Genomic DNA, 143,515 nt, shown 5'->3' on the forward strand with positions numbered 1-143,515 from the left:
AACTTAAATGGAACATTGTTTGTACACACTGATAGAATTCTTGTAAGCGAATCCGCAAAATAGTTCAAAAACATTTGTTGTTTTCGAAACATATTAAAAATTCCCCACAATCAACATTCTCAATCTTGTTTTGATAAATTATCTTTTTCTTGAAAAAAGGGATTCCACTTGAAAAAAATCTTATCACATCGTAATAAAATTATTAAAATTCGTGATATACAATAAACTTTAACATCTAATCGCCAGTCTTACCTATCGATTCCAAAAACAACCGTGCCCCCCCAACATATTGGACTAGTCGGCGCCCCTGGTGAAATTTTTAAAATTTGGGTACGTACTAAAAAAATTGAAGTAAAGAAATTACGAATTACAAATTACGAATTACGAATTACACACATCCCCACAGACATTTGTTCAGAATTTGATTCTGAGTCGATAGGTATACGTGAAGGTATATCTAGGAGTCGTATTTAAGAAGTTCATTTTTCGAGTGATTTTATAGCCTTGCCTCAGTGAGGTGAGAAAGGCAAAAAATAAAAAAGGATGATAAAAATAAAAATTAAAAAATCAGATATTTAAAAATTTCAAAAATGGAAATTTGAAATTCTGAAAATTAGCAAAGTTGTAATGTTGAAATTTAATTTTTTTGTTTTTGAGATTAAATACGAATATTTGAAAATTCGTAAATTTGGGAATTTAAAATCTGGAACTTTGAAAATTGTAAATTTGATAAAATCTTGAGAAAATTAAATTGGAAACTGAGATTTTTTTTAAGTAAATGATGGGAAAATGATTGTGACCATGACTTAACGAAAATAATGGACTAAATGAAAAGAATGCCTGGTATAAAAAAAACGAAAAAAGTAATAAACTCCAAAAAATTTTAAATTAAAAAAAAATAAAATTGAATTATTCAAACATTTTACCATTAAAAATTCGAAATTGAAACTCAAAATTTGTATAGTTCGAAATTGAAACTTAAAAAAATTGAAAGGCTGAAATCTCAAAATTTGAGAAATTGTAATTCAAAAAAATATAAATTCAAAAATCGTTTGCAATTCAAACAATATTGCGCATTTAAAAATTCTTAACTTGCTATGTTCAAAAAAATTAAATACTTACATTATTAAATTCTTGACTTTTTTACTTCTTAAATTGTTAAAATCTTAAATTGATATATTTTTTAATATTCTACACTGCTTAAGTTCTGTAATTTTAAAATACTTAATTTTTTTAATTCTTGGCTTATTAAATTCTATATTTTTTAATACTTAAATTCCAATTTTTCAGATACTTTGCGTTGCAGGTAGTCTTAGTTATACATACACTCAACCCCCGGTGGTTGGTCACTTTTTCGTTTGACACTTTTTTAGAAAAAAGCAAAACTGCACGAATAGAAGTGCAGGATTTGTAAATTTTCAAATTCTTAATTTCTATAACTTAGAAATTCTTTACTTCCTAACTTCTTGAATTCTTATTTTCTGAAATTCCGGAATTCTTTAGTTGGTCAATTTTTTAACTTAATATTTCTTTAATTTTAAGATTCACCCTATTACACTATCAGCCAAATTCTTATAATTTAAAATGATGTTCCATGGATTTTTTAACTAAGAGATTTTTTGAATTGAGGAATTTGAGTAAATTACACTTTTCTAATTACTTTTTTATTTCTTTTTTGTTTTTCTGCGATGTGATGAGCTCTACGTTATGGAGTACTTTTGGACAGGTAAGAATTTAATAATATGAAATTTAACTGTAATCTAAATCTATCCTTCTTATTTAAGACCCGTGAATGAACCAGCTAAGCAGAACGAGCCAGCGAGGAACTGAACCATCCGTTTACGACACTTGCTCATCTGGTGGACTACGCGGATTGAAACATCGTGAAGGCGTTGTTGGAGGATGGCCGCCGAACGCACTCGAGGGTTGACACGTACAACCTACTATCCTGACGGAAACTATTCGAATGGACGTTGCCTGGCCCCAGAGCGGGGGTCGGCAGGTTGAGATCTTGGAATCGTGGTAACGCCAGTCGGGGCCGCACACATTTGGTCGTTTTTTTCGCCACTACGCGATGGTGGCCACCATCACTTCCAATCGCTAGAACTGGAGGAGTTGGCTCGGGAAATGTTCAAATTTGTTATCTGAAGCGAGGTCGAGGCGCCAGACGTGAAGAAGTCATTCAAGCAGCAAGTGGCAACGAGCATGTGCGGTGCTGGCAACAGCCGTGGAATGTCCTCGACGAACCAGTGTGGGAGGTTCCGCCAAATCACTGACTTCCGGCAGCAGTTCGTATCATCTTTTGCGGTATCAGCGCAGTTGGCAGCAGCAACAGCAACATCCGCAACAGGACCACACCAGCGTGATTAACAGTGGAAGTCATATTTGTGGCGCGGGAAGTGACAGCAGTAGTCCCGGAAGGCAGATGAAGAGCACGGTGGTGGCGTCAACGTCGACAACCTGTATATCAAATTCGAACATCACGCGTGTCAATCCTGGAAGAAGCGCCATCCTCCACGACGAACCAAACGCTGCACGTGTCCAAGCAGGAACCGAAGGAGTTTGTGACGTACGAATATCCCCAAGTGGACAAACGCTACTCGCGGACCCCGCCCGCATCGTTCTCGTACTACCTCAATGGCCACAAGCGGGAATCGTCCACCGTGTACATGCCTTCGTCGTCCTCTTCCGCAGCCGATCTGAGCATGACGGGAAGCGGAAGCAGCATGACAGAAGCAAACCGTAGTAGCCGCCCGCCTCAAGAACACGCCAACCTTCGTCGCGGGAGACAGTTTGTCGGCTTCGTCGTTCGTCGCGCTCCGGTCTAGCGGCAGCATCAACCCAGCTCGAACAAGCCGCCGGGAAGTTCACCGGGAGCAATTCTGCCTCAACAGGACATTAACGTCGCCCAGGGTGATATCTACCGGCGGTCGCGTTTGTGTCTCAGGCGCCGTTCCAGCCGGTGGTGTCACCGCCGGTCCAAAATGTTTCCAGCAGGCAGGTTCTTCCAGCGCACCCGCTGCCGGCCTACCTCCCTAATTCCGACGCAGTACAGCCAGTTTGATCCGCTGAGCCCGGCCCGACGTTTGATTCGGCGTACCAGAAAGTGTACCCGCTAGAGGTCCGCTTCGAACTGGTCAACCTATAATGGTGCTGCACGGCGACGTCGATGGCCAGGGATCCGATGTGTTGACCGGGGCCGCCAAGAATGACGTCGCAATGGAATGTCCGAAGAATACTAACTTTAAGTTCTTTATGTTCATTGAAAATGGATAATTAAAAATAAGAGGACCGGGGCTGGGTTTCATTTAACGACAAATTTAAAGAAAATTCGCAATACGCAATTTTCAGTGTAAGAACGGGCAAATTTCAAGCAAAACAATGCCAAAGGGCCGTTGTGGGTTTGTAAACAAAGAGTGTGTCCTGCTCACGCTAGAGGATGTTTACATCTGGCATGAAAGGGATACACTCTTTGTTTACAAACCCACAACGGCCCTTTGGCATTGTTTTGCTAGATTTAAAGAAAAGTAAATAAAACTATTTAAGAATAAGAAAATAAATAAATAAATCTCTCTGATTGAATTCCAATTCGCTTTGGATTCAACCAAAACAAGAAAGAAAACCAGCAACCAAAAATAAGAAGAAGAAGCACCTGTCAAAAGCAACCCGTCCATTCCGTTTCGATTCCGTTTGAATTCCGCTTGAACCGATTTGCGGCGAAAACTCAAACGGAACCGGTTGTTGCGTTTGAAACGGAATGCGGTTTAGAATCTAAAACGAACACTGTTTAGAATTCGAATCGAACTTTTTTCGCTCAAGCGGAATTCTAAACGGAATTCAAACGGAACGCTCTGAGTGGGTACCGGCCTTAAACTAGAAATTTGCTAATGCTAACGCTTCTCTTAAAATCTCTCAACCGCGGTCACCCCACCCCTGCGCATGTGTTTGTTTACCCGGCATTTTCGCGAACCGGTTCACCGCGTTTGTGTTGGTGACGACCGTTCATCGCAGCAGCCGTCTCTTTCGCTCCGCGAATCGAACTGTCAAAAGAAAATTAAAATCTTGCTTTTCATCCCGTCGTCGGAGTGTGTTTTGCGGCGGTGTTTTCGTGACTCATTCCGGCCAGTTTTTCTAATCTGATTTTCCCCGCTTTTCCGAGTGGAATCCGGTGCACCATTTCCACCCTAAAGTTTGCGCTGTCTTTTCTTCTGTTGCTTTCCTGCTCGCTGTTTGCACTTTCTTTGGAGCAAAGCTGTTCCGTCGTCGTTGATACCGAACCGTTTCTGGCAGGCTGCTGCAGCTGTTCCGGCAACAGGATGGGTTTCCAGCTGGTGAGTTCCGCCAAGGCGAACGGGGTCATTCCGGTGCGCAAGTACCGGTCGGAGAAGACCGGGCTGACGGTGATTGTTGGCGAGGTTGAAGGTGGGTCGGCTTTTTGAGTTGTTTCTTGAAGGAGGGTTAATTTAGTGTTTTTTTGCCGTAGGTCCCCTGGTCAACGGGTATTTTGCTTTGGCAACGGAGGCGCACGATGACGACGGGTTGCCACACACACTTGAGCACTTGATTTTTCTTGGTTCGGAGAAGTACCCGTACAAGGGCATCCTGGATCTGGTAGCGAATCGGTGTTTGGCTTCCGGAACGAACGCCTGGACGGACACGGACCATACGTGCTATACGATGACGACCGCTGGAAGCGGTGGCTTTCTGTCGCTGCTGCCGGTCTATTTGGACCACATTCTGTACCCGACGTTGACCGATTCCGGTTTCATCACCGAAGTACACCACATTTCCGAAGAGGGCGAAGACGGTGGAGTTGTGTACTGTGAGATGCAGGGACGCGAAAACACCGGCGAATCGCGGATTCATCTGGAGATGCTTCGCGCGATCTACCCGAACTGTGGCTACAGCTCGGAGACCGGCGGAATCATGAAGAACCTTCGGACGAGCACGGACAATGAAAAGGTCCGCGCTTACCACGCGGGTTTCTACCGTCCGGACAATCTTCACGTGATCATCACCGGTCAAATCGAACCCGAGGACATCTTCAAGGCGCTCGAGCCAATCGAGGAGAAGATCCTCGCCAAGGGCGCACTCCCGCCCTTCACCCGTCCCTGGCAAACCCCTGTAGTCCCGGTTGCCGAATCCCAAACCCTCAAAATCGTCTACCCCGCCGACGAAGAGGACTGCGGTCTCGTTAACGTAGCCTGGCGTGGCCCCAAAGCCACCACCCAGTACGAAGAACTGACCGCGTGTTCCGTGCTGTTGCGCTACCTCTCGGACACTTCGGTGAGCCCCCTCCAGCGAGAGTTTGTCGAAATCGAGGACCCGTACGCGAGTCGCGTCGGGTACAACATTGCCGAAAACGCGGAATCTCTTCTGTACATCTCGTTTGAGAACGTCCTGCTGGGCAAGATTGACGCAATCCACCCGAAGCTGCAGCAGGTTCTGGGGAAAATTGGTACCGGCGAGGAAAAGATCGACATGAAACGGATGGCCAGCGTGTTGGAGCGTTACATCCTGGAGGCGTTGAGCAACCTGGAAAGCAATCCGCACGACGACGTGGCTTTTCACGTGATTGGTGATGTGCTGTACGGGGAGGTGGAGAAGGATGTGAGTTGAAGTGGCCGAACGTTGGGTTCAGTGGATTAAAATTGCTCTTTGCTTCCAGTTTGATGGTCGTTTGAACACGAACAGGTGCCTGCAAGCGTTGAAGGACAAGGACGAAGAGTTCTGGAGATCGCTGCTGAACAAGTACCTAGTGGAGGTAAGGAACGGTCTCAAATTCTAAATTTATTTATTTTCAAAATTATAAATTTTAATATTCTAAATTTATAAATTTCTAAATTTCAAATTTTGGAAAAATCTCATTTTCTTAATTTCTTTTTTTTAAATTTCTAAATTTCAAAATCATTTTTTTTTAATTTCTATTTTTTTAAATTGACAAAAATTTACCCAACTGACCAAATTCACGAAATTTACTAAATTCATCAATCAAGTTTACCAAAATTCAACAAAATATACCAAAATTCATCAAAATTTACCAAAATTTACCAAATTTACCTAATAAACAAAATTCACCGAATTTATATAATTTACCAAATTAACAAAATTTAACAAATTAACAAAATTCACCGAATTGATGAAGTTTACCCAAATTGCCCAATTGACCAAATTTACCAAATTGATCAAATCTGGAGCAACATTTGAAAGGGGCGGTACGACATTGCTCTTACGGCCTTTCGTCCCATTTAAACGCGTGTAATGAAAGGCCGTAAGAGCAATGTCGTACCGCCCCTTTCAAATGTTGCTCCAGAAATTTACTAAATTGACCAAATCGACGAAATTGACGAAATTTACCAAATTTACCAAATTGATCTTATTAGCGAAATTGACCGAATTGGCAAAATCGACCAAATTGACGAAATTTACCAAATTGATCAAAATGATGAATTCGAAAAAAAAATCCAAATTGATCAAAATGACCAATTTGACCAAAATGACTGATTTGACCAAATTCACAAAATCGACCAAATTTACCAAATTTACCAAATTGACCAAAATTACTACATTACATAAAATTTACCAAATTTACCAATTTTACTAAATTGATCAAAATGCCCAATTTGACCAAAATGACTTTACTAGCCCACAAAAGACCCGGGGGTCGTTAAAGTGGATTGCTTTGCTTTTTTTTTGACTTTACTAGATTGACCAAATTGACAAAATTGACGAAAATTACAAATTTACCAAATTGACAAAATTGACAAAAATACCACATTGATCAAATTGGCAAAATTTAACAAATTGACAAAATCGTCCAAATTGACAAAATTTACCAAATTTTCAAAATTTTCCAAATTGACCAAATTTACCAACTTGATCAAAATGATGAAATAGAAAAAAATACCAAATTGATTAAAATGACCAAATTGACTAAATTGACGGAATCGACAAAATTTACAAAATCGACCAAATTTACCAAATTTACCAAATTGACCAAAATTACCAAATTGATCAAATTTACCAAATTCACCAAATTGATCAAAATGACCACAGTTATCAAATTTATTAAATTGACCAAATCGACGAAATTGACCAAATTGTCGAAATTTATCAAATTTACCAAATTGATAAATGAAATTGAAATTGTCCAAAATACCAAATTGATCAAATAGGCGAAATTGACCAAATTGACAAAATCGACCAAATTAACGAAATTTACCAAATTGACCAAATTTACCAAATTGCCCAAATTTACTAAATTGACCAAATCGGCGAAATTGACGAAATTTACCAAATTGACGAAATTGACTAAATTACCAAATTGATCATATTGGCGAAATTGACCAAATAGGCCAAATTGACCGAATTGACAAAATCAACCAAATTGACAAAATTTACCAAGTTTTCCAATTTTTTTTTTATTCCAAATGTACAAAATTTTCCAAATTTACCAAATTTTCCAAATTTACCAAATTGACAAAAATTATCGAATTTACCAAATTGATAAAAATGATGAAATTGAAAAAAAAAAAATCCACATTGACCAAATTTACCAATTTGACCAAATTGACTAAATTGACGAAATCGACCAAATTTACCAAATTGACCAAACTGACCAAATTGACAAAATTTACCAAATTTACCAAATTGATCAAAATGATGAAATTGAAAAAAAAATCCAATTTGACCAAAACGACCAAAGCTACCAAATTTACTAAATTAATTCGACGAAATTGACAAAATTGACGAAATTTATCAAATTTACCAAATTGACGAAATTGTCAAAAATACCAAATTGATCAAATTTCCAAATTCACCAATATGACCAATTTGACCAAAATGACCAAAGTTTACGAAATTGACCAAATCGACGAAATTGACTAAATTGACCAATTAGCAAATTTGTCGAAATTTATCAAATTGACGAAATTGTCAAAAATACCAAGTTGATCAAATAGGCGAAATTGACCGAATTGACACAATCGACCAAATTGACAAAATTTACCAAATTTTCCAAAAAATTTTTACAAATGTACCAAATTTTCCAAATTTACCAAAATTTCCAAATTGACCAAACTGACCAAAATTATCAAATTTACCAAATTGATCAAAATTATGAAATTGGGGAAAAAAATACTAAATTGATCAAAATGACCTAATTTATCAAATTGACCAAATTGACCAAACTGACCAAAATGACAAAATTTACCAAATTTACCAAATTGATCAAAATGATGAAATTGAAAAAATACCAAATTGATCATAAAGACCAAATTGACCAAATTGACGAAATCGACCAATCGAGCGTTCTTTTTTTACGTAACGCAAAATAACAAGTAACAAAATGTTCATACAAATTTTAATTTTTTTTTGTATGGAGCGTAACACGGCCTCTGAGCCTCCCCCCCTCCCCCCCCCCCCCCGACTGCTTTACGTAATAAAAGAACGCTCCCCAATTGACGAAATTGATAAAATTTACCTAATTGATCAAAATCGAGTAATTTAGAACAAATTGACCAAATTGTCCAAATTAACGAAATTTACCAAAAAAAATATGTATTGTATATTGTTAATATAAGAAAAATCAAAAGCTCATAAAAAAAAAATTCAAAAAATCAGCATCAACCATTAGGAACGAATATCTTTTTCAATGAAACTTAACGAACGAAAAAAAAAAACTTATTCTAGCCCAAAAGCGTCGTCGTCCAGGCCGTCCCCAGCATCGAAGAGCAGAAGCGCTCGGCCAAGGAGGAGCAGGACCGCATCGAGGCACAGCGAGCCGCACTCGGCGAAGAAGGCCTAGCCCAGAAAGGTCGCGAACTGGCCGAGGCCATGACCAAGAACGAAATCCCCCCGCCGGACGAGATGCTGACGTCGATTCCGGTTCCCTCGACCGACGGGATCAAGTTCCATCCGGTGGAGATTTTCAAGTCTAGCGCGGGAAGGAGTCCGGCCGGGTTGACGCTGGAGAAGCTGCCGCTGTACGCCGAGGCGTACCATCTGCACACCAACTTTTGCTACGTAAGTTGCGTTGGAGTGTCGATTGGGTAGTCGCTTGAACATCTTGTTTTTTTTTGTTCATCCACAGCTCATGGTCACGATGAACACCGAACCGGTTGAGCCGGAGCTGCGTCCGTACCTGCTGTTGCTGATGGAACTCCTCACGGAGTCGCCCATTCGCCGCGACGGTGAGCTGATTCCGTACGAGGCCGTCGTAGCGGCGCTCGAGTCGGACACGATCGAAACGGACGCCCGGCTGGGCATCGAAACGACCAGCCGGTTCAGCCTGGGGCCGTTTGGAAACACTGCCACGCTGTGTATGCAGGTCGTACGCGGCAAGTATGAGATCGGCATTAACTGGATCGCGGAACTGCTGCACAAGACGGAGTTTACCGCCGAGCGGGTTAAGGTTTGCGCCTCGAAGATGGTCAATGACGTGGCGCAGGCAAAGCGCGAGGGAAACTCGATCGTGCGCGACCTGATGAAGGCGATGTATTACGACAAGGACAGCAATGTGCGCGTGAGTTCGCTGCTGAAGCAGCAAAAGTTTTTGGGCGAGTTGATTAAGCTGCTGGAGGGTGGGGCTGAGGGAGCGGAGAAGGTTATCAACCGGTTGAACAAGGTTCGGGAGATTATTACCAGGCCGGAGAATCTCGGGCTGCACCTGGCCGCCGACTGGGAGGAGATGGCCAAGCTGGATGTTGACTTGGAGGGGCCATGGTCGAAGCTGGTTCCGTCCGAGGGCGTTCCCAAGAAGCAGTAAGTTTTGATGAAAAAAATACTTTGTTTTGTAGCTCTTGAATCTATTATTTCCCTTGAACAGATTAACCGTCATTCCGGATTGGAAGCTGCACACGCCCGGTGGCAACCTGGCCAACTCCACCGGCGTGGTCCTGGGCCTGGGTAGCGTCGAGAGTGCCTTCCTGTACTCGAGCTCGAAGGCCATCACCGACTTCAACGACGAAGATTTGGCACCGCTGCTGCTGTTCTTGCAGTACTTGACCCAGCTGGAGGGTCCGCTGTGGCGCCAGATCCGTGGCCAAGGATTCTCCTACGGGTACAACATCGTCCCACGCCCGAACGAAGGGCTCCTCTACTTTACGCTGTACCGCGCGACGAACGTGGTCGCCGCGTACAAGGAGGCCAAGTCAATTACGGAAAAGCAACTCCAACCGAACGCCGAATGGGACTCGACCCTGCTGGAATCCGCCCGCAGTTCGCTCATCTTTGAAATTATCGCCCGCGAAAAGAGCATCGGCAACGTGGTGGTTCAATCTTTCCTGTCCAGCTTCAAGCAGGTCCCGGCCGGTTACAACCAGGCTCTGGTGCAGCGCGTTGGAAAGGTGACCGAAACGGATTTGGCCCGCGTTGGTGCCAAGTACGTGAAGGCGCTGTTCTCGTCCGAGGCGCGAACCGCTATCGTGTGCCACCCGGACAAGGCGGCGGACATTGCGACGGCGTTTGGCCAGCTGGGTCACAAACTCGAGGTGGAGACCAGCTTGGAGAGCAGCATTTTGGCGTAAAGTGATTCTCGAACAATGGCATTTTTTATTTGGCTGCATGAATTCCTTATTATGATTAGAATGCACGCAATTGTCCTTCGATGTTGGTTTGATGTAGGAGGTGTGCGAAATGTGTTTGAATTGTCGAGAGAGATTTAGAACTGTGTCGATTTGCATTTGTGTTTGACATCTTGAACATGAGTAACTGAAATAAATAAACTTGTAGACGAAAAAATATTGAGTTTTACTTGTTTCGGATATCACAATTCAGGTTCTTAAATTCAATTATTAGCAATCTACCAAAAAATAAGCAAAGCTGTTTTGTTAAGCTCGTCTTAAACAATGATAAGCTCTGTTCTCTTCTGCTCTGCTAAATGATAAAAAATGACAATTCCAAACCGAAGAAACTGTCTGAATAAAAGCATGCATTATTTTGTAAAAAGTATGACGGAGTTGGTAACTTTTTTTCTGTCTGGACTAATTTTTCTGTCTGGCGGGGTAAGTATAAAATTATATCAATCGAAAGGTGTTTTCTCAGTTGATCTGCAGCATTGCAAGAGTTTTGATGAAGTTATTCGCTCAGTTTGTAATTTTGGTGGTCGGTTTGCATGCAGTTCGCGGACGTAAGTATTAAAACTCCAACTTACATTAAGGTCGTAGAAGGTGTCTTTCACTTTTGGGGCAATGGCTGTCAATGATGGTTCTGATTTCTGGGTCCAGAAATAGTAAATTGAAATGAAAATATAATCACGATTTGTAAATGCTTCCATAAACAACAGTAGTGAATAAGTATTTCCATCTTCATAATCATTCAACTTGCTTGATAGTCACGATTCCCATCCACGAAGGAGAAGCTATAAAACTAAGTCATTTAAGCGGGTTTAGTACAGTACAGCTGGATAGCTTGATAAGTGTGATGGATTTCTTGGCTGAACTCGCGGTTTTGGTGACTATTTGGCATACGGCCTGTGGACGTAAATATTGAAAGCATGACATTGAAAAATATCGTTGAAAATTGTAAACACAACATTCATATTTATTCTGGAATTAATAATTTCCCGGATATAATCAAAATGCACATGTTTACGTTGTTCTTCATTACATGCGGCGAATTGAGTCAACTGATTTAGCCTTTTTACTGAACAATATTTGTACCGATATTTTTTGTTGGTTTCAGATAGAATAGACGGAGCTTAACAAAAAAAGTGCATCAATTTCCAAATTTCAAGCTTTTCAGTGTTCTAAAACTTGCTGTGTATTCAGACTGTGGTCCCGATTCGCCCCAGATGACTGTACTAAGGCTAGTACATAGATTTGTTTTGTCTTTGTCCTTCTGCAATAAAAAAATAAAGGCTCAGTTTTTAACACTTTAAAACAAAGAGTACCTGTACTGTTTTTCGTTATACATTTTAATAGATAGGGGCAGGAGGGGCAGAATGGGCCACCCTTGGTTTTGTGCTTTGGAAAGGATTTAGACCAACTGTAATGCAAGGGTCTTATAAAGGACGTCAAATAACATCACCATACCGAAACAACATTTGAATTCATTGTATTTTTCGAATTATGAGCAAAAATGTAAATTTATTGACAAAACCACGCAAATGTTGTTTATTTCGAGGTTTTTAAATAAGCTATGTGAAAAGTTGGATTGTTTGAAAAAGTTTGTTCAATGCTTATAATGTTACTAGATGCTACTACCAAGGTAAACAAACAACAACGGAACCTTCAAATCATTTAGAGGCTTGGTGGTGGAAGTGTTAAATAAAAATCCACTTGGGGGCAGAATGGGCCACCCTTATCCTGCCTTATAAAAACAATTAAAAACTATGATATTTGGAGTAGGGGAAAGTGGGGCAAGTGTAACAAGCTAAGGAAATTCTCGTTATAACCCATTAAAAACGTCAAAAAATCTGACAGATTTTTTAGAATCATCTTATTCCAGGTCTTGACTGAGACTTTGACAGAACAAGTTTTTAAAAAATCCTGTATTCAAATGAATAAAATTGATTTTAAACTTTTTGATTTTTCGTACGTTCTACTCAACTAGCGGGGCAAGACGAACAACCCGTTGGGGCAAGAGGAACAATGCATGAAGCAACATGCTAATTTACTAAAAATTGAACTGTTATCACTTGGATACATCAGATTAGAATGTATTTGAAACGTTTCTTACATTTTTAGATTAAATAATAATATTTTACTAAAAATTTGATCGTTTTTACGAAACACAATTATTACTTGGATGAAAAAAAAAAAGAAATTTTCATAATATCACAATATTTTGTATGGACAATTTTTTTAACAATTGTTTATCAGTTTTTAAGTACGTTTATGTTTTTATTTCGCAATAAAATATGTTATTGCAGCAAGTAGTAATTTTTTCCATACTATAAATCCATATGGTATACTTGCCCCACCTGAACAAGGTTTTTTAAAAGCTCTCAACAAAACTAACCAAAAGTTAAATCATGCTTAATACTAGGTGCAAGTCATTGGTAGAAACACTACTGATCTAGAAAAAATAGCATTTTGATAAAATGAGCCTTAAAACGAACACAAAGCCTTATTTTGTACTTTCCAAATATTATAATAAAACAAAGGTTTTGAAAAAGACCTCATTCAATCTTATGCCCCGTGGCGTTTACGTCGTTTTGGCGGTTATGTGATAGTAGAATCAGCTAATTGCATTGCGAGCAACAATTCCTCATACTGGAAATAATCAAAATTGTAAAAATTACGGCCGTACGAGCGATTGTTCCTCTTGCCCCATATGGTCGTCTTGCCCCACCTTCCCCTAAATGGATTATTTCACTCCTGGTAGCCTCACAAATCACGTTTAATGCAACATTAGTAGATTTTTTACGCGTTGTTTTTTTTGCATCTACTGACGACAAATTCTCTGTGATTTCGGTCATTCGATTTTAAAAAGGGTCAAATATTCAATATTACGCCCTTTGAAAGATTAGTCTTGATTGAAAAAAAAAATATTGTTTTCGAAAAGATCGGAAAATTTCACGAATGTTCTATATTTTAGGGCCGGTATGCTCTTCAAAAGAAAGGGGGTCAAGAAACAGCTTTACGAACAGCAGAACAAAAAAGAGGAAACGTTTTCTTGGGGCTTTTCTTCACCCTCTCTGGCTTGCTTTCGCTAACGCTGCTGCCCATTTGAATTTTTTCTTGACCAATTTCTTCCGAAGTGCATACCTTACTCGGACCATTCGCATTCGCATCCATTGCATACCGAAAATCGGACCATTCGTTGCTGAGATATCGACATTGGAAAAAGGTGGGTTGTTTGGGTGAGACTTAGAAAACATCAATTTTCTTGTTTTTAAATCTTTGTATGGCAATATCTCTATAGAAAACTAAACATCGTATCAACAAAGCAAAATATATAGAATTTTCTCAGCTCTAAAAAAAATTTCGAAAGTGGGCAAACGTGTACACTAATTAAACGAAATGAATAACTGCGACAATTTTCAAAAAAGTTACCTAAAAATGGCTATAACTTGAAAACGGTGCACTTAATCAAAATTTCATGAAAGAACTTTTTGATTGCAAATTCGATTTTACATCGACAATTGAAGTTGACAAATTTTTGCGACCAATATTTCGATTTATGAAAAAATCAGTATTGATTCAATAATTCATAACTCGGTCAAAGATTTTTTGCACATTCTGGTAATTTCTGAAATTTTGGCATTTGATGTCCTCAAAAACATATTAAAAAAAATAAAAATAAAAATTGTGTTTTATTGCAAATTAAGTTCTATTGACAAAAAGTGTACACGCAACCCCCGGTGGTTGGTCACTTTTTCGTTTGACACTTTTTTAGCATGTACCTTATGGTCAAAGTCAAACTAAAAAGTGACGAACTGTCACTTCTTACACGGCGCTCACGCACACTATCAAAACAAGCGTTTGGTAGTGTGTGTGAACTCTGTGTTTTTTAAGGGGCCTCAAACTAAAACGTGACCCCGTTCGTTTGACAACAGTTGGTGTCAAACCATCGGGGTTTGAGTGTATATTTTTTTCAGTGTAGTCCTTATCCATACCTACAACTTTGTCATAGACGCCAAATCGATCAAAAAAGTCCTTCAAAAGATAAAGATTGTTGAATTTTCATATTTAATATTTGTATGGATAGCTGCCTAATTTGTATGGAAAATTTTATGGACAAACTAATAATGCAAAATGGCTTCTTTGAGCATACACAAGGAACCAAAAAAGTTTCAGCCGGATTAATTTTTTTTTTTTAAATCCGATTTCGTTCAGAATTGCTCCAACATTAAATAAAATTTGTACCAGCCTTATGTACCAATTTGTTCGATTTTTTGATCCTTGAATAAAATTCGAAAAAAATACAAATTTCTCTAAAACAACATCTAATTATGAGGTTGAAATGAATACAAATGTTAATTAAACAAATTATTTTATTTAATCAACATCTTACCCGAAAAAGCTGCTCGGTGAAATTGAGAAAGAAAATATTTGTTAGGAGAAGTGAAAGTCATGGGAAATGGGGGAATTCGGGAAAATTCAAATTCAAATAAACGACAATTAACATAAGTGTCAATTCGGGGAAGTGGCCAATTAGGGGAAATTGCATTCGGGGATGTAGCCAATTAGGGGAAATGACATTCGGGGATCTGGCTTACTAGGGGAAGTGGTATTCGGGGATGTGGCCAATTAGGGAAAATGATTTTCGGGGAAATGGAATTCGGGGAAATGAGCTAGACCCCTCGAAATCCTGTAAATGAACCTCGCTCATTTTTTAAATATGTTTTGTGAAATTGTCCGTTGAATCATTTAAAAATATGTTCAGATATAGGCTCTTTGGTCCAGGCACCGTCAAAACGGCATTTGAAGTTTTCATAAGACTTTTTCAAATGTTTGGCTAGATTTTTAAAACTCCTAATCAGTTAAAATGGAGCGAAATAATGATTTTTTAAATAAAAAGTGGTTTTTGTGAAAACCGACGAAATTGGTAATTTTTCGGAACACCCTAACACGGCCAAAGAATTAAAAAACACGGATTTCATTATTTTTGCCCCAGTCCAATTTTGAGCCAAAACGAAGCACTTTTATTTTTTTCTTTAACTTTCATATGGACTGCCGCTCTAATCTAGTCCGTCCCATATGTAAAAACAGCAAGCCGAGAAAAACGCAAGACAAATTTGTCCCGCCCATAAGGCTACGTGTTAGGATTGTACGAAAAAGTGAAATTTTCTACTGTTTTCTGGAATAAACTACTATATTTTATTAGTTTTTCTGAAAGTTCACATGATTTTGAACCAAACTGCATCATTAACTCAAAATTGACGAAATTACATATGGGACGGACTTGATTTGAGCGGCAGTGGAACTGCTGTATAGATCTAATTAGAATAATTTCACTCTTGATTTCTACAAAATACAAATAGGATCAGGTAATTTAAACGCAAGATAAAGACTAACTTAACCAACTATCTCAGTAAAAAAATAACAACTCCATCCAAATCATCAAGCACACCCCTATCTTCCCTATGGATTCCTATTTGGTATAATGATAGAAAACTCGTATTTTTCTTCGAATGTTCATAAAAGAAGGAGTAGTACAACCCCTTCGTCGCAAAATATCGAAAAATGGAGCTCGGATTCAAGATCAGGGAAGAAAATACCCCTTAGGACAAATTTTCACGCAAATCGAAGAGGGGTATGGGCAACTTTTTTTCGATTTCGTGTGAGTTGGCGGAGAATTACCCACCTACAAATTAATGCAATCCAACGATTTCTGATAAAGCTTTTATAATAGCCGAAACGATCTTAAACTAAATGTTATTAATATGTTGAGCACAAAAAAAAAAACATAAATGAAATGAATAATTCCCCATTAAACTTCATTATCCATACATTTTTTATATTTGCATACACATTTCATATTTCTGCAAATTTTTCTGGTTAAAATCTTAATGTTTTAGGTACTACATTTCTTCAATAAAACATTTATTCAATTATTTACAAAACCTTACAGATTGTGTGTGAAATGGTAAAAGTCGATTGAGATTAAACTATTAGAATCAATTCACTCATGTTTTCTACAAAATACACAAGGATGATCAAGTCACTTCCAACGCAAGGAAAGACTACCTTAAACAACTATTTCAACAACTGTTATATTTTAGTATTACTCATTTTCTTTAAATAAATATTCCATGGAGACGCATGGTAGTTAGTTTTTTCGTTGACACAGAAACGTCTAGTTTATTACGATTTTAACAAAAATGGTAATGCGTTTTTTCGTTTTTCGGTAATGCTCTAAACTAATTCTAAAAATTTGAGAAATAACACCAATCAAACCAATTTGAAAATCCCTTCCAGAATGCACCGTCAATATCAACACCGCCCTGCAGTCCCCGGAACCGGTGTTCTTCCGCAATAATCTACTATGGGCTCCCGCCGGTCCCTCCCTGGTTTGGAGCGCGGGCGAAACAACTGCAATCTCGTGCCAATCCGGCACTCTAAGCGGATGTAAGCTTTCGAAACAAATTTGCTCCGTCCAGTTCTTCAGTTCGGTTCTAAAAGCAAATTTACTTTCCAGTTACTGTTTCGTCGACTTCAATCACGTGCCGCTCGGGGACAAGCTTCACCGTTGGTGGCACCGTGTTGGATTCCTCCGCGTTGACCTGTTCGACGCGTGTGACCGGTGAGGTGGAAGTAACGAGTACGGCCTGCGGTGGCGGATCGGGTCAACTGCGTAACATTGGATTTCGGAATTCGAGTGGCCAGATGGTGACGTACATCCAGTCGTGCTACAACTTTAATACGGCGTCGGTCTTCTACACCAGACATGTAATTCCGGGGCGGGCCATCAAGTGTGAGTTCGGGACGAGAGGATGTTCATCTAGTTTTAAATAGCCTTAACTTTTGTCTCAACAGATGCAATTAGCGAAGCTTACCGTCCGGCGTTCAAGGTAACAGGAACGGCGTCCACCGTAAGTCCAGCGACTTCGTACACTACGGCTCAGCAGAGTTCTCGTCTCGCCACTCTGTTGGGTTCCCAGGCCCAGGCAGATAAGTACATTACGTCCAGCTCCTTCATGTCACGTGGCCATCTGTCCCCGGATGCCGACGGCATCTTTCGTCCCTGGCAATGGGCAACTTATTATTACGTTAACGTTGCTCCACAATGGCAGGTAAAGCCTTAACTTTGATGCTATCTCTGCCAGTTTCTATTATCAATCATTCTAGGCGGTCAACGCTGGAAACTGGCTCCGGGTTGAGGATGCTGTCCGGGCAGTTTCCAACCGACTTCAGGAGGATGTTCTAATCTTTACTGGAAACCAAGGAATTATGACTCTACCCAATGTCAGCGGCCAACAAATTCCAATCACCCTGGAGGCAGGAGGTATCCAAGCCCCAAAGTGGTACTGGAAGATCGTAAAGTCACCTAGCACCAACGCGGGAATCGCTCTGGTGACCAACAATGATCCGTTTAGAACCAGCATGCCCGCTACGGAGATGCTTTGCAGCAATGTGTGTGCCACCTATGGCTGGGCCAATGCAAACTACGCGAACTTTGCTCAGGGGTACACCTACTGCTGTACGGTTGCCGCTCTGATGAAGGCGATTCCGGCCATCCCGGTGGAAGCGAGTGTGGCGAACGTGCTGGCGTTTTGAAGGTTTTGTTTTGAGTGAGTTAATAAATCAGATGCATTTGGAAAAACAACGCGCTTTGTGTTACATATTTGGTGTTTGCAAACAGTATTTATAAGGTAACAAATACCATGCGTCTCCTTCAAATTTTATTTTACAAAAATAAATTAGGTGGAGGTACCTGGTTGTTATCAACTAAAATTCCTTTTACGTTTCGTTTAACTTTTCAAAAATGTCTCTTTTTGCCTTCCTCACCTTACTGAGGAGGAAAGGCTATAAAATCACTCGAAAGATGAACTTCTTAATTTGACCTCGTAGACCCACCTTCACGTATACCTATCGACTCAGAATCAAATTCTGAGCAAATGTCTGTGTGTGTGTGTGTGTGTGTAGGGATGTGGGTCTGTGCACCAAAAAATATGCACTCGATTATCTCAGCACTGGCTTAACCGATTTGGACCGTTTTGGTCTCATTCGATTCGTCTTGGGGTCCCATAAGTCCCTATTGAAAATTATGAAGTTTAGTAAAGTACTTCAAAAGTTATGCTAAAAAAACGATTTTGGCGTATGTCCGGAAGATTGTAAAAAGGGTGGTTTTTGTAAGAAACCCTGTCATGTTATACATTTTCAGAAAGGTATTAAAAAGACCTTTCCAATAAGCCTAAAACATCAAGGATCTGACAATCCTATCAAAAGTTATTGGCACTTAAGTGTTATTTATACACTTTTTGGAGGCCGGATCTCAGATATTTCAGTAAAAATGATGTCCGGGTCTATCATGCGACCCATCGTTAGTTAAATAATCGAAAGACCTTTCAAATGAGCCTAAAACATCAAGGATCTGACAATCCTATCAAAAGTTATTAGCACTTAAGTGTTATTTATACACTTTTTGGAGGCCGGATCTCAGATATTTCAGTAAAAATGATGTCCGGGTCCATCATGCAACCCATCGTTAGTTAGATAATCGAAATACCTTTCAAATGAGCCTAAAACATCAAGGATCTGACAATCCTATCAAAAGTTATTAGCACTTAAGTGTTATTTATACACTTTTTGGAGGCCGGATCTCAGATATTTCAATGAAAATGATGTCCGGGTCCATCATGCGACCCATCGTTAGTTAGATAATCGAAAGACCTTTCCAATAAGCCTAAAACATCAAGGATCTGACAATCCTATCAAAAGTTATTGGCACTTAAGTGTTATTTATACACTTTTTGGAGGCCGGATCTCAGATATTTCAGTAAAAATGATGTCCGGGTCTATCATGCGACCCATCGTTAGTTAAATAATCGAAAGACCTTTCAAATGAGCCTAAAACATCAAGGATCTGACAATCCTATCAAAAGTTATTAGCACTTAAGTGTTATTTATACACTTTTTGGAGGCCGGATCTCAGATATTTCAGTAAAAATGATGTCCGGGTCCATCATGCAACCCATCGTTAGTTAGATAATCGAAATACCTTTCAAATGAGCCTAAAACATCAAGGATCTGACAATCCTATCAAAAGTTATTAGCACTTAAGTGTTATTTATACACTTTTTGGAGGCCGGATCTCAGATATTTCAATGAAAATGATGTCCGGGTCCATCATGCGACCCATCGTTAGTTAGATAATCGAAAGACCTTTCAAATGAGCCTAAAACATCAAGGATCTGACAAACCTATCAAAAGTTATTGACACTTAAGTGTTATTTATACACTTTTTGGAGGCCGGATCTCAGATATTTCAGTAAAAATGATGTCCGGGTCCATCATGCAACCCATCGTTAGTTAGATAATCGAAATACCTTTCAAATGAGCCTACAACATCAAGGATCTGACAATCCTATCAAAAGTTATTAGCACTTAAGTGTTATTTATACACTTTTTGGAGGCCGGATCTCAGATATTTCAATGAAAATGATGTCCGGGTCCATCATGCGACCCATCGTTAGTTAGATAATCGAAAGACCTTTCAAATGAGCCTAAAACATCAAGGATCTGACAACCCTATTAAAAGTTATTGGCACTTAAGTGTTATATATACACTTTTTAGAGGTTTGATTTCAGATATTGTTATAAAAATATTGTCTGAATCTTCCATGCGAACTATCGTTGGATAGGTTTTTTTTTATCAGACCTTGCCGATGAGCCAGAAATATTGATGGTCTGCGAACCATATCAAAAGAAATGAGTAATAAAGTTGATTTGTTAAACATGTTAAGGGGGAATGTTGCTATTTTTACTGAATGTATTGACTTTATGAATATGAGGAAGGCACCAACCACCTAAAGGTGGATTAAGTAACGTTTTTCCTCAAAAAATCATAACTTGGCCAAAATAAAAACCTTTGCCAATTTCGATGATTGTTTTGCTGATTTTTTTTCTACCCTGGCCAATGGCCTAATTGTTATGTCTTCAGGATGTACAGAAAAGCCATTTTGCATCATTAGATTCTCCATATAATTTTCCATACAAATTTGGCAGCTGTCCAATGGAAAAATCAAAATTAAATCAAGATTAACATTTTAAAGGGCCAAAAATTCAACATTACGCCCTTTTGAAATGTTTGTCTTGGTTTAAAAAATTTTAAAATATTTTTTTCGAAGAGATCGGAAAATATTTTAACATTGTAAATCGGACCATTAGAAAATAGTGTGCTGTTAGGGTGAGACTTAGAAAACATCAATTTTCCTGTTTTTAAACGCTTGCATGGTAATACCTCAGCAACTAAGGGTCTTATCAGCAATGTTCAAAAAAAGCAAAATATAGAGAATTTTCTCAGCTTTTCAAAAATATTTTTTAAAAAAGTGGGCAAACATGTGCACTAATTTAAAAAAATGAAAAACATCGACTATTTTAAAAAAAAGTCACTTAAATATGGCTATAACTTGAAAACGGTGCACTTTATCAAAATTTCACTAAAGAACTTTTTGATTGCAAATTTGATTTTACATCGAAAAATGAAGTTGAAAAATTTTTACGAGCAATATTTCGATTTTTTGAAAAAATCAGTATTGATTAAAAAATTTATAACTCGGTCAAAGATTTTTTGCACAACCTGGAAATTTCTGAAAAGTTGGCATTTGATGTCCTAAAACATATCAAAAAATAAAAAAAATAAAAATAGTGTTTTTGTGCAAATTAAGTTTAGTGACAAAAAGTTAAATAAAAAATCACCAAAATTTTTTTACCGTGTTTCATTTTTTTTCAGTGTAGTCCATAATTTTGGCTGCTGTCCATACAAAAATGGTATGTAAATATTCAAACAGCTGTAACTTTTGAGTGAACTTTCTGATCAATTTGGTGTCTTCGGCAAAGTTGTAGGTATTGTTGAGGACTATTGAGAAAAAAATAGGTACACGGAAAAAAAATTGCAGATTTTTTTATCAACATTTTTTTTTACTAAAACTCAATTTCCCAAAATACGTATTTTTTGATTTTCGAGATTTTTTGATATGTTTTAGGGGACAAAAATCCGCAACTTTTGAGCCATAGAGAAACATGGTCAAAAAATCTGCCGCCGAGTTATGAATTTATGAAAAAATAGTGATTTTTGGAAAAAATTGAAGTTTCATGCAAAAACAAGTTTGACATTACTTTTTAATGCAACATTGAATTTGCAATCGAAAAGTACTTTACAGATTTTTTGATAAAGGGCTCCGTTTTCAAGATATAGCCACCGAAAGTTTGATTTTAGCGAAATATTTGCAGTTTTTCGATTTTTAAAAATAGTGACCATTTCTAAAAATATTTTTTTGAAAAGTTCAGAAAATTTGCTATAAAATTGTCTAAGAGACATTGAAGATTGGACCTCGGGTTGCTGAGATAGAGCCGCTTTAAGAAAAAGAAACACGAAAATTCAAGTTTTCTAAATCTCACCCAAACAACCCACCATTTTCTAATGACGATATCTCAGCAACTAATGGTCCGATTTTCAATGTTAATAAATGAAACATTCGTGAAATTTTCCGATCTTTTCGAAAAAAATATTTTGAAATTTTTTAAATCAAGACTAACATTTTAAAAGGGCCAAATATTGAATATTACGACCATTAGTTGCTGAGATATCGTCATTAGAAAATGGTGGGCTGATTGGGTGAGACTTAGAAAACTTCAATTTTCGAGTTTCTTTTTCTTCAAGCCGCTGTATTTCAGAAACCAGAGGTCCAATCTTCAATGTCTCTTAGACAATATTATAGCAAATTTTCTGAACTTTTCAAAAAAAAATATGTTTAGAAATGGTCACTCATGGTCACGATTTTTAAAAATTGAAAAACTGCAAATATTTCGCTAAAATCAAACTTTCGGTGGCTATATCTTGAAAACGGAGCCCTTTATCAAAAAATCTGTAAAGCCTACTTTTCGATTGCAAATTCAATTTTGCATTAAAAAGTAATGTCAAACTTGTTTTTGCATAAAACTTCGATTTTTTTTTCCAAAAATCACTATTTTTTCAAAAATTCATAACTCGGCGGCAGATTTTTTGACCATGTTTCTCTATGGCTCAAAAGTTGCGGATTTTTGTCCCCTAAAACATATAAAAAAATCTCGAAAATCAAAAAATACGTATTTTGGGAAATTGAGTTTTAGTAAAAAAAATGTTGATAAAAAAATCTGCAATTTTTTTCTCAAAAGTCCTCAACAATACCTACAACTTTGCCGAAGACACCAAATTGATCAGAAAATTCACTCAAAAGTTACAGCTGTTTGAATATTTACATACCATTTTTGTATGGACAGCTGCCAAAATTGTATGGAGACTTGTATGGGTGAACCAATGACACTGTTTACACACAAGATTAAGATTCTAGTCAGAAACTTCTGTACTGTACTGTTTTCGTGTAGTTTTTGCCACAGTTTATGTTGTCTAGTTTTCCCACCCTACGTTACTTGTAAACACACACATATTTGTACTCACAGAACACAAACAGATGGAAAAGGGTCAGTGAACTTGTCCTGACCGCTCAGTTTTTTGAGGGAAAACATCCCAAGATCAGTCCCATTCCCTGACAGACTTCAGAACAGGTCGGAACAGTTCCGTTCCGTACAGTTTCTGTTAAATACAGTTTAGTTTAAACGCGAATAAAGAGTTTCTGTTAAATATAGATTCGTTTTGTATCGTAACAACAGTTGTTTGTAATTACCGGGAACGAAAGTGCGACAGGATCATACAGACGCTCTTATGTGCGCAATCAGACACAAAATAGCATATTTGGTCATAGGGAAGGCCCCCACAAAGTTTGAGCCAAATCAAAAAATACAAAGAAAATCCATTTCCGGATTTGGTAGAGAATTGCTCATTAGTAAATTTAAATTCATGTTATATATTTCAGTTCTAGGAGACAAAAAGATAGCAACACTTGTGTGCGATGCTGTTCAGTTAAAAATTGATGGTGTTTCGGTAGAAAGTAAGGAATTAAAATGCCTAATCAATACTGAAAAAATCCTCCATCAGGAAGTGCTTGGGTTGCACCGAATAAAAAATGTTTCACTGATGAAGGAACAATACGGTACATTGGATTCGACACCAATGGGCAAATTTTTGCACCCTACATAATAGTTTGTTACAACGATAAGAGCTTCACCAGCTTCATCAATCTACTCTCGCCATGTGCTATACGGATAATCAACTAAATTCAGATGGTGCATAGTGTGATGGTGTATCATAAAGTTGGTAAATTTAAACATTTTCAGACGATAAATCAATTTTTTCTGACATAAAAGAAGTTCTAATTTCCTAGGCAATATAACCATGGTTTTAACTGTGTACATATAAAATAGGAAAGATAAAAAAAAAAAAACAAGAGTTATTTTTCATTTCAGTTGAACTCAATAAAGAAGGAAAACCAAATCATTTTAGTGCAGCGACAACACAGTGGGAAAGAATTGAATCTTACAGTATTGTGAATTAAGAAGATCGCTTAACTTGTTGCTGGCGGAATTTAACCACAAACAAAGTGTTCATATACCATGGTACGTTTTTGAATACGTACCATGGAATTTGAACACTTTGTTCATGGTTCTTTCATCGCTTATATCACCAGTAACGATCCGTTCAATGCAAATGTAGCAAATGATAAACATTGTCCAAACATTTGCAGCCATGAACTTTGGTATGAAGAATATTTTGGAAATCACGAAAATGGATTCATGGATTCAATGGATTGTACGGTTAAAAATATAATGGAAATAATTCCAGAAATACCAATCGAAGCGTATGCAACTGAGCTTATGCAGATTGAGAACCATCCAACTGAAATATTTTTAAGCTGCACCTGATTTACACCACACCTGATATACAGCTGATTGAAGAAAATGAAATGAATCAAATTACACAGAAAAATCTGTGCAATATAAATAATAAATCATTGCAAGATTGTGGATAAAATCTCACTAAATTTCTATGAGTGATTTATTCGTTGCTTTGTGAGCTCCAGTATAGTTAGCAGACCCATAGTTTTTGTTATTGTTTCGAATCGAAACAATGTAAACTGGACCTTTGGGGAGAAACGAACAATACGGTTGGGATTGGACAGAAGTGAGTCCCCTGAACATCGCTTAATTCGATTTACCTATTGAGACAGCCTTATCTCGATCAAAATTATTACTTGACTTAGTTAACATCTTACTAGCCAATTTTGCCTCCATTTGCTCGATCAAGCTTTAACCTGTAGATCAGGACAATACTGTCTTTACCTGCTTGAATAGTATGTCTACAGTAGAAAACCTCACCGCGATGCTACTGATCAAAAATGGTATCTCGCTGTCGTTTGGCTTCTTGTAGTACAACCAACTCCTAGACGAATATGATAAGAAAACGTGTAGATCTGGTACGATAGCAGGAACCTATAAAAATGTGCCTGCTGAAAAGTTAGGGTCCAGTCAAGCTGCGCGGGCAGTTCCTGTAGCGTGTACCAGAAATGAATCAACTAACATATTTGGCCGTTTGGGCGGCGTTTCTACAGATCGTATGGGGACGTAAGTTCGGATTCTTCTGGGCTGTGATAGTGAAGTGACATGGTTGTGTGAATAACTGCTTCTAGAATGCCTGGTGAACCTCAGGAACGACTTGACGTCTCCGGAGCCGGTGTTTCTTCGTGGAAATCAGTTATGGGCACCGAATGGCGCTGCTTTGCTGTGGAACTCCGGAGAGGCTACTACCATTTCTTGCCAAAACGGACAACTTAACGGATGTAGGGCTGGTATAAATGCGGCTTGAATCGAAGAAATGATTAGGTGGGTCGTATTTCAGTTGGTGTCTCAACTGCATCGTTGACGTGTCAAGCTGGAACGACGTTCACCATCGGTGGAACGCAGGTTGATTCGAGGGCTTTGACCTGCACGCAGCGTATCACGGGTGATTTGGATGCCACGACGACTGCATGTGCTGGTGGTGCTGGTCAATTCCGCAATATCGGGTTCAGACTGACAGATGGCCAGCTCGTTACTTACATTCAGTCGTGCTACAACGTGAACACTGCTTCTGTTATCTACACGCGTCACATTATTCCGGGGAGAGCCATCAACCGTACGTAATCGGTGGAGGCCTGTTGGGTAGTAAAGTCATGATTAAACTAACATTTCGCTACAGATGCCATCAGCGAGTCGTATCGGCCATCCTTCAAGGTAGCGGGAACTGCTGGCCATGTCAGTCCCGCAACTTCGTACACCACTGCGCAACAGAGAGTTCGACTGGCTGCTCTGCTGGGTTCCCAGGAACAAGCTGACCGGTTCATTACCACCAGTTCGTACATGTCTCGCGGTCACTTGGCTCCGGATGCTGATGGTATTTTCCGGTCGTGGCAGTGGGCTACTTATTTCTATGTGAACGTTGCTCCACAATGGCAGGTTGGTTATTAACCACAACGTAGATTTAAAAAAGAAACTAAGTACACTTCATCCCTCAGCAAACCAATGGAGGTAACTGGTTGGTCGTGGAGAACGCCGCCCGTAACATCGCAGGTCGTCTTCAAGAGGACGTCCTTATCTTCAACGGCGCTCACGGAGTCATGACGCTGCCCCATGTGAACGGCCAACAAATCCCAATCACCCTGGAAGCGGGTGGAATAGAAGCTCCCAAGTGGTACTGGAAGATCATCAAGTCACCGAACACCAACTCGGGCATAGCGCTGATCACCAACAATGATCCGTTCCGAACGAGCATGCTGGCTGCGGAGATGCTCTGCACGGACGTGTGTGCCACCTATGGCTGGGCTAACGCGAACTACGGAAATTTTGCCCGGGGTTATACCTACTGCTGTACGGTAGCATCGCTGATGCAGGCCATTCCGGCAATTCCGGCTGAGGCAGCGGTGGCTAATGTATTGCGGTTCTAGGTTGTGGTTCTAGGTTGAATAGCCAATTTCAATCATTTAAGAGTTAACCAAATAAAAAAGAAATTTGTTTCATTAGTTTTTCTGGCAAAAGTTGTCTTCTACTAATTTAATGAGCATTTACAGTATGTAAAAAAAGTATTTACACCCCTTGGGCACTATGCACATTTTGTGATGAAACATGTAACAATTTAAAGTTTGACAGGAACCTAGTACTACGTTTTGTTCAGAAACTCATGCCGAACATTTTGCTTCAAGAAGCTCATGAAAAGATGTTTTCTATAAAAAGTTATATAACAATAACTATTACAAAAATAAAAAAAGTGCTAAAAAAGTTTGTAAACCTTTCGAAAAATTAACATATATAAAGTTATTTGTCTTGTCTCCCAACTCCAAATAAGCATCCTTGACTGATTAAAAAAATAATTTGGATTGAATATAAAGTTTACTAACTACTTAGTATAAAAGTTTATATAACTCTGGAAATTCTATATAAAACTTATCTAAACTTAATTTTGCAAACTTTCAATTTAACTGAATGTCAATATATTACCATCGAATTGCTAAATAAATATTTGGAGTTGGGAGACTGGATTTATGGTGATTTGTCAACAAATAACTTTATATATGTTAATTTTTCGAAAGGTGTACAAACTTTTTTTGCACCTTTTTTATTTTTGTAATAGTTATTGTTATATAACTTTTTATAGAAAACATCTTTTCATGAGCTTTTTGTAGCAAACTGTTCGGCATGAGTTTCTGAACAAAACGTAGTACTAGGTTCCTGTCAAACTTTAATTTTTTTACATGTTTCATCACAAAATGTGCATAGTGCCCAAGGGGTGTAAATACTTTTTTTACATACTGTATACAAAAAAAGGTTCCATAATATTCCTTTTTGAACTTAACTCTTTAGGTACCGTCAACTGAGGTGATTCGGGACTACAGTCTTAATAGGGACAGCAGTTTTAGAGCCCTGAAAAGCTTAAAATTTTGAAAACCATGCACTATGTTTGTTATTCTGTATCTGTTCAAGCCAAAACTAATCAAAAATATCCAAATATTGTGCAGTAACAAGGCCAAAACAGCTGCCCCAATTCGCCCCATGTGTCTCGTTCCGCCGCACAAATTCAGTGACACTTTGGTGAAAAAGTTCTTCGAATCTATCATGAACTGTTTTCTTATAAACACCTGGTGATGCCGTTTGAATCTGCAACCAAAATCCTCTCAGAAGTGAGTAAAACTTTAATGTAATCAATCCCGCTTAAAGGCCAGCTGAAGTTTAGCTGCAATTAGACGACGCAACTAATTCCTGTCTGTCTGCGCGCCCGATTCCCGCCGACGCTTATCAGCGCGGTACGCAGATTAGCTCCGACTTAGCGGGCTATCATCGGGCCAATTGATAGTTCAAAAAACGCTGCGTTCAGCACTATAAAGCGCGCAATCTTGATAATAGCACGGTAAACATTTCCGAACGCTCTGCTGCTCCATAATGCACCTGCTAGCTGCTGACAAAGTGTTCTGCCTGCTCGTAGTCACAGCAGTGCAGCAGTTGCTGGTGCATTCACGTGAGACTAATTAAGTGAGTGGTGTGTGTGTGTGTCTTAGTTTTAATGTTTGTAGTATTGCAGAATGCACCGTGAATCTGCAGGAAGAGCTGGGTCCACTGGAGCCGCTGTTCATCAAGGACAATCAACTGTGGGCGCCGGAAGGACCTGAGTTGAGCTGGGAAGCTGGGGAGTCCACTTTGGTGGCTTGTTCTAAGGTCAAGCTGAACAACAGTTAAGCATTTGTATGAGTTAGCGATGAGGTATGTTCTGTAACCTTGATGTATCCCTCAGATGACAAGCATACCTCTTCGTTGACCTGCGTTTCCGGTCAGGAGTTTCTAGTGGACGATGAACCAGTGCTTGCGTTGGATGTCCAATGCTCTGGACGTATGACCGGAGATGCACTGGCAACGGAGGAGAGCTGTGGTGTTAAAGGAACGTTGCTTAAGCTGGGCTTCGACGTTGAGGGCGTGGGATTTCTGACGTACATTGAGTCGTGTTACGATCGACCAGAAGCATCGGTGATCTACACCAAACACGTGATTCCTGGTGCTGCTATTGAACGTGAGTGTTGTGCATTTGTCAGCCGGTGTAATCAATACAGCATAAAGAGTTAATTTCGAGTGGTCTATACGGCAGATGCAATCAAGGAACAGTACCGTCCGAGCTTCAAAGTGGCTGGAGCTGCAGCACACGTGAGTCCAGCGACCTCCTACACTCAAGAGGCTCAATTGCAACGGCTCAGCGAACTGCTGGGATCGGAGGACCAAGCCAAGAAGTTTATCCAAGGCGGATCGCATTACCTAGCCCGTGGCCACCTGGCCCCGGATGCCGATGGAATCTACCGGTCCTGGCAGTGGGCGACCTTCTTTTACGTAAATGTTGCACCTCAGTGGCAGGTAATTGAGTGAATTGATTGCAAGTTTTTATTTCAAACCGAGATTCACTTCCCACCCCAACCTGAAACAGATTGTCAACGCCGGTAACTGGCTTGTGGTGGAGAATCTGGCACGTGCCAAGGCAGCCCAGCTCGGGCAAGATGTGATTGTCTATGACGGAGTGCACGACATTCTTCGGCTGCCACACGTTGATGGCACGCCGGTGCCGATAACGCTTGAGGCTGGCGGAATCCGCGCACCCAAGTGGTACTGGAAGATAATTGTTTCGTCGTCGTCGTCGCGGGCAGGAATTGCGTTCGTTACCAACAACGATCCGTTCCGGACGGAGATGCCTGCCGAGGAGTTGCTCTGCGAAGATGTTTGCGAACGGTACGGTTGGGCTGGGAGTAGTTTTGAAAATTTCGAGCGTGGTTATACCTATTGTTGCACGGTGGAAAGTTTACAGGCTGCAATTGAAGACATTCCGAGGGATTTGAAGGTGGAAAGTGTGCTGGAGAAGTGAGTCACGTGGTTTGTTTCCAATGGAGTTTTCTTGGTTTTCTGTTTAAGACTGATTTTGACATTTCAATTTAATAATGAATAAAAGTGATAATAAATACAAACAAAGAAAATTAGGTTTTATTTTACTTGATTTTGTTTTGTCAATCAAAATTGACAGACCAGTCAAGAAATATAAGCTGAGCATATTTGCCGCATCATATATTTATCAAAATTTTATTACGAATTTTCGTTCCTGAAAAATAACATAAATAAGGCAGTTTAAGGAAAACATCGTAACTAAGTAATCAGTTCCTTGTGTTGTAATTGATAATTATTAATTAATTATAGCGATAGACAGCAATTTATCTAGTTTATTAATTGAATTCAGTTGAACATAAGTTGTTCAAGAATTGGCGTCCCGTTTCACTTTAATGGAAACGCCTGGTATGTTACCAGCGTGAAACCTCTTATATCGTAACTGCTTCAAGGAAAAATAACACATATCATAATTGGGTACTAAAACCCTATGTAAATTGTTATGTACAACGGTAAAAAAACATTTTTTTTTTCGATGGATCAACTATGGTCCCCTTGGAACGAACTGTCAAGTAGGACCTTTTCTGTCCATTTTAAATCCTTTGCGGTCGCTTAAAGGGTCATTGCGCTCAGAAAAATAAGCTCTATCGCTGTAATCAATAATAGCAGCAATCTAAGCTTCATCTTAGGACCCAATTTTCCTGCATTTCAGAGCCTCAATTCCAACACTGCCAAAGATAGCAACTCGTTCGTTTTTTTTTCACGACGCGTGTCGTCACCTTAGATAAGTCGTTATCGCGTAAATTGTTATCAACCTGCGCTTCGGCTATTGGATTGGTTCTTATCGGCTTTGAGCGGGGAGAGGGCCACCATCGAGTATCGGTAATTGGAGCACGATACCCCAAAGCCATTGCAGGTTAGTCCAAGTGTAGCCATGGTCAAGTGAATATCTGGCAATATTGTGGGAAGAGTTTTTTTTGTGAGTGATATATTTGATTGAAAACATGACGATGCAGGGATTTAAAGGTAAAACCAAATTGAGTTTGTCTTCAGTAAGTAAAATTAGTGAAGCTGTGAGAAAATGAACGTGAAACACAATGCCTGAATTGCAAAATACGTGACTCATAAAATCATTGAAGACTGACAGTATTTTAGACAGTGAATCATTTTCTATCACTAGATTATGACACCGATCTGACACGAATAGCTACAATTCATCTAGAATTTTCATTCGATAACGAAAGTTTAGGAAATATTTAACAGACTGCAATTTTAAGATACGTTCTTTTAATAAAGGCAAATTGCATTTTTTGCTCTTTTTTGAGGTCATCTTTAGGAATCAACTATTTCCGCATTGAGTCCTTCTGAGCTAAGATTTAAGCTAATAAATACTAGAAGATAATTGGACAAGATAACACCCAGCAACTTGTTGTAAGATAATCGAAAGGAGAAAACAATTTCCACGAATTTCTTTCATATCAATCTACAATATCAATGATTGCCACCCCCCAACCATGTTTACTTGCAGACTTTATCTTGAACAATAAATTGGTGCTGTTCCTGAGCGTGGCGCTGTTCGCGTTCGTAATATCGACCATTTCGCTGGCCAGTTCAAACAGCAGCAAAAAGACAGCAATCGAGCAGTGCGAGGCGAGCATTTGGGAAGCCACCGAGGTAAGAAGTTGATATCTCACCACTTTGTGTGAAGTGTTGTTACAAGTTTGAACGGTAATGAGTTGACTAGAATTGCGAGACAATGGGCAAACATATTGAAGAACTTGGCCGTTATGGCTGAATCAATGATGAATGTCTTATATTTCCAGTTACCTCGCTGTTCAGTGGCAGTGTCCGCACTCCCAACGAATGATCCTGTTTATCTCAAAGTCAACGGCACAGCGTTGAGTCTGTGGAATTTCGACGGACCTGCGCTGGAGTGGGACAAGGACGCCGGAGAAACGGTTCTTCTGTGCTCTGGAACGGGAAATGTCCTGGAAAAGTCAACTAAGCAGCTGACGAAGAAAACGTGCTCCAAGGGAACTGTGTTTAAGGTCGAGGGAGCTGATGCGGAAGCTAAAGATCTCAAGTGCAAGGAAGCGGTTGTTGGAGATATCTTGGCTACGACCGAGTACTGTGGGAATCATCGCGGGTACCTGTACAGATTGGGATTCAATGCTGATACGAACGGCTTCATCACGTACATTGAATCCTGCATGAATAGTTTGACATTTTCTGTGCTCTACACGAAGCATGTTCTTCCAGGAGCTGCAATCAAGAGTAGGTTTAACGAGAAGTCGTTCTACAGAGTTTACATCTTAAACTACAATTTCAGGTGCCGTTACGGATACCACCGGAACGTGGCGGAAGAGTGCCCTGTTCACTGAAGCGGTTAATCCGGACACGCTGTACGGTCAGGCACAGCAACTTGCACGAATGACGGAACTATTGGGTACGGCAGATCATGCTAAAAAGTATATCACTGACACTCAGTACCTGGTCAAGGGACACGTGACACCAATTGGAGATGGCATATTTCACACCTGGCAACACGCAAGTTTCTACTACGAAAATGCTGTGCCACAGTGGAAGGTATTGGTTGATGGGGCAAGCTAGATTCTGTGTATTTCATACGTGTTGATTTTCAGGAAGTCAACGAGGGCAACTGGAAGCGCGTCGAGGAGCTTACCCGAGATATTGCGGCGCATTTGAACGAAGATCTGATTGTCCTGCAAGGCACACGTGGTGTTCTGGAGCTGCCACATGCCACCGGATCAGTGATGACGCCGGTCACGTTGGCTTCTGCTGGCATTGAGGTTCCACTGTGGAGCTGGAAAGTGCTCAAGTCTGAGAAGTTGAACGCTGGAATTGCGTTCGTCACGTTGAACAATCCGTATGAAACCAAGTTGGAGCAGCTCCTTTGTGAAAACATTTGCCAGCAAACAGGTTGGTCCGATAGTCAGTTTACGGATTACAAGAAAGGTTTCACGTACTGTTGTGATCCAAACATGCTGGTAAGATATGTACCGCATGCTCCCGATGAAGCTATGGTTAACACTGTACTTACCAAGAGTATGTTGCCTACAAATGGTGGATTATCACTTGGTGGATGTTTGAAAATCGTAGTTGCTGTAGTGTTAGCTTTAATTGTTAAACAGAGTGTAAGTTTGTTGTAATTACAATAAACGGCATCTGAATAACTGCTGCAAATTATCTCTACACCCTTAAACTATCCATCCTCACATCAAAGTTGTAAACTGGGCAGTCGAAAAAGTAAATGACCTTGGACAACCAGTTGGAGAATCCAATATAGTTGAAACTGATCTCCGCCGAAGGATCCGAAAACTCCAGGAACGGTTCCGTCTCTCCATCCCGAGTCAGTCGCACCAGTCCACCTTGCACAAACTCCACAGTCAGCACGAACGGCTCCAGCTCGGACAGCATCTGCGGTGTGGGTATCTTCTTGAGCACGTGATTACGGTGAAGCACCACGGTATTCCGAATCTGTCGCCGCACCTCCGTGTGACGATTCATTCCGGCGCCTATCACTAAAAGAAACCAGATGAGATTCACAACTTCACCCGGAGGTTCACACAAATCTTACCAATTTCGTGCAGGGTATCCTTGTTGTACGGCATGGCGACCTTTGAAAATCGAATGACGGCATCACTTTTACCGAAGATACCCAGCCGGAAGAAGGTCGAGTTAACGCCAGATCCCACGTTCTGAAAGTGTTCCGTCGGAATGAAATCCGCTGGATGGTTGTAGTTGTTCACGGCGTTGGCTTGCTTGCAACCGAAAATACTATCGAATTTATTCACATATTTGTCACAGCTAACGAAAGCTACCAGACAAACGCCGCTGAACAAGACACGGAAGATCATGTTGCTGCTTACTCGTGAACGACGCGGAATAGAATGAGATGTTGTCATCAGGTTTGCAGCAAGATGAGCTTATCAAGAGGTCGTGTAGTGACATTGAACCGCATAACTCGATTCCTCTTATGCGAGTAATTTTAAAACAACAAACAAATTTCATAATTCATCGTTTTTTTTATTCATCTGAAGATTACAACTCAAACATTTCTTTCCTACTCCCAGCCTGGTTCGTCACAGTTGCTTAGGTCAACTTCATGAAGTTCTGAAAAAAAAAATACAGAACAATAAACCAAAATAATTCTACTCCCAGTACAGAACTCACCCCTCTCGGAACCGCGCTCGCACTCGTTGTAGGCCTGCATCCGGCAACCGTTGGCAAAGTACCGGTAGTCTCTTCCGTCGGCGGTGCCACAGACCGGGTCCATGATGTGCGGACACGGCATTGGGCAGTTGCTTTGGGCGTAGGAAGTACCCAGAAGGGCCACTGAAAGGATTGAAATGGTTACCTCTTATTTATAAATTTAAAAAATTTCTTTGAATTTACGTAGCAGAACAGCAATGGTAAATTTGTCCATTATTCCAAGTGTTGTTGAACTTCAACTTTTGCTTTGGTTGCTAGTTGTAAAAGTACTAACGAAAGTCTACTGGAAAAACTGTTTTTATGCACTTAAACCGGTAGCAAAATGCATAAAACGGCATTTTATGAACGTTTTGATAAAAAGCCGGTTCCGATTGCTGTCTGCTTTGCTTCATTCAAAAACTGTTTCAGTGCTCCGAAGTGCGTTAAAAAGGTTCTTTTTGTTTCAACTGTAATTTTTCTGACTTATCAACAATTTGTAATTATTCAATAAAGAGGTTTATCAAAATTTGAACCGGAAGCATTTTTAACTCACCGCTAATGATTCATTTAGAACAGTCTACATTAAAACAACTACATAACGTAAGCGACATATTACAGTTAAACTCCGCATAGTGCTTGTGGTTCCCATTTCCATGAACGCTTGTTCGCGATTTTGGAAACTAATTTTTCTCCGTGTACGGAAGGGTTGGACGATTCGATCGTAAGTACCGGGGACGGCTCGGGAACTGCTCGGCAACCGCAGCGTGGACATGGAGGAGATCAACGACAGGCGGGTAGCGTAGAAGGTGTGTGATGTGGAGCTTCTCGAAGGGATATTTCTGGAGTTTTTTTGAAAAGGTCCAATAAACCAAATTTTCAGTTTTTGCTTTTTGGGTGTGTTTTTGAAACCGCCTTGAGTCAGGGGTATTGAAAAACACCCAAAATGCAAAAACTGAAATTTTGGTTTATTGGACCTTTTCAAAAAAAAAAAAAAAACTCCAGATTTGCTTGCGCTTGGTTTTGGCTATCACGGGCTTATTAATTTTCTTAGTAAATAGAAATTCACAAATTAGATATATTTTAGAACACTTCTTGTGACACTGACCGGTTGGTTGGATCCAAGGCTGTATATCATATATAGGTAGGTAGAAAGCCATGGGTTGGATCGGTTCCAACCGGAATGATAAACGAAATTCGCCGTAATACAGTGCTTCCGGGCCCGAGATCGCTTGCGGAACTAGCTTTAAGGGCGATTTTAGTCCCGGAACCACTTTGTATGAACAATTTTGTCCACAAGAGGGGAAGCGGGGATCTGAATTTTCCAAAAAAGTATCAAAATTATTTATGGATGATCCCAAATTTGTAAATTTAAATGTTTTCAAAATCGACACCATTGTTCTTCAAAATCAAAAAAATACTGAAGAATATGGAAAAAAATCAATGTTTACAAGTTCTACAACATGGAGTTGCCGGATTTAATTACAGATTTCTATCCGTGTACCTTTGTAATTTCGGTATCTTCTTCAACGTGATAATCTCCGAATCATTGAACATTTACGTACCCACCATTGACCGTCCTCCGTTCGAACCCTGTTCACGCGACTCGATAGCAATCAGTTAACGTTCTACGCCAAAAGATATTTTGGTTGTTGCTTGTTATCGTCTAGCCATTGATAAGATTGAATTCCTTGTTCGTCTGGGCCTTCATAAGGTCCAGTCTCGCGAGGGACCTCCCCATTAACCGAGATTTCTTCGCGATGGGTACACTAAGTGTTTTTGGAGTTATGCTAGCAGTATTAGCAATCGTCAGTGCCCAGCGCTGTTCCGTAGTGATCCGCACCGATATTCCAGCGCGAGATCCAGTGTACTTGAACTTTAAAGATGGGGTACCCCATCTATGGGCGCCAAATGGTCCTGCGTTGATGTGGAATTCAACTCAGGAAGAAACGGCACTGTTGTGTTCTGGGAGCAACAACGTTCTGGTTGCCTCTAATTTAGCAACTAGTCATAAATCATGTGTTGATGGAACTACATTTAACGTGGAAGGGGTCGAAGTAGCTGCTCAGGAGTTGCAGTGTCGCAACCAGATTACGGGGGATACCATCAATACCGGTCAGTCATGTGGCGGTCGTGGAACGCTGCTGTACCTCGGGTTCAACTCGCAGATCTATGGATTCATTCCGTACATCCACACGTGTTTCGATATGGTACGAGCTGCCCTACTGTGGACACGACACATTCTACCCGGAGCTGCTGTACGAGGATCTATGGTTGAATCCTCTCGACCTGCATGGAAAGTTGCTGGAATGCCTTCGCACGTGAGACCCGCTACTTCCTACACTCAGGCATCTCAGTTGGAACGTTTGACGCAGTTGCTGGGTTCGGCTGAGCAAGCTGCCAGGTTTGTGTTTCCCAACTCGTTCATGGCCCGTGGTCACATGTCACCCGATGCCGACGGTATCTACCGGAGTTGGCAGTTTACAACGTATTTTTTCACCAACGCTGTTCCCAAGTGGCAAGTGGTCAACAACGGAAATTGGGCTCGCGTTGAACGACTCACCCGAGACACTGCCGCCAGTCTTCATGAAGATCTGGTAATTATCCAGGGAACTGACGGAATTCTAACCCTTCCTCATGAAGACGGGCGTCAAATTCAAATCTCCCTCGAAGATGGAGGACTGGAAGCGCCTCGCTGGCTGTGGAAGATAATCAAATCTCCAAAACTGAACGCCGGAATTGCGTTTGTCACATCCAACAATCCGTTCGAAACGGCCATCGAACCGTGGGATTTCATCTGTACGGATGTATGCGCCGAAACGGGCTGGACTGATGAAAATTATGCAAACTACGCCCGCGGGTACACGTACTGTTGTGATCCAAACGAGTTGATTGCCAATGTTGCCACGGCCACCCAGGAAGGGCTCGTTGGACGACTGCTGCTGCCCAGCATGGTTTAGGAATAGAACTTGCCATCGTTTTCATGAATACATATTGTGTGTGGAATCAAAACAAGTGTTTGCTTTTATAGTGTCCAAACTCGACAAAAATACAATTGTTTCGTAGGTACGTTTGTTCACCAAACAAATACACTAACAAGCAACGTCGAGTCATATTATGACTTTGTTTTCAAAAGCGTCATTGTCGTATCCAAAATAAATTTGCATCATCTAAAAAATATGATGCTTTTCAAGTGAACTTTTGGTCAAAATCCTCTTTTCTTTATTTTTTCCTAAGGTGGGAAATATTCATATTTTAAAAAAATAGCTGTTTTATCTTCATAATCTCCGATTGGAAATTTCATTTAACATCATAAAACCAAGCCAATTTTGTGATTGCAAACAATAAATTTTCCGTACACCAGGAAATTATTCGTTTGAATCAAGCACTTACTATGCTTCATTAACCAAGACACATTTTTAATGTATTACTTGTAAAAAACAAGAAAAGCGCTAGGAATGCTGTTTACACGAAAGATTATTTCGGGAATTTCGCAAAATTTTCTATCGATATAAATTTTGAACAATGGACTATTCTATAGAACTCAACACTTAGGTGGTTGATTGTCAGTTGATGAATTCTTTGAAAAAAAATCTTACCACGCAATTATTGCTCAAATTTGAATGATGAATTTGGATAAGAAAAATTAGTCGACAAAGTTAATTCATTTGTTTAAATTTTATCATAAAAAACTAACTAACAGTACACTAATATGACTACCTGAAATCTTCAGTTTTCACAGTGTTTGTCGAAAACACAAATCCAACTTGCCTGATTTATTTAGCATAATTCATTTGTTTTCATTCGTGCACTTTCTCCACTTTATCAACCCTCAATTGCACCCGGGGGAACACTTTCCATGCAAATAAAGAAACCGCACCACCACCACCACCAGTCAGAGTTGGTGATGACTTTCCCCTTGGCACGTCCGCATCGTGTAGCTCACTGTTTTCCCCCTCGCAGTGAAGCTTCCCTAGCGGAAAAAGCTCCCCCCGCTGCAGTCCGTAGTGCTCGAAGCATGCATACCCGGAGGCGCTTTTCAACTTTGATAGAGTGACTGTCTGTGAGTTTTCCCTGGCCTTTCAAGTCTGATGCGTCGTCGTTCATCATGTGGCATCCGACCTTCAGACTATTCCTCACTCCTCGTCCTTCTGATGTAGCGCTAGGGTGCTTCCGGTGATGTCCCCTGCATCGGTCGGTCAAGTTCCTTGCAGCGAAACTTCTGCAGGAAGCAGGAAAAGAACGACTTAACGATAAGCCAGGAAGGCTTGGCACTTTCAAGTGAGAAAAGTCCCTCAACTTGACACAGCCACCGGCAACACCCCTCAGCGGCCAAAGATGCCAATTTGAAGTGTTTTCCCTTCCGAGTCTCTCTCTCTCTCTCCCTTTCTGGTAGGAAGAGAAGACGCCAAACAAGGCAACATGAATCAACTGCGGAAGTTGTTGATAAAAACCCGGGATTTAATTTACTTTGCTCAACCGGGGAGACTTTGACACGCCGAGAATCAAGTGACGGACGGAGATTGCGTAAACTTTGACCGGGCGACGCCGGTTTGCCGTAGTGAAGAGCGGTGAAGATTTATGCACCGTCGAGATAATCACTTTTGAAAACTGTTTAATTTTATATGCCACACTTTGTGGAAGCTATTACGGGGTGATTTATTCGATACGGTGAAGATATTATTTTTTGAATTAGTATGCAAATATTTGCTGAAGAGATGAAGTGTGCAGAGTTTATTGAATGAATAAAGACATCAACTTCAAACCTATCGATTCAAACGAGTAGCAAACAATTCTGAACAACTTCGACTCGAGGCTATGATGTTATGGATCTGCACGGCAACGAAACGACGGCGATGGCGGTGGTGGCAGGGAAAACTCGGATGCAATTCAATTTTGCCCATGCACATTTCCATAGTAGAGTACGACAGTACTCTCACAATGTAAAGTTTACAAAACAATTGTACTTGACTTGTCGTTGAGCATTTCTAAGAATGCCATGGTCTGTTTCGTGAGAAAAGGGTTTTATTTTTGGGGTTTGAATTTGCAGCATAAAATAAAATAAAATAATCATCAAAATATTAATATATTCAGCATTCATTTACAGAATATTGTTCTATGAATGATTAATTGCTTTTATCTTTTCACAGTAAAATAACTTATTAGTAAATTTAAAAACAAATCATACTGGGAAAACATCTAGATAAACATCAAAAATCATCAATAAAATTTTAATGCCATCGATTTGATGATTATTCACAACTTTTGTTTTGAGCTTTTTTACTATGAAATCGTTTTTTTCTGTTTTTTTAATTATTATTCTGAGCTTCTTATTAGTACCACCAAATTTCTCAAGAGACCGATTTTTACATATTTACATTTTGTATGACCAGCCCGCAAAATTGTACGGAGACTTGTATTTAGAAACTTGTTATGAAAAATACATGGACATAGTTTATTCAAATGTTAAACCCTTCGTACAACCCTGCCCCACTTGCAATGAGCATAGTGTATCAGTTTAATTTGCCCTGAGACTTGGGACGTCTTCTTTCCGACACTACTTGAGGAAACTTTGTCTTCAGAATGCTACAAACGGAAATGTATACTTACGAGCAACCAACAACAGCACCGCCAACGCCGTCAGTGCCAGAAATGAGACCTGTAACTCGGAAATCCGATTTGTGGCTTGTACGGAGTTTAACAGTACGTACCCATATGCAAATGTTATTCTCAAGAGGCCGCATCAAGGGTCATTGAAGGCATAAACCTGAAGACAAGAGGCTAATCTGAGATGCCACGAGCCAGGTTGAGTTAGTTCTTGTTTGCTGAACAATTGTTGATTGAAGAAATTATTTTCCCAGCGGTAAGTAAGCTAACGGGCCCTTGAGACGGATATGGTCACTTTGCACCCTCTGCTATCGGTACTAATTCACAGAAAAAAGGGTTCTTTTCAACAGTGAATTGCTTTTCTCTTTTCCTGCGTGCCATCGAGAAAAGGTGTAGCGATAGCAAGATCTTGGGGTTGAAATTTATAGCACCCATTACTTCCTGAACGAATTGAGGTACCCTTTTCATGAACCGGTTCCCATGGAGATATCGGTAGGTTGTTCGGCTGGACTAAGCGTGGATTATAGCTCAACCGGCTTAGTTTATTTCGCCGAAAGTCGATTGATCGAATGATAAAATCATTGACTGACGCCAACTCGTTTATATTGTAAGTTATGAAAACAATACATGTAAATGAACTTGTTGTTCGACAAAATTATCATTTCGTCGAAATGGCATTCGGTCAAATGACCGTCAGCGGTTTGGGATATTGGTTAGCTGCGATGGTGTGGAATTAAACGGGCATTCCGAACTGGAAGTAATAAGAAACAACAGCAGGGAACACAACCGTCGTCGTCGCCGTCGGTGGCACATAAATGGAAGCAATGATTCACCGGAGAAAAAAGGTACTTCCTACCTCGGTCCCCGGCAGCAATTCTCAGTCAGTAGTACCTGGACGAAACTCTAGTAAATGGACGAACTGCGTGTGCTAGGAAGAGCGTAAATTAAAAGGGTGATTATATCTCGTCGACGTGGGTTCCGTAACAAAACTTGCTGTTGAGGGATGGTAGAAACAGGAAAATTGTAGAATGCGAAGAATTGGTTTTATGAAACTCTCGTGTAATTGTTATAATTTTTTACTCACAGCTAGATGCGCAGCCGGTAAGAGGATGGAACAATATAGTTTCCTGTTTTTATAACTATTAACTCGTGCAACTAAAACTTTGGCAAGCGTAAAAGTTTTGCGACTTTTTTTTATTGCACATTAGGCTGGTACAAATATTTTTAAAAGTTTTTGTCACCCCCCCCCCCCCCCTTCAAAATTGGCCCGAAAAATCGGGGGCAAAAAAAAAAATTTTTACAATAAACTTCAAAATTTCAATGAAAATTTAAGTGCAACCAACTGAAATCAAATTAAAATACATTCTCCTGCGTTTAAAATCATTTTTACCATGTTTGGGTTTATCAAAAAATCTTAAGATTTTTTTCAATTTTCGATGCAAAATCTTTTTTTTTTTGATACAATTTTTGTTTTTGTCAGATCTTAGATTTTTCGAAAACTAATGATTGCAAAACTACTGAACTAGTGTAAAATGCATTTTAAAACACTTTTTTCATTTAAATGTGAAGACTATGGCTTGTTATTTAACTTTTTATATTTTTTTATTTTTTTGCCCCCCCCTTGACCTCGGCCAGGGCCGAGGGACAAAAACTTTTTTTAAATATTTGCATCGGGCTTAGCTTTTCAAATCTAATTGTGTCTCGTAACATAAACTAGAGTAGCCAGTTTCAGCCAGCCAGGGCTCTGAGATTTCAAAATGTTTGAGTGGTCTCCTTGCAGTTTTCATGCATTCAAATAAAATTAAATAAACATAAATAAACCGATTAAATCTATCGGTTTGGTCATACAGGGTACCTTTATCAAATATTTTGTTTAGATGGGTAAATTTTGAAATAATTTACTTTAAGTGACGACTTCCTTCATTGTCGAGATATTGCAATCAAAGATATAAAATTCGCTTAGTTTACAACATTTTCAGTAAATTCCTTTTACAAGTCAAAAGTTTGAAGTTCGAAAAACATATAAAAATCTTAACATTGCTCGCTTTGTCGTAAAACTTGATGTTATCCAATTCTTCTAGTTGCATTTGCGAGAACTTTTGAATTTTTAATTAGGATTTGGTTGAAACTTTGTCCATGCATTCCCTTTTTCAAAAGAATCAATTATTAAAATTTCCTACAAATGGCTCTCTGAGAATTGGATAATCGGGCGATTAGATTCTGTGATAAATTTCACAAAGAATTCGAATCGAAGAAAAACAGTTTTTTTCTAAGTGTCACCTGTTATTTTCACCTGACGACAACTCGGAAATTATAGGTCTGATTTCCAATGTTAATAGATCGACGTCGTTGTGCTATCTTGTCGCACCCGCCATTTTGACGTTCCGAGAAAAACGCGTTTTAATGTTTGATCTTGAATAAACAAAAACGAGAGCACGCAATGTAAACAATCACAAACACGTTTTGTTTGACTGACCATTCTGTGCATTGTCCCGAAGTTTGGTTGAAGTTGGTTGCTGGAGTCCCGAGTTATAATTACAAATGTTTACGGTAGTCTAACTTGTACGTGCGTCAAACGCGTTCTGACCTGAAATCCCTTTGGCCAGTTGTCGCACTTACATCAATTTTCAGGGAGTGACAAGATAGTACGACAAGATCAAAACTTCTTTCATATGTAAAGAGACAAAAATGCACGGAGTTTTTTTCGGTTTTTACTGAGTATCTCAGGATTGAAATCGAATTTTGGGGATCTATGAAAGTCAAAAGGTGAGGCATTGTTAGCTGCACAAAATGGCGTTCTTAACTCAATTTGGCCCAAAATGCACGTGCGACAAGCTATCACGACGGCGACGAAATGAAACTTTCGTGAAATTTTCTGATTATTTATAAAAATATTTTTTAAATTATAATTTGGTGTAAACTATGAAACAGGATATGTATTTTTTGGGTTGCTTTTGTTTCGATCATATCACCTAAACCAGATTTTGCACCGTTACGCCACGCACTATGGCTCAGAAGATATCTTTTTAGTCCCCGAAAATATATGTAAAAACTTCGAAAATAAAAAAAAAAACATCTATTTAAGGAGTTTAACTGGAAGTGAAAACAATAAAAAAAACGATGTTTTCGTGTACCTATTTTTCCGAAATGTCATAATCATAGCCACAACTTTGCCGAAGACACCAAATCGATTAGAAAATAGAGAATCAATGCATTTATGGAGGGCCTCGTGGCGCGGTGGTTAGCGGCTTCTGCTGCAGATCCCTAAGTTGCCATAGGGCGCGGGTTCGATTCCCGCCTCATCCTCCTGGCCTTCTATCGGATGGGGAAGTAAAACGTCGATCCATCTGCGTAAAAGAGGTTTTGGGTGACTCACCACACATAACCTTCGGACGCCTAGAAATGAGCAGAAACTTGCAACATAGCCCACAAAAGACCCAGGGGTCGTTAAAGTGCATTGCTTTGATTTGTTTTGCTTTTTGCATTTATGGACCCATCCCTGATAGTTTTTAATTGTTGGAAATAGTCTACTATTTTTAACTACCGTAAACCGGGGTGCCATTGATAGGGTTTCAATTTGTTTTTGGAATATTTTCCAACAAGTAAGGTATTCTCATGATTATAATTTTTATAGCTTGTACTGGGGTAGTCAACACAAAGTCCATGCAGTATTATGGAAAAAAAAGTTTTTTTAATAGTGTTAGAAAAAAAAATACGTTAAAAATTCTTAGTTTAGACTCCGGGTAGACTTTGACAGTCATAGTTTTTCTTGTTAAAATCGTATTTAAGATGTTCAAACTTAATTTGTGCGTTTAATGTACCATCACTAAAGTAGTTGATATAGGTTTTAAGAAAAAAAAAATCTAAGTTTATATTTAGTTAACTAAGTTTATAAGCTTTTTAATACACAATACATATAAATTTTAGGTAAAATCTTCACATCTTGCCGGAAATTTGTTAAGCTGAAATCGCCTATAAATTTGTTGTGTATCTAAAACACCTATTATTTTTTACTTCCAAATTTATTTAATCTTCTCTTAGTAAATAATTGTCCAAAGAATCCGAGAATGCATTCCGTTTTCCGATTCAAAATCATCATTGCGTAAATCATGACACTTTAAGAAGTTTAAAATAATGACTTTCACATTTTCTTAACTATAGTTAACTAACTCTTTTTCAATTTTTCAAAATTTAGTGAAAAGTTCTCCTTGAGGTACTTTGAACACTTTTCTACCACGGTCAGTATGATTCTAAACCATTCCGTACGTATTTTAATTGCACTCTTCATTTTGCGGAAAAATCGCAAACCTATCAAAGTCACCCCGGCTATCAAAGTCACTCCGTTTTACGCTATTAAAAACTATACAGTATGTAAAAAAAGTATTTACACCCCTCGGGCACTATGCACATTTTGTGATGAAACATGTAAACAATTTAATGTTGACATAAACCTAGTACTAAGTTCTGTTCAGAAACTCATGCTGAACATTTTGCTGCAAAAAGCTCATGAAAAGATGTTTTCTATAAAAAGTTATATAACAAATACTAATACAAAAATAAATAAGGTGCAAAAAAAGTTTGTACACCTTTCGAAAAATTAACATGAATAAAGTTATTTGTTGACAAATCACCATAAATCCAGTCTCCCAACTCCAAATAGGCATCCTTGACTGATTAAAAATATAATTTGGATTGAATATAAAGTTTACTAATTACTTAGTATAAAAGTTTACATAACTCTTGAAATTCTATATAAAACTTATCTAAACTTAATTTTGCAAACTTTTAATTTAACTAAATGTCAATATATTACCATAGAATTGATAAATAAACATTCTGGAGTGGGTATAACACCGTTCTGGGGGTCTTTGTATCGCTAGAATAGATTTTTCGTTGGAATTTCGTACCAACCCGGAATTACGTCGTCGGAAAATCCGCCGGCATCCGAACCGGTCCACAATTAACAAGTCAACCTATGTGGCATCTAAAAGGACATAAAATTTCCGATCTTTTGATACCCAGACATCTAGGTTTTCTATAAAACCCACGTTTTTAAACACCTAGGCAAAAACGTTGTTATGGTTTCGTTTGAGCAATCTGCCAAAAATGTATGGAATTTCGTAATTTTTGTTCTCGTGGATCAAACTTACTTTTTGCCCAGGTATTTAAATACGTGGGTTTTATAGAAAACCTAGATGTATGGGTATCAAAAGATCGGAAATTTTATGCCCTTTCCGATGCCACATAGGTTAACTTGTGAATTGTGGACCGGTTCGGATGCCGGCGGATTTTCCGACGACGTAATTCCGGGTTGGTACGAAATTCCAACGAAAAATCTATTCTAGCGATACAAAGAACCCCAGAACGGTGTTATACCCACTCCAGAATGTTTATTTATCAATTCTATGGTAATATATTGACATTTAGTTAAATTTAAAGTTTGCAAAATTAAGTTTAGATAAGTTTTATATAGAATTTCAAGAGTTATGTAAACTTTTATACTAAGTAATTAGTAAACTTTATATTCAATCCAAATTATATTTTTAATCAGTCAAGGATGCCTATTTGGAGTTGGGAGACTGGATTTATGGTGATTTGTCAACAAATAACTTTATTCATGTTAATTTTTCGAAAGGTGTACAAACTTTTTTTGCACCTTATTTATTTTTGTATTAGTATTTGTTATATAACTTTTTATAGAAAACATCTTTTCATGAGCTTTTTGCAGCAAAATGTTCGGCATGAGTTTCTGAACAAAACGTAGTACTAGGTTTATGTCAACATTAAATTGTTTACATGTTTCATCACAAAATGTGCATAGTGCCCGAGGGGTGTAAATACTTTTTTTACATACTGTATAAGAGTTGTGTCCATTAATACATTTATGCATGCAAAACCCAGTTATTGTGGAAAAAAGCAGTCCAGACTCGATTATCCGACGACCTCTGCCTTAGACCCTTTTAACTTTGAGTTTGATCAGAAAAAGTGATTTCGAGCGCTGATACGTGCTTTTGGCAATTTTCCCAAAAGAAGAAACTTTGAAAATTTCATTTAACTTATTTAGCCCAAAATTGTCATGTGACAAAATAGTAGTATGATAACGATGAATTGTCCACTTCGAATCCGAGTATTTTAAAAAAATGGCGCCTCTGCCAACTCCAACTCTGACAACGTCTCCGACTACAACTCCGGATATCTTTTGCTATAGCACTTATTATGGCCTTCTTTTTATTGAGACTTGATTAGTTGTCTTCATTAACGAGACTTTCAGCAGTAAACGCTCGGACTGAATTTTATGTTACTGAACAATTATGGCAAAATAACTTTTTTTGTCGTAAGAAATGTTCCTCCAAATAAAATAAAAATATAGTAAAAAATCAAACTACAAAACTTTAGACAATTTTTCACTTACAGCAAAACTCCTAATAAATAAATATAAATATAATTATATGGAGACGCCTGGCAGCTCACTTGATGTTTTTTCCCCATAATTCCTCTCCATTTGCTATCCCATCGCACTCGAGCACCAATATTTACGATGATAGTAAGACGCGTCGCGCCGGCCGTTCCATCCGGTCTCCCCACCCATCCGTCGTCTACAAGCCGCGTAGCGGCGTCGGAATCGTCGCCACTCATTTCACGTAAACATTCGGCCACTCACAGCACCGCGTGGCGTTGAACTCGTGTTTTTCGATCGGGGGTTCTCACTCGCATGAACGCGAGTGGCCCACCCACAAGCTCAACACACACGCTTTCCCGAGTTTCCCGAGCATTGTTGTTTACCTCCTGTAGACTGGTCCTGTTCCGTCGCAGTTTCGATGCTGCCGTTCGCGAAGCCGGTTCATAAACCCAAGTTCAGGGCGTAAAGTCTCATTACCGTGCCGTGCTCGGACCGTGACTGATGCTCCAACCTGGGGTGGCGGACTTGTGGACTTGGAGCAGATCTTGTGGAGATTGGTGGTCAATGCGTGTTTGCCGACAGGTTGTAGTCGGTTGGAAAGTCGGAAGAATCGGTCTCAGCAAGTGCTTTTTTCGCAGATATTAGAGACATTACTGGACCATACGGTGCGGATACGAGGCGTTGAAGTTGGCGGAGAGACACGTTCGTGCGGCTAGGCTAAGAAATTGGACGAGCGGTTGGGCAGCTGCTGCTTCTGGTGCTACGTGACGATGCTCTTGCCAGTAGAAGTGAAGAAGCGTCTCGTGAATATTTGCATTCCGGCTTAGGAATGATTAAGAAAATGTGATGGTGCAAAAATTGGAAGAATATTGCGCTGTCCAAGGGTGTCGTCTTCACCAACAGAGCATCATTTTTCAACTTCCCAGAGCTGCTGGGAGGAGACCAAAGTGAAAATTAGTGCCAGTCCGTGCTTTGTCTACCGTCACTTTGCCCGGCAGTTTTGCTCCCAAGAAGTGTCCGACTACGCACGGGATGATGTCCGACGTGTCGTGGAAGTGAACCGTATGGTAGCGTGACGATACAGTCAGTCAGTCAGTCAGTCAGTCAGTGGTGTGAACACCGGATTACGAAATCTCCGGCTTAGCGCTTTGTCACCACTCAGCAGTAGTCGTGTGCAGTTTATGTGACGCCAGTAACGGCACACGTAGGTTTGAAACCGAGTGGAGGGGAAAGTAGTGAACGTTATCTGTGCAAGCGAAGAAAGAAGCAAAAAGTGCAAGCAAATTCAAATCGAATTTTTGCGCCCAGATAACAAAGTGGAGCACGGAATAAAGTGTGATTGCGAAGGGTCCCGGCGTCGATTGATAGGGTTGCGTGGCAGTGAGAAGTAGGATTTTTTTCGTGATGTTTGCTGGGTTGTGATCGAAATTGGTTGCTATTTGCAAGTATAAGTTCGGTGAGTGAAACATTAAGCTGTTGTTCCTGTTCGGAATAAGGTAAGCTTCTTTATGCTATTATTTTCAAACGAATTGTTTTAAACACTTGAGTTATTCTTTAAAGAATATACAATCTCTTCTTATGGGTTATTTAGAAGAAGTTTACTTAATAAGTCTTTGTGTGTCTTTGTCTTTGTTATAAAATTAATTGTATAATACCTCGGGAAATCAGAGGGACTTAAACCTTTAATAAGTCAAAAAATAGTTTTTATCAAAACATAAAATAAAAATGTTTAAAGATAATGCTGCGTCTGATCATATTTGTTACGAAAATCTTAACAACCCACTTGAAAAAAAAAATGATCTGTTCTTAGAGAGATATATTGAATCCTACGATTTTTGTCTGATATAATTTCCTGTTATATTATTTCAAGATGTTCATCAGGATCATGTTAGGCAATTGCAAATATTTTACAAATTTTATAACGCTATATTGGCACGAGAATTTAGCAAAAAATTAAAAATTATAATCAAATGGAAATAAACTTATAATCAACTGAACACATTTGCAAACATTTTTGAAACAAAAAAATGTAGTTCAAATAGGATATCAAATGTATACCTGTTAGGTTGATATATTAAAATAAAAAAATTTAAACATAGAAACAAAAAACAACTTTTTTCGCTACATCCAGCCCCAAACAGTTAAGAGAAAGAAACCTTGGGTAAACACTCTGACGCTATTTTTTTTTCAAGCAATTTTGTTTTTCCAGTGTTCAAGAGTTCATTTTGAACAGCTTTTGTTGTACGAAACACGTTATTTCTTTTGTTGTGTGTTTTTATTGTTTCATTTTTGACATTGAGTCTGGGAGTGAGGTTGGGTCAAAGTATTTTTTACAGAATTTATCATTTCTTAGCTTCGTCTCAATGAAACTAAATTCTGTTGAATGGGTTGTGTAGTGGACATCTTAAAATGAATTGGCTGAAAAAATCTCGCTCTTAGAACAAATCCTGTGATTTTGGCAGCTGTCTGAGCAAGGTACGTTTTTGGCCAAAAATAACTTCTCAAAAAACCAACTTTTCAATATTTTTGTTGGAATTGCTCATAAAAAACGATAAATTCAGGTTTGATAAAGATTAGGAAATAGTTAGATGAATTTTGGAAAAGGTGTAGATAAACAGTGTAAAAAAATAATCTATAAATGATGTACAGAATGCCTTTTCTATACATCGTTGATCTGCTATTGAAAGAATGTTTTAAAGAATACATAAATAAATTTGACAAATCGACGATGTCGTGCTATCATGTCGTAACGTCGTGGTTTGAATTCCCAGATGCTTCGAAACCCGGACACCTCATCATGTTTTATCAATTATTTTGATATAAGTTCGCAAAATTATTATCAAAACCAGGGCTGCGGAGTCGGGTCATATTTCAAGCGACTCCGTCTCCGGCTTTCTGGGATTAGCTGACTCCGACTCCGACTCCGGCTCCGGCTTTCAGATCCAACCGACTTCGACTCCGACTCCAACTCCGGCCCACCAACTCTAGCTGACTCCGACTCCGACTCCGACTCCAGCTTTCAAAAAATGATTGGCTCCGACTCCGACTTTTACTTTACATATTTTTAAATATTTCAAAAGTTAGTTTACTATTATTTTGAAAACATTGATAAATAGGATTATTTAAAAACTCTTTAAGTGAAAAAAACGGAAAAAAGTTTCTAGTTTCACAAGTTTCAGACGTTATTGAAACAGAAATAAAAAAAAAACGCCAGTTTTGAAGGCATTTTCAGAAGAACAGTTTGGTAAGTAAATTTGGATTTATTTACTTAACCTCAAATTTTCATCAAATTGATTAAATGCTAAAATATTTAATTGTTATTTTTTAATAATCATTAAAAGAAAGCAAGCCTTGATGATTGATTTAACATATAAATTCAATTTGCTCATTTTTAAGTTGACATTTATAAGAAGCACAGTAACTATCACCTTGTATTTTTAAATAACAATTTTAAACGAAACTATTTTTGAAGCTCCATTGAAATTTCTAAGACGTACATGGACATCACGCCAAGGCTGAAGAAGTTTATTATTAAAAATCAATGTATCTAAAAAAATCTTCGTGGTAAGAACGCCTTTTCAAAAATCCGTGACCTAGAAAATATTTTACCTCGGAATTTTAGGATTTAATAAAATTTCTATTTTTTTATATATTTAAAAGCAGGCGCGATACTTCTTGCATCTTCACCTAAAACAAAGCTTTATGAATGGTCGTGCGCCTCCATGAAAATATATGAAAAAACTTAGAATTGAATAAAAAACAAAAATCCACAGGATGAATATTTTCTAGGTCACAGATATTTTTTTATCTGCATATCCTATCCTATCCTGAAATCTTGAGATTTGTTCAACGATAATTTGCAACAATATCAAAATAGTTTGCCTAAGGACCAACATTCTCAGACAATTTTAATTTTTTGTACAAAGTTATAAACAAAATGCGCATGTTGAGTTCCAAGTAATAGATTGTTATAATCGTTGAATATCGTAACTTTTTTTCTGAACATTGATTTACTTAAAACCACCAAGACATTCACTTTCAGGGTATAAGGTGACTGTGTGTGTACTTTTTTCAGAAAGAACTAGATTTAATTTGGTCAAATTTGAGTTAAAAGGGTACATAAATTTGGGAAATAGGATGCAGTAAAAAATCAATTAAACATTTCTGACTGCAAAACCAACATTGTTTTTTAAGTTATGGTGATACTACATACCTACTTGGGTATGAGCTGATTAACAGGTTATCATTTAGTGATATCTAAAAAAATAAATAAAATGGCAACGCAGTGCATGCAACTTGAAAAAAAAAAATTAAAAATATAAGAAGTTTTGTAAATTAATCTGTTTTATAGCAAATACTAAAAAATAAAAAAATAATAATTTTTGTTGAATTTAAGATAACTCCGACTCCGACTCCAACTCCGGGTAATCAGAAATATTCGGCTCCGACTCCGACTCAGACTCCAGCTAATAAAATTTAGCCGACTCCAGCTCCGACTCCGACTCCAGCTGTCCGAGTTTTTACGATTCCGACTCCGACTCCGACTCCAGGCTTCCCAAAAAGACCCGGCTCCACCGACTCCGGCTCCGACTCCGACTCCGACTCCGACTTCACAGCCCTGGTCAAAACATTGTTATTTGATGAATTCTAACATCAACTTTCATTTCAAATATGTTTGGACGTTGTAGCCAATGCAAAAACAATTAAATTAAATAAAAATATGAGTTTATCAAAACTGTGAAACATTTCACTGAAATATTTCATAGGCGTTCGAAGCACCGGGAAGGCAAAACAAGAAATGTTTGGTTCTGATTTCCTTAAATTCTAGCAATTGATTGTGTTGATGTTAACAGCTCATTTGAGACCTAAAGAATGCCATTAACTAAAATTTCTTTTCAAATTTGTGCGATTCATAAGCAAAATTGAGTGTCCGGAATCCGAATCAAAAGTGATGCGCAACACATATTTTAACTTTGAAATTCTGATGAAAAATGGCTAGAAAAGACATATTTTGTATGCATTTTATTAAAATTGAGTGTTTGTTCTACATCCTGATGATATTTCTACATTTTCAACTACATAATTACATGATTTTTTGCCAGCTATAACAACAATGATATGCTACTAAGTGTCCGGATTTCGAATCATGACGTTACGTTGCTTTTTGAAGTTCTGAGAAACAGGCGTTTTAATGTTTGACCTTGAATAGACAAAAACGAGAGCACGCAATGTAAACAATAACAAACACGTTTTGTTTGGTTAACCATTCTGTTCATCGTCCTGACGTTTGGTTGAATTTGGTTGCTGTAGTCCCGAGTTATAACTGAAAAAGTTAACGGTAGTCGAGCTCGTTCCTGTGTCAAATGCGTTCTGACCTGAAATCTCTTTGGCCAATTGTCGCACGTATATCAATTTTCATTTTTTTTGTGTCAAGATAGCACGAAAAGATTGAAACTTCTTTCATATGAAAAGTGACAAAAATCCATCCATTTTTCGTTTTTTTTATAACTCAGAATCAAAATCGAATTTTGGGGATCTGTGAAGGTCAAAAGGTGAGGCATTGTGAGCTGCACAAAATGGCGTTCTTAACTCAATTTGGTCCAAAATGCACGTACGACAATTTAGCACGACGGCGACGAAATGTTCTCTTTGGTAAAAACAATAAAACAATGACGTTTTAATTAACATTTTTTGCTTATTTGGTGGATTTCATTTTTGAAACCACCTTTTGTTAACATTATTTAAGAGCGAGTCCACGAACAGGGCATACCCCTTTGTATGGGACGTCGTTTGGACCTCACCAATCTGCCTGAAATTTTCAGGGGTTGTTTGTACATATAAAACTAGCATCTGGCCAAAATATGAGCACTCTAGGTCAACGGGAAGTGGGGCAAATCGGGACACAAAGTTTGAAGGTTCAAAAACGTAAAAAATCTTAAAAAGGCTATAACTTAGGCAAAATTCAATTTAATTTCGAAATTCAAAATGCATCTTAAAGGGCTTTAAAAATGCAACAAAATGCAGGATAGAACATCCAAATTGGTTAATTCTAAAGGGAGTTATTGGCATTTTAGTGTAAAAATAGCATAATTTTCAAACTCAAATAAAAAAGTGTTCCATCCAGATATCAACTCGGATCGACCTGCAGCTTGTAGGGGACATCTGGGACTACCATCTGAGACTGAGACCGGGTTGGGTAAGGCAGTTTAACATATTGAATAGACACTTTTACTTTTTGTGAATTTTTTGGTTGTCAATTTTTGCTCGGGGCACCCCTTAGATCCCATTTTATGGTGATAATTTTATCATATTCGTGTTCCTGAGACAATTTCACAATAGAAACATACTTAAAAATGTATATTATCATCCATTTTAACCCATTAAAAAATGAAAGATAAAAAAAATTAAGAAGCTGCTTTTTTTTGGTGTCATCTAGTATCCTTGGAAACGAACTTGATTTTCAATAAATGTGAATCAAAGTTTTTTTTTAACTTTCATTTTTTAAAGGGTTAAAATGGATGAAAACAAACATTTTTATGCATGTTTCTAATGTGAAATTGTCTCAGGAACACGATTATGATAAAATTATCACCAGAAAATGGGATCTAAGGGGTCCCCCGAGCAAAAATTTACTACCAAAAAATTCACTAAAAGTAAAAGTGTCTATTTGATATGTTAAACTGCCTTACCCAAAGCGGTCTCAGTCTCAGATGGTAGTCCCAGATGTCCCCTACAAGCTGCAGGTCGATCCGAGTTGATATCTGGATGGAACACTTTTTTATTTGAGTTTGAAAATTATGCTATTTTTTCACTAAAATGCCAATAACTCCCTTTAGAATTAACCAATTTGGATGTTCTATCCTGCATTTTGTTGCATTTTTAAAGCCCTTTAAGATGCATTTTGAGTTTCGAAATTAAATTGAATTTTGCCTAAGTTATAGCCTTTTTTAAGATTTTTTACGTTTTTGAACCTTCAAACTTTGTGTCCCGATTTGCCCCACTTCCCGTTGACCTAGAGTGCTCATATTTTGGCCAGATACTAGTTTTATATGTACAAACAACCTCTGAAAATTTCAGGCAGATTGGTGAGGTCGATGCGAGATGGGTATGCTTTGCTCGTGGACTCGCTCTTAATAGACATTGGTGAAATTTTTAAGACTTTTGATAATTAGGTGATATCTCGGATTAGTTTTCAAAAAGCCGTAAGAGCCATTGGTAAACAAAGTCCTTTTTGCATCGGTATTCGACCTACTTACGAAAAACCAATATCAAAAATGCTCAAGATTGTTTATCTACACGTCCTTCAAGTGCCCCATACTAAGAATAAATGAAATTTTGTTTCATTTTCGAGAAAAACGAAAATAAGTGTCAGAGGTCACGGTGGCTCTTACGGCTTTTTGAAAACTCAACCGAGATATATATATAAATATTATATTGAAGACTAAAAAAATTTGATTGCAATCTGAAAGGATTTTTGGCTTTCAATTACCAAAAACGGAATATTAGGTAAAAAAGCATTGAAGCTCGCTGTGGATTAGATTCCCCTTTGGGAGAAAATAATTGATTCAAGGTAACCAATCGCAGCCTACACACGTCAAACTTTTGCACAACATTGACTTCCACCGCTGAAAGTGTTGTTTGATATACTCGATACACGTTCACCTGCCCACGGGGTCTCTTTGAATTAGTGATACGCTTGAGTGAAATGTTGGTGGCAGTCTTTTGCTACGAAAACAAACTTAGCCTTGCCGTAGGTTTTGGCAATTCATGGAATTGTTTGCTCCCTAATGAATAGTCTAGAATTCACCTAAGAGGGAAATTTCAAACAAAGCAGTTTAAACGCATTAATAATGCCTGTGTGCGTTTTTTGAGGTAATGACTTCCAAGATTTTTTTTAAATTTTATCAAATATTTTCCTGAGAAACTGAGGAACAGAACATAATGAATTCTTGGTTTTGTTAATTTCATAGATACAAGATATTTGGTACAAAAAATGATGATTGAACTTCAATATGCTGATATGCCAACATGAGAGGCACTATGGAATTACAAGCTGTTCCCCTAATTATTATTCAAGAACAAAAATTTCTGTCAATTTGGTATTGACGGTTTGGGTTGGTAAAAGACATAGCTCAAAAGTTTGAAACAACTTTGCAGTTCAAAACCAACTTTCAAATACTGTTTCTTCCCAAAATTTAACCATAGCTTACTAGAATGCACTCTCGTAAGCTGCTTCAGCGCTGAACATAGTTCAGTGTATAGTTTGAAGGAATATTAAATTTATTATTTCAAGTGTGACGCCTGAACGCCACGGTTGGTGGAAAAGTTTCCAAGAGTGCAGTTTCTGTTTTTAATTCATAAAACTATAGCAACTTGGGAAGCAAAAGTGAATGGGTGATGGCATAAAAAACTAAATTTAGTGTATAGCTACCCGGTCTAGTCTTGTCTAAAGGACATGGAGAAAAAAAAGTTAAAATGCAGAAAGAACTTTTTTCTTCTTCCAGCAAACTTAAGCAATCAACCCATTCTGCACAGTCTGGCATTCGATTGTGCTGGTAGAGTTTTACTTCGAGTTTCTTCGAGGGAACGGGAACGGAAACTTTTGCTCTCTTGCCATCGATGATTGTTGTGCACGCTGTATATCGGACCATGGGAGATAGTAATCACGATTGTTTCGCTATATCTGGCCTGCATTGCCGCCCGAAGAGATGCAACCCGCATCACACGAACTGGATGCCATTTCCCACACTGGCTGGCATGTCTGGTATTGCTCTGAACTTTTTTTTCCCAAACGAAGGAGCTTTACGGTTCAACATACCTTCGGTCGCCTCCCCTCTCACCAGCGGGGGTGGTGTAATCCTGACCCCGGCACTGACATCTTCCCCCGGGGACGGGAGGGCGTCTTGCTCAGTCGGGCGTCAAAGTTCCGAAGTTCTCCTCCTACAATACAGCTGTTGTTGAATTGTTGAGACTTTGGAATGTGGTTATTGTGATAGTTCCAGTACTGCTGATGCACCTGCCAAGGAAGGGGGGATGGTGCTCAGAAGTGATACAACAGTGAACGTGAGAAAACCGAAAACAGTCAGTCTGAGAACGTGGATCAACTTGAATTTGACTGACTTTTGCAGACATGTCCTACCGAGCAACGCAGGTTTTCCCCGAAGATGGTATTCAAGTGGATGGGTTCATGGTGTTAAGGCTAAGAATTAGTTTGCCTATCCTTATCCTATGATTCGGAGAATTTATTTGAATGCTCTTTTTATCCATACCACGGTGCATAGCATATGGGATCATTTCATCTGAAGCGGAACAGCATTGGAAAATTACCCCCTCCGATTCTGCTCAAGTTTGGCAGTTCTATTGATACTATTAAAACATGCAAGAATTGGGCCACCCTCTCCATTCTTGTACCTCCCGAAAAAACAAAGACTTTTAGGCTATTTCTTTTAGCAAAACCCCTATGTTCAAACGGCGATAGCTCAGGAAACACAAATCTTAGGGTATTTTAACCATTAGTGGAACCCCTAGTAGAGCCGACGCGCATTTTTCACAATTTTTCAATATTTTAAGCACTTTTTCATAACCCTTTGTACAAAACAATGAAATCTGAAGTCTTTTGAACAGTTTTGACTATTTGTTTCACCAGAAATTTGTTTTTGAGCAGAAAAATAGCCATTTGAAAAAAAAAAGTTTTTTTGCCTGTTATGGGACCCTTTTCCTATAGTGGACCCGGGACCATAATCCGATTGTGGACCCGGGTCCATTATGCGAAAACTATTATTTTTCTACCAAATTTAACCGATATTTGGTGTTTTGATGCATGGTGGAGGTCTAATGATAGATATAATTAATAAAAGATGGATTTTCCATCATAAACAAATATGTTTTGTTAACAAATTTGGCTTAAATCAATAAAAAACCTAACAGACATTTAAACAAATTTATTTCCGAAAAAGATCAAAGAAAATGTTTCAAAAACAATAAAATGATAAAAAAAGTAATTTTGATGCACATTTTTCCATATAAATTACATGAATAGTTGGGATTTGTTATTATAAAATATCATTTAAAACTTTGATTATGATGCTTCAGTTAAGAACAATTAACTATAGTTTTTATTAATTATAAATTCTTACGGCTTCAGCATTTTTGATACTTTTAACATGAAAACAGCTATATTTATACTCATAATTGAAAAATATGCAATTAGGTTGATTACAACAAGCATTTATTGTATGTTTAAGAGAAACTTTTGCTTGAATACACAGTTTTCTTCATTTTTGAAGGTTAAATCAACAGGGGTCCACTTTTGGAAAAGTTAGGATTTTCGTTGTCCTATATTGGACCCCTTCGGGCAGCGAATGACCAAGAAGGTTAAAGCTGCCAGAAATAAATAAATTAACAACAACAACATATTGGACCCCCCTAATTTTTGCTTGAAAATGCGCAGTTCTTCACTTTATTTTAGTATAGTTAATTTAACTTACATTATTTCGACTTACTGAAGTTTAATAACCAGTCAAAAAATGATTGGATAGTTAATTCAATCATAAAATATAAATGCTGTTTTGTTGTGAAAATGCTAGTGGCCATGGCTGATTTCAGAAGTCGAACTCAAAACACTTATTTTGGCAAAAAGGACAATTCAATGTCAATCAACATTGTTTTAAATGATGCTGGACATGCCAAATAAAAGATTTGCAGACAAAAACACGCTTGAAATTGGGATTTGTTGATTTTTTCATCAAAAACCCTTCAGAGGGTCCACTATAGGAAAAGGGTCCACTAATGGATAACGTACCCTAGAAGGTCGCGGTCTTAGACTCAATTTTGAAGGCTGGCTGTTATGGGCTACCAAACAACATTTGCAATATGGAGTCGTTTGTTTATCAACATGTGATATTTTTGGGCTAATTAAAAAGTTAAAATTTTTGTAAAGAAAATCTTTCATTATTGGGACCTATTGCAAATCTCGTAAGAAACACGCTTATGTTTGCAATGTTCTGAACAGAAAAAAATGCATCAATTGAAATTTGTTTATAATTTCCGCTTTTGTCGCCTTTTGAAGAAATATTATGCATCAAATAATTTTGTAACTAATTTTATGCTTTACTGATGCAAATTAGCATAAAATCAAAATTAGTCGCATATTCGCAAACTTCAAATATGTGCAACAATTTCCTCTTTATGCGTGCGGGAAACCGATAATGAGGTAATTCATCCGTTCCTTGTTCGGTTCGTAGCTTTTGATCCTGTATGACGTTTCGGGCAAGGCCCTGTTTAAAACATTGGCTAAGGAATAACACATAATAATTTCTTGGAATTGATTGTATTCTGAAAATTTTAGTGTAAAGTTATATTTGATAACTCATCATCTTGTTCTATGTGAGTACAAGAGGTAACTTGCACCGGAATAACATTGTTTGTGAGATGTTTCCAGATGCGTAATCCATTTTTAGTTTTGAATGTTGTTTCGACTTATAATCTGATACATGTCCATAATGTCTCCAAAATATTCATTGTCGCTTGATTCGAAATCTGACCCTATTCATGGTTACCTTACAACTCCGACCACATATCTGGGTCAACCAGGCCACGATTAAAGATAACGTGTGTGTGATATGTAAGGGATGGCGTAAAACCGAATACGAAGGCAAAAAGTACACCGTTGCGTTAACATCCCGGAGTACACCCGGGCACGGGATTACTGCACGATTGCACAATAAATGCTAGCCATACCCAAGCCAATGGGACGGCAAGGGCTCCGTTCGAATCCGTACACCATTCAGCAGGGTAAAGAGTACAGCATAGCTCAGCACAGCATCAACACACCGGCGGTTTGATGCTGCAGCTGCAATGGCCCATGTGCGCTTCGAATATAGTCAGTCGACACCCATTTTTATGAGGTGGAAAGTGATGGAAAATTTATGAGTTTTAAATGAAAATATTTATTAAAGCCTCTGCTGGGTGGCCGACGTCAGGCGTCGTCACAACTTCCTCGTTCGTGTCGGTCTCTTTGGAAAGAAACTGAGGAAGATGCTCTCTGCTCCGGCTACCTCCTCCTGGTGTTTGGACAGGGGCCATCAGGTCAAGCGGTGCTGATGGTATCGTCTTTGGAAGCGATGAATATAACGTAGAACAAACTATATTATATGAAGAACTTGCGGCGAGCAAACCTGGCTAAAGGGGTAAGCCGGTAAAGTCCACTGCAGCTAGTTTATGCTTCCGTTACGTGGTGTGTGTCTCAGGGCAATCTGAAAATCCAACAAAAACTGTCTGGCCGGGAAACGAACCGTAGCAAGATTCCATTTCAACGCTTTACTCTTTTTGGTACAACTCTGAATTACGAGTGACTAAGTCCGTCTCGTTGGTAAGATCTGTCTCCGACTTTGAAGAGCGGACGATGCGGACACGAGATTTCGTGGAAATCACAATAAAAAGAGGATTTATGGTTTTCCTGAAGTGCCGGAAAGTGAAGATCCGACGGAGTGTACATCCGTCGACTGAGCAGACGACGTGCGAGAGAATTTAAAATTATTGTGAAAAGTTAATTAAGTGTGCAATTATGGAGGACGAGTGGAAGCGATGAAATTAATTACTGTTTTGTTGCCGCGGCAAGCCCTAAAGGAGTCTCTCTGGCAGCAAAGTGCTGAGGATGGGATCCGCCATCATCCTTCGAGTTGAGACGCGGCACGTAACTCTGGCGGACCGCAATTTCATAAAGTTGTAACCAGTTGGAGGCAAATAGGGTTGAAGTATTATTATAAACGAGGCGAATCTGAAATTGAGACGTTGCATTTGGATGACTTCTGGGAGTGGAAGGGATCATGGTTGGTTGCGGCTAAGATTTACGTAATAGAATATTGATTAAGCGGGAGTGAAGCTAGTATGAAGGGTGGCGTTTAAAGATTCATGCGACCGTAGCGAAGAGGAAGGAAATGAAAGATGATTTGTTCGACTTCCAGCTTTGTGCATTTAAATTGAGTGCGTAAAATGGTATGGTTTTTTGGTTTATTAATATTATGTAAGTTTCCCGACCAATAAGTCCCGAAACAAATATAACAACGGTGTTTTTCTTGTTAAAAATATAACTTTACATTTGGACAATTCTCCACCACCTCACACAAAACCGGAAGAAGTTGCCCTGACCTTTGATTTCCCTGAAACTTTGATCTAAGAGGTAATTTTGGTCCCTGATCATAAATCGAGATGCATTATTTGATATCTCATGATGAAGGGCGGTACTTCCCCTTTCAATATTTTTAAGCCCGAAACCGCGAAGAGATAGGAATTTTGTGTCAAAGGGACTTTTGTGTAAAATTGGAAGCCCGATTGGATGGCGTACTCAAATTTCTGCAAAACATGTATTGCTTATTGCGAGATAAAATCACCATTCTCCTTCGCTTCGACTGACAGGAGGTTAAAGCCGCCGAACTGCCACAGTGTAAAAATCTGCAAGTTGAACTATTTCGAGTTGATTTGGCTGTCAACTTGTTTTGTTTTCAATATTTTCCAAAAAGTCAGCTGAAAACACAAGGCAACCTTTGACAACAGTTGAAAATTTGTTCTGCGGCTGTCATGCGGCCCTTCTTCTGCGGTCATATCAGCGCGCGTGAACACAAATTATTGACACCCGCAATAATATTTTTCCTAAAAAAAAAGTTTTAAAATCGCTACCATTTCCCGTTACTCTGAGATTTTTTTACTTTACAGAATTACTTTTTAGAGTGTAACAATGTTTTACAAAGTGATGATGATGAGCTGGCAAAAAAAGGGCCTATGCCAGAAAATATTTTTTTGCTGATCGGGAAATTTTACGTGACATACCCACTAGGGTGGGTACGGAGTTCTCAGAATAAGTTTTGGTGTGGCATGCCTCGAGCGAGTTCAAGTTTACATGGGATTTACTATGGGAAATTTTGAATTTTTGTTCGTTCGCTCCTACAGGCTTGGGGTAGCTGTTAGACATGTAAGACATGTGGCGTCGTGGTGTTCATCAAGCATTCATAGCATGCTAAGGAAAATTTGATGCTTTTCTAGGGAAAACCGTTGGTTCTGAAAACCCTGGATGTATTGCCGTTGAGCCCGATGTGGGTTGGACGAATCGACCTAGCCTCTTCGGGAAAGTTGTTCTCCAGACGATTCCGCTCATTTTTGACCATCCTAGAAGTTACTACATGTTTTCCGCAGGCCTGTAGAAGTGAATGAACAAAAATGCAAAATTTCCCATAGTAAATCCCATGTAAACTTGAACTCGCTTGGGACAAGCCAGTTTTCAAACAAATGAGCTGAAATTTGGCCTGAGAGTCCCTATAGGTATGTCCTACAAGGGGAACCATACCAGAACTTAATCTGAGAATTTTTTTTTTGTAAATACGCTACTTTTTATATACAAAAAAAGTCTAGGACATCGGTGATATTATAAGTTTAGTGGTAAAGTACTTTTATTCTCGTTTTCATCATTTCCCCGTATTTAAATAGCTTCATTGGGCTTACTTTTAGTGTAAAGCTCCATCTAACTTATGAAATACAATTACTCACCGTTTACTGGAGATTCGGAAAATTGCTCTGGAAGTTAAAAGAATGAAGCTCAAATTACGTTTTATATTCACATAAATAAATATCTGGAACATTAAACAAACTTTGAGATATAATTGGGACATTGGTCATCGAATCCTGATAAAGAAAAAAACATGGATTGAAGTTAAGGAAATTATTACAGCAAACCACGCCATAGTAACTTTCAACCAAACCCCACATTTGCCACACAACAAAGTGTCAGCTTGGGAATCTCTAATATGGGATGTGGGAAACAGCGGTTTTGACTAAGTCTTGGGATCATCCTCAAATCTGGTTCACTATCTTCATAGTTGTGGTTTTGTGAAGCTTTCCTGGAATAGATTTCACACTATTCCGTGGCAGTTTTCACAGCCAGTGATTCCGCCAGACGTTTAGAACCGCCAACATTGCGCTATCATCTCCGTGGGCCACGTGGAGTTGTGTTCCGTTCGCAATCACGGTTAGTCACCTTTTTTTTTTGTTGCCCCAACTACGATTTATGTGTGATGCCGCACACACAACTTTCCCATATGGTGACTGACTAGAGAGGGCAAAAGGGTACCAAAACTGGCAACCGCGACTGGGGCTTACGGTCACATAAAAGCGGGTGCTAAAAGCTTTCCCCGCACTATAAAATAAAGTTTTACTTCTCAGACTTTCCCGGACCAAACTCACAAAGTCTTGCACAAAGTAGGTACATGACCAAGTGAATGCAGAAGAGTTCTACCTTGGCCGGGGCGTATGCTGCAGTGTGTATCTATGCCAACACACTGGCAACAATGACTGGTTGGCAGACGTCTAGGGCAGGGGAGCTCAACAAGCAAAAAAGATATGCTTAATTCTATTAGCGATCATTACTCGAAACGGACAGGTGATTAGGATATTTAACCAGTGCATGGTAGATGGGTACGCAGAATTAAGGGGAAATTCGAAAACACACAGTTATTATGAAATTTGGATTCTGATGTTGATGAAAGGGTACCTACAAGTTTTTTTTTAAGGTTTAAAAATTTAAAGTTGGTATGAAGAATAAGGCCGCTTTGCTAAGAATTCAAAAGACGCATAGAAGAATTTTCAAATATTACAAGGCATGGAAGAAAGTAAATGCTGTAGAGAGTTAAGCACCTCTGATCGGGGACACCGGTGCACTACATGCCCCATCTTTGCTAGCCTCACCATAATGGGGTTGTTATTTTCTTTACCGTTACCGACGCGACGTGGCGCGGTGATGACGACGACGACGACGATGATGCTCCCAAAGTCGTAGCAGAAAGTGGCAGGACCGAAAGGAGTAAAGTGCGCTTCTAAATTGGGTCACACACAAAAGCTGAATGGTGGTTCACGATGGAGGAGGTGGCGGGCAAAATTACGGAAACAATTTTACGATTATCGCATTTGGAGGTTCACCGCCGGCACCGGCAAATGGGGAAGAATGGCCTTTTACGAGCTAGTTCCGAGTTCCGGGAAGCGAGTATAAAGTGGGGTGTTCTTAGGAGGTTCGTGAAGAATTTCAATTAGCATTACAGGTACTTAAAAGTTCCCTATTCTACAAGAAATTAATTAGCTGTTTTACTTCAAAAGAAAATAAAACTTATGATATAAGTATATATATAAGTATACGTTTGAGATGTTGTTGAATAAAACAATGGCCAGTCTGGTAATTCAGGATTACACGAGTATAAGTCTTCGAAACTATATTTTTTTGGCACCGTTTTTATATCCAAACTATTAACTTTTTTAACCCTTTTATCATGCATACTTTGAGGCCAAGGCTTGGTGGTATATGGATTGTATGATATAGTGTAAACTGGGGCAAGAGTGCGCAGCAGCCTTTTCTGGCCTTAATTGCAATGAAAATGTTAAATATTTGGCTGGTGAATGTGTTTATGAGTATACTATTTGTGCGTCGAAAAAAAGATGAAAAATATTTAAGAGTGTTATTTTTACGGTCAAAATCAAATCAATTCAAAGCATACAAAACTGGAGCATGACTGTATAGTATATAGTGTATATATATTTTGAATGATCAGCCAATATTACGAACAACCTAACTTACTACGTCTCCGCAACACCTCTTTAACTCACGTAGTGGCGACTTCCTCTTCCTACGTTCCGGAAACCATGATGTAGTATCTCCTTTCTGGCATGACTTCCGCCGTCCGTTCCTGCCCTTTTGATTTTTCTTTTTCCGCTTTGGCCGCTCCCTCTTTACTAGTTCTACCAGCTGGTGAGTGTACTTCGTGTCCCTTCCGAAAACGACCGCCCATCCTGTTGACCTACTTGCTACGGCATCCTGGCTACGATAATGAGCGGAGAGTACTAAATTATGCATAATTGCCACATTCATCAGGTTGGTGTGGCCGCCTTTGCGAGAAGCTAGTCGCAGCCTGCAAGCCAGACCAGGCCAGGCCGTGCTTGCTGTCTTCACTTTCAAGAGCATCAGGTACACACGAACGAATGAACTTGCTCCCGCTGATGTTCTGAACACTGGGTTCCATGTGGTGTAAACTTCTAGGGGTATACACTGGCAACACTGGTGACGGTGGTTACCGGATAAAGTCGATGGATTTGATGAAGATAGATAGTGCTTTACTGGGTGTCAATTTATAAGGTTTCTGAAAGGATAACAATGTTTTCAAAATTTGGGCGTACTTCTATCTAAATTATACCTAGAAAACATATTTGTTGAATTCAACATTCCTTAAAGCTCGTAATCCAATTAGAAGTTTCTCAAAATTTCGAAATACCGTCGGCACATCAAAAAAGCTCGCGTGCTTTAGGAAATAAAGTATTCGGCGAAGCGCAACAACGGCACAGTATACCTTCCTCCGGTGCGGAGGATGTGGAAAAATTTATTGTTTTAGATGTGCCACTTGCACGCTCACTCAGTGCTCCCACGTGGCTGGGGATAGGCCGGGTTTCGAAACGCTTATGGAAAGCATTTAAAAGTTCCCTAACAAGTTTCGCGCCACGTAAGTGGCCCTCGCGAGAATAAAGGGGGGCTGCCCGTCGAGGATCCTCGACATGGTGGGTGTGACTTTGTTTTAGGTGTAAAGGTACATAGAAAAAAAAATGGAGGAAATGGTTACAGATTTTGTGTCAACAAAGATGTTTAATATTATATCAGGAATAGGGTCCTAAAGCCCTATGTCAATGCATATGTACAACGGCAAAAAACACAACTAAAAACCATTTCTTATCGCTTATTTTCATTTTAATGCAAACTAAATAAATTGATAAGACAACATTTTTTCGATGGATCAACTATGGTCCCCTTGGAACGAGCTGTCATGTAGGACCTTTTCTGTCAAGGAGGACCGCGAGGTTAATTTTTCAAAATTGATTTAAAAATCCAGTTTAATTTGTAGTCGTTCAAAGGGTCGTTGTACTCAGAAAAATTAGTTTCATCGCTGTGAACAATAATATCACCAATCTATTTATTGTAGGACCCAATTGGTTGATTTTCATCAGCTTCTGATAAATATTCATCAGGTGCACATTTTACACATTGTTTGAGTAATATTACCATCAAATTTTTCACATTTCAAAATTCAACTTTTTTTTTTGCTGTGTAGCTTAATCTTTTGGTGGGTGCAAGAAGGTGATATTTGATGAAGATTGACTCCAGGAATTGAAATTCAATTATGTGCTGCCATCTCATTATAATATTTTATATTATCCGAGATTCAGCAAGTTTAAGAAGTTCGAATTTGATTTTAATGCAATTCTCAGAAAAAGTCGGAAATAACATCTTAAAATGGCTATTTATATCTATAAAAAATACTTATGCAAACCATAAATTACTTGGACAGCTATACTTTTTACAATCATCAGAACAAATCAAATAAATATCCCGGAATGCCTATTATACAGAATCATGCAATTTCATAGATTGTTTTGATTTTAATATTTAAAATTTGATATAATTTTTCAAAAGGGCTGTGCCTCGAAATAATATCTGCGATGATTTAGGTGTTTTGCTCATGGACGCGATATCATATTGATAGTAAATTTTAAAAACCGAAATTTCGAAAATTCATGTGATACAATTTTCATTTCACGTGCCACCAAACATCCTCATTGTGTATGAGTCATAAACGTATGAACGCGTATGTCATATTGCACTGCGCAGAGTGAAATCCATTGAATACCACTTCGATCGACCGATATCATCGACAAAGTATCAATTCAGAGCATGGTTTATTATGCTATCAATATGCTAGACAACGCAGGATAGTTACCTAGCTGTACATTACTTCTGTTACAGTGCCATTTCCGCCAGTAATAAAATCATCCTCGGCATTTCAATTTTATTACGCACAAAGCACCCTTCCCCCCTTTTGCGCTGCTCGTATAACTCAAACTATTCCGGAACCATTACCATCCCGGATGCTGAAACTTCTCACTGCTGGAACCGCGTCAACAATGTGTCCTTTTATGAGTGTGAATGTGTGTCTAGTGGGTGGGTACGTTAGAGACGTACAAACAGACACGCACACACTTACACAGAAATACTAAAAAGAGCTGGAAAGGTTGATAGCAAATCTGAACCATTTATATTCAGCGTGTAACAAAAGATTATTGGAAATGCTACCTCTGAATGAGGTAGGGTAGATTCGTCGACACCGTGGTAAAGTTTCTATTTGTTATCAAATAAAGCTGAAAAAACTCGTTTTCAATGATGTTAGACAAATAAGTCAATCCAATTAAGATATACAATAAAATGATAAAAGTCCCAATATTGACAATTCTACCTTAGAAAAAAATACTAGTTTCCGGTATCTCTGTGTGTGTGTAACTAAAACGGGGACATCAATCCATCCATCTCTAGATTCACAACCCGTCGATGTACTCTAAGATAGACTAGGAAACTAGGGTAATACTTCCCCATCAGCATCACCATCAGCGTCGTCGTCATATTCATCTGCGACGATTTACGTAATAAAAGCTCTCCGTCGGGTGTGTAACTGAATTTAATATCGAAAAGGTTGCCGCGTGTTGGTGTGGGTGGATTTCCCCCTCGCAGAAGTATGATATGTTGTGACGAAATGAAACTCGCTGAAAGGGAAGTTATGCGAATCCGTCTGTCATATACAGTTTCGTAATACTTCGTTTCTGTTGTAGTTTAAAAGGCATGCAGGATCATTTTAAAGTTGATAACGAAGTAAAATATTTACTTAAAGTAAAGTACAAATATCAATGTATAGTTCAGAATTCGAATCAGTCTATTGACTCTTAATAGCATAACATATAGAAAACAACAATCTCAGTAACGGAAACATCTTGGGAAGCGAATGATGCGTGACAGAAAAATAAAACAAACTCGTCTAAACCGGAAATGGAAGGATCATAACGCCAGAAGGAAACGATTGCTGCAAAGGTTACGAGCCAAGATGGAAAAGGAAATCCTTTCCGGTCACGTACACTTGCCGGCTGCATCAGTGAGTGTGACGTTAGCAACTGCACACACACACACACACGCACACCTGGTATTGCGCCACCACAGGTGAAGATAATATTTCACTCGCTCGTCCCCGGACTTGAGCTGACACCATTATACCAGCAGCAGGCCATCATCATCATCATCGTTCGTCGTCAACCATCGTGGCATATGATCGTTAAGAAAAATATGGGCATCAAAGCTTGGTGACCGACTTGCTGGGATGGAAAGTTATGATTTTAGTATTAAAAGCATGTGCCAGTATTGGATGTGATAGACCACGTAACATTGTCATCCTTTTTTGTGATAGAACGAAAAATTGCTGTAAAAATATAAACACACAAAAAAGCGAATTTTAAACCAGAAAAAATATTAAACACAAATCAATAAAAAACAAATATTCGAAGACCCTATTTTATTAGTCAATAACTAAGAAGCCGTGTCCGTCAACGTGCCTTTTATCTGCTTCTTTTCTTTCTGTTGGCCGGACAAGTTTTTTTTCAATTCCTGCTAAGAATCGTTGCAATGGGGATACCATTACACACAAACACCCGACGACGAGCCCTTCGAGCTATGGAGCTATGGGAAGGTCTTTTTCAACACAAAAAAAAAAAACCAGTCATTGAAATCAAACCCTCATGACTAGTTTGTTGGCAAGCTTCATGAAATGTCTTGAATATGCTTTTCGGATACATTATTTGAGTGATCTTTAATTTTGACCACTTTCGAAACCACACAGGAGATCCCCCAGGGAACCTGTAATAATGACCATTTTCCTGTTTTGTTCAAAACACGTCGTGGGACGGCTCAGACTTAATATTTTTCAATGAGCAAGCTATTTAAGAAAACAAAATGGCTTGAATATGTTTTTTGGCCAAAATTGAAGATCACATAAATAATGTATGCGAAAAGCATGTTCCAGACATTTGATGCAGTTTAAGCCGTCGCAGATGAATTTCGATCACTAGCGAGCCCAGCTCTTTGAGGAAGGTGGGGCAATAATATGGACGTTTTGAAAAATACTTCATTTGTGGACACCCCCTGACCAAATTAAGAACAAATTTCTGAGGATGGTGGGGCAGTTGCCCCACCCTGTGCACGCTAGTGATTCCGATTGAAATCGAGAATTGGCCATATCAAGAACCTGTTCCGGGTCTTTTTTCACGGAAATGGCTGTATCTCAGCGGATTTCCAACGGATTTTTAAGGCTCCAGTTTGCATAGGACGCGTTATTAGTTGTACTTTCAGGGAAAAATATGGATTATGTAAAAATCTCATCTTAGCTAAAATGGCACGCACTAAAAACCGGTGGCCATGAACCGTTACCTTGTCCAAGTACATATTCAAAAACTAGAATAATCATTTTGTCCAACCCCTGCAATTCACCTCTCTTTTTATTTTTTTTTGCTAAAATATTGTGGTTTTATTCAAATTTGGTTTATTGGACCTTTAAAAAAAACTCCAGAAATAATGTATTTAGCAATACCATACACAAGTTTAAACTATTTTTTTTAATAGCTTGAAATCGATCAGTCATTAAACATTATCAGCTATCAATTACCAATTAAACATAAAAATGCCGTTATTATAGGAATAACTTCACATAACATATTTAAAATGACAGTAACATATTTAAAATGACAGTCATTCACAGGATCACAGCATCTTGAAAATGACAAAACGTGTGAAAATTAATTCATTTGTGTCAAATTGTTATAACTACAAAAAAGCGATAACAAATACATTTGTAAGCATTATTAGATCTTTACGTAATTAAACTATGCACAGTTTGGTACCGTAATCTGGGGTGAATCGGGGCTACAGTCTGAATAAGGACAGCAGTTTTTAGAGCACTTAAAGCTATTAAATTTGGAAACGGATGTACACATTTTGTTGGTCTGAGTCTGTTCTAACCGAAACCAAGGAGAAAAATCAAAATATTGTGCTCCAACATGGTTAAAACTGCTGACCCAATTCGCCCCATGTGTCCCAATTGACCCCAGTTTAAGGTACTCAAAATGTAGAGGTTGTTGCTTTGTTTTGTATTTCTCGGATCGTTTTGCACTCTTGAACAAAATTGTAGGGGGGTTGACTTTCTCACAAGAATCTCACACTTGAATAAATTTGGGTGAGATCTGCACCACCTGCTTATGAAATCCTGATTTGATCCTGATAAGATGTTTTCCTCATACATTTTCGCATTTTGTCCATACAAACTTCAACACTCAACAGCGTCCTCTTATCCTTAACCGATTTGGCTTAAAATTGTTACAGATACACACTTATTTTAGCCTGAAGAATCGAGCTATTTTTGATTTCATCAAATAAATTACTTAACACATGGAGAATAATGTGAGGATAAGTTTGTACCAAGCTAGTCAAAAATTATTAACACTTGTAGCCCCAAGGGGGTCAAAAAAGTTGGAAATGCATTTTCACCGGCTCATACAACCCTTGGAAAAAAAGTTGGAAATGCCTTTTTTATTATAACTTAAGGTAGACGCATCTGTTTTGGATCTACCTTGTTGGAGGTGATTCTTGACATTCTTCCGGATCGAATGCAACAAGAATCATCCAAATTGGTTGAGTTTTCGCCGAGATACAGCCGGTTGAAGTTGCATTTCCAACTTTTTTGACCCCCTTGGTGCTTCGCGTAAGTTTTGACCCCGTTGGTGCTACAAGTGTTAAAAATACCCATCGTTGCTCCGATAAGCCAACAACTTGTGTATCGCTCCTTGTGCAATTAATATTGATGAATTCACTATTTGATTGAATTGGACTGAAGTTGAAGCATGAAGTCTTATCTCGAACAGTTATATTTCAATTTTACTTCTTCAACCACACTGATTGACAGAAGCAATTTACAACCGGCACAATCCCAGAAGTTTTAAAACCAGAAAGTTTGAAAGCAAATAGAAAATGGAATCCGTCCTGAAACAACACCCAAGCTTGGCATAATTCGACGCACAACAGTTTAATTACAAAAGTTTCTCCTCTATTTTCCACAATCCATCCAGACGTAAGTAAATCACTCACATTTGTGTGTCGACCCTCTTCAAATACTATCATCCACCTAGCCATCCCCACCCACAACACAACCCCCTCCAGCTCGACACCCACTCAGCAGACGCACCCACATCAGACCAACAGAACAAAACAGCGCCCTTTTCCGGATGGGGCTCGGAATGATTAATTTCTCTTTCCTGGCAGGAAAACGCGCGCTCGCCGGCACAGATTTTGCTGGCGAGCGCTCGCCCATCCATATTCATACGATTTGCCAAAAGTGGTAGGAATGTACGAATGGTTGGCCTCCTCGCAAATTTCTGCACTAATAGAATTCCGACCTTCCGGCGCGGGGACGGTTGCCAGACGATAGCCGAAAGCGGCCTACTCCCGTGGCACCTCCCGGGCGGATTTTCCTTCGCGATGAAATATTGAACTTGGGGTGAATCTTACAATTTTTCGTATGTTTTTGTGATTGTAGGGGCTTCCAAATTAAAAAATATTGTTCTCTTGCTAAATTTATAATAAAACCCGATCTGGCTCTTGAAATATAAAAAGTTTAAGAGTCTGTTTAGATTTACGAGGTAGAGACAAATATTTTCATTTGATTAGGCATACTGAGAACATTAAGTTAGACTGTTTATTTTAAAATATTAAATATTGAAACACGGGTTGAACTGCAATATTTTTCATGTGAAATTACATTGTTTGCATAGAGTAAAAACATTTTTAAATTTTGAACTTTTCTAAGAATGTTTTTTGTCGATTATTTTAAAAGTTTGTTTGAAAAAGAGTAAAAGAAATGTGCAGTATCCTCCATTATTTGTTAAAAAAATATTCTTGTTAAGGAAAATAACAGAGATTAATAAACTTATTGATGGAATGAATTTTCGTCATCGTGTTTCACACCGCTATCGTGTTACACATAGCTGGTTGTTCTAACGATTACCTTATTGGAAAATTTGACAATAGTATCAAAGAAATTATGTTGATGAATATAAAACTAGACCAAACGTTGAAAAATTTTAAATTCCTTTATATCCATGAAAGTTAATAGTTATCTCTATTTTTCAAATGAAGATTTTTTAATATTTGTAATAATAATTCTTTTTTCCTATTCCAGGTCTGGTCTGTCTGGTAATCTTACTCATATGTATTAGGGTGGGTACGGATTTTTAAAAGTTCTCAGATTAAGTTTTGATGTGGTTCCCCTTGTAGGGCATACCCATAGGGACTCTCACGCCAAATTTCAGTTCATTTGGTTGAAAACTGGCTTGTCTCAAGCTGGTTCAAGTTTACATGGAAATTATTATGAGAAATTTTGAATTTTTGTTCATTCGCTCCTACAGGCCTGAGGAAAACATGTAGAAACTTCTAGGATGGCCAGAAATGAGCGGAATTGTCTGGAGATCAACTTTCCCTAAGAGACCAGGTCGTTCAACCCCCATCGAGCTCAACGGCAATACATCCGGGGTTTTCGGAACCAACGGTTTTCCCCAGAAAAGCATCAAATTTTCCTTAGCATGCTATGAATGCTTGATGAACACCGCGACGCCACATGTCAAACAGCTACCACGTGGACTAGCGTAGCCTATAAAAAAATTACTTTTTATTACTTTTTGAACTATAGAATTATCATGTATGGTGTTTCTGAAACTATTTAGCTGTATTCTAAACCTCCAAAAATGAAAAAAACTGTTATGGTGCAAATTTTATAATCATATACATATTATACATATTATGTATACATCTTATCATTAATTTTTCAGACCTTGAATCATTAGCTGATGAATACATGTATTATTTTTGGAATAATCGCGTTCATAACTGAAATAAAAACCATAATCAAATCCATTATGCATTATGAAACTGATACAACCCTAGCCATTGAGCATTCGCGGGGCAACGCCTTTTCCCGATTCAATATTCAAACAATTTGGCTGGAAAATTTATCTTCTTCTTTTCGTTCGTGCACGGAAGTTCCAGATTCAATTTGAACCAGAATATGTGTGTGGAAGCAATCGAAAGGAAAGTCAGCGTGGGTTGTCCGTTCAGTGGCCAGAGTCCTTTTTTCCCCGGCTCAGTTTCCATCGTCTATGCAGAATATGCAGGGTTTGATCCACCACCAGAGTGCGGTGGCCGTGAGAGCCCTCTGACTTTTGCGTGATATGGGTCGGGTTTTATTTTCCGGTGGTTTGTATACTCCATCTCGAGCTTCCGGTGGACCCCATGTGAGTCCACAAGTTCCAATCGAAGCTTTTTGGGCAGATATATTTTATGCGGGTTATCCACTTTTGAAATGTCAACGCACCGATGGATATAAATTTTAAAACAAGATCCTTAGTAGAACTAAGGACGTGAATTATATGATTTGAAAACAGGTTTGCATTGGGTTGAATAGGAGAAACCCGAAAGCTTTTAAAATATGCAAAACATTTTCCATTTGGGGAAAAGCTCCATCTGTATTGTTTCAGTGGTTTTGTGGTCATTGATTCAAAACTGGATGAGAGCACTCGTTCTAACGAATTAAGTGGTTTTTCGGCAACAACTACTGAAACTGAAATAATGTTTCATCTATCAAAATCTTAAAACAAGTTTAACAAAGAGGAAAGCAATTATTTCCAGAAGTGAGTATGATGAAAATGATTTAAATTGCGATAGTATTTTTGCTTATTGCTATTTAAGGGGTGAAAACTTTGAAAATCTGGTAAAAAATTGTCAAAATCGTAGTGTTCTGTTAACTCATAAAAGTACAGAAAAATAATTGGCTGTAACTGGCCTACTTTTATAGCAAGGTCCCTATTTTCTGGTGTCGTTTTGAGGTGAATCTGCCGGTCGATCGTTGGAAAACCCCTGAATTAAATATTTAACAAACGAAGTTTTTTAAAATAAATTCAAAATTATCCAAAGCAATCAACCACACCCACGCTTATTGATAGCAAAAGTGGCCTTTGTGTTACAATACCAGCCCGCAGTTTCAAACACACAAACGCACACATTTATCAATGGACGAGTCCTAGCATGATAAACGATCGTCATTCGATGCCGTTTCGTCAGGATGCGGGTCCGGTTCGGGTCACCGTCGTCATCTTCGTTACGGGACCGACAACAAGGTTCAAATCCACGTATGTCAACGTGTCGGTGCCATCCTCCACACAGTGGGAGTGTGTGCGTGTGTGTGTTTGAAGAGGACTCTCCATTTATTGGTGGGGCAAATCTTTAAAACTAGATGAAAAATGTTGGCGATTTTCGCATTGTGGCCAACGATGTTGTTGAGTTTTTTTTTATATCATTTGACGGTGATAACGATTTCTTTATTGCTAGCTACCGCCGAAAAAGGATACTTTACATTATATTGATGCGGCCATATTTTATGGATGGTATGCCGTCGTCTGGAGTGTCCTTCTTTTTTCCACCAGTAACCGAAAGTAAACCCGAAGGGAACCCAGCGCTAACAAGTGGGGCTTCTTCTCTGCCGACCAATTGGGATTATCCGTTTATGGTGGAAAGGATATCGAGTCCGTTGTGTGCGTAGAAATGGCCATATTTTACCAGACCACAGTAATGGAATCCCTTTATTTATTTGCTTTGGGTTTGTTTGTTTTTTTGTGTGTCCTCGGCATTCGACCGACGATTTTCGTTGGTCATCGTTTGGATTAAAGCGTTTACTTTCAATATCGTAAAAAGGGGTTTTCGTTTTGGATTTTACTTCAGCTTGTATAAGTGCTTTTAGAATTGCTTTTTGTGTATTATTAGTAATACTATATAGTATTACTAATAATTATAATTATAATTAAAACTTATTTTCCATTTGACATTTTTGAACAGACACGGACTTTGGCAGTTTTGACTATTTTACATCATCAATTTGATCATCTCAATTTGAGTAGCTGGTTTGAATTGATCCATATTGCTTAATAATATGATATATTTAATTTAAACATTCGAACAAAAATAATGTTTACTGATAATTGCCGACTTCAAAAGTTTATAAATATCTGATTGCTCTGAACTAGTTCGTCAGCTATGTGCTATCTTGTGACATAGAGCATTTTGATCAAAAATGAGTTAATGATGACGTTTTGCTATACTTAACAAACACTACAAGATGCTTTAACCCGATTTTGGAAACTCGCTTCCGTTTCCCGGATATCGCGATACACACTTGTGACATAGACCAATTTATCATCAAAATGATTGTGCCCACTTGTGACAAATCATACATGTTGTTGGAAAATGTGGAATTTTTTTCTTGTTTTTCACAAATTTATGTACACACATACTTTCTTGAGGCAATGCAACCCTTTGTTTATAAAAATATACTGATTAAGAGCAATTTTCTACGAAATCGGTCTTTTTTCTTAAATTTTAATTTTTGTATTTTTTAATCCGGCTGAAACTTTTTTGGTGCCTTCGGTATGCCCAAAGAAGCCATTTTGCATCATTAGTTTGTCCATATAATTTTCCATACAAATTTGGCAGCTGTCCATACAAAAATGATGAATGAAAATTCAAAAATCTGTATCTTTTGAAGGAATTTTTTGATCGATTTGGTGTCTTCGGCAAAGTTGTAGGTATGGATATAGACTACACTGAAAAAAAATGATATGATCAAAAAATTCCTTCAAAAGATACTGATTATTGAATTTTCATACATCATTTTTGTATGAACAGGTGCCAAATTTGTATGGAAAATCATATGAACAAACTCATGATGCAAAATGGCTTCTTTGGGCATACCGAAGGCACCAAAAAAGTTTCAGTCGGATTAAAAAAATAATACAAAAAAAATCGAATGACCGAAATCTGAGAGAACTGCTCTTAAGTCGATTAAACCATTGATTTGAGCTTATTTTAGTTTGTATGGGAATTCTGTGTACACTTGTGACACGTAGTACAATTTTACTTTCGAAACACACTTGTGACACGTGCTTTTCAGATTTTTGTTTACATTATTTACTGTATCTTTTAACTGGTGTAACCAAATTAGTTGAAACTTGGAGCGTTTGTTAAGCGATAGTATACGAACCGATTGCTTCAAAAAGTTTGGCTCTACCATTCATAGTAGAGTGTCTAATTTCCCGTCCCGGGAAAAAAAATCCCGTCTCCCGGGAATTCTCGAAATTCGACCGATAGTATACATTTTTCTTGCTTTTTGTTTCCAATTTTTTTAAAATTTACAAAAAAAAAAACAATAAAGAGATTGTATTTATTCCAATCTACTGTTCATATTGAACTTATCAGAAAAAATCAGGTTCATTTCAGGTTTATGTACTGGGGTGACCACACAAGTCACTATTGTTGGAAAAATGGTTTATTCAATAGTATTTAAAAAGTAGTTGCGTTGAAGATTTCTTTATAATTGTGGGGTGGCTTTGTTAGACATAGTATTTGTTGTTAAAATTAGATTTAAGGTGTTAAACTTTTATTTTTGCGTCAAATGTAACATCACTAAGGTTGCTGATTAGTTTTTATGAAGGAAAAAATCAATGTGTAAATTTAGTAAACTTAGTTTGTAAGCTTTTTAACAAAATATATAAGTTTTAGGTAAAATTATTAAAAAGTCTGAACATGAATAACATGTCAATGTTATTCAACATATTGCCTCGAAATGGTCACAGAGACAAATTTAAAAGCATTTTTATGGTTGAGAAGCATGGATTTTACTCACTGATTTAAAATAAATTATACTTCTCAACAAAAAATACAAATAATATTTTTTGATTTGGTTTGATTTGAAAGACAAATTAGAAATTTTGTATATTTTTACAAAGCTGTATGATTTTTTAAAAGCAGTCAAGCCATTAATTGATCCTAACACTCACAATTTGGTTGCCAAATATAAATCAGAATAATTTTCGATAAATTTCAAATTTCCCGGGAATTCCCGGGATTTCCCGGGAAATTTGCTAAAAAATTCCCGTTTCCCGGGAATTTTGTAACCCCGGGAAATTGGACGCTCTAATTCATAGTTTTAAAATTACAACAAACTTTAAAAATCGATTTTCTCGAAAAGTATTAAATGGTCGTTGTCTCAAGATAGCACACAACTGACGAGTTGATCAATTCCAGCCCCAATGATTACATTTTGCTGCTGGTTTTTGCTTACAATAATTCACTGCGTATGGAAAGATGCAAGTAACCATGTTTTCCTTTAGCAAATAATCGCCTCAAATGAGATTACCTCCAACCCTGTAGCTCTCGAAATTTTCACTTTACTTGCGAACATAATAAATCTTGAATCACGCACGGCAGCTGGAAAACAATCATGTTACGTTCCCGTATGTGTGGGTCTTTCTGTTCTTTTTTATTCGGGGGTCATTCACAAACCACTTTGTTCATTTGGCTCACGCCTGGTTGCAAGCCGTGATTAAATGTTGGAAAACAATTTGTTACGTGTTTTATGGATAGCTCACACAGCATGTTCCACAAGCACGGCGTTTCGGTTCGCTTTATTCAGTAATGATGATTCCAGGCCCCGACAGTTGCTCGAAAGCCGTTGCCACCATGTGAAACATCTGCAAGAAATTACTAATTCATAAATATGTATGCACAGAACACAGTAGCTGTGAGGGTACTCAAAAGTGAGTCTTAATTTTTCGAGCGGTATGCTCTTGAGAAATGCATGATGAGTTATTTATGAACTAACCAAATTAAACCTTTGCTCAAACACCGAGAGAAATTGTGTATGTTTTTTGTTCAAATCGTAAAATTGAATTCACTGGTTTGCAAATACAACTTCAAAGTGTTGTTCTTGAAGAGCAACAACATAAAAGATGCTTTCATTTCAGTCACTCAAGTACTTATATCTGGTTCACTGAGCAATATAATTCCAAAAATTGTGCACCGGAGCTCAACTTATTGTACTGACATTTACACATTTAATACTCAGGTGTGCCTTCAAGTGTAAATATTTGGAAAATAGGATCCAGGAATTCATGTAGGATGAAAAATTCATAAACTATGATCGCAAGCATGATTGCCATCACTAAATCACCGACCTGCAGGTTATTTCAAAACATTCGTTTCATTCACAAATCTCCCAAATAGGTCATTCACGTTTCAAATAGTACTCCCACGCGGTCCATATGCTGCCAGCATAAACCCATTTCAATCCCGTCCGGAGGCCATCAGCTTTGGGGCCAGATTTCATGTGCAAATCATTTCCCTCGCTCAACCCTTCAACCCTCGGGACCTTCCCGCCACATCTGAGACTCATTGCGTTCTGTACGAAGAGACCATCACCGCGCCGCGCCAAATGCAAATGAAAAATCAAATAATGTCCCCAGGATTTGCTGGAAGTAAAAGCCGGCGGCCTCGTTGCCCCAGGCTGTCGCGACTGATCCTCGACGGTTGTCGTAAAATGGAAATTCGTGCGGCCAAATGGGACCGGCAGCAGTACCAGGCAGGGAAGGCAGTTTTGGCAGCAAAAAATGTCACATAAATTTACGACGTGCTATTAGGCACAGAGATAAGATTTCATCGCCCCCTAGAAGAACCCCTTTCAACAGTCGGTCGACAAAAAAATAATGATGGGCGAAAAATATGTATATTGCTGCCGGTTGTTGCTGGGCGAATACATTGTAGAAAGATGTCCGATGAATTCAGAAATAATGGCCAAAAATTGAACTTTTGATGCATTATCAGTAAAAACCTTTATATAAATATAGTTTAAAAAATGTATTATTAACTAAAGGATGAAAACGAAAACAACGTGAAAACACTTAACACAATTTTGACCATTTTATGCGCAACCTTCAACCATTGTGCACGATTCGACCATCGTGTCGATTTACTCGGGCCGTCAATCAATCCTTCGCGCTGACGATAAATGACTTTGTGCGAGATGAGTTAAGATGAAGGGAAAAGCACTTTCAAGATGTCATCGACGGAAATGACCAAAAGGGTCGTGGAATCGCTTGGGTTTGATCGACTGAAAAATTGATGAAAGGACTTGATTTTTATTTGATTTTTCTCTAAGGGGTCTGCAGGTACTCTTGAATATTTATCTATGTACTTCGTTTGTTGTGTGCTATCTTGTGACAACGACCATTTAGTACTATTCGAGTACTAATCGATTTTTTAAGTTTGATGGTAAATATTTTCAAAACTATGAACAATGCAGTCAAACTTTATGAAGCAATCGGTTCGTATACTATCGCTAAACAAACGCTCAAAGTTTCAACTAATTTCGTTACACCAGTTAAAAGATACAGAAAATTATGTAAACAAAAATCTGAAAAGCACGTGTCACAAGTGTGTTTCGAAAGTAAAATTTTACTACGACGTCAGCTGTGTGCTATCTTGTGACATAGACCATTTTAGTCGAAAACGATTTAATGATGACGTTTTGCTATAATTAACAAACACTACAAGATGCTTTAACCCGATTTTGGAAACTCGCTTCCGTTTCCCGGATATCGCAATACACACTTGTGACATAGACCAATTTATCATCAAAATGATTGTGCACACTTGTGACACGTCATACATGTTGTTGGAAAATGTGGACAATTTTTCTTGTTTTTCACAAATTTATGTACACACTTACTTTCTAAAGGCAATGCAACCTTTTGTTTATACAAATATACTGATTAAGTCGATTAAACCATTGATTTGAGCTTATTTTAGTTTGAATGGGAATTCTGTGCACACTTGTGACACATAGTACAATTTTACTTTCGAAACACACTTGTGACACGTGCTTTTCAGATTTTTGTTTACATTATTTACTGTATCTTTTAACTGGTGTAACCAAATTAGTTGAAACTTGGAGCGTTTGTTAAGCGATAGTATACGAACCGATTGCTTCATAAAGTTTGACTGCATTGTTCATAGTTTTGAAAATATTTACCAACAAACTTTAAAAATCGATTTTCTCGAAAAGTACTAAATGGTCGTTGTCACAAGATAGCACACAACTGACGGCGTGTCACAGGTGTGCACAGAATTTCCATACAAACTAAAAAAGGTTTAAATAAATAGTTTTACCGACAAAATCAGTTTATTTTCAAAAACAAAAGATTGCATTGCCTTTAGAAAATTTGTATCACCATAAATTTGAGGAAATTTGTAAAAAAAAATTTGTGGAAAACAAGAAATTTTTTTCACATTTTGTAACAACATGTATGACGTGTCACAAGTGTGCACGACCATTTTGATGATAAATTGGTCTATGTCACAAGTGTGTATTGCGATATCCGAGAAGCGGAAGCGAGTTCCCAAAATTGGTTTAAAGCATCTTGTAGTGTTTGTTAAGTATAGCAAAACGTCATCATTAACTCATTTTCGACCAAAATGGTCTATGTCACTATAGCACACAGCAGACGACTTGAGTTTTCATTTATTTTTTTTTCGTAGTTTAAGCATTACTTGTGTAATATCCTTAGCTGAGATGTGGACTACCTTTCAACAGCTGATTAATTGGTTCCTAATACTAATCTTAAATTTGCTGATATTATTGTATACAACGATAAAGCGTATTTTTCTGAGTAAAATGACTCAATGTACGGTAACGAACGGTTTAAAATGGGGTTTAAATTAATTTAGCAAAACTTGCCTCGTAATTTTTTTTTGTAATACCGATACTCGAAAAAAAATTAAACTATAAAATAAGCGATATTTTTAAAAGTTTTAATTCCGCAACATTTTTTTCAGTGAATGAGTGAGTTAGAGAGACAGTAAGTGAGTGAGCAAGTGAAGGCATGAGTAAGAGAGCGAATCAGCGAGTGAATCAATGAGTGAATGAGTGAGTGTGAGTGAGTGAGTTAGTGTACAAATCAGTAAGTGAAATAGCGTGTGAGTTTGTTTTTGGCTTTTCGAACGATTGTTTTTATTTTGCTGAGTTTCTAAATCATGGAAAAGTCCAGAATAAGGAAATTTTGAGGTTAAAAAACAGGGACTCGTTATGTGGAAGAAATTCACTAATTGGCCAACTACCGTCTACCACCAGTCACGGTGTACCGACCTTTGCTCCATAATACATCACCGTAAATGTATGATGTCAGCCAGCCACTTTCGTGCTCCCCCGTAAGCCACACTTCGGAGAGGGCCTTTCTCCGGAACGAAGCCATAATCGTAAAACTTCATGATTTTGTCATTTGTTTCCCGCTGCGAGTGGCAACTCAGCGAGTGTCGTGTTATAAGAATCTCTCATTTTTTCTTTGACTAGGCCGTTTTTTTGTCCTGCTGGTACAAATACTTGTCACGGTTCCTGGTCTGGCCAGGTCTGTGCTTGCTTTTTTCGGTGGAGCCTCCCCGGCGGTCGGAACAGTTAGTTATGGGTCGTGCCTACTCAGCAGGCGCTCAATTTTGGAGAAATTTGTCGCTTACCGTTATGCTCGTCCCGGGGCCCAGCTCGCTTCAATCTTCACCGAGGGTTCCACGTGGTTGACCATTTGGCACCGCCGTATCACGTGGAGTGGTCAAGTGTGGGGCTTGTTTTTTGTTGTTGCGGATATTCGATTGAGGGTCGTAATTAAGGACCGAACGTTCGAGCTGTCCCGAATCATTCCTTCTGTCAACATGATAGATGAGTGGAATTAGGTTTTGTACCAGCCAATCAGGAACATAATTAGTGAATTGGTCAGGCGTTTCAATTTTACGGGGTCTTTGATTAATTTGGATTGAGTTTTATTGATTGACATTGTCCTATGGTTTGATAACTCTTGAGTGAAATTGACGGAACTTATTAATCTAAACGGAAATTAAATCCAGATTTATTAGAGACACAACGTTTGATAATTACAGTCAAGTTTTTCGTATTTTGTATTATTTTTTTTGCAGAAAATTTAAAAAATATAATGAAATTAGAACAACAGATTCATTTTGTTGATCGTACAATGCATTGTCCCATATATCAGGCCTCAGTATTGTGGATCATTCGAAAAAATCATGACGATTTGTTCGATAAGATGCAGATCAGGTCCAAATTAATGAAAGGTTTCAATTCTTAAAATTGCCGTTTTTAATGAGGTGAATTTCTATGAAGTGTTTAATTACGGTTGCATAGTTAACGTAGACATTTGTGATTATTTCCCTTTAAAAATTCCTATAACCTCAAGGATGCACGGAAACATAATTGTGCAGAAATAATATTGATTTCCATAATGACCCAACCACATATTTACACAGTTGTTGAGCACCCCACGTTCGCTTTTGAGTTAATTAAGAGTTGGTCATCGAACAGGCGCAAAAAACGTAACATCACACATCAATAGCATCACTTTACCAGAAATTTGACGCTTGCAGCACGGAATGTGAAGTATGTTGCACCAATTGAAATGTGCAATAAAAAACGGGTTCCACCCCCACACCTACAGCTGAACATTCTCTCATCGTGTGAGGCCAAACCGAGCGTTGTGGGTGTGGGGAAGTGGAGATATTTTCACTTAATGAACGTTTCATTTAGTCCCCTTGAGTGTATGTAAACAGTTTTCCTCCGAAACGGTGGTGCTTTTCCGCAATTACTTCCAGCGCATGGGGGAGGGGATGTTGTGAGGAAATCGGAATGAGCATGGAACGAAGTGAGTAAATTAGTGGAAATGAGTTGGTGACTTAAGGAGGAGGATTGGTACAAGGGGTGGAATGAGGCAATTAGATAGAATATTAGTGTACCTTGCACGACCGTGAAATGTAATGGGTGAGCATGTAATTTTATATATTCACAAATGTTTGCGCACATTCTGTGTACAAACATACAAAAGTGGCGCTGTTTTCGTTTGCATGCTGATGTTTACTATTTGCTCAGCTTAGTAACGATCTGGGGTTAGGTTATTAGGTTGAGAACATCAGGGTTGATGTGCATGACGAATAAATATCATATGCTACATAAATATCCTACACTAGGAGAAATAAGTGAAATATTTTTTAAGAAAGTTAAACTGAGCGACGCATTTTATTTTGTTTGCAGTTTTCAATTAGGTAACAATGGGGAAGATGGGGCAAGATGACCATGTGGGGCAAGAGGAACAATCGATCGTACGGGCGTAATTTTTTACGATTTTTATATTTCCAGTATGAGGAATTGTTGCTAGCAATGCAATTTGTTGATTCTACGGGACATAAGAATTGCTCTTTATAACATTTGGAAAGCAAGAAATAAGGCTTAAAGTTTGTGTTTGTGTTATTTATAACTTTTTTTTTCTTAGTAGTTCATCAGCGCAGTTATTTTTGTAAATTTTTGTAGGTCAGTGTTATTAAATCTTTTCACAGCTCACCAAAGGACGTGAGCAATTCTCTGAGATTTCGGTCATTCGATTTTTTCTGTATTTTTTAATCCGACTGAAACTTTTTTGGTGCTTTCAGTATGCCCGAAAAAGCCATTTTGCATCATTAGTTTGTCCACATAATTTTCCATACAAATTTGGCAGCTGTCCATACAAAAATGATATGTGAAAATTCAAAAATCTGTATCTTATGAAGGAATTTTTTGATCGATTTGGTGACTTTGGCAAAGTTGTAGGTATGAATATGGACTACACTGAAAAAAGTGATACACGGTAAAATTTTTTTTGTTGACTTTTAATTTCCCTTTTTGTCACTAAAACTTGATTTGCAAAAAATCGACATAAGAAAATGGTGGGTTGTTTGGGTGAGAATTAGAAAACATCAATTTTCTGGTTTTTAACTCGTTGCGTGGCAATATCATATCAAGGTCGTATCAACAAAGTCCGAATAAGCAAAATATAGAGATTTTTCTCAGCTTTTCAAAAATATTTTTTCCAAAGTCGGCAAACATGGGCACTACTTTAAAAAAATCAATAACCGCGACTATTTTGACAAAGTTACATAAAAATGGTTATAACTTGAAAACGATGAATTGTATGGATGTATTGATTCAAAAAATCATAACTCGGCAAAGATTTTTTGCCCATTCTGGAAATTTCTGAAAAGTTGGCATTTGATGTCATCTAAAACATATCAAAAAAATAAAAAAAAATTAAAAATAGTGTTTTTTGCAAATCAAGTTTTAGTGACAAAAAGTGAAATTATAAATCACCAAAAAAATTTTTACCGTGTATCATTTTTTTCAGTGTAGTCCATATCCATACCTACAACTTGGCCCAAGACACCAAATCGACCAAAAAACACCTTCAAAAGATACCGATTTTTGAATTTTCATACATCATTTTTGTATTGACAGCTGCCAAATTTGTATGCAAAATTATATGGACAAACTAGTGATACAAAATGGCTTCTTTGGGCATACCGAAGGCACCAAAAAAGTTTCAGCCGGATTAAAAACATACAATAAATAAAATTAAAGAAAAAAGACCGATTCCGTAAAGAACTGCTCAGGTGTCTTTAATTTCATTATAGTACAAACAAAAAGTTGGGAAAAAAAGCTTTTCCGAAAATTACGAATAGATTTGTCCGCTCTAATGAGCCTAATGGAATAATACAACACCTGTCAAAAATCCAACGTTGTGAAGGTAATTCAAATAGTTTCCTAAAATAGGTTACCCTAGCGCTTCCACTTTTGAATGAAGAAAAAAAACAAGAACGAATTGTACAACCGGTAGAGCAGTGAAAAATAGCCAGCGCGACAACTCGCTTGTCGTTGCCGGTTGCCGTTTGTAATAGTGGAACTTCAAGATATACACGGGAACACCACATATCTAGCCGGTTGGATGTGTCAACTTGGGCGGTTAATTAATTAATATCAACATGCAAACAACAACAAGTGGCGTTAGTCGTAATCGTTAGTCTCGTGGTTAGCATAGTCATTTTCTACCTTGGTGTAACTTTGCGGTTTCGCGTTTTGTGCCCTACCTGTCCTACTGATTAGAACCATTTAGCGGTATACCGTAATTGTGTGCTAGAACTGAGTATGGTAACGAATAGCAATGGGAAGGAAGTACTACTCACGCTATTTGATTAAAATTGTTAGGGCAATATTTATTGCCAGTGAAGGTTCGTGAGGTGTTTTATTTATTTTTTTTTGTGTGTAGCTTACACTTTATACAAAATGAATTATGTATTCGATAATTCACCATGCCTGCACGGAGAAAAAAGAGTTCCCAAAATCGTGAACAAGCGTTCATGAAAATGAGAACCACGAACAAAGTGTTCAAATTTCATGGTACGTTTTTCAAAATCGTACCATGGAATTTGAACACTTTGTTCGAGGTTCCCATTTTCATGAACGCTTGTTCACGATTTTAAGAACTCTTTTTTCTCCGTGTGAACGCAATGTTTGCAATGAATTTATGCAATCATGATTTATGGTTCGTTGAAGCATAATACAATTTATTAAAATGTTAAGTCTTGTTTACTTTATCAGCCATATCCCATTATCATGCACTAATATTCCTCGTAAACATTTACTCTATCATCAAAATAGTATTGCTCGAAATCAATTAAACATAAATTTAAATTTACACAATATTTAACTGATTCAATAACATCGTAAATAGGGTGCGAATGAATTTGAGGAGTACTTCAACCTTTAGTAGGACTTGGTTCAATTCAAGCGATGACAATTCATAGATCGTAATCAAGTAGCAAATAATCGATGTGTGAGCATTGAAACTGAATAAGATCATGATCCTAGGAATTTCAGATCGTCACTCTCTACTTGATATGTTTAAATAACTGTACATTTAATTAATATTATTTTTTGAATTCTTAGTGAAAAAACATTATAATTTTACATTATTTCAATATATCTTTAAGTTTATCTAAATTTATTTTAATTGCGATCAAATTTAAACACTTCTTGTTATATTTTTGCATGTTTTGATAATCTTTAATGTCTGGAATTTGTTTTTTATCATCACGTACTTTAATTTTTTGCACAAGGCTACCTTTAACCTATTCGGAGTTAAATCATGCAAATGTATGCCCTTTGTATGCAAATTCTTCTCTTCGTTTATCTGCATCAAACAATAAGATCAGCAAAACACATTCAACAGATTCCAGATTCGTTCATTCGTTGCCAGCAGCAATAGCAAGAATTTTCAATCACCACCCCCGCAGCAAATGCTTCATCACAGCTCATTAAACCATCTGGATAAAGAAGGTGTAGATGGTTCACATTCCCAGGATCAACCTAGATTCGATTTCCCCAAGTTCCTGTCCCACTTCAGTGGTGCTCTCAGCCTTTGAAATGGTGTGTTTTCCGAGCTGTGAACGTGCGCGGAATTGCTCGCTTTACCTTGATAGTGGCGCACAAATGTTGACTTGTCAGCGGCGCCCGGGAACATGAAAAAGTGCTCCCTTGAACCTCTGCCTGATGCACACAGCTCACCTGAGAATCAATCCTTTTCATATGTACGGTGAAAATATGGCTTTTCCTTCGTCACTCTTAGTGTTTGTCCCACCAACCAACTTTACCTCCCTCGCATTATCAGGGCCCGCCAAAGAGGAAAAATGAAATAAAACAGGGTTCTTTCAGAAAAAGCGGTTCTGTTGACATGACACAGATCTGACATGGTACCCTCCTCCGCGGGCTCTCCGCTGTCGTCAGCTTCGACATGTTGGGTGGGATCATGGTGAGCGCACTATATTTTCGTTACCTCGGTGGAAACGGTTCATCTAGCACAAACGAAATGATATACCTCTCTCGCGCGTTGGAAGGTAAGACATGGGTGACCAACTTGTTCAAATCTCGGATTGGGAAACAGTTGGTGGAAGTGTGTTTGACAGATCCCGGAAATGAACTTTTGGAAAGTCGATTGCAAAGAAGAAAAACTTTCAAGAAAATCGACTTTAAGATCTGTGAAATCGATCCAACGCGTAGTGTGAAATCAGTATCTTTTCTTTTGTATTGTATGTTTTCATTTGTGCAAAATAATGAACTGTGCAAGGGACTTTTTACATTTAAAAATTCTACAATAAATAAAGGGTAAATTACAGTGTTAAAGAAAAAATACTTCCCTTAGGCACTATAAAAACACGTGTTGAAAGATGCGAAAAATTGAAAGAATAGCATGCCACATAAAGTTCATGAAAAATTATGTTTATAAAAAGTGTAAGTCGTCAAGGTGCCAAGGTTTGAGAAAAGTATTTTATTGAAGTCAACAAAAATAAATAAATGAGAAAACAACATTTCACTTGAATGAAAAATCTGGGTAATTGTGGAAATCATTAAAACATTTGTGGAAATCATTAAAACATTAAACAAGAGAAATCGTGCTTTCCATTTCATTAGGGCACACAACTTTTGTAAACAAGAGTGTATCCCTCTCACACCTTATGCAAACTGTCATTTGAGTGAAAGGGATACACTATTGTTTACAAAAGTTTTGTGCTCTTTCGAAATGTTAGGCTCCAAGTTACGTTTATCGCCTTCAAAACCAGGAAAAACTAAAAAAAAACGAAATAAATTGGCATTAGAGCGGCTTATATTTTATGTCTGTGATATTTTCTGAATTAGAAAGTGTTTTTGTTAAATTTTAAATATTTTAACATTTTAGAGCAATTTGGAAGCATTTTTGTATGATTTTAATTAAGCTGTAGTGACTTTCTAAGCATTGATTGGCTAGTAATTTGAAAATATTTAGATCAAACTATAGCAAAAGCTTTAATACAAAGTCACTCTAACGAAAATAATATGCTGCACCTTTCGCAAAACATTCGAGCGATCAGGTGCTGCCGAGACGTTCGCTTCTCCGTGTGTGTACGCAAATAGAACGCAAAATATACTCTCTTCGTGCGCGGAGGTAAAGATCCAGCTCTCCCCCGTTACGGAAGAAACCAGGTGTGTCAACAAGCGCAGCAGTCAAGTCCGGAGCCGGGGCGGTGTGTTTGCTCACATACTGGCTGGCGGGCGCCTTTTATCTGCTTATTTGATTGACGTAAACGATTGCTCCAACAAAGATAGATTGGACCAATTCTCTGAAGGGAAGAAAAGAATACACTGTAGCAGAAGAATGTTACAATAGCCAAGGCTTCCGGTGATAGCTGGGATTATAAGGTTGACAAACGGAGGGTTTGAATATTCAGTAACTGATGTGCAGATATTTTCCTTAAAAAGACTAATAAATAATTTAAAATAGCATTTTTTTAGTACAGCAAAATACGATTTTGAATATTGTCTAGAACAGCGATTCTCAACCTTCTTCTAGGCTGGCCCCTGCCATGTAATTCAAGTAGACCCGGTACACCCGTTGAGAATCGCTGGACTTGAGGATGAACCTAATGATGGGTAAATCTCTGATTTCCATCCTTCAACAATATAGGTTTCAAGTATTTATTGGGAATCTGAGAAACTCGAAACAATCAACAAGTTAATAGTTTGCTTAACCAACCGCAGCAAACAACGAGTTGCACATGTTCATAAAATTAATTTTATGTTGCTGAGCTTGTTTTGCCTCAAAAACTTTCTCCTATCAAATAAAATCACCACACACATTTCTCTACCCTCCGAAACAATTCCATTATCTGCCAGGCAAATATAATTAAGCCAGCTGTCAAAACACCTGTTTTACGTATCGAACGTTGTGCAAACATTCACCACTGAGATCCAGATTTGGAGCGTAACTTTCTCGTTTTTTGCTGCATACGTTTGAACTAGTTGGTTGGACTATCCGGAACCCGACACACACCTCGCCATTTGTTGCACCTTGGCTTAGCATTCCGGTTTGGGCCGGTTCGGGTCCGGATTCTCCCTTGTTCTGGGAAACAACCACTTCCGACCGCAAAGCACAGCCGCCACCGTTCCGTAAAGTGGATTGTTGTCGGTTGTTGTTGAACAAACTTGGCCATGACCTGTGCAAACACGGCAAACTGTTGAAAATTATCGTTGTTTGGCAGCACTGCCCCGCAGCTTTTGGAATGATTCGGTTTTAGAGCTCTAAAATGCTGGATTGCAAATGTTTGCTTTTCCGATGAGGAATGCTCGGCCGGGGATTATATGAAATGTTGGTGGTGAAATAGTGCATCGAGTTTGTGTAAACAAAAAGTCATTTGGATTGGCATACAAGATTATTGTAGTGATTATTGCTACTAATCATTTTGAAAACAAGCAGCCTAGTTGAAAAAGTTAAATTAGACGCCATAAACTGGCAGTACCATCTGCGAGATTAAAGCGCATGGACTGATATTAGAATGGTACAGCGAAAGGAGAGTACTTTTTGATTGCAAATTCGATTTTCGAAAAATGAAGTTGAAAAATTTTTGCGATCAATATGTCGATTTTGTGAAAAATTCAGTTTGATTGAAAAATTCATAACTCGGTCAAACATTTTATGTCCGTTCTGAAAATTTCTGCAAATTAGGCATTTGATGTCCCCAATAACATATCAAAAATAAAAATAAAAATAGTATATTTTTGCAAATCAAGTTTTAGTGACAAAAATTGAAGTTAGAAATCACCTATTTTTTTACATTGTATCATTTTTTTTTCAGTGTAGTCTTTATCCATACCTACAACACCAAATCGATCAAAAAAATCCTTCAAAAGTTACAGATTTTTTAATTTTCATACATCATTTTTGTATGGGCAGTTGCCAAATTTGCATGGAAAATTATATGGACAAACTAATGATGTAAAATGGCTTCTTTTGGCATACCGAAGGCCCCAAAAAAGTTTCAGCCTGATTAAAAAATATAAAAAAATCGAATAACCGAAATCTGAGAGAAGTTAAATTTATTTGCATAAATGGACTATTAATTTTTGAATTAGACACTGTTTAAAATTAAATATGTACTTTTGGACAATCACTTTTGTTTTTCACAATGCCAACATTTTTTTACTTACTTTTTACTTTACACGTGGTGGACAGTTAAATAAATCCCCTCTTTTTTTGCCCTCAAAATTACATCAGTCCAAAAATAAACCAATCAAAAAGAATCAGCACTTTCACAGAAACCTATTCCCATTCAACTTTTTGATGAACGCATAAAGAAGAATCCCACTCCATCATCAAACGAAACTAATTAGTGTCCTCCGGTATCACCTCAATTATTTCGTTAATCCAGCAGTCCCACGTGGAAAGAATTCACCATGGCAAATTCCCATTCACTCTTGCGGTACCAGGAAGTGGAAGCGGTAGCGAAGGGCAGGAAGGAAGTCGTACAAGAGATTAATTTAAATTTGATCCCGACTGTAAATAACGACTCGCTCCCTTTCCACATGCCCTTTTTGGGCGAGGCCTTCACTCCTCTTGGGGCCAAAGTTCGACCTAATTTATTTCAACGTGGATGAAAATCAGTCAGAAATAAATGAAGAAACGGGTGGCTTGAATAAATCACTGGGTTGACGTGATTCGTTCGTTATTTTGTATTTCTACACGAATGAGATTAAATGTTTGCCACATGTGAAGAAGATGCTATCAGACTAAATTTTCTGTGAAAGCTTAGAACAAGCTTTTGATCTTGAGACAGAATTCAATCGTATAACAAGCTTTAGTTCCACATCAATTTAAGCACATTTTGGAAACATATTTTAAACATATCATTGTTTAGTATTTTGAAAAACATGTTGGATAATTAGGATAAAGTGTTATATTTAAACTGGAGCAACTCATCAATTCTTTGACTGCTGAAATAGATATAGATTTATACTTAGAGTTTTTTTTAAATAGTTAAATACCTATAGAGCTATTACTACTACTGTTCCAGATTTAAAAACCACATTACCACAATAGAATCTCTTAACTTCAGTTTACAAATATGGTGCGTGATGCGTGGTTTTTGATCACAAACAGGAAATTTAGAATTCAAAGACGAAACTTTCAAGTGATACGGTTTCCTTCCGCCGTTTTACGTTCGAAAGACACGAAAGATGTCAACTACACATATAGAGGGCGCCATTAAAATGATGCGAATAAATTTTTATCACCATTATCATCACAAAAGATTGTTAAGCACGTTTTATGTGTGTGATTTTGAAGTCTCACAATTACTCCTTCAGATCAATTCATGACCATCGTTGATCGTTTCCAATGGTGAGAATCGCCCCTCCAAAGGCGTCGCTGACTTTTGTGGCTGGATTTGTTTGTAGGCCATTTGTCCTCTCGTTAGTGGTTCAGGGGGGCGGAAACGGATGACTGTCCCCGTTACATAGCAGGACTATCATCCCCTGACCGAGGGGCCATCTCATTAGCATATTTAAAATGCCACCGGAATACAATAACCGTGTCACCACCACAAGTGCCCCGGGAAGGCGTATCGTTTTATTCTATTTTATGTATTTTTTTAAGTATCCGGTGTGATTCGGTGAATGGAGGGTGTGTTTTACATATGCCGGGAGGTGGTGGCTGAATGAGACCGAAAGGACAAAGGAGAGCTCTTACAATGTGAATCTCTTTGTTCGTGATCAGGGTTGCCACATTTGATTCTGTATTTTTGAGGGTCAAAAATCTATATATCTGTATCAGGGGGAAGAAAATCTGTATTTGGAATCTGTATTGACATTTTTAAACATTTTTCAAAAAACATAATATTCTTAATTGTTTTTTAATGCATAAAAATGCTATACAATCTAAAATTTAATGTTTGGGCTCGTCCAGCAATTGAAAAAAACAATATTTAAAGAATTAAAATTATTTGATTTAAATAAAAAATCGGGAAAATCTGTATATCTGGATGTTTTTCTTAAAATCTGTATTTCTTTATATACAGATTCTGTATGACCTCATAACCTCAAAAATCTGTAAAATACAGATAAATCTGTATTTGTGGCAACCCTGTTCGTGATTGCTCAGAGTGTGTATCAGCTTCACAAACAGACAGTGCTTTTAATGGTTTCGCTTTAAAATTCACAAGATTTACGGAGGCAGTTAAAGTTGAAGTGAGGAGAAACTTTATGAATAGTCTGGGTTGTATACGGATTTTTCCCGGAAGATATGCTTTGTTTAAAGCAAATAAATTTATTAGCAAAAGCTCGACTTCAGATTCATGAAATTGTAAAAAAGGGAATAATTCTCGTCTTTTAAATAGAATGCTGACATTGTTCATATTAAATCTTAAATATATCTTTAGTGTTGCAAGGATCTCATCCACAGAAAATTTAAAAAAAGTAAAAGTAAGTTGTTTATGGATGGCTTCGTGTAAAATACTCGTTTTTTCCGCACTTATTGTATTCATCCAACTCGGTTGACTCATGCTGAAAAACACATAATTTTGCAAAATCATTTTTTTGTTGCACCTACTTATTTGCAATCCCATTTAGGGCGTGTTTCCAAGAACAAACATCAAAATTGGCAAGTGTGGCATTTGGCACAAAGAAAGAAGAGCTCTTTTCTGTCATTTTGCGGGGTTCTACGAAATATTTCGTTAGGGGTCCAGAGCAACTTTTTTTTGAAGATTTTTTTGCAGATTTTTTTTGAAGATTTTTTAAGAATATTTCTTCAGAAAAGTCGATAAAAATCGATGAGTTCATTTTCATGTGCATCAAATTTCTTATGAATATGACTCAAGAGACTCTAAGTTATAAATTTCACGAGTATTTGACCTTCAATTAAAATGTTTCCAAACTAATTTTAACAGATTTCTAGCTTTCTTTAAAATAACTCCAAATTCCAAGCTGGATACCTCAATACGACCGAAAAATAAACTCTTCTTTCTACAATTTGTCATGAAAATGCAGCAACAGATTGCCCGATACAAATTTGACCATAAACACTGCTAATCAATGCTATTTCATTCAATTTTTTAAACCTCTGCCATAAAACACTATATGACAGTTTTACACATTTACGAATCAATCACATTGTAGGGAACAGTTTACCGAATAATTTTCATAAACAAGTATCAATTTTGGTTCAATAGAAGCAGAGATAAGCCCAATTTCGTTAAATAAAAAGTGACTTTCTTCAAAATTTCTGGACTGAATTCACATTTAAACGATGAACACTGCCTACCAAGATATTATATGATAAAATTATTTCCATAAATTTCATAAAAATATGATGTAGGTTTCATGCTTCAATAAAATATTTTTATTATTAAAGAAATTTTAGTAGGCGGTGTTCATCGTTTGAATGGGAATTAAATCCAGAAATGTTGTAGAAAGTGTCTGTTTATTTAACAAAGCTAGAAATGTGGTAAATTTGGTTTGGTTTTTTTTTATTGGGAGTCAAATATGTATTTTAGAGTCTCCTGAGGTATATCCATAAGAAATTGGATAACTAGTAACATCCCATTGATTTTCTTCGACTTTTCTGAAGAAAAGTCCTATAAAATAAAATAAAAACTTAAGAAAAAGTTTTCTTAGACCAAAAAGCAAAATATAGAGAATTTTCTCAGCCTTTCAAAAATATTGTTTTCGAAGTGGGCAAACATGTGCACTTATTTAAAAAAAAAGAAAAACTGCGGTTGTTTGTACATATAAAACTAGCATCTGGCCAAAATATGAGCACTCTAGGTCAACGGGAAGTGGGGCAAATCGGGACACAAAGTTTGATGGTTCAAAAACGTCAAAAATCTTAAAAATGCTATAAATTAGGCAAAATTCAATTTAATTTCAAAATTCAAAATGCATCTGAAAGGGCCTAGAAAATGCAACAAAATGCAGGGAAAAGCATCCCAATTGGTTGAATCTGAAGGGAGTTATTGCCATTTTAGTGGAAAAATAGCATAATTTTCAAACTCAAATAAAAAAATTGTTCCATCCAGATATCAACTCGCTTCGACCTGCAGCTTGTAGGGGACATCTGAGACTACCATCTGAGACTTAAAACGCTTTGGGTAAGGCAGTTTAACGTATTAAATAAACACTTTTTCTTTAAGTGATTTTTCTGGTTGTAAATTTTTGCTCGGGGGACAGCTTAGATCAAATTTTCCGATGATAATTTCATGATAGTCGTGTTCCTGAGACAATTTCACGATAGAAACATGCACAAAAATGTCTATTTTCATCCATTTTAACCCTTTGAAAAATAAAACTTAAAAAATATTATGAATCTGCATTTTTTCTGGTGTCATCTAGTATCCTTGGGGACGAACTTGATTTTCAATAAATGTGAATCGAAGATTTTTTTACTTTCATTTTTTAAATGGTTAAAATTGATGAAAATAACAATTTTTATGCATGTTTCTTATGCGAAATTGTCTCAGGAACACGAATATGATAAAATTATCATCAGAAAATGGGGTCTAAGGGGTCCCCCGAGCAAAAATTTACAACCCAAAAATTCACTAAAAGTAAAAGTGTTTATTTAATATGTTAAACTGCCTTACCCAAAGCGTTTTAAGTCTCAGATGGTAGTCCCAAATGTCCCCTACAAGCTGCAGGTCGAAGCGAGTTGATATCTGGATGGAACATTTTTTTTATTTGAGTATGAAAATTATGCTATTTTTCCCCCAAAATGGCAATAACTCCCTTCAGATTCAACCAATTGGGATGCTTTTCCTTGCATTTTGTTGCATTTTTTAAGCCCTTTCAGATGCATTTTGAATTTTGAAATTAAATTGAATTTTGCCTAAGTTATAGCCTTTTAAAGATTTTTTACGTTTTTGAACCTTCAAACCTTGTGTCCCGATTTGCCCCGCTTCCCGTTGACCTAGAGTGCTCATATTTTGGCCAGATGCTAGTTTTATATGTAAAATCAACCCCTGAAGGCAGATTGGTGAGGTCGATGCGAGATGGGTATGCTTTGCTCGTGGACTCGCTCTTAACTTGAAAACGGTGCACTTTATCAAAATTTCACCGAAGTACTTTTTGATTGCAAATTTGATTTTACATTGAAAAATGAAGTTGAAAAATTTTTGCGACCAATATTTTGATTTTTTGAAAAAATCACTATTGATTCAAAAGTTCATAACTCGGTCAAAGATTTTTTTTAATTTTTTTTCAAAAACCATTTCTCAGAACAATGCCGGAAATGATGCAAAACTATAAAGCATCATTCTAATATATCATCCAGCAAAAATAATCGACATGGTTAAGTCCTACGGGGCACCGGAACCGGTACCATTTGGGCACCAATCGACATCAGCTCAGTGAACCGTTTCCGGTTGGAACCTGTTTCGGTGCCCGAAGGTTTTGACCATGCCATGTATCTATGCAGGATGATGTATTAGAATGATACCTTGAAGTTTTGCATCATTTCCGGCATTGTTCTGTGCAATGGTTTTTGTTCTATTGTAATTGGATTCTTAAAGAAAATCCGTCATTTTCTTTATATTAAGAAAGGTATTTGAAATATTTTTCCGATGGGCCTAAAAACAATCCTATCATTAAAAATGAGTAACGAAGATTGAATAATTAAATATGCTTAGGGCGAATGATGCTGTTTTGGCTAAATGTTATCGCTAGTGTGCGATTTTGTGACAAGTCTGTTGTAAAAATAATAGGACGTGTAACAACATAGTACACAAGCGACGATGTAATATACGAATGTAAGGAAGGCACCAACCACCTAAACTGCCCATGTTCACATAAATGTCCCATATGCAAAAACAGCAAGCTGAGAAAAACGTATTTGAAGTTTGCCCCACACATAAGGCTACGTGTTAAGTTTTCATGAAAAAACTGAATTTCCTCCTGATTTCTAGGACAAAGTACTGGATATTATAGAGCAATTCTCTACGAAATCGGTCTTTTTTCTTCAATTTTAATTTTTGTATTTTTTAATCCGGCTGAAACTTTTTTGGTGCCATCGGTATGCCCAAAGAAGCCATTTTGCATCATTAGTTTGTCCATATAATTTTCCATACAAATTCGGCAGCTGTCCATACAAAAATGATGTATGAAAATTCAAAAATCTGTATCTTTTGAAGGAATTTTTTGATCGATTTGGTGTCTTGGGCAAAGTTGTAGGTATGGATACGGACTACACTGGAAAAAATAATACACGGTAAAAAAAAATTTGGTGATTTTTTTATTTAACTTTTTATCACTAAAACTTGATTTACAAAAAAACACTATTTTTAATTTTTTTTATTTTTTGATATGTTTTAGAAGACATAAAATGCCAACTTTTCAGAAATTTCCAGGTTGTGCAAAAAATTACTGACCGAGTTATGAATTTTTTAATCAATACTGATTTTTTCAAAAAATCGAAATTTTGGTCGTAAAAATTTTTCAACTTCATTTTTCGATGTAAAATCAAATTTGCAATCAAAAAGTACTTTACTAAAATTTTGATAAAGTGCACCGTTTTCAAGTTATAGCCATATTTAAGTGACTTTTTTGAAAATAGTCGCAGTTTTTCATTTTTTTAAATTAGTGCACATGTTTGCCCAGTTTTGAAAAAAATATTTTTGAAAAGCTGAGAAAATTCTCTATATTTTGCTTATTCGGACTATGTTGATACGACCTTTAGTTGCTGAGATATTGCAATGCAAAGGTTTAAAAACAGGAAAATTGATGTTTTCTAAGTTTAACCCAAACAACCCACCATTTTCTATCGTCAATATCTCAGCAACTAATGGTCCGATTTTCAATGTTAATATATGAAACAATTGTGAAATTTTCCGATCTTTTCGAAAAAAATATTTTTGGAATTTTCAAATCAAGACAAACATTTTAAAAGGGCGTAATATTTAATGTTTGGCCTTTGTGAAATGTTAGTCTTGATTTGAAAATTCCAAAAATATTTTTTTCGAAGAGATCGGAAAATTTCACAAATGTTTCATATATTAACATTGAAAATCGGACCATTAGTTGCTGAGATATTGACGATAGAAAATGGTGGGTTGTTTGGGTGAAACTTAGAAAACATCAATTTTCCTGTTTTTAAACCTTTGCATTGCAATATCTCAGCAACTAAAGGTCGTATCAACAAAGTCCAAATAAGCAAAATATAGAGAATTTTCTCAGCTTTTCAAAAATATTTTTTTCAAAACTGGGCAAACATGTGCACTAATTTAAAAAAATGAAAAACTGCGACTATTTTCAAAAAAGTCACTTAAATATGGCTATAACTTGAAAACGGTGCACTTTATCAAAATTTCAGTAAAGTACTTTTTGATTGCAAATTTGATTTTACATCGAAAAATGAAGTTGAAAAATTTTTACGACCAAAATTTCGATTTTTTGAAAAAATCAGTATTGATTAAAAAATTCATAACTCGGTCAGTGATTTTTTGCACAACCTGGAAATTTCTGAAAAGTTGGCATTTTATGCCTTCTAAAACATATCAAAAAATAAAAAAAATTAAAAATAGTGTTTTTTTGTAAATCAAGTTTTAGTGATAAAAAGTTAAATAAAAAAATCACCAAATTTTTTTTACCGTGTATTATTTTTTTCCAGTGTAGTCCGTATCCATACCTACAACTTTGCCGAAGACACCAAATCGATCAAAAAATTCCTTCAAAAGATACAGATTTTTGAATTTTCATACATCATTTTTGTATGGACAGCTGCCGAATTTGTATGGAAAATTATATGGACAAACTAATGATGCAAAATGGCTTCTTTGGGCATACCGAAGGCACCAAAAAAGTTTCAGTCGGATTAAAAAATACAAAAAAAATCGAATGACCGAAATCCTAGAGAACTGCTCATAGGCTTTTCTGAAAGAGCACACGATTTTGAACTAAACTGCATCATTAACTCAAAAACTAACTTAATCCACCTATGTTGTTGATGCCTTCCTCACTTTTTGCCAACAATGGGTAATATGAGTGGTTTTTACACATATTTCATATCTGGCTTCAAAAAAGTACATAAATATCACTTAAGTGGTCATAACTCGAGACAGGGTTGCCAGATCTTCAATGTTGTGGACTCGTTAGAAAGGTCTCTTGATTACCTATTCAACGATGGGTCGGATGATGAATCCGGACATCGTTTACATATATTTAAGTGAGATCCGGATTCAAAAAAGTACATAAATATCACTTAAGTGGTCATAACTTGAGACAGGGTTGCCAGATCTTCAATCTTGTGCACTCGTTGGAAAGGTTATTGATCTCTTGATTACCTATTCAACGATGGGTCGGATGATGAATCCGGACATCGTTTACATACATTTAAGTGAGATCCGGCTTCAAAAAAGAACATAAATATCACTTAAGTGGTCATAACTCGAGACAGGGTTGCCAGATCTTCAATGTTGTGGACTCGTTGGAAAGGTCTTTCAATTACCTAACTAACGATGGGTCGGATGATGGATCCGGACATCGTTTACATGCATATAAATGAGATCCGGATATATATGAAAACACATTTTTATACATAACTTTGGAACTACTTATCGAAACTTCAAACAATTCAATAGCGATGTATGGGACCCTAAACCAAGTCGAATGCACCTGGTTTGGTCAAAATTGGTTCAGCCAGTACTGAGAAAACTCAGTGAGAATTTTGGTCACATACATACATACACACACACATAAACACACACATACACACACACATACACACACACATACACACACACAGACATTTTTTCAGTTTTCGATTCTGAGTCGATATGTATACATGAAGGTGGGTCTTGGAGCGTTTAATCAAAATTACATTTTTAGAGCAGGATTATAGCCTTACCTCAGTGAGGAAGGCAAAACGATGAAAATGCATATGGGACATTTATGCGATCATTAGCAGTAAAGGTGGATTATGTAATGTTTTAATCTTAATGTTCTCGCAAAAATACACCGTGCCGTTGTGTAATTACTTACTTTCAATGTCTTTCTGTAGCAACCAGTCTTCCCTAAACGTACGCACGCCGTACACGCCGTACAAGTTTTCAGTGCAGATGAACCTCAAACACAACACAGGCTACCATGTTCAAGTTCTCCCCGCACGGCGCACTCAAGTTTACACGCGGTGTAAACAGGGGTGCACACCTCGGGTACAACGCCGTGCGAGCGAAGAGCGAAAAAAATGACTGCTTCTCATTCTACTGCTTCTCTCTGTGGCAAACACTGTAGTGTGACTGCAGCGCAGAATGTAACCCACTTTATAAAAGAGGGAGCGTGAGGGAAATATTTTTGTCTCTTTTCTGCTTCATCGGCCTGCACGGGGTTTGTACCCGAGGTGCAAGGTTCGGTTTAAACTTGAGGTTCGTGTACGGGTACAGCCTGTACACGGCAGAGTTTAGGTTTGCTTGTACGCGTGCACACGCGGTGCTGGTGTTTGATCAAGTACAGAAAACAGAGAGCGCGGTTTGAGCGCGGTTGAACGCGGTGCACGGGGATCACTGGTAGCAACTGAACAGCCTACTTTTCAACATAAAACACTTTTTAGAGTTTTGAAAATTCAACTTTTCAAAGATCTTTAAAAACAATATCGAAATGTTTATCTTTACAATACAAGCTTGGGAATCTGTTTGTGTCACTACAAAATTGAATAAAATGAGATTTTCTGACTTGTGACTTGTGTTTAAATAATCCAATGTTTTGAACTTCGTTGGATAAGTGTTCAACTTGAGCTTAAATAATATTTTTTTGCAACTAGTTTATAACTTCTTCCTTTTTTGTATTTATAGATGACGTTTATGATTGTGTTAAACGATCGTCTAACAAAGATACTGGAAAAATTGATTCACAAACCAAACATAATTTACTGCCCAAAATCCTACTCCATCTTTCAAAAAAAAAAAAAAAACTTCAGATGGGCGTTTTCCTAGCATTACACACATCAGGCACCGCAATTTGTCCTAACCGATTCAACAGCTCGCCATTATTCTAATTTTTTTTTTCTTTCCCTTCCTTTTCAGGATGACCTAAAAATGGATAAATTATGTTACATTTGCCTGGCCCAACCGAACCCCGACCAAGATTTAAGCTAGCCCGTCTGTTGCGTAGCGTTGTCTCGTCCGGGTGGCGTCCTGAAGGAGAAAAGACTGACAGACGTGCAGACTTTATCAAGCTGTGGCAGACCTTCTTGGACTCTATATATAGACAACAAATTGCTAGAGTTGAGGGATAATAGCTCAAATTCGTGCCAACCAAGCCCACCTCGCCGAGTGTCAGCAGGTCTACGGTGCAGACTGCCAGAAAAGGTATTTTGTATGTAATTATTTGACTATTTTGTTGGGTTTGCTTAAGGTACACTTCGTGGAAGGGAGGTCTAGGTGTGGTGTTTGATGGAAGATTGTTTGTTTATGTTGAATCGGAGGAAAGCTAGAGTTTCATCAATACTTTGTACATTGGTTTGGTTTTATGAGGTTTACCCAATAAAACTTCCCAAATATTTTTTTTGTCAAAATTTTTATTTTTCCCGTGCTCAGGAGGTCGTTTTGAGCAACTTTTGTTCTACGAAAAACTTGACTTCTCTTGTTTTATGTTTTTCTTGTTTCATTTTTAGTATTTTATTTTGAATTTATCCTGTTTAGTTTATGTTTGTTTTTGGTAATATTTGGCCTATTCTACCATCTTCTATCATCAAATTTTGCTTATCTAATTTTTCCATGTTTTTATAGTCACTTTTTTTGCTTGTTTTTTCATATTTTCTGCTATGCTATGGTACAGTGTCATTAAAATTGTAAAAAAATGCGTGGAGGCATATTCTGGGACACTAGAAAAATTACTGCATACTTCTTTTTACTTAAAATATAGGAAATGTTAGTAAAAAACACAGCCAAAGTTAACCCCTAAAAAATAACATTTTTAAAACGTTGGCAAAGTCACTTAAAACAAGTAAAACTTTTAACCCATAAATTTTCTAAAATTTTAAGAGTTCTTCTTTTCAACGCTTTTGAAAGATCAAAAATTTGTTGAACATTGATTTTTGGCGATTTTTTTTAATCGAAGCCCGTTTAATGGCGGGGTTGGGTTGTAGAGGGTTAAAGCATTTTTTTCACTTTGCTTTTTCAATAACTTAAATTACTTAAATCGTTTTTTTTTTAATTTCTTCGAACACATTCAGACATTTTATTATTTGATCTTTGTTTGCAGTCAACTGTTAGGTATTTTCCTAAAAAACATTACCTAAATAATTGCCTCAAAGATCGCGTTACGTTGTTTCCGGCTAGTCATGGCTGTTTCCTGTGAAGCCTCTTTACCTCGCACTATTATTTGTCCTCCTGCGTAGCGTCTGCCAACACATTGCCTAGATTCCACATCAGCAATCTTTTCCAGTCATCCTGTAACGAAGCAGTCCAACAACAGAACCTAGGCCTGTTCCAGGAAATAAATTAGCTTTGTTATAAAAGCTTGAATAATGGGTCGTTAAATTAAATTACAGGATTTATCTTCCGTTGGAATCGTTTTCAGGTTTGAATGGTCTGAATTTTACGTGGGGTCAATTTCTGGTAATAGGCCATTTTTGTTAATTCCTCTGTAATTGATAGTGATCTTTAGCGATGTTTGTTTTTATTTTAAATATTTGCTTCAGCTATGGTGGCCAATTTCTTCAGATTAAACTACTTCACTCTACAAATGTCACTTAAACTGGGCAGAGTCGTTTCCATTATAGTCTCAGAACAAAAACACCTTAATAATGATCCTATTTCGTAAAGAGCCACTGAACAGACTGTGCATAAAGAACATTCAACAGGTCTTTAGACGCTCGGCCAACATCGCGTCGGTTTCAGCATTCTCTTGTTTCGTAACTCTTCTGTTGCCATCACAGAGCTGGCGGTGGAAATTCCGCTTGTTCCAATCATTGTTGTTGTGCGATTGTGTACAATCCTTTTCCCCAAATCCCGCATCAACTCTACACTTCTGTGTCCCGTCCCTGGTTCTGGCATAGATATCGTACAATGTAGCACCAGCGCAAACAAGGTTGAATGGCGTGTCTTTTTCGGAATGTTCTTCTAGTTCTTTGAATTTTTATTCTTTTATTTTCAAGTAGAGTCGGGACAGTGTTTTGCATTTAAGCAGACTATGGTGTGACTGACTTGTCAATGGTATTATAAAGTTTTATTTGCTTTTCATTCATGACATTAGGAGCCAGTTTTCGGAATGCCATTTAGAAATTGTCTTTATTTGCAGAAAGTCGAGCAAGATTACGTAATATACAATCAGTTCCTTAACCAATGCGTTAAAATTCTTTTGAGGAATTATACAGTGATTTTTTTGTATTGTGAACATTATTTATATCTCAAATGTGTGTTGAAATCTATTTAAGCAATCAACTTTAGTTCCATCATTATATTTTTTATGGATTTTTAAAAATGAAATTTGGTTAACTATTTGTGGTAATTATTGTTTTACAATTTTAATAACTATCCGTTAGTGTGGCTCAAAAAATGCATGATAATTTAGTCAAGCCTTCGAACACCTAGTTTCGAGTAAGAATCTCGAAATTGATAACGCCAAAGCAATGCTGTAGAGCAAATAATTTGATTTGATTTTTTTTATCTAAATTACTCTCCCATTTTCCGTTACTCAAACTTTGCAGCGTTATTTTTTAGAGTGTAACAATGTTCTACAAAGTTGTAGAGTTGACAATTACAAAAAAATGATATGTATACAGCAATTCCCCACGAAAACAGCATGGAAAAAAACAAAAGTGCTCGGATCGGGCTCAAATTTTTTCTGGGGGTTCCCTGGCCGAAATAATTAGACCCGTATTTTTTTGTTTGGCCATTAGGGTGGCCTACGCCGTGTTAGGGTGGTCTGAAAAATGGTCATTTTCGTCGATTTTCGCAAAAACCACTTTTTTTGAAAAATCATAACTTCTCGCCTTTTTTACCGATATCAATTGTCTTATACGCAAATAAAAGGTGATAAGTTGGCCTTTCAAAGAAAAATAGTAAAAAGTTTCAAAAATGTAGCCTAACATATGAAAAGGTCGAATGAAACTTTAAAATGCCGTTTTAACGGTGTCTGGACCAAAGAGCCCATGTCTGGAAATATTTTTATCGGATTCCCCGGACATTTTTACATATCATAATAAAAATGGGAGGAGTTCATTAACAGGATTCTGAGATATGATTTTTTGAAAATAAAATCCGTGTTTTTCGACGCGCCGCGCGCAAAAACACGAAAATGACAAAATCGGCAAAAAAAGCAACTTTTTCCACTAAAACTGCGATAACTTAAAAATTTCAGCGATGACCTATACATGTCTGGGTACCAAAATTTTCGTAATTGAAAGACGCAACTTTTGGTATACAGACATGTATAGGTCATCGCTGAAATTTTTAAGTTATCGCAGTTTTAGTGGAAAAAGTTGATTTTTTGCCGATTTTGTCATTTTCGTGTTTTTGCGCGCGGCGCGTCGATAAACACGGATTTTATTTTCAAAAAATCATATCTCAGAATCCTGTTAATGAACTCCTCCCATTTTTTAGTATGTTATGTAAAAATGTCCGGGGAATCTGATAAAAATATTTCCAGACATGGGATCTTTGGTCCAGACACCGTTAAAACGGCATTTTAAAGTTTCATTCGACCTTTTCATATGTTAGGCTAGATTTTTGAAACTTTTTATTATTTTTCTTTGATAGGCCAACTTATCACCTTTCATTTGCGTATAAGACAATTGAAATCGGTTGAAATGGCGAGGAGTTATGATTTTTTGAAAAAAGCGGTTTTTGCGACAATCGACGAAAATGGCCATTTTTCAGACCACCCTAACACGGCGTAGGTCACCCTAATGGCCAAACAAAAAAATACGGGTCTAATTATTTCGGCCAGGGAAACCCCAGAAAAATTTTGAGCCCAATCCGAGCACTTTTGTTTTTTTCTATGCTGTTTTCGTGGGGAATTGCTGTATACATAAGGGGTTTGCTCAAAAATATCACGAGTTATCGCGATTTTACGAAAAAAAGTTTTCCGAAAACGAAGAGGGGTCGGGGCAACTGCTGTGTGAGTTGGCGGAGAATTACCCTTTTGTTATTGAAAAATTACGATAGGTGTATCCTTTTTTTGACCCATAGTCACCCCCACTGATGGTACTTTTAAAATTGTATTAGGTAACAAAACAATGTATGAATATTGTATGTCGCAGCAACGCTGCAAAATTACTATGCATTGCACAGGGGTCCAGATCGCAAAATTAAGTGGAAAATGGATTTTTCGAAAAATGGTCAAGTTTTGTAGCTTTGGTGTCTTCAGAAGAGTTGTTGCATATGGAAAGGGGCAACTTTTGGTTTGGTTGAAAATTAGGGTGGTTCACGATTAGGGTGATTTTGGAAATCTTACTTTACAGGAATATTTTTGGGAATTTTTTCGTCTTCTAGAAAGTTGACGGGCTTGCCAATTCAAGCAACTTTGTCGAAGACACCAAAATTTTAGAAAGCATCTGAGTAAACCTTCAAAAATCAGTTTTTTTAACGTGGCAATTCAGGGTTAAGTTCTAGAGAAAAGTGGTATTCGGAGCACTTTTAGAGCTCTAAAAAACAAACATTTTTATTATCTGACAATTTGGACATAAGGGTCAAAAGTTACAGCTATTTTAAGATAAAAAAGATGCAAATTTAAAACTTAAATATCTCGAAAAGGCGCAAGCCAAATTTTAAGCACTAGGCTGCATTTGAAAGAAGAGATTCAGCACTACAAACGCTGAAAAAATCTCAAGGGTGTTTTTCTTTAAACTCGAGATATCTTCATTTGAAAAAGTCTAATTTTAAAGGGAAAACCTTATGAGACCACCCTAACGAATTTCGAAAATTGTCCAAATATATGTTTTTCCATGTAATTCGAAAAATCGATTTTTGGTCATATTTTGGGTTTAAATGATAATTTTACATGTAAACCCAAAATATGACCAAAAATCGATTTTTCGACACTTTGGGTCAATTCTGAGGGCAGATTCAGATTCAGCGGGCAAAATTATATGGAAAAACATATATTTGGACAATTTTCGTAATTCGTTTGGGTGGTCCCATAAGGTTTTCCCTTGAAAATTAGACTTTTTCAAATGAAGATATCTCGAGTTTAAAGAAAAACACCCCTAAGATTTTTTCAGCGTTTGTAGTGCTGGATCTCTTCTTTCAAATGCAGCCTAGTGCTTAAAATTTGGCTTGCGCCTTTTCGAGATATTTAAGTTTTAAATTTGCATCTTTTTAACCTTAAAATCGCTGTAACTTTTGACCCTTAAGTCCAAATTGACTTGTCAGATAATAAAAATGTTTGTTTTTTAGAGCTCTAAAAGTGCTCCCAATACCACTTTTCTCTAAAACTTAACCCTGAATTGCCACGTTAAAAAAACTGATTTTTGAAGGTTTGCTCAGATGCTTTCTAAAATTTTGGTGTCTTCGACAAAGTTGCTTGAATTGGCAAGCCCGTCAACTTTCTAGAAGACGAAAAAATTCCCAAAAATATTCCTGTAAAGTAAGATTTCCAAAATCACCCTAATCGTGAACCACCCTAATTTTCAACCAAACCAAAAGTTGCCCCTTTCCATATGCAACAACTCTTCTGAAGACACCAAAGCTCCAAAACTTAACCATTTTTCGGAAAATCCATTTTCCACTTAATTTTGCAATCTGGACCACTGTGCATTGGAGTCAAACAACAACAAGAAAAATAACAAAAAAAAAACACAATGAATTGTTCATTGAGGGAAACCAAAAAGTATCACAAATCGTTCCAAACAAATCTACTCACAAATTCTAAATAACATTTTCTCTCAAATTTGATAACTATGATTGCACTCTCTAATTATTTCATGCAACTGAGTGTACTTTACGCAGCCATATGGGAGTGTATCATTATTGTAGAATAATGGAGCCTTTCAATAAACTCGCATGAATCTGGCTGCTGTCGAAAATTTGTGACTATTCTGAGGGGAGGCACTCAGGGTTACCAGGTCAAAATTTAAAAAATCTGGCAAATTTTCAATTCAAAATCTGGAAAAATTTGGCAGACGAAAATCCAACAATTTTGAATGGTAAAGGGAAGGGAGGATATAAATTTATTCAAAAGTTTGTAGATTTCAGATGGCTGTTGGCACAGGGAAGGGTGAATCTTTATTCTGGCAGACACTTGAAAAATCTGGCATTCCCAGATTTATCTGGCAACCTGGCAACCCGGAAGGCACTCCAACTTCACATTCTCAAATTCCTCAGAATTTATATTGTCTCAGAGAGTGGTACCCGCCCTGAATCTACTCTACTAGCAATAAACAGGTACTTATATAAGGGAAAAGCATGTGCTTCCATCTGGGATCCAATTTTTGCTAATCCACATTTAAATTTTGATGTTCAATTATAGCTTATAAAAAATGTTTTCATTGTAAATTATTAAAAACAGCATCTATCAATAGTGTTTAACAACAATTTAAGTATCAAGTTAACGTGAAGACTTCCATCATTGTCATGATTTTTCGTTCAAAGATATAAATTTTGCGTCGATTTCAATATTTTGACAAAATTCCTTCAACAAGTTGTTTAGAATCCTACACATGCTGATTCCTTTTGGTAACGATAATCCCATTCCTTGTGAAGTTATGGAAATCGTCATTAATCAATGATTGCCAACTAGGACGTCAATGACTGTGCCACAAAATTATATAAATTTTGAAGCACAATTGATTTAGATCAAAAATTCTTTCAGTGGCTTCAAGAAGGCAACAACCGGCACACGCTGATTCCTTTTGGTGCGGCAATTCGTTTAATTGAATTTAATACAGAATATAATATAGTGATGATCAATTTTCTTGGAAAATGATCAACGGCTTCACCTTAATTCAACATAAAAGTTGGAGTTTTTTTTTAAAAGGTTCAATAAACCATAATTTCAGTTTTTGTTTTTTGGGTGTTTTTTAATACCCCTGATTCAAGGCGGTTTCAAAAACACCCAAAAAGCAAACACTGGAAATGCCTGTAAAAAATATGCGCTTTTCCCCTACAAATGGGAAAGCTTTTGAAACCCGCCTAGACAAGATTGCCCCGAAGAAATGGAAAGCTTTCTCGAGTACAATGCTCGCTCCCATCCATCAGGAAGAACACATCGCACACGCGTAGGTGTAAGTAAGTGGAGCCCGCCTAGTACAAGTTGAGCTGTGTGTCCTGAGTGAGGGCACTATGACGAATTGTACTCTGCTTCGCGGGTTCTCTTCAATGGAACTTCTACGGTGCGATAGAATGTTGAAAGAGTTCGTTCGTTCAACCTACGCAGGTTGCGAACTTTCTTCGAGGGTGTACAACAAAAGAGGGGAGTTCGACAATACGTGCCTGAAGAAGTGTTGAGTCACAATTGAAACAGAGCGGACGGGTTGTACAGAGCAGCAAACTTAATAGTCACCTCGTAAGCAAGAGATGTTAAGCATGGTTAAGGGTTGAGCAGAAACAAACGATGCGGTAACTTGTGAGTTGATGGATGTGGCTTGAGTAATGCAAACTTGTTAGATTGATGAGATAAAAAAGCTTTCAGTGTTTCCTAATTTAGATCGTCTTGGTAATACCAAGTTGGTATCAAAATTATAGATTATTCAATGTTGTTTGATCTCGCTTTGTAAATGCTGGGCTTGATAATCTTCATAGGTGTTCCGCTCAGTATCAGGAAAATTTTATTTTCGTTTGCTTTGCATAATTAATTTCTATTAGTCTACATCGTCTATAAGAATTTATATTGTAGTTGATTCACACATTTTGAACAAAATGGCGTAGAAACTTTAAAAATCATATTTGCCGGTGGCATCACCTGTTAAAGTAATTCAATTACAATTTTCCTCTTCGCCCAAATGCGTGGTCCTTCTTCTTAAAAATCTGATGAAAGCAAGCTTTCACTCTGGGCACTGTGTACCCTTCTCAGCCCAAACGGAGGTTCGCGCTACATTAAATCTCCGTCAGATTAAGCAAACATGTCACTTACAAACTTGAAGCGGTCCCAGCATGAGACGCTTCACAGTGAGTGTCTGGAACAGCTTCTTTTGACGTGGAATAATATTCTGTTTGAACTTTGTTTGAAGTCCTTTGAACGTACAAGTTTGTCATTGTAGATCATGTATGAATGGATTAAATTTGTTACTAATGTCATGCATGTATATATTTTATATAACTCTGTAATATTTTCCCCGAAGCTTTCACGACAAATGAAAAGAACAGCATATTTTGTCATCACATAACTTTCCGAGCCGATTTCAAACGGAGCAAAACAGGTTAAAAATAATCCTGTCAACCGAATCCAATCCTGTAACCAGTGGCTTCATCCGAATTCCACGGAGTCATGATCTTCACGCGCTGGTTGATTTTTCTCGGAAGAAGTTGATGCAGAAAACCGGTTAACGGAGACTGAGAGTTTATTTGGCGTTCTGCAAATAGAAATGAATAAACCATGTAGGATTTGTGATGAATTTTCTAAGAAACCTTCCAATGTCACCCAAACTGGATATTGTTCTTTTTTTTGCGGGGTTGTTTAAGATACAGTTTTTTTTTGTAACACTCAGGGCTCGTTGGGAGCATTTTTTATTTGTTATATCTTGCCTAAGAAATACCATTGTTTAAGAAAATTAAAAAAAAAACAAGCAGATTCGTTAAAAAGTCTAATAGACTTATTGAACATCAAACTTGAAAAGAACAAAAAAAACTGAAATTGAAAAAGAAACCTTTAATTGGCTAGACAACAAAATTGCAGCTCCAAGGAGAAACGACAACTGTTATTTTATTTGCATCAGCAATTCAAGCTATCTCGTTCCATTACAATTTCAGTAAACAGTTACTTAACAGCATTAAGGAACGGCACTTCTGGTAGACGTAACTGGTACAATTCAGCACGAAGTAATGCAAACCGTTAGAGTATGAAAATCTTCCGGAACGAGCTCCAAGAGGCAACTTACAAACAAATTGTCCTACTCGTTCTTCACGTTTCTACGTCTTGTTGAGAAAATTCAGCAAACTGGAAAATGTGTTTTATCAACGATTATAACGAAAGACTGTCTCCCAGAATGCAACCCCCGACAATTTATGGTCTTTCTAGAAACAAGTTTATAGTTATTTGCGCATTTTGTGTAAGTACAACATGGAAATGATGCTTGACTTATATAAAAACTCATTTTTTTATTCAAGTTCAATTTCATGCATGTCTATACTAGGGGAACAGCATCTAACTCCATCGTGCACCTAATGTTGCCAGCTTTGACGTCTTATTACAGCTCATAAAAAGCATTTTTAACTGAAATCGAGTAATAGGAAGCGAGCTAGCAAGTTTCTACCAACAGTTTTACAAAATAAGTTGTTTAAATTGTGAAAATCAGCAAAATTGTATGAAGATAGTAGCGAGTGTTTAACCTACCAAACATACGAGAATTTCCCCTATTTACGTTTGTGAGGTTTATAAGATAATCCAATTAATTGTTAAAAGCTTTTACTTTTGTTTACCAAATAATTCAGTATTTTCACATCTAATTAGTCAGGGTATGTTCAAAGAACTACGGCGAGCGGAATTTCCTATAGCTCCCACATAAATAAAGATTAGTTATTTGCCACAATTCACGCTAATGGAGTCTCAATGTTTACAAACGAAACAGTCCCCTAATAAAATTCTCAAAAGTAGGGGAGCTGGATCCATTTTGCAACTTTTATAATTTGGAAATTATTGATTGTGATTTTTCTAACGAATGAAACTTTCGTAACCAATCCCCCATTTTTCATACCGTCAGTGGGGGTGACATTGGGTCTGGGGGGTGAGATTGGGTCAAAGTGATTTTTTACGGATTTTACCATTTCTCAGGTTCTTCTCAATGAAAATGAATTCTGTTGAAAGGGTTGTGTAGGGGACATCTTAAGATAGCTCTGCTGAAAAAATCTCGTTTCTAGAACAAATCCTGTTATTTTGGCAGCTGTCTAAAGTTGGGGTACGTTTTTGGCTAAAAATGACCTCTCGAAAAATCATTTTTCTAATATTTTTGTTAGAATTGCTCGAAAACTACCCAAATGTTTGAAAATCTGCGCTTCAAACATGGTAGCGTGTCAATACGATTCCCTCGAACAAGAATCACTGTTGGATGACTTGTTTCTACCATATCGTTGTATTTGAGCATCATTTTGGTTTCATTTGACCCAATGTCACCCCCTCTAAGGGGTGAGATTGGGTCAATTTTCAAACTATTGGCATTTAAGGTAGTGTTCATTAAAATCCACCATAATTTGGGAAAATGTTAGTAAACTGTCTAAGAACAAATCTACGTTGAAAGATTTTCGATGTCATTTAAATTGTTTTTGTTATGAAGAAATTACGAGAGGTGTATCGTTTTTTGACCCATAGTCACCCCCACTGACGGTAACACATTAAAAATCACAAAGTAACAGATACAAGAATACCATCCGTTACCCCCTTGGATGCTTGTTTATTTACGAGAGTCCAATTCCGGTCGGCTATGAAATTTGCGGTTCACATCGCTTTGCGGTCCAATTTTCCGAACTCAACCGGGCATATTTTAAGTCGACTGTCCGTTCTTTCTACCTTTCATTCCTTTGTGAGTTTTGTATTGTTATTTTTGCTTCACATACACACACACACACTATATTTGTGTGATGTATCAATCGATTGTGCTGCTAATTGATCTGCTTTCTTCTACCAGCAGTATCCTTGGTTACGATAGGGTGTTTCAAGTTTCAAGATCATTGTTACAATTTTGGTATTTTAATTCAAAACAAAATCAATTTGTTACCAATTTTTTACTCTTGCATTTTTTTTCATGCTATTCTAGCACCAAATCAAATGCACTGAATTTTTGAACTTACATTTACATTAGGCCGTTGCAAATATTTTTTGAAGTTTATATCCCTCGGCTCTGACCAATGTCGAGGGGGGATGCAAAATAATAAAAAATATAAAAAATGAAATTACAAGCCTAGGTTTTAACATTTGGATGAAAAAAGTGTTTAAAAATGCATTTTACATGCTTTCCAAACATTAGTTTTGAAAATATCGAGGTATTGACGGAATTTTTTTTTCGTAAAAAAAAACTTTTCGTGAGACTGTATATTGGTATTTCATGAAAATTTAAAATGTTTTCAAAGGAGTTCAATCATGCTAATTATGATTATAAACGCGGGAAAATGCATTTTAACTGGTTTTCAGTTGATTATACTTTAATTTTTCATTAAAATTTTGAAGTTTTTCGAAAAAAAAATTTGCCTCCTGATTATTCAGGCCAACTTTGAAGGGGGGGTGGCATAAACTTTGAAAATATTTGCAACGGCCTTAATAAACTTTTAAAAATACTAAACTGAAAGAGTCAGTTTCACAAGTTGAATAAAATTATTAGACATCAAGATAGGATAAAGAATTATTTTCGTTGATATTTTCATATATCTAATAAGTTAAGACATAAATTTATAATGTTTTTTTTTCTATGGTTTCTCTTTTTCAGATCTGTGGTCAGAACAGTCTGAATGTTTGAAAAACCTAACAGCAGCCCATTTTATAAACGCAAAAATGGGTTCTAAATAGTTTGGAATGGATTATACAAGTATGTTTCTACTACTTACAAGTAATAGTTTAGCTAAATATTCATTCAATCTAAAAAAGCCGTTCATGGTAATTCCATAAATAAATTTTTTAAATAATATTTTTTAAGGGCCTTTTTTTATTTAGGCCGCTGCAATTTTTTGAAGTTCAGGTTCTTTAACAATTATTAGTTACTCTTTTTTTCAGATACATTTTTTTCGAAATTTACAACGATTAAACTTTTTGAATGAGTTCAAACATGCTAATTATTTTTTCAACGCTGAAAATGCATTTTAAATAGTTTTCCGTAGATTAGACTTCTGATTCCATAAAAAATTGAGTTTTTGAAAACAAAAAATTACTTCAATTTTACTAAAAACAGCCAATGCTATGCAATAACCTGTTTTGAAAATTCCAAGTTCAAATTTGCTGAGAAAAAAAATTGCGAACAACTAAAAAAAAAAATGCAACGGACTTAATTGCTCTAAGAAGCTTATTTTAAAGTCTGGTTTACATTATTTGACTTGTTGAAAGTATTGTATGATAAATTATATTGCATTATTGCACATCTCAAAAAATGATGCTTTGATTTCATATGCCAATATTTAAAATACGGAAATGAAACAAATAAAGCTCTGAATAATCTATTTCAAATACAGTATGTAAAAAAAGTATTTACACCCCTTGGGCACTATGCACATTTTGTGATGAAACATGTAAACAATTTAATGTTGACATAAACCTAGTACTACGTTTTGTTCAGAAACTCATGCCGAACATTTTGCTGCAAAAAGCTCATGAAAAGATGTTTTCTATAAAAAGTTATATAACAAATACTATTACAAAAATAAAAAAGGTGCAAAAAAAGTTTGTACACCTTTCGAAAAATTAACATACATAAAGTTATTTGTTGACAAATCACCATAAATCCAGTCTCCCAACTCCAAATAGGCATCCTTGACTGATTAAAAAAATAATTTGGATTGAATATAAAGTTTACTAATTACTTAGTATAAAAGTTTATATAACTCTGGAAATTCTATATAAAACTTATCGAAACTTAATTTTGCAAACTTTCAATTTAACTAAATGTCAATATATTACCATAGAATTGCTAAATAAACATTTTGGAGTGGGTATAACACCGTTTTGGGGGTCTTTGTATCGCTAGAATAGATTTTTCGTTGGAATTTCGTACCAACCCGGAATTACGTCGTCGAAAAATCCGCCGGCATCCGAACCGGTCCACAATTCACAAGTTAACCTATGTGGCATCGGAAAGGGCATAAAATTTCCGATCTTTTGATACCCAGACATCTAGGTTTTCTATAAAACCCACGTTTTTAAATACCTAGGCAAAAGCGTTGTTATGGTTTCGTTTGAGCAATCTGCCAAAAATGTATGGAATTTCGTAATTTTTGTTCTCGTGGATCAAACTTACTTTTTGCCCAGGTATTTAAAAACGTAGGTTTTATAGAAAACCTAGATGTATGGGTATCAAAAGATCGGAAATTTTATGCCCTTTCCGATGCCACATAGGTTTACTTGTGAATTGTGGACCGGTTCGGATGCCGGCGGGTTTTTCGACGACGTAATTCCGGGTTGGTACGAAATTCCAACGAAAAATCTATTCTATCGATACAAATACCCCCAAAACGGTGTTATACCCACTCCAAAATGTTTATTTAGCAATTCTATGGTAGTATATAGACATTTAGTTGAATTAAAAGTTTGCAAAATTAAGTTTAGATAAGTTTTATATAGAATTTCCAGAGTTATATAAACTTTTATACTAAGTAGTTAGTAAACTTTATATTCAATCCAAATTATTTTTTTAATCAGTCAAGGATGCCTATTTGGAGTTGGGAGACTGGATTTATGGTGATTTGTCAACAAATAACATTATTTATGTTAATTTTTCGAAAGGTGTACATACTTTTTTTGCACCTTTTTTATTTTCGTAATAGTATTTGTTATATAACTTTTTATAGAAATCATCTTTTCATGAGCTTTTTGAAGCAAAATGTTTGGCATGAGTTTCTGAACAAAACGTAGTACTAGGTTCCTGTCAAACTTTAAATTTTTTACATGTTTCATCACAAAATGTGCATAGTACCCAAGGGGTGTAAATACTTTTTTTACATACTGTAGGTAAACTAAGTGTAACATATACGAGCATGCATTGGGTCTTTTATTGCCCACCATTGAAAAAAACGACTAATATCCACTTTTGGCAAAAACGAGTTATTAGCCCAGGTGGTAGAGGATGTTCCAACGCATCTTCTGAAACTTGAATTTCACTAAAATAGTGTTTAGATTTGGCGACCCAACGGCTAATATGACACTCTTTTGGGAAATTGCCTTGACGGAGATTTGGTGACAAACACTTAAACGCGTTTTTCTCGGAATACTTGATTTGGTTAATGGATTATTATCGGATGTTTGCGAAACGTTCAACATTAAGCATAGTTAGGCGTTCGAGTAAGTATCAAAGTGAGCAACTTGACGTTAATTCAAGGTCCATACAGTTTTCAGTAAGGCACTTAGGTAATATCATAGAAAGTAAGGAAAATGAGAAAGAAAGGAATTTTTGATTGTTGGTCAAATAGGGTAAATGAGGATACAGGAATTTGACGAGAATTCAATGAGAACTAATAGTTTTCGGTTCATATTTGTCAAAAATCAAATTGAAATTCAAATTCACTCCACGAGATTTTTGAAAGATATTCTTTCGTTTGGAAGAAAATCTTGTCTAGCGTATAACGATTTCCTGTAGAAAGGCTCTATGAGTATGCTTTGATCTCGTTTTTCCTGAATGGCACTTGATCGCTGAGTGTGGCAGAGACGAATAAAAATTTGAATTATTTTGTTTAGTCACATACTTGCTCCGATTCAACTACAATTTCCCCCCTTAGCTGCCAGCAGTCTTGGGTTGTTACAGTCAAACTAATTTTATTGTTTTCTGTCTATTCTAACTTAAATCAAAACATATGGTCATATTTACTACACCCAAAGTTAAAGTCCATGCGGATAGAGTAAAGACCTCTCGCGCATACAACAACAACACATCGTGTTCATTCGTTCATTGAAACATTTCATCCCATTGGCGTATATGAACAAATGACCGCCATGGTGGCCGATACGGCAAAGGCGCAGTTCAATATGCCGAAGGTCTCGGGTTCGAGTCTCGGTGTCGACAACCCACGAGTAAAGTACTCTCGGTAGTTTCGGGATTTATTCTCTCCGTCCGTGCCACTCACTAGCATGCCCAGCACTTTGAGGAAGGTGGGGCAATAGTATGGACGTTTTGAAAAATACGTCATTTGTGGACACCCCCTGACCAAATTTAGAACAAATTTATGAAGATGGTTAGGCAGTTGCAATAAGAACCACCCTAACCCAAAACCACAAGGTGTTTGTTTTCACAGCGCCCGTCAGTCCGGTGGTGGTGGCGGCAGACTGATGTGTGTTTTGCCTGTCCGCGGTTTTAAATTTTTGAATGCAATTTTTTCGCACCCTCTCAACGTCGGCGGTGGCGGCACGGCCATTTCCAACAAAACCCGACATGGTTTCCCGGTCCCGGTCGTGGTTTTTGTTCTTTTTTCCTCTCGCTGAATGGATGGACATTGGCTTTATTGCGTTACCAATCGGTGTGTGTGTGTTTGCATTGTTTACACGACATGAACGGCTGCTGGCACGGTTTTAGTTTAGTTATTTATAGGGGAGGCCCTTGTTTTGACGAATTGGCTGTTATTGACACGGTATGGTAGCGCGACGATTGAAAGGTTTACAGTACAGATTGAATGGAAATTTGTAACGAGATTTGCGTGCGAGCTAGGCAGGGTAGCCAATGAATCAGTGTTGGTATTATCGCGCTCTCGCGAGAAAATTTTCTCTCTCTCGAGTGCTCGCCGCGAGTCTCGAGCTGCCGAGAGAAACTCACCGATTGCCCGTGCTCTCCTCCGCTCGCGAACGGACTTTCTCGCGAGCCAGAATTGCCCGTTCGCGAGAAGTTGAACGTGTTAGAAACGAACAAACCACAACACAGCGATTGAAGTCACACCTCTATACCATCGCCTGGTTCGTATTCATAAGCCTGTTAAACAAATTGCTAGCTTGGGGCGAACGGCTAGCACGAGGCGCTCGCGAGCGCTCGCGGCGAGAGCGAGAACGCGAACGAAAATGCGAGCGCGAGCGAGAAGAGAAAAGTACTACAAGTTCTCTCGCTCGTTCGCGAGCGAGAAATGCTTTCATTCTTCTCGCTCGAATTCCAACAATGCAATGAATGGATTATATCCGATCGCTTTTTGCACGAGAGGAAAGCGCAATTTAAATTAAATCGTCTGACGCCACACACGACGGGAGATGAAAGCTTCTATTATTGCATTTGGGATGCACTTTTGCTGTTTTTAGAGCGAACGGACAGTTTTGTTGTAAATATTTACAGCCGTCGATCAAATTGCTTTGCTGAATTTAATTTAATGCGAGCAGTGATTGCTCTATTTCTAGTTAACGCACGATTTTAGTCATTTTTGAATGTTTTTCTTAGCAGTTCAGTTTCAGCTCAGTTTCAGTTCAGTATCAGTTCTGTATCAGTTCAGTATCAGTTCAGTATCAGTTCAGTATCAGTTCAGTATCAGTTCAGTATCAGTTCAGTTTCAGTTCAGTTTCAGTTCAGTTTCAGTTCAGTTTCAGTTCAGTTTCAGTTCAGTTTCAGTTCAGTTTCAGTTCAGTTTCAGTTCAGTTTCAGTTCAGTTTCAGTTCAGTTTCAGTAAATAATAAAAACTGGATTAAAACACTTTCATGAAATAGCTCAAGCTGAACTTTGAATACCCGTTCATTCCATGGAAAAATAAACTTTTCAAATAAAATGGCTAGGGCATTCCCAACGAAACTTTTTCACTTTTGCATGTTTATCTTTAGCGCTTGCATCGATAAATTTCCCTGCCGAAATGTAAAGTGTTCTTCAGGAGCAGCCAGCCCCCCGACTTCCGACTTGCCCCCAAAACTGCCAGAGTATACTGTTGATTTTTTCGCTGAACTGCTCGGAAAGACCTGCTTCGAGAGGCACTTGAGTGGCCAAAGTTTCCCCCGGCCAGATTAAACTGACAAAAATTTTGCCTTCCAGGAGAAGGCAAATATCGCGTGCATTTTATGCAACCCAAATATAGTGTGCACTCCTACAAGGAATGGCGAAGACGATAAAGTTTAATAAACCACTTCCGCACTGTTCTAAGAGTTTACGGAGAGGACTTGCTGAACTCCTGAAGATTCCCCGGGATGATTATCCAATTTCGAAATATCTGGTGTTGATTGCTTTATGATGCTTTGGGCTCGGATTACACAAGAAAGCTTTATGTCTTGCCAGCTTTTGGAAATCTGTTAGGAAACATCATCTGTTAATGCATTATTTATGGTTCATTACTTGGCTAAATTGGGAAAGTTTTGAGATATGTCTTGTTCAGCTGATAGAGAGGAGTTCAATGTTCTTGTTTGTGTGTTGTCATTGTGGGTCATAAAATAAAAGTTATGTCGATATTTTATAGCATATTGGCTTGGAGTGGGAAAGTTTTGCGCAGTGAAAGTCCTTATTTTACACTTTATTATTAATTTGTTTTTGCGTGCAGTTGAATAAATGCAAGGGAATACACTTACTTATTTTCAGTCGAACGAATTTCAACTTATGTCAAGTACAATAATTGTCACAATTGTTGGACGGTTCTATTGTTCAACAGATCGAACTATTGGCACTATTTACTCCCAACTTTTTTTTTTATCGTAAAGCTCAATTTGATCGATCAAAGTGCTGAGCAAACAGCAGCAGCCGGTTGCAGGCCTGTCCATGTCCAATAAATGTTCTCTCTCAATCTGTCCACTTTGTTAAAGGCTGGCCTGTCTGTCGGTGATGAATTCAATTGCCATCGAGCCATATGATGCGCTAACATTGTGATGAAACGGAGTTTGTATCTAGAAGATTGTTACAATTTTTGTTTAATAGAAACTTATATTTATTTCATATAAAATATTTGCCTAATGACAATTTATAAGAAAAAGTTTTCATATTTTAAAAAGAAATTCACAATTTGAAACAAAAGTCTTCATTCATTCATTCATTTTCATTTTCATTCATTTAAGTGAGATTTTGCTCATAATTGGACAAAGCTAAGCAAGACCTCATTTCTTGCTTCTTCTGTTGCTGATGTTTATTGCTTTCTGGAGTGTAATACGAATTAGGTTGAGTGTTGATTCTTCCAAAACAAGAGCAGCCTTGATGTAATCGTTTCATGTTCATCTGGAATTTTGATATCTGTCTACTTCACAAAGTTTGCCTACCGAGTTTTTTTTTCAAATTTGATACCAACAGCATCGTCATACTTTCTGAGAAAATCGCTTAATTTCATCACCGCAGTTTTATATCGCAATCTATTCACGTTTTCCCCTCGTTGGTGACGAGCACTCCCCCCATGAGCCTGCTAATTCGAAAACAAACTCCACTGACCTAATTTTCCTCGCTTCTCTGTTTGTTCGCAGGATTCGTCGTCCGATTCATTGAGAGTCAATATTATCGACACGGACAACACAGTGGCGTGGACATCTGGAAAATGATTTTCGCCAGCGGCTGATGCACTTGCCTTGGGACGCGGTTAAGAGAGCGACAGAGAAGCGCTACACGTGGCAAGTTCCTTAGCTTAATCAATGGAAATCATGCTGAGGCTGACAAAACACCACCATGTGAGATAATTCGGTGTGTTGAGTTTGAACGGGCAGAGCAGCACCAGCATCAGCATGGATAGCAATCTGTCGACGTACTTCCTGGGCGGAAGTGAGCTGTTTGGCGAGAATAACAGCACGATGCTGGAAGGTTTGGAGGGGTCGACGCTGGAGGGGAACGAGAGTTTGTTTCGGTCAAACTTTACCTGTCCACTGACGGATATGCCGACCACGTACACACTGTTCATGGTGTTGTACGCCGTGGTGTGTCTGGTTGGTTTGATGGGCAATACGCTGGTGATCTACGTGGTGCTGCGATTTTCCAACATGCAAACGGTGACCAATATGTACATCCTGAACCTGGCGATTGCGGACGAGTGCTTCCTGATTGGCATACCGTTCTTGATTGCCACGATGCACATGAAGCAGTGGGTGTTTGGTGGTGCCATGTGCAAAGCTTACATGGTGAGCACGTCGATTACGCAGTTCACTTCGTCCATATTTCTGTTCATCATGTCCGCGGACCGGTACATCGCCATCTGCCACCACATCTCGTCGCCCAAGTACCGAACTCCGCTGGTGTCCCGCGTGGTGTCCGCTCTGGCCTGGCTGGCGTCAGCCATTATCATGCTACCGATAATGATATACGGTGACATCATCGAAGTTATGCCCAATTATTACTCCTGCCAAATTGTGTGGCCAGAAACGCACGAACACATGCAAGGGTACACCTTCACGCTGTACTCGCTCATTCTGGGCTTCGTGATCCCGCTGTGCTTCATAATGACATTCTACTGTCTGGTGATACGGAAACTGCGCAACGTGGGCCCTAAAACCACGAACAAATCACGCGGAAAACGACGCTCCCACCGGAAAGTAACCAAGCTGGTCCTCACGGTCATAACCGTGTACATCCTTTGTTGGCTGCCCTACTGGATCTCCCAGATAGCGATTATCAACTCCCCCTTCGGCACATGCAGCTCCCGGCTCGACATCATCCTCTTCCTGCTGGTGGGCTGCCTCGGTTACATCAACTCTGCCATCAATCCGATCCTGTACGCGTACCTTAGCGAAAACTTCAAAAAGAGCTTCCTCAAAGCATGCACTTGTGCCGCACGTGCCGAGGTCAACGCACAGCTCAAACTCGAAAACAGCGTCATGCCCAAGCGGTCTCGCACCCGGACCAACTCCGACACAACCCAGCTGACCACGTCCAAGGTTCAGCACCGACTCCTCATCGATCCGACCACAACGGCCACCACCACAACGACGGCCGCCTCAACCGTGTCCTCGCGCAACCCAAGCCCACCCGTAATCCCACGCAACCCCCAAAACAACAACAACAACAACAACCACGTCAACGGCGGAACCAGCGGGAACAACGCGAAAAACTGTAACAACGAGACGCAAGCGGCTCCTGCTGCTAGCGTCACTAAAAATAATCTAGGTGAATTAGTGCAATTGTCTTAAATCAAACTCGTTACTGCATACTACGTGTATTTGTACCACGGTGTGGAAGCATCGCGTAATTAGCGCGATATTGCGACAAAGTCATAAATCTAGCGAAAGCCAATAGTGAGAGATAACACGATGTACATATAAATTCAAATTTATCGAAGATAAAATAAATATATATACATAGGAAGAAGGATAAAAAAATATGAAAACTTTTCGGGGCCTGGCCATGCATGGATGTGTGTGGAAAATAAAAGTATTCAATTCGAAAATGACTGGTTTTATTCAACGAAACATAAATGAGCAATTCTCTACGAAATCGGTCTTTTTTCTTCAATTTTAATTTTTGTATTTTTTAATCCGGCTGAAACTTTTTTGGTGCCTTCGGTATGCCCAAAGAAGCCATTTTGCATCATTAGTTTGTCCATATAATTTTCCATACAAATTCGGCAGCTGTCCATACAAAAATGATGTATGAAAATTCAAAAATCTGTATCTTTTGAAGGAATTTTTTGATCGATTTGGTGTCTTCGGCAAAGTTGTAGGTATGGATACGGACTACACTGGAAAAAATAATACACGGTAAAAAAAAATTTGGTGATTTTTTTATTTAACTTTTTATCACTAAAACTTGATTTACAAAAAAACACTATTTTTAATTTTTTTTATTTTTTGATATGTTTTAGAAGACATAAAATGCCAACTTTTCAGAAATTTCCAGGTTGTGCAAAAAATCACTGACCGAGTTATGAATTTTTTAATCAATACTGATTTTTTCAAAAAATCGAAATTTTGGTCGTAAAAATTTTTCAACTTCATTTTTCGATGTAAAATCAAATTTGCAATCAAAAAGTACTTTACTAAAATTTTTATAAAGTGCACCGTTTTCAAGTTATAGCCATATTTAAGTGATTTTTTTGAAAATAGTCGCAGTTTTTCATTTTTTTAAATTAGTGCACATGTTTGCCCAGTTTTGAAAAAAATATTTTTGAAAAGCTGAGAAAATTCTCTATATTTTGCTTATTCGGACTATGTTGATACGACCTTTAGTTGCTGAGATATTGCAATGCAAAGGTTTAAAAACAGGAAAATTGATGTTTTCTAAGTTTCACCCAAACAACCCACCATTTTCTATCGTCAATATCTCAGCAACTAATGGTCCGATTTTCAATGTTAATATATGAAACAATTGTGAAATTTTCCGATCTTTTCGAAAAAAATATTTTTGGAATTTTCAAATTAAGACAAACATTTTAAAAGGGCGTAATATTGAATGTTTGGCCTTTGTGAAATGTTAGTCTTGATTTGAAAATTCCAAAAATATTTTTTTCGAAGAGATCGGAAAATTTCACAAATGTTTCATATATTAACATTGAAAATCGGACCATTAGTTGCTGAGATATTGACGATAGAAAATGGTGGGTTGTTTGGGTGAAACTTAGAAAACATCAATTTTCCTGTTTTTAAACCTTTGCATTGCAATATCTCAGCAACTAAAGGTCGTATCAACAAAGTCCAAATAAGCAAAATATAGAGAATTTTCTCAGCTTTTCAAAAATATTTTTTTCAAAACTGGGCAAACATGTGCACTAATTTAAAAAAATGAAAAACTGCGACTATTTTCAAAAAAGTCACTTAAATATGGCTATAACTTGAAAACGGTGCACTTTATCAAAATTTCAGTAAAGTACTTTTTGATTGCAAATTTGATTTTACATCGAAAAATGAAGTTGAAAAATTTTTACGACCAAAATTTCGATTTTTTGAAAAAATCAGTATTGATTAAAAAATTCATAACTCGGTCAGTGATTTTTTGCACAACCTGGAAATTTCTGAAAAGTTGGCATTTTATGCCTTCTAAAACATATCAAAAAATAAAAAAAATTAAAAATAGTGTTTTTTTGTAAATCAAGTTTTAGTGATAAAAAGTTAAATAAAAAAATCACCAAATTTTTTTTACCGTGTATTATTTTTTTCCAGTGTAGTCCGTATCCATACCTACAACTTTGCCGAAGACACCAAATCGATCAAAAAATTCCTTCAAAAGATACAGATTTTTGAATTTTCATACATCATTTTTGTATGGACAGCTGCCGAATTTGTATGGAAAATTATATGGACAAACTGATGATGCAAAATGGCTTCTTTGGGCATACCGAAGGCACCAAAAAAGTTTCAGTCGGATTAAAAAATACAAAAAAAATCGAATGACCGAAATCCTAGAGAACTGCTCAAATATGAGAAATTCCACCATTCAACAATTCGTCGCTGTCGTTTTTTGTGCCTCACCTTTTAACATTCACTGATCCCCTGAGATATTCAATAGAAACCAAAGAAAACTCCGTGCATTTTTGTCACTTTTCATCTTGTCGTGCTATCGTGACACACCATGAAAATTGATGGTAAGTGCGACAATGGACAAAGGGATTTCAGGTCAGAATGCGTTTGACACAAGTTTGAGTTCGAATACCGTAAACATAAACATTGGTAATTACAACTCGGGACTCCGGCAACTAAATTAAACCATACTTTCGGAAAATGCATAGTCAACCAAACAAAACGTGTATTATTCAATAATTTTGTAATCGAAAAATTTACGATTGTGTTTTTCTTTCAATTTATGAAAAAGAGCCCTTTTAATAAAAACTACATTTTTTAAATTCAGTCTTATGAGTCTCATTTGATCCAGATCAACATATCGTTGGCACAATCGACTAAGTCGTCTATTCTGATTATTGTGTACATTCCCCCCTTAATTTAGTGCACTCAATCCATTTACAGGGGTTGAGGGAATGTTGTAAAAGTTAATATGCTCTGCACTAATAAAAAAAAAAAGAAAAAAGCACGTTTATTGCTGACTGTGTTGGTAAAAACCAATCCATTTTTGCATTTTTGGCATTTTTGTAAGAAATACAATTTAATAATCCATCCTGAAAGAGATTTTAATGCAATTTGCAAGGACTGACGAAACCAACGATAGATTGAGCATTTGCGACTAAGCGAAAATCGACAACCAGAAGTCGACTGTAGTTTGTTTTGCCCAAGAAGCAATTCTCTACGAAATCGAGCGATGTTGTGCATTTCATTGGTGTCATTATTGGTTCACCCATACAAGTTCCCATACAATTTTGGCAGGTATCCGTACAAAAACGGTACGCAATTATTTCAAAATCTGTATCTTTAGAAAATTTTTATCTGATCGATTTGGTGTTTTCGGCGAAATTGTAGGTATTTGTGAGGACTGTTCAGAAAAAAGGGGCATTGATTTTTTCCCGATTTTTTATCATTTTTTTCACATTTTTTTAAATCTTCAATATTGCGCCCTTTTGAAATGTTAATCTGGATACAAAAACCTTAAAAGTATTTTTTTTAGAAAGAATTAGAAATTTATCATTTTTAACACTGAAAATCGGGCCATTAGTTGCTGTGTTAGAGAAAACTGATTATTTTTAAGTTATTGAAAATTCTCTACATTCAAAAATTATGGCTTTTTGTCCCCTTCAACATCTAATCTAATCTAATCTAACCCTAGCGCAGCCAGTCTTTCGAGGGTATCCTGGAAAATGCCTTAGGTTGATTAACGCCTAGCATCCTCTTGTCATTATTAACAATTGAAGTGCCCCAATGCAATAAATTGCTTTGAAACAACACAAACGTTAAAACGGCCAGGCCAACTACGTAAAGTTAACCGCAAAGATGATTCATTGAATTGGATTGAGTTTGAGCACGAATGTTCAAAGAACAACACATTTCTGAATCTACAGGGGAGGAAGAAACGTGGAGATTCCCCGCTCACGTTCCTGTTTGTTAGAGCAGTTAATAGTTGGGAGCACCATGCTAAGAAGTTTTGGTGCTCCGGGACCCTCAGGGAAGAGACATCGTATTTCCACAAATGCCCAGGACACTATTTGCCGTGGTTATAGCGCCACAACTCGCTCTATGGCTTTTTGTTCCCTTCAACATAGCAAAAAAATAAATAGAACCCGGATTTTGGAAGTATTAATTTTGTGAAAAAAGTTCATTTAAAAATCGCCTAACGCCGAAGATCATCCATCAAAAGATACAGCTATTCTAATATTCACGTATTATTTGGTATGAACAGCTGCTAAAACTGTATGAAGACTTGTATGGTTAAATCAATGACATTAAATGGCACAAAGTTTGAGCCAAATAAAAAAATAAAATTTAATCTATTTCTGGAACTCGGAGAGAATTGTTCTGAGGTATATATTGTCCCTTATCGAAATTAAAATTATGGATCAGGGCTGAAACATTATGGCATTAATTTTAAACCGTCTGTTGAAATGTTGTTGTTGTTTATTTAATTGAGGTGGCTTTGTGTGTTGGAGTGGGATTCATAAAATATAAGCTTTCTATTATCGCAAAGCAATAATTCAATGATTGCACTAATTTAAATCAGTTGGCAACAATGGCACACCACAATTGAACCCAAAAGCTTCACCGCACACGCTTGTTAAATGGCATGATCGGGATAAAATCCAACCTTCGGTTCGCGTTATCGCTCGCCAACCAAATCGAATCATTCCCCCACGATACTGTTGGGGGAGTGTTACATAAATAATTAATATTTAATTAGTTGATAAATGATAACGGGTTTCAATTTTCCAATTATCACCCTTGTTTGCTATGTGTGAATTGTCTGTTTGCTAACCGCTTTTGTAAACCTTCGGAATCAGTGAAATGTCGATTTCAAATACAATAATCAAACAGTGAAACTTTATTGTTCCACTTGACAGTATCTAGAATTTGGTATAGCATTGTATGATTAATAGTATTGTATTTTTTTTCAAATTTAATATAATTAGCAGCATTTGTGTTTTGCTATTATTGTTCAAATATCAGATTATTTCTTTCATATCAGATATCAACACGTGCTATCTGACATGCCGAATTGAAAACAAATGCAAACATTATCCTTTCGAATGTATAAATTCAATTTATTGATGATCCAAAAGCTCAACGACAGGCACTCGTTTGTTAAGCGCCATTGCTTCGGTGGTACCAAAAATTGCCATTCTGGATCCTGAATCGATCCATTTGGTCGGAAAACCGCTTGACATCGGGAAGAAAAAAATATATTGCCCCCCCAAAATGACACCGAGCGAAATAATCAACTAATTGGAATTTAATTTAAAACCGGTAGCTGCACTCTCCGGTCGCTTTCGAGAAATCCTGGATGTGGATCAGCACGTGGATATTTATCGCAATTAGCAAAGTTTTAACGCAAAAACAAGCCCCGGTGGAAATTGATTGGATGCTAGTTGTGGGAGTTTGTGAACCTGCACGAAAACGGTTCATTGAGAGAATTTCTTCGGAATGTGCTTGCGTCACTGATGAAAAAGGGTAGGTTTTCATTCAGGCTATTAAAATATTGTTTGAAATTGACAACTATTCAAGATTTCTGAATCATAAAATTGACTCCCCTTAAAAACAATTACACAACTAAGATAGCACGTTTACGATGTAAGAAAGTCCCCAATATTTTAAAGCAACATTTTTTATGTTGATTGTAATATTATTTGCATAGTTGCATAATCAAACCAAATTATTCGCTCTACAGCATTGCCTTGACGTTCTCGATTGCGAGATTCCTACTCGAAACTAGGTGGCTTGATTGTTGAGACAATTGCAAACCTCTTTATACACCTAAGCTTCCATTCACCCCGGGATTCAAACTGACGACCTTTGGATTGTGAGTCTAACTGCCTACCAGCGACTCCACCGAGGCAGGACCCAGGGAGACGACTTCTACACCTGGATTGAGCTAACGACTTGACCCTTTAGGTTAGACCGGGGCCAACATTTACTTCCCCGTCCGACGGAAGGCGTGGTCTGGCAAATCTCGTCTGGAAAAATGCCACCGGGACCACCTGGAATCGAACCCAAGCCGACTGGGTGAGAGACAACCACGTTTACCCCTACATCATGGTTGCATAATAGATGCGCTATTGATTAAAAAACAAAAGAAAATAAGAACACAGTAAATTAACATCTCAGGCCTACACATATTTGATAAAAAAAAATCTTTTTTTTAATTGATAAGATTTCACTAAAGAGTTAGCCCCACAGACGACAACGCCATTTGTATTTTAGCTCATGGAGCTAAAAAAGAGAAGATTACTGATTCATAATCCAAAAACTAATTAGCATAGCATAGCATAGCATAGCATAACGGGTCTGCACCACGCTGTAGGGGGTGCCACAATGGTCAATTCAATATTCTTAGACAATTTGATTGCTGCCCGGTACATCCAAAAATATCTAAGAACGTAAATTTCCACACTGTGCTCCAAGGCTACGCCCATACAATCCCGTGGGGATTTGGGAGGGGATGTTTTTGTTGTTCACTAGTGGCAAAAGTGCAGGGAACCCATGCGACTTTTAAAAGTGAACGGAATATTTTTCGGAGGTTTGGAATGGGGGTTAGGGGCATTTCATCGGGCCGATGAAAATGGTTGAATGCGTAATGTATTAAATGATTTGGAAGTTTGTACGTGTAAATGTGAGTCTTTAGTGTATTATATAATAAGCATGTAGTTTTGTAAAAATAATAAACGAATCAAATAAAATACATATAATAAATATAATAAATAAAATCAAGATGATTTCAGGAAGCTGTAAAAAAATGCTGTAATTTAAAATATAAATGCTCCAGATGGTTCCCATGCTGTTCTAGAAAGTTTCGTTAATTTAAACAATTTGATCATATATGGTATGAGGGGATGGTATGTTACACGAAAGGAAAAGGATGAGGAATAATATAAACAATTATATAAATCATATAGTTAGTTGAAAAATTTGTATGCAGACAGTAAAATTACCACAATCCCTCACCCCATACGAACAGCGACACAAAAGCACACACAAACAAAATTAACCTAAATAATCACGACTTCGACTGACGCGCAACAATATTCATTAGCACAATGACCCCCCCATTATTTAATTATAATGACCACTCACCCAAGCACACAAAAAGCGACACAAAAGAAATGAAAATGAGCATGCAAAAACAAGACAACGCGTCCCCGTGGTCAGCGCACTAATGATGCTATTATTTAATTATAATAACCACGCACCCAAGCACACAAACAGCGACCTCATAATCCAAAAACTAATTAGATACAATTAAATTTTTATTAAACTTTAAAAATAGCTGCTAATTTTTTTATTTTTCTCAAAAATTTGTCTTTTCTTTGATCATAAATTGAAAAACTGTTCAGCTCAAATCCTCACCGCAGAAAAAAAGCACCATAAAAATCCCTCAAAAATGTGAATCATCCATCTTCATCGGATTTGCTGCGCACTCATAAAACCGTGACAGCACCCCGGACTTGGAATAAAAACACTTTGGAATGTCCAGCAGTGGAGAGAGAGCAAAGAAAAACCCCTGAAATAAAAAAGCACAAATGAGAAGATGATGATAATGGCCGTCGTGTACTTAAGGAAAGCTATCGCGTAACGCGTCGTCCCCCGCAATATCTCCAAGGATACTACTGGCCGGGGAGGCTAGGAATGGCACCTGGACATTACCGGGCACTTTTTACTGGCCTTCAAGGGGCGTGAAATAAGATGCAGGAAAAAAAAGTTTCATCAAAAAGAAAAGGGAAATTCGGTCAATGCTGTTTGTGCGGAGAATTTTCCGGTTTTTCCCCCAACTCTTCAAATCTACACACCTAGGAGGAAAACATTAATCCCGGGTGAGAATAATTAAGGATCATCGGGACAAAAGTTTTCCCGACGTCTTGCGGGGGAGGTGAGAGGTGGTGAATGGATATTACCTTTTGTGCGACTAATGATTTCGTTTTTCGGGGGAAATCATTCAATTTCCTCCGGTTGAGTTTGGTGGGGTATAGCTTCAGCTCACTTGGAATAATCTGACGAGTTCAGTTGTTTGCATAGCTTTTAATTTATGTTTGACATTCGTTTAATTGACATTTGTTCAGGTCTTTTTTCATAGGATTCTGGGGAAAATTAATTTAAATTGCTTATCATTTTCATAAATTTTCCGGTCTTCTTCTCATTTTTTATTAAATCTAATGAAATGCACATTCTAGAATCTTATGATAAATCCAAACCAATTAATTACTGACCTCTAAACGATTCCTATTATTTTTATCAAAATGCTATATTTATTACAAGATTTCAAAACACCGGGAGTCTCCATTAACCCTTTCAGGCCTGAATTTTTCTGGGCTGTATTAATCTACAATTTTGGTACCAGTAGTTCAATTTTTCCATGAGTAAACAGAAACTACAAAAAAAAGTTACATTTCATTATTGGACGTTCTGGGTCCTCCAAAGTGTCCTGGAATATAGATCTTGGAGTCTACCGCCGTAACAACACGATTCTACTAAGTTTCCGATCATGGTTCATATTCAGTGATGTCCCTGGGACCCTTTGGCAACACTATGAGCTATGTGGATCACTTTTGGGATGTTCTGGGTCCTCCAAAGTGTCCTGGAATACAGATCTTGGAGACTACCGCCGTAACAACACGATTCTACCAAGTTTCCGATCATGGTTCATAGTCAGTGATGTCCCTGGGACCCTTTGGCAACACTATGAGCTATGTGGATCACTTTTGGGATGTTCTGGGTCCTCCAAAGTGTCCTAGAATACAGATCTTGGAGTCTACCGCCGTAACAACACGATTCTACCAAGTTTCCGATTATGGTTCATATTCAGTGATGTCCCTGGGTCCCTTTGGCAACACTATGAGCAATGTGGATCACTTTTGGGATGTTCTGGGTCCTCCAAAGTTTCCTGTAATACAGATCTTGGAGACTACCGCCGTAACAACACGATTCTACCAAGTTTCCGATCATGGTTCATATTCAGTGATGTCCCTGGGACCCTTTGGCAACACTATGAGCTATGTGGATCACTTTTTGGATGTTCTGGGTCCTCCAAAGTGTCCTGGAATACAGATCTTGGAGACTACCGCCGTAACAACACGATTCTACCAAGTTTCCGATCATGGTTCATATTCAGTGATGTCCCTGGGACCCTTTGGCAACACTATGAGCAATGTGGATCACTTTTGGGATGTTCTGGGTCCTCCAAAGTGTCCTAGAATACAGATCTTTGAGTCTACCGCCGTAACAACACGATTCTACCAAGTTTCCGATTATGGTTCATATTCAGTGATGTCCCTGGGACCCTTTGGCAACACTATGAGCTATGTGGATCACTTTTGGGATGTTTTGGGTCCTCCAAAGTGTCCTGGAATACAGTTCTTGGAGTCTAGTAATGCTAAAGGGTGCCAGCTCCTGGCGGGTTTCGCTTTGTAAGCGAAAGGATGGCTTGAATCCCATCTGGCGAGGCAAAAGGGGTAGGTGGCGGTCGAGGGAGGATTTTGACTGCAGCGTTAGTTGAATTTGTTCAAGTCATAAACCTCCCAAAACCCAAAACATTCAATCTCTCAAACGATCTGTGGGCGGCTGAATCTGAGCATTGAAAAACTCTGTAGCAATACACGGAGAAATGCCTCAACTGCAACTTTCTACTCGCTAACATAGTCTCAGGCAAAATTCGAGCTAAAAATTGGGCTATATGATCGGTATCGAACTCTATATGGGTCAAAAGTATACGAGGTTTCCCCTCAATCTCACTTATCTCCACGTCCGCGGATTGGTTTCTCGTGTTCGTCAAAGGGTCCCAGGGACATCACTGAACCATGATGAACCATAATCGGAAACTTGTTAGAACCATGTTGTTACGGTGGGAAAATCCAAGATCTGTATTCCTGGACACTTTGGAGGACCCAGAACATCCCAAAAGTGATCCACATAGCTCCGAGTGTTGCCAAAGGATCCCAGGGACATCACTGAATATGAACCATAATCGGAAGCTTGGTAGAATCGTGTTGTTACGGCGGTAGACTCAAAGATCTGTATTCCAGGACACTTTGGAGGACCCAGAACATCCCAAAAGTGATCCACATAGCTCATAGTGTTGCCAAAGGATCCCAGGGACATCACTGAATACGAACCATAATCGGAAACTTGGTAGAATCGTGTTGTTACGGCGGTAGACTCCAAGATCTGTATTCCAGGACACTTTGGAGGACCCAGACTATCCCAAAAGTGATCCACATAGCTCATAGTGTTGCCAAAGGGTCCCAGGGACATCACTGAATATGAACCATAATTGGAAACTTGGTAGAATCGTGTTGTTACGGCGGTAGACTCCAAGATCTGTATTCCAGGACACTTGGTGGACCCAGATCATCCAAAAAGTGACCCACATAGCTCATAGTGTTGCCAACGGGTTCCAGGGACATCACTGAATATGAACCATAATCGGAAACTTGGTAGAATCGTGTTGTTACGGCGGTAGACTCCAAGATCTGTATTCCAGGACACTTTGGAGGACCCAGATCATCCCAAAAGTGACCCACATAGCTCAGAGGGTTGCCAAAGGGTCCCAGGGACATCACTGAATATGCACCATAATCGAAAACTTGGTAGAATCGTGTTGTTACGGCGGTAGACTCCAAGATCTGTATTCCAGGACACTTTGGAGGACCTAGATCATCCCAAAAGAGATCCAAAGGAATCGAAGTGGTCCCAAATGGTCGTGAGGATGTGACTGGTAATAACTAAACTTTATTTGCCTTGAAAAATCGTTGTAAACCTGAATTATCTTCAACATTTTCTGAAGTTTCCAAATTTCAGGTTTTCAGGATGTTCTAGGTCGTCAAAAAGGCCATTAATAACCACTCAAAAAAATTTTCCTAAGTAGAGAAACTCATAAATTACAACTTTGCTGAACAATGTTATATGTTTTGAGCACTGTGTGATTTTATACAACCGAATTTCAGTATGGGTCATATATGACCCATCAGGCCTGAAAGGGTTAAAGTAGTTTTTTATTTCATTTTACTGGAGTCTGCAATTTTTTATGGTGAAAAATCAATAATGTTTTAACATTGAAGTTTTTTCCTGACAGATATTTTTGTATGAGCTTGTTTGTTCAATGAAAATTGAGGTTTGATTGATTAATTTGACGACTTATTGGAGTATCAAAAATAATAAATGTTTCTGCTTTTCTTTGGGGTTCAAAAAGTACAATATTTATGGATTATTATCTGTTTAGTATCAAGAATGGATATATTAGGTTTTATGAAAAAAAGTTTTTTTACTGTGCATTGCGTAAGCTACACAGTTGGTAAGCAGTATAATATGATAATCTATTGACATCCATTGAAAAACCGGAAATTTTAAGTATTTTTTCGAAAAAAAATGTAGTTTTGTGAACATTTTGAACATTTTAAAAAATGTGTTATAATTTCAAAATTTATGCAAAATTCCTGATCATTTGATACCCATATTGTAAAATACTGAAATTTTGAGTATTGAAAATTTTGAGCATTTAAAAAAAATGTGTAAAAACTTCGAAATGTTTGAAAAAATCCTGATTTTTTTTATACTCATATTGTAAAAAACTGAAATTATTATGTAGTTTTATGAAGATGTTGAGTAGTATTTAAAAACAATGTTTTTACTTTATAAATGTTTAAAAAAATCCCGATCATTCGATACCCATTTTATATTAAAAAAAACCATTGAGATTTTTTTTCGAGAAAAAAATTTGCGTTTCTCAAAATACAGGAAAAATACGTATCTATGTGCAAATTTTCTTGTAATTATAATAGCAATCGTTAGTTGACAGCATCCCGATTCCAAAACACTACAATTTTTTGAAGTTTGGATATTTTTTTTAGGATTATAGCCATAGCATAAAGCCAAACTGAAGCACAAATTATGCTAAACCGAGGCACGACTGTAGATGTGTTTTTACCCTTGCCATATGAAATCGCCACCTTTGGATTCCAAGTCTACACAAATTCAAGTTTTATATTTGGCAAAGATGAAAACAAATTTTACCGAAATTTTTTCAAGAAAATTCTGAGAATGTGCGAAAAAAAATTACATTTCTGTTAAAAAAAAGGTCTCTTCGATAAATTTTGCAGATCACATCATGCAAAAGCCAAACGAGCCTCACAATATTCTGGTTATCGCAATATATTAATTATTGTTGCGAGCTCGAAAATGCAATGAAAACCGGTTGCTCATTAAGTCGAGATCTCCCCCCACCCACACTAATGAAACTTGCATTGTCACATGGTAACCCTCGTGCTATGTTTTCGCATTTTGCATATTTTTAATGGTGCTTCTTAAGTGACTTTAAAGCCAAGGATTTGGCATTTTTTTATCTACCAAGATCAATCCCATGAATACTAAGACATTTGTGAAGACTTAACTGTGAACTTGACGATCTTGATGAATAAGCGTAAAGTTTAACCCCTTCCCGCTCAGAGCAAAGTCATGATTTTTTAAGGTTTTATTTGCCATTTATTACAGAATTGACCAAATAGGATGGAATTTTAATTGCAGGCAGTAAACATTTTAAATAACACTGTGCAGGAAGAATGATATCATTTCATTCATTAGTTTTCGAGAAATTTCAATTTGAAGTGAAAATTAATGGTGCTCTGGTGAACCATGGGCGTTAGAGGGTTAAAAAGCATTTTCATTTTTGTTTTATAAATGTTGGTGGAGAAAATCGTTTTTTTTTTCGAAGCTTGAAATATAGGAAACGTCAAGACACTACTATCGTTACGAGAATGATAAATAGAGCTGCGTTCGATTCAAGTTCACGTGTCGCCGTTTTGCGAATTTCGTTGGAAATCCCCACCAGAGTAATTTAATTTAATGCTGAATTCACAACAGTGCATGCGTCTGTCGTGATACGGCATGAACCGGCCATGCCATGCAAGCCACTTTTGGGAACGCAGCGTTGTGAGTCTGCAGAAAAAGCATAAAATTTAATTTCATTGAGGCATCCGCCCGTGAAAAAAAGCTTTTAAACCAATTATGCAACTTTTGCAAGTTGTGTGGAAAACTTTAATTCGAATTTTGGACTGCGGACCAAAATAACAGCCCCGATGACCGTCGAACGAGACACTTTAATGGGACTTTCAGGCTTAATTAAGAAGAAAATCTCGTTTCATCATTTTGGGAGACGAGCTTGCTTTTAGCACGAATTTCGTAATACCGATGATAATTAATCCTAATTAATCATGACTAATGGTCCTCTCTCGTGGTGTCCGCGCTTCTAGGATTTCAATTTGTTCTAAAACATTTTATTTGTGAGGTGGTGGTGAGACAAAGCAGCTCGTAACCGTTTCTCATCTTCGTCGTCGTCTTCAGTGCCGTCCAGGGAAAAGTCTGGTCTGGACGAGGCTAGCATATCCGTGCACTGTGTGGGAACTAAATTGAATGTTTTTCCTTCCTCCGATGAGCCATACTAAAGCCCTGAGGGGAAATATTCATTGTGTTTAGTATAATATCGGTAGCCATAACTTTATCATCGTTTACCTTCTCTGGCGGTGCTCGCTTATACCGGGAAGAACAAAATAGATTGTTATGGGTTAAGAGAATGCATTGGCTTTGAAATTTTGGGAAATGATACGAAATATGGGGGAATAGATTTTTTTTAGATGAGTATAAAATATTAAAATTTCAAAATATTTATAAAAAGAAAGAAGATTATACCTTCCAAGTTTCGATTCAAAGAAACTGTAATTTTAAGGAATATAAATAGAAACCTCAGTGATGGGTGCCTTCCTCCTTGCGCATGAATACATGCAAATAAAATGATATAAAAAGCTTACTTATGTTGCTGCTATAGAAGCTTAGGTTAACGAGCTTTTTGATGCCACTTATTGGAAAATTGAAGAAACATCTCGCCTATGTCATTAGCCAGAACTTTTGCAATTTTTACCCTATTTTGTATCTACAAAAAATCATGGCATAACATTTAAAGTACCTCACATAACTTCATAATTTTAAGTAAGATTTTATGGGACCCCGAATCGGACCGAATAAGACTTTAGACTTTTACAGGTTAACCCCGTTCAAAATCGATTCAGCCAATTCTGAGATAATCGTGAGGAAAAAAATCATGTCTACACACATCCCCACAGACGTTTGCTCACATGAAGGTATATCTAGGATGTGTATTTAAGTAGTTCAATTTGAGTTCAATTTTCGAGTGATTTTATAACCTTTCCTCAGTGAGGAAGGCAAAACTAATCTTCAACTGAGATATTTTCTAATTGTTAACCTTTAAAAATGGCCAAATGTCATGGAAACATACCATTTTGAATTTTAATAGTCATTAAACAATTAAGGGCAGTGCATTTGGGAAAACAAGAATAAGAACGTTTTTAAACATAAACAAAGTTTTTTTCGATTATGATTTGAACAAATATTCATAATATTTATTAACAATTACAACAAAAAAAGATGTTAAGAAAAAAAACATAAATTTGCTCCATTAATTCTACAAAGTACATAAACCAACACTGCCCCACAAAATCTTCCAGAGTAGCAAAAATTTGATGTCGCCAAAATTGAAAGAAGTAACTTGTGCACCATATTGTCGTGGAAATGTAAACGGAGAGAACGATCCAACACCCAGATATCGCCATCAGCCATAAAACGATGATGTCGGCTAGATTGCCAAACAGGTGGGCTGTTGTAAGGTGGATGGGTGGGTGATCGTCTGCCTGTGAATGGAATCACCATTCGGAAATGGCAGCCGGATGACACGGATCAACGATAAAGAAGAAAGTGATATGCATCTCGAACGTCGTCGACACCGTCCTTCGTCGGGGAGCTTTGAATGATGATTGCTCTGAAATGGAGGTGATTCGGCAATGAAACAGGTGAATAAAATTGTATCCTGGGGTAAAAGCGCTCTGGAAATTATACGGCATGCTGATTGAAGAACAATATTTGGGTAAGTAAAAGGGTTATACGAGGGTTGTCGTATCTTGATGAGCGGTTTTTGCATGATGGTGATTGATTTACGTCTTTTAGCATTGGTTCATTTTGAACACTGTATAAAAATATATAATAATGTACAAATCAAAAAATCAAACCATCCACATTAACGACCCCCGGGTCTTTTGTGGACTCTATTGCAAGTTTCTGCTCGAACCTAAGAGTCCGAAAGCTTGAATGGGGAGAACACCCAAACCTCTTTTTACTCCAAGGAACCTTCCACCCCAGTGTTTGAACTGACGACCTTTGGATTGCGAGTCCAACCGCCGCCAGCGATTCCACCGGAGTAGGCTTGGTTTGGTGTGTTGTTTGTACTTATGGCATGGAGACGACTCCTACACCTGGAATGACTTATCGGCCTAACAACCAAGGCCGGGACCGACATTTTACTTCCTCATCCGATGGAAGGTTGCAGCAGATGGGAATCGAATAATGTACATTGATAGTAAATTAACAGTTACTAAAATGTCACCTCAAAATGTCCTAAAAATCAATTTCGTGTATGTTATTCAAATCAATTGTGAACGCACGCTCAACTCGTTTATTATTTAATTAGTCACAATTAAAGATGTTTATTTTCAGCAAAACAACTACCTGGAGAAAAACATTCGAATCAATATTTGCTCAGAAGATGTTGCCATAGTTGTAAATTAGCATTTAATATTATATTACCGTGGGAACACAACTTCTAGCACAGCTCGGAGCGTTTAGTTCACACCTGCTTCCAGGAGATGCATCCTACAAGAACGCTACAACAACTGTCACACCATAACTCTCTGCAGCCTCGTTTAAGAACTGTGGCGTCATTAGCGGTCGCAACCCAATGGGCGCATTGCAGCATGAAGGATTGTAACTTGGTGCGGAAAATGTTGCTCCGTTCTGGCAGCAGCTCTTGTGTTTTTCCCTCCAAACAAGCTCTAATGGGGAAAAGTGAGTGAGTGAAATCGTCTAGCTCGTCTTGTTTTTGTCGCAAAAGTAAGGGGGAAACTGGAAAAATGGACACGAACGAGTTCCAAGCTACCCTTTTTCCTGTGCACAGTATATAAATAGATGGCAAATTCTCCAGTTAATAAAAAATGTATGGAATTTGAAATTTCATTGATTACAATTACCATAAAATTTTATGAATTTTGGATACGTAGTTCAAATAATATATGAAAAAATATGTTTTCGCATTTTTTTTGTTGGGTTTAGAACCACTGCGACCATTGAGTTGATCTGTTGCGGTAAACCCATTTTGTTATCGCAGAATTCAGGATGACACGTCACATTCTTCAAACAAACTTTGGAGAAAACCCATTCGGTCCAGACAAACTATTTTTGTAAAATTCAAAATGCACGTGATTCTGAGGACCCCAAAGTTCATGCATCCCCTCGAGTTGAGCCTGTGCAGAAATTTCATTGGTCAGTGCTATTCATGATAAAAGAGAAGTTAACAGTTGAATAATTTTAAAGAAAATTCCAAAATTCCGGATCTTCTGTTGGCTCCGACTAGATCAAGGCTGTACAGTGTGCAAAAAGTTAGCCTCTGCTTTTCTCCTGTTTGCTGTGAAATTTAACTTTTGATAGGTCATAAGCATTAAATTGAACAAAAACTAATTTAATCCACCTATGTGGTTGGTGCCTTCCTCACTTTTACCAACATTTGGTGATATTATGGGTTTGGACACAAACTCCATCTAGTTCTCAAAAAAAAAAAACACAAATGTCACCTAAGTGGTCATAACTTGAGATAGGGTTGCCAGATCTTCAATGTTTTGGACTCATTGGGAAGGTCTTTTGATTACCTAACCAACGTTGGTTTGGATGATAGATCCGGACATAGTTTTCATATAGATAATTGAGATCCGGCATCAAAATTTCAGCAACCGATTCGCAACTCTGACACTTTTTTATACGTAACTTTTGAACTACTTATCGGATCTTCAAACAATTCAATAGCGCAGTATGGGGCACCAAACCGGATCGAATGCAACTTGTTTGACTCAAATCGGATCAGCCAGTGCCGAGTAAACTTGGCAAGAATTTGGAGCACCAAGGGGAACACGCACACACACACATTTGTTCAGTTTTCGATTCTGAGTCGATAGGTATACATGAATATAAATCTACGAGCTGTTTTTCAAAAGTTCATTTTTCGAGCAGGAGTATAGCCTTACCTCAGTGAGGAAGGCAAAATTTTGCGAAAATTAACCTTGAAATTAAAAAAATAATCTAAGCATATTTTTTGTAGTGTAGTCTCTGAACGATTCTTCTTGTTGCACAAATTGCTTCCGACCGAGTCCGGAAAAACATGTGTGCAAGTTGCACCACTCCCCGGCACAGGGACAGGAAGGAAATTTAATTAAATGCATATTTTTTCATTCATCTAATGCATGTGCGACACACACACACACAGTATATTAAATTATGTTCATACATCACACCACCACGTCTTATGAGCCCCATTATAATTAAAATGAAAATCTGTGCGCTCCTCCTGTTCCGTTTCGGGTCCCAACCATGGCCAGGTGGTTGGGAAGCAAAGTCAAAGGTGAGCTTCGGAGGTGTAAATAACAGTTACCTGTTGTTACGTGGCGTGCATAAATGGCGGAAGACTTACCTGGACAGAGAGAGAAGGCTTCAAGCTGCGGTTGCTCAAAGCACGCAAAACGTAACTCTGTGATGGCTGGGAAATTAAATTATTCATCTTTTACTAGCTCGGTTAACTACTGTGGGGAAGGATGGGGCTTGCAGTGAATTTTATTGGAGCATTAAAGGTGATGTGCGTGAAAGGTAAAATGTTTGCATTTAATTAAATGTGAACTTTATGAGGTAGGGTCGGATGAGGAAACTTTCCAAAGAAATTATTACATCCTGAGGACAATTAAATGTAATCTATCATAATAATGCTACCAGGAGAGTTAAAAGGGGTACAGGTCAAATTTGGGTCGAGTCGTTTAAAAACACTTTGTCCAGCAGACCACTCCATTTTTTATTTAAATTTCCTGTAATCACCTTTTAAGTTGAAGAAGAAAAAATAAAGTGACAACAAATATGATAAATGCGGAATGAAACAAATTAAAAAAAAACAAAATTATTAATGTGTGTACTGAACGGATTTTGAGAATCTGTAAAGACCATAAAGTTAAGCATAGAGTGCATTCCAAAATGGCGACTTTAAATTAATTTGACTCATAATGAACATGCGGCAACAAAATCAAACCATGGTGGTATATTTTTGGGATGTTTAGATGAAAACATGTTTGTTCTATGATTCAAAATTGGTGTGATAGACTTAAATTATCCAAATGAAATCACAACGAATTTCAACCCCTATCAAAATCAAACCCAAAGTTTGCTTCAAATCATATCAACTACATCAATCAACTCGTTTCCACTTACTTACTTACTTACTTTACTTACTTACTTTTGTTGGCGCTACACCATTAGCTTGGCCTGCTGCACGATTCTCCGCCAACAAGCTCGGTCCATGGCTGCTTGTCTCCAGTTTTGCGGGGCACCCACTCTCTCCAAATCGTTCTCCACTTGGTCCACCCACCTCGCGCGTTGCACCCCCCTACGTCTTGTTCCTACCGGCTCCGACACAAACACCAACTTCGCAGGGTTGATCCTCTGGTTCCGCTGGCTCAATTGCTCGGGTCGCTCCGGCATCCTAGCAACATGACCCGCCCACTGCAACCGTCCAGCCTTCGCGACCTTCCGGATGCTTGGTTCGTTGTAGAGCTGCGCAAGCTCGTGGTTCATTCTCCGCCGCCATCCGTCGTTCTCAAATACGCCGCCGAAGATGGTCCTGAGCACTCGACGTTCGAAGACGCTTAGCGCTCGTAGGTCCTCCTCGAGCATTGTCCACGTCTCGTGCCCGTAGAGGACGACCGGTCTTATCAGCGACTTGTAGATGGAACACTTTGTATGTAGGGAGAATTTTCGGGACCTTAGGCTCTTGTGGAGACCGAAATAAGCACGACTTCCAGCGATGATGCGTCTCCGAATTTCCCTGCTGCAGCTGTTGTCCGACGTCACCAACGATCCGAGGTACACAAACTCCTCAACCACCTCGAATTCGTCACCGTCGATTGTAACGCACGGTCCAATGCGAGCCCTAAGGGACTCGGTTCCTCCTGCCAGCAGGTACTTTGTCTTCGCCACATTCACCCTTAGCCCAACCTTTTCTGCTTCCCGCTTCAAGCCAGTGTACGCATCAGCAACCGCCTTGAGCGTTCTGCCAACAATGTCCATATCGTCGGCGTAGCATATGAATTGGTTGGACTTGCTGAAGATCGTGCCCCGCATATTGAAGCCCGCTCGTCTCATAACACCTTCCAGTACCACATTGAAACAGAGGCAAGAAATCCCATCGCCTTGCCGAAGTCCCCCGAGTGAAGGAAACGAGTCCGATTCCGCACCCGAAATCTTCACACAGCACCGAGCACCATCCATCGTCATTCTGGTCAGTCTTATCAGCTTCCCGGGAAAGCCGTTCTCGTCCATAATTTTCCATAGCTCTTCGCGATCGACTGAGTCGTACGCGGCTTTGAAGTCGATGAATAGGTGGTGCGTGGGGACTTGGTACTCGCGACACTTTTGGAGGATTTGTCGCACAGTGAAGATCTGGTCGGTCGTCGATCTCCCCACGACGAATCCGGCTTGATAGCTTCCAACAAAATCCTCTGCTATTGGCGATAGACGGCTGAAGAGGATCTGGGAGAACACTTTGTAGGCCGCGTTGAGTATTGTGATGGCACGGTAGTTCTCACAATCTAACTTGTCCCCCTTTTTGTAGATCGGGCATATCACTCCTTCTTTCCACTCCTCCGGTAGCTGTTCTGACTCCCAGATCCTGACTATCAGACTGTGCAAACAGAATACCAGCTTCTCCGGGCCCATCTTGATGAGTTCCGCACCGATACCATCCTTCCCAGCCGCTTTGTTGTTCTTCAGCTTCTTGATGGCATCCTTAACTTCCCTCAACGTGGGAGCTGGCTCCTCACCTTCTCCTGCCGCACCGATGTAGTTCTCTCTTCTGCCGTCTTGGACCCCTGCCTCTGTTTCTGCGCCATTCAGGTGTTCATCGAAGTGTTGCTTCCACCTGTCGATCACCTCGCGCTCGTCCGTCAATATCACTCCATCTTTATCCCGGCACATTTCGACTCGCGGCGTGAAGCCTTGGCGGGATCCGTTGAGTTTTTTGTAGAACTTGCGCGTCTCGTTTGAGCGATGCAGCTGCTCCATGTCCTCGAATTCCAACTCTTCGTGGTGGCGCACTTTCTCCCGGAAGAGCTGGTGCTGCTGCCTTCGCTTCTGTCCATACGCCTCCTCGTAATCACGGAGATTGTACTGCAGCATTGCCCTCCGTGCTGCATTCTTCTCCTCCAAAATCGCTCGACACTCCTCGTCGAACCAATCGTTCCGTCGTCCTCGTTCCACAAATCCGATGGTGCTTTCCGCTGCGTTGGTGATGGCTGCCTTGACGTTCCTCCAGCAGTCCTCGAGGGGAGTTTCCAACAGCTCACCCTCCCCTGGCAACGCAGCCTCCAGCGAATGCGCGTACCGGGATGCGACTTCCGGTAACTTAAGCCGCTCCAGATCCAACCGCGGAGGGCGGCGGTACCGAACGCTTTTCGCCAGGGAAAGTCGTTGGCGCATTTTCACCATCACCAGATAGTGGTCCGAGTCGACGTTGGCGCCGCGATAGGTCCTGACGTCGATGATGTCGGAGAAGTGTCTACTGTCGATTACGACGTGGTCGATCTGCGATTCCGTTCCTTGTGGCGATCTCCAGGTGTACTTGTCTCGGAGGTTATGCTGGAAGCAGGTACTTCGTACGGCCATATTTTTGGAGGTGGCGAAATCGATCAGTCGCAGGCCGTTTTCGTTCGTGCGTACGTGGGCACTGAACTTTCCTATCACCGGTCTGAATTCCTCCTCCTGGCCAACCTGAGCGTTAAAATCTCCGATGACGATTTTGACGTCATGTTTTGGGCAGCTGTTGTACGTCCAGTTCAGCTGCTCGTAAAATGCGTCCTTGTCGTCATCTTCGCTTCCTGAATGCGGGCTGTGCACGTTTATGATGCTGATGTTGAAGAAACGGCCCTTAATCCTCAACACGCACATTCGGTCGGTGACCGGGGTCCACCCAATCACGCGATCGAGCATTTCACCCAACACTATAAAGGCTGTCCCGAGCCTCTTTTTCTTGCCGCGGCTCTGGTAGATTCTACAACCCAATCTTTTGTACTCTCGTACCTCCTCCGCGCCTATCCAGCAAACCTCCTGCAACGCTACGATGCTGAACTTGCGGACCCTCAATATGTCGGAGAGTATGCGGATACTCCCATCAAATCTGAGAGACCTGCAATTCCACGTCCCAAGCTTCCAATCGTGGGACCTCGTAAGAAGTCCAGTTCCGTGCCGATTGGTCCGGCTCGCATCGTGTGCTTCCTGCACTGGTGTTTTACGGCGGGTTCGTGTGGCCTGCACCAACCCCCTGTCTCGCCGGAGGACCATCGTGCCGGTACTGTTTAGAGTCCCACGCCGACACAGGGACTTTCACTCAGCCGCCCCTAACCTGGGGTACAGACGCTGTTTCGAGCCGCCCCTAACCTGGGGAACAGACGCTCGGAAGGGGGGGGGGGGTCAGCCAACTATAACCTGCAATGAGCCGCCCCTAACATGGGGAACAGACGCTCATGAGGGGGTAAGAGGCTGAACACCTGGTTTTCGAGCCGCCCCTAACCTGGGGAACAGACGCTCGAGGGGGGGGGGGTCGTTTGCGACACTTACCGCTTTGGTGAGCCGCCCCTAACGTGGGGAACAGACGCTCACGTGGCGAGAACGGGATCTCGTTTCCAAGGATAACTAAATTGTGCTAATATAATCACCACTTGATCCAATCCGTTCGCCAGTGATGGAATGCGATCCCTCCTCAAGCGACTCTCTACAGACATCTACAGTCCAAAACGGGACCCGGGTTCGGAATAAAGGGAGTTATCACCCCCGGAGCCACCAATAGACCGGATTCCATCCAGCTCATTGCTCACATCTCAGAAAGTACATTACCAAATTAGAGAGGGTCAGTCCTTTCCGTCAGTCAATCGTTTCGTAAACTGATTTCTGCTTTTCGACGACCCCTTTGGGTTCAGGCTGAGCTGCTTCCCATGTGGTCACGAAAATGACAGCTACATCGTCCAATTGAAGTCCGTTACGCTGTATGGCGACTGACTTGGGACAGCGCACGATGTGAGACTAAGGAGATGCTACGGTCTTAGTTGATGAAGTTCTCTCATCGATAATGGATGAATTCAATTTATTTGCAAATTGCCTTTTTGAACGTCGTCGTCGAGTCTTCCTTTTCTCTGGAGTGAAAGAGTTACGCCACACAACGTGCCTTGCTGTAGTACGTGGCAAATTACTCACCGCAGAATTCCCTTCCGGCTGGGCGGATTCCCTGCGGACGGGACAAAGTGTATGACGACGGTACAATGCTGCTTGCACTACCCAGTCTAGCCGGGGCTTGTCAGCAGCCCACACGTGCACGACTCAGGTTCAGTCCCACTGCAGGGTGTGTGTGTGTGTGTGTGTGTGTCTTCGTATAATGGCTTATTTATCCCCTAGGATACTAATTTTATCGGGAGAAAGGACACTCCTACAAGAAACGAAACCGAGCGTCGTGTTTGGTTGATTGAGTTTTCCATTGAACGCATCCTTCCAATAGTTGTCGATGATTGTGATGGGATGTAGTGCTCACGTGCAAACTTAACACGTGAACCGTCATTTTCAGAAATGTCATCCCGATAATTTTACTGTGTACGGAGGTGACATGACATGAACACGTCGCCGTATACGAGGTAAGTGACTTTAAGGATCAGAAAAATAAATAAATTGAATTTTATACATGTTAATAATTTACAATAATTCTGAACGGGTAATCTCAATAATTACTAAATAAAGTCAATTGTGAGCTTTTTTGAACCCAGATCTCGCAACTTCTATGAAAAAGATGGGCAGATCCATCATGACATTATAAAACTTAATTACATTACATTCCTTTATACAAGATTCTGCATGCCAAATGGATCCCGGAAATCGACTCACGCCTTTGACAACTTGTGTCATGACTGTATCCAAGTTTTCAGGTAGATGCTTATGAATTCTAGCTATAATCAACTAATTTATTACGGTTGGCTCATTAAGGTTCACTCTAAACATGTACTGCAACGCTGTTACGTTTACATCTTAATTTGCACGAACATCCTGCCTGAACCTTAAATTTGTTTTAATCTTAGCTTCATTAAAACCACAAACTCGCTTTTCGCTAACCCCAGCCTGCGTGAAACAGTTTTACGAGCGAGCTGTGCAAAAGATTTATACCAACAATGAAATGACATAATACAAAAAAAACTAACTTAATCAACCTACGTGGTTAGACCCTTCGCATTTATACCCTCACAAAAAAATCAGAACTAATTTTCATATGAATTGTTTCTGAAAACAAACTGCGCAGAATACTTTGTTTTTGTTATTGAACGAAAATAGTTCAATGAAGAGCACTGGCGGTACCAGGGGACCTGGGAATCCTCTACAATATAGGGAAGTGGGGTGAAACGGGCATAGAAGTTTGAGGTTCAAAAGTCGTTGAATAAAATTTGTCGCACTTCGTAAAACTTGATCAATTCCATTTCTCTGTAATGCAATCAAAATGTCTTTTGAAGCCCTCCAAAATGTGTCTTAAAAATCCAAGAATGGTTTGATTTCTTCCCATAGTTCAAATTACTGTTAAAAATGATTTTTTTGGTGATTCGCAGTTTTTGTCATAGTTTTAGTCTTTTTACAACGTTAAATTTTGCCAACAGAAAAAAAACAGAAGCAGGTAGATCGCCAGCATCGTAGAAACATCGCCAATTATATAACAGTTTGTGCATAAATTTTGTTTGATAACGAGGCAAAATAAAACTATGAATACTCACAGATATCCAATTCCACTTAATATTAGAAACTACATATTAGTCACGTCAACCGAAAGCGCACAAAAGCCCTTAAAAAATAATGATTGCACATGTTTTGGCTCACAAAAAGCTTAAATTTGTACCACAAATTGCAAAATTTATTGGGTGGTACGACAAAATTGATAGTGTGCAGCACTATAATCCTCTTGTATCGAATAGAAACATTTTTGGCAAATTAATCGCTTTTAATTGGCAGTGCTCGTTCCGTTTCAATAAATCTGACAAATTTTTATTCCTATTTGAACCAGTTTCGGTGAGTCCATTTAGGTTAGGTTCAAAAGTGGCCATGATATGTTGTGAAATATTGATCAATATTGGTCCAAACTAATCTAACCAAGAATGAGCACTGGTGGTAGCAGCAAAAAAAATAGCTTCAATAAAATATTCGTGACCACTGAACCATTCGACAGCAACGTGGCAAGTGGACATCAAATACCGCTGCTGCGCACTCTTGATAAAAAGCAAACACGGCCACTGCATTGCACAACGCACGTGTAATTAAGAGTACAAAAGATCATACCAAAGTGCATCCACGAACGGGTGGCTGGCGCTGGAACAAACCTCCGGGGAAATTGCGCGAAATGGACCGCGTTTTCTCTGTCTGTTGACAAATGGAACGTCCAGCGTGCTTGTCGCGTATTGACCGTTGTGGGGACGACCACGTGTCGTTTTTTGTTTTCGATGCCGACGTGGTATTTATTTTGTTTTCTCTTGCCATGCTCCGACAAGGACGCGCGATTCGCTCCGCAACTGACAATTAATAATTGTTGCCGAACCATTGATGTAGAATGGAATTGGGCAGTATACTGAAGAACAACAAAAAAATGGTTGTGCGGCATTTCCATTATTCAGAATTCCCGAGAAAGGAAGCATAACGCGGAAATATCAAATTATCGTCTAACACAAAACAAACCAGCCACTTTGACGACCCCCAAGTGGAATGACCTAACAACCTAACAACAATTAAGGCCGGGACCAACGTTTTACTTCTCCATCCGATGGAATCGAACCCATGATCATTAGGGTGTAATATGGTTGTATGGAAAAAAAGAAAGTTCTCCAAATTTAGCGAGCACAGCCACTTTTTAGTTCCTTTTGGGGTCCTAAACAACTCCCCAAAGTTTGGGAACGATTGGTTTAGTCCTCACTTTGCGCAAAGCGATTCAATTTTCCATATAACTTTGTATGAGAAAAACTATTTTTTTGGATTTTGATATTTATAAAATCCACTTTTCACGCTGTACTAAAACCGGATTCATATTCGGATGCCTTAGAAGGTGCTCTACAACTTTCCCGAAGAGAGTATGGTGCTAACTTGCTCCTAAAAAAAGATACAGCGTGTTCAAAACTCGTCTAAAACGTGTTTTTTGCTCGAAAATCACGTTTTAGACGAGTTTTTAGGACGCTGTATCTTTTTTCACAGACAAACTAGCACCATACTCTCTTCGGGAAAGTTGTAGAGCACCTTTTAGAGCATCCGAATATGAATCCGGTATTAGTACAGCGTGAAACGTGGATTTTATAAATATTAAAATCCAAAAAAATGTTTTTTTTTCATACAAATTTATATGGAAAATTGAATTGTTTTGCGCAAAGTGAGGACTAAACCAATCGTTCCCAAACTTTGGGGAGTTGTTCAGGACCCCAAAAGGAACTGAAAAATTGCTGTGCTGGAAAATCGATTTTGATATTACACCCTAATGATCATCTGCTTGAAAAAAATGACGACCCGTATGGTCTTGAGATATGATTTTTTGAAAATTAAAGCTAGGCGTCATCCATAAAGTATGTCACGGTCTAGGGGGAGAGGGGGGGTCTGAGCAAGTGTGACATTGCGTGTTATAAGTATAGGAAAACCGTGACAAAAGGGGGGAGGGGGGAGGGGGGTTAATTTTGGCTGTTTTTAGCGTGACGTACTTTAAAGATGAAGGCCTATGGATTTTACGAAACCGAAAAATGACGAAAACGGAAAAAACCACCTTGTTCGTTCAAATTGCAATAACTCGAAAGTTAATTTAAGTGCTCATATGGCTCATCCAAATGTTAGGCTATATTTTTTACACCCCAAAATATTTTTTCTAAAAATCCTAACTAATAATCTTTATTTGCGTTCAAGAAAGCTAAACAATCAGCTAAAACTGCACAAAGTTATGTTTTTTCGAGAAATGTGGTTCTTGCAAAAATCGACGAAAATTGTCATCTTTCGGACAACCCTTTCACTCAAATTTGAACCCAATCAGAGTACACTTTTCAAATTTGAAAATCAATTTCCAAATTCAAACCAACTAGGTTGGCCCTTATAAAAAACGGTTTTCCGCGCGCTTGGTAGTTTAGAAGTTATACATATATACATTATTCTGCAGTTTCCTCCTTGGTATTTTACCCTACTCGAGTGTTTAGACGGCGCATGGAAATGTCCTTAAAAGGTATTTCTGAGATAAATTACATTCAATGATGCAGCATCAGTTTATTTATTAAACGGTGGGAAAATAGTATCATTTGATTCACTTTTAATTTATCAAAATTAAAACAAAGGCATGATGACAAAAATAAACATTTCATTGTCAGAACAAGTTTAAAAAAAGAACATTTACCAGCATGATAATCAAGAACAAGTTTTAAACAATCGGATATTTTTCCATGCCTTTTCTGTTTAGTTTGCACATAAGTAATTTTATTCTCAGTTGCTATCATAGT

The 143,515-nt window shown here is 38.1% G+C and overlaps 10 protein-coding genes and 1 long non-coding RNA gene across 14 annotated transcripts in view; 8 read left to right on the plus strand and 3 right to left on the minus strand.

The window, feature by feature from the left end:
* The window catches only part of LOC120425285 (uncharacterized), a 2,635-nt gene extending 1,786 nt beyond the window's left edge, over positions 1-849 (plus strand). The window contains exon 3 of the long non-coding RNA XR_008212241.1: positions 1-849. This exon is cut by the window's left edge and continues 1,418 nt beyond it. This is a non-coding gene — a long non-coding RNA (uncharacterized LOC120425285).
* Positions 850-4,057: 3,208 nt separating this feature from the next.
* LOC120425269 (uncharacterized protein C05D11.1-like) lies at positions 4,058-10,741 on the plus strand. The gene is made up of 6 exons (XM_039589714.2): positions 4,058-4,422; positions 4,484-5,610; positions 5,669-5,764; positions 8,692-9,024; positions 9,092-9,762; positions 9,827-10,741. The coding sequence occupies exons 1-6, from the start codon at positions 4,317-4,319 to the stop codon at positions 10,524-10,526; spliced, it is 3,033 nt and encodes a 1,010-aa protein (XP_039445648.1). The 5' UTR covers positions 4,058-4,316; the 3' UTR covers positions 10,527-10,741.
* A 303-nt stretch (positions 10,742-11,044) lies between these two features.
* Positions 11,045-18,213, plus strand: LOC120425286 (uncharacterized). 2 transcript variants are annotated; one of them, XM_052708014.1, is made up of 5 exons: positions 11,045-11,128; positions 16,866-17,015; positions 17,086-17,361; positions 17,424-17,680; positions 17,736-18,213. In XM_052708014.1, exons 1-5 carry the CDS (start codon positions 11,071-11,073, stop codon positions 18,162-18,164), a joined length of 1,170 nt encoding a protein of 389 aa, XP_052563974.1. In that variant the 5' UTR covers positions 11,045-11,070; the 3' UTR covers positions 18,165-18,213. The 2 variants fall into 2 exon arrangements, with proteins under 2 accessions (XP_052563974.1, XP_052563976.1); XM_052708016.1 differs by lacking the exon at positions 11,045-11,128 and adding an exon at positions 11,417-11,479.
* Positions 18,214-24,980: 6,767 nt separating this feature from the next.
* On the plus strand, positions 24,981-26,557 carry LOC120425280 (uncharacterized). The gene is made up of 5 exons (XM_039589731.2): positions 24,981-25,109; positions 25,175-25,324; positions 25,384-25,659; positions 25,723-25,979; positions 26,039-26,557. The coding sequence occupies exons 1-5, from the start codon at positions 25,052-25,054 to the stop codon at positions 26,465-26,467; spliced, it is 1,170 nt and encodes a 389-aa protein (XP_039445665.1). The 5' UTR covers positions 24,981-25,051; the 3' UTR covers positions 26,468-26,557.
* Positions 26,558-27,851: 1,294 nt separating this feature from the next.
* LOC120425275 (uncharacterized) lies at positions 27,852-30,344 on the plus strand. Its single transcript, XM_039589725.2, has 6 exons — positions 27,852-28,032; positions 28,096-28,245; positions 28,306-28,578; positions 28,654-28,913; positions 28,984-29,411; positions 30,214-30,344. The coding sequence occupies exons 1-6, from the start codon at positions 27,957-27,959 to the stop codon at positions 30,215-30,217; spliced, it is 1,191 nt and encodes a 396-aa protein (XP_039445659.1). The 5' UTR covers positions 27,852-27,956; the 3' UTR covers positions 30,218-30,344.
* Positions 30,321-32,642, plus strand: LOC128092276 (uncharacterized). The gene is made up of 5 exons (XM_039589723.2): positions 30,321-30,455; positions 30,958-31,103; positions 31,253-31,703; positions 31,759-32,015; positions 32,072-32,642. Exons 1-5 carry the CDS (start codon positions 30,434-30,436, stop codon positions 32,597-32,599), a joined length of 1,404 nt encoding a protein of 467 aa, XP_039445657.1. The 5' UTR covers positions 30,321-30,433; the 3' UTR covers positions 32,600-32,642.
* On the minus strand, positions 32,550-33,424 carry LOC120425277 (uncharacterized). Its single transcript, XM_039589728.2, has 2 exons — positions 33,028-33,424; positions 32,550-32,971 (listed from the first exon to the last, which is right to left on the minus strand). The coding sequence occupies exons 1-2, from the start codon at positions 33,353-33,355 to the stop codon at positions 32,640-32,642; spliced, it is 660 nt and encodes a 219-aa protein (XP_039445662.1). The 5' UTR covers positions 33,356-33,424; the 3' UTR covers positions 32,550-32,639.
* Positions 33,425-33,455: 31 nt separating this feature from the next.
* Positions 33,456-34,050, minus strand: LOC120425278 (vasotab-TY2). Its single transcript, XM_039589729.2, has 3 exons — positions 33,846-34,050; positions 33,624-33,785; positions 33,456-33,563 (listed from the first exon to the last, which is right to left on the minus strand). Exons 1-3 carry the CDS (start codon positions 33,874-33,876, stop codon positions 33,514-33,516), a joined length of 243 nt encoding a protein of 80 aa, XP_039445663.1. The 5' UTR covers positions 33,877-34,050; the 3' UTR covers positions 33,456-33,513.
* A 1,348-nt stretch (positions 34,051-35,398) lies between these two features.
* Positions 35,399-36,598, plus strand: LOC120425276 (uncharacterized). The gene has a single exon (XM_039589727.2). It carries the CDS (start codon positions 35,399-35,401, stop codon positions 36,596-36,598), a length of 1,200 nt encoding a protein of 399 aa, XP_039445661.1.
* Positions 36,599-46,046: 9,448 nt separating this feature from the next.
* LOC120425271 (somatostatin receptor type 2-like) lies at positions 46,047-117,194 on the plus strand. Of its 3 annotated transcripts, XM_052707960.1 has the most exons (4): positions 46,047-46,227; positions 46,284-47,141; positions 97,202-97,486; positions 115,302-117,194. In XM_052707960.1, the coding sequence occupies exon 4, from the start codon at positions 115,557-115,559 to the stop codon at positions 116,949-116,951; it is 1,395 nt and encodes a 464-aa protein (XP_052563920.1). In that variant the 5' UTR covers positions 46,047-46,227; positions 46,284-47,141; positions 97,202-97,486; positions 115,302-115,556; the 3' UTR covers positions 116,952-117,194. The 3 variants fall into 3 exon arrangements, with proteins under 3 accessions (XP_052563920.1, XP_052563921.1, XP_039445651.1); XM_052707961.1 differs by having other exon boundaries at positions 46,047-47,141; positions 97,202-97,493; XM_039589717.2 differs by having other exon boundaries at positions 46,047-47,141.
* A 14,541-nt stretch (positions 117,195-131,735) lies between these two features.
* Positions 131,736-138,320, minus strand: LOC120425287 (craniofacial development protein 2-like). The gene is made up of 3 exons (XM_039589739.1): positions 136,805-138,320; positions 135,981-136,132; positions 131,736-131,747 (listed from the first exon to the last, which is right to left on the minus strand). Exons 1-3 carry the CDS (start codon positions 138,318-138,320, stop codon positions 131,736-131,738), a joined length of 1,680 nt encoding a protein of 559 aa, XP_039445673.1.
* Positions 138,321-143,515: the final 5,195 nt, after the last annotated feature.

This window comes from Culex pipiens, chromosome 2 (genome assembly GCF_016801865.2).
Source record: "Culex pipiens pallens isolate TS chromosome 2, TS_CPP_V2, whole genome shotgun sequence".
Classification (NCBI taxonomy): domain Eukaryota; kingdom Metazoa; phylum Arthropoda; class Insecta; order Diptera; family Culicidae; genus Culex; species Culex pipiens.

What these genes read in the sequence shown, in the direction of transcription:
- LOC120425269 (XM_039589714.2), top strand. Translation starts at nt 4,317, where the DNA reads ATGGGTTTCCAGCTGGTGAGTTCCGCCAAGGCGAACGGGGTCATTCCG. An exon ending in GATTGTTGGCGAGGTTGAAG is followed by an intron (nt 4,423 to 4,483) that starts GTGGGTCGGCTT and finishes TTTTTGCCGTAG; the next exon opens with GTCCCCTGGTCAACGGGTAT. An exon ending in TGAACAAGTACCTAGTGGAG is followed by an intron (nt 5,765 to 8,691) that starts GTAAGGAACGGT and finishes AACTTATTCTAG; the next exon opens with CCCAAAAGCGTCGTCGTCCA.
- LOC120425286 (XM_052708014.1), top strand. Translation starts at nt 11,071, where the DNA reads ATGAAGTTATTCGCTCAGTTTGTAATTTTGGTGGTCGGTTTGCATGCA. An exon ending in TTTGCATGCAGTTCGCGGAC is followed by an intron (nt 11,129 to 16,865) that starts GTAAGTATTAAA and finishes AATCCCTTCCAG; the next exon opens with AATGCACCGTCAATATCAAC. An exon ending in ACGTTGCTCCACAATGGCAG is followed by an intron (nt 17,681 to 17,735) that starts GTAAAGCCTTAA and finishes CAATCATTCTAG; the next exon opens with GCGGTCAACGCTGGAAACTG.
- LOC120425280 (XM_039589731.2), top strand. Translation starts at nt 25,052, where the DNA reads ATGAATCAACTAACATATTTGGCCGTTTGGGCGGCGTTTCTACAGATC. An exon ending in TCTACAGATCGTATGGGGAC is followed by an intron (nt 25,110 to 25,174) that starts GTAAGTTCGGAT and finishes AACTGCTTCTAG; the next exon opens with AATGCCTGGTGAACCTCAGG. An exon ending in ACGTTGCTCCACAATGGCAG is followed by an intron (nt 25,980 to 26,038) that starts GTTGGTTATTAA and finishes TTCATCCCTCAG; the next exon opens with CAAACCAATGGAGGTAACTG.
- LOC120425275 (XM_039589725.2), top strand. Translation starts at nt 27,957, where the DNA reads ATGCACCTGCTAGCTGCTGACAAAGTGTTCTGCCTGCTCGTAGTCACA. An exon ending in TCCTGGTGCTGCTATTGAAC is followed by an intron (nt 28,579 to 28,653) that starts GTGAGTGTTGTG and finishes TCTATACGGCAG; the next exon opens with ATGCAATCAAGGAACAGTAC. An exon ending in ATGTTGCACCTCAGTGGCAG is followed by an intron (nt 28,914 to 28,983) that starts GTAATTGAGTGA and finishes AACCTGAAACAG; the next exon opens with ATTGTCAACGCCGGTAACTG.
- LOC128092276 (XM_039589723.2), top strand. Translation starts at nt 30,434, where the DNA reads ATGACGATGCAGGGATTTAAAG. An exon ending in GACGATGCAGGGATTTAAAG is followed by an intron (nt 30,456 to 30,957) that starts GTAAAACCAAAT and finishes GTTTACTTGCAG; the next exon opens with ACTTTATCTTGAACAATAAA. An exon ending in ATGCTGTGCCACAGTGGAAG is followed by an intron (nt 32,016 to 32,071) that starts GTATTGGTTGAT and finishes GTTGATTTTCAG; the next exon opens with GAAGTCAACGAGGGCAACTG.
- LOC120425277 (XM_039589728.2), bottom strand. Translation starts at nt 33,355, where the DNA reads ATGACAACATCTCATTCTATTCCGCGTCGTTCACGAGTAAGCAGCAAC. An exon ending in GGATACCCTGCACGAAATTG is followed by an intron (nt 32,972 to 33,027) that starts GTAAGATTTGTG and finishes GGTTTCTTTTAG; the next exon opens with TGATAGGCGCCGGAATGAAT.
- LOC120425278 (XM_039589729.2), bottom strand. Translation starts at nt 33,876, where the DNA reads ATGGACAAATTTACCATTGCTGTTCTGCTAC. An exon ending in TACCATTGCTGTTCTGCTAC is followed by an intron (nt 33,786 to 33,845) that starts GTAAATTCAAAG and finishes CAATCCTTTCAG; the next exon opens with TGGCCCTTCTGGGTACTTCC. An exon ending in CGAGCGCGGTTCCGAGAGGG is followed by an intron (nt 33,564 to 33,623) that starts GTGAGTTCTGTA and finishes TTTTTTTTTCAG; the next exon opens with AACTTCATGAAGTTGACCTA.
- LOC120425276 (XM_039589727.2), top strand. Translation starts at nt 35,399, where the DNA reads ATGGGTACACTAAGTGTTTTTGGAGTTATGCTAGCAGTATTAGCAATC.
- LOC120425271 (XM_052707961.1), top strand. Translation starts at nt 115,557, where the DNA reads ATGGATAGCAATCTGTCGACGTACTTCCTGGGCGGAAGTGAGCTGTTT.
- LOC120425287 (XM_039589739.1), bottom strand. Translation starts at nt 138,320, where the DNA reads ATGGTCCTCCGGCGAGACAGGGGGTTGGTGCAGGCCACACGAACCCGC. An exon ending in CATCGGTGCGGCAGGAGAAG is followed by an intron (nt 136,133 to 136,804) that starts GTGAGGAGCCAG and finishes TGGTACTGGAAG; the next exon opens with GTGTTATGAGACGAGCGGGC.